The sequence below is a fragment of the Falco biarmicus genome, chromosome 3 (genome assembly GCF_023638135.1).
Source record: "Falco biarmicus isolate bFalBia1 chromosome 3, bFalBia1.pri, whole genome shotgun sequence".
In the NCBI taxonomy this organism is placed as follows: domain Eukaryota; kingdom Metazoa; phylum Chordata; class Aves; order Falconiformes; family Falconidae; genus Falco; species Falco biarmicus.
The window spans coordinates 116,048,539-116,187,525 of NC_079290.1; the positions used below are offsets into that span (position 1 = coordinate 116,048,539).

General features: G+C 46.0%; 5 protein-coding genes and 1 long non-coding RNA gene across 25 annotated transcripts in view; 1 reads left to right on the forward strand and 5 right to left on the reverse strand.

The window, feature by feature from the left end:
- The window catches only part of SRRM1 (serine and arginine repetitive matrix 1), a 20,011-nt gene extending 17,736 nt beyond the window's left edge, over positions 1-2,275 (reverse strand). For all 11 annotated transcript variants that reach the window (XM_056331046.1, XM_056331044.1, XM_056331048.1 and 8 more), the window contains exon 1: positions 2,120-2,275. In XM_056331046.1, coding sequence (XP_056187021.1) covers positions 2,120-2,140 — 21 coding nt within the window. In that variant the 5' untranslated portion in view covers positions 2,141-2,275. The remainder of the gene's footprint in view (positions 1-2,119) is intronic.
- A 3,651-nt stretch (positions 2,276-5,926) lies between these two features.
- On the reverse strand, positions 5,927-20,290 carry NCMAP (non-compact myelin associated protein). Of its 5 annotated transcripts, none has more exons than XM_056333277.1 (5): positions 20,176-20,290; positions 19,476-19,621; positions 7,359-7,453; positions 7,145-7,229; positions 5,927-6,677 (listed from the first exon to the last, which is right to left on the reverse strand). In XM_056333277.1, exons 3-5 carry the CDS (start codon positions 7,441-7,443, stop codon positions 6,536-6,538), a joined length of 312 nt encoding a protein of 103 aa, XP_056189252.1. In that variant the 5' UTR covers positions 7,444-7,453; positions 19,476-19,621; positions 20,176-20,290; the 3' UTR covers positions 5,927-6,535. The 5 variants fall into 5 exon arrangements, with proteins under 5 accessions (XP_056189252.1, XP_056189253.1, XP_056189254.1 ...); XM_056333278.1 differs by lacking the exon at positions 20,176-20,290 and adding an exon at positions 20,068-20,175; XM_056333279.1 differs by lacking the exon at positions 20,176-20,290 and adding an exon at positions 20,079-20,155.
- Positions 20,291-29,506: 9,216 nt separating this feature from the next.
- RCAN3 (RCAN family member 3) lies at positions 29,507-43,497 on the reverse strand. 2 transcript variants are annotated; one of them, XM_056332276.1, is made up of 5 exons: positions 43,324-43,497; positions 37,090-37,332; positions 33,186-33,359; positions 32,464-32,635; positions 29,507-31,665 (listed from the first exon to the last, which is right to left on the reverse strand). In XM_056332276.1, the coding sequence occupies exons 2-5, from the start codon at positions 37,282-37,284 to the stop codon at positions 31,457-31,459; spliced, it is 750 nt and encodes a 249-aa protein (XP_056188251.1). In that variant the 5' UTR covers positions 37,285-37,332; positions 43,324-43,497; the 3' UTR covers positions 29,507-31,456. The 2 variants fall into 2 exon arrangements, with proteins under 2 accessions (XP_056188251.1, XP_056188252.1); XM_056332277.1 differs by having other exon boundaries at positions 37,090-37,363.
- A 2,469-nt stretch (positions 43,498-45,966) lies between these two features.
- Positions 45,967-62,226, reverse strand: NIPAL3 (NIPA like domain containing 3). 4 transcript variants are annotated; one of them, XM_056331801.1, is made up of 13 exons: positions 62,159-62,226; positions 59,902-60,302; positions 58,010-58,078; positions 57,740-57,911; positions 57,566-57,625; positions 56,708-56,853; positions 55,810-55,906; positions 54,352-54,487; positions 53,586-53,674; positions 52,148-52,211; positions 50,993-51,087; positions 50,126-50,321; positions 45,967-47,528 (listed from the first exon to the last, which is right to left on the reverse strand). In XM_056331801.1, exons 2-13 carry the CDS (start codon positions 59,998-60,000, stop codon positions 47,261-47,263), a joined length of 1,491 nt encoding a protein of 496 aa, XP_056187776.1. In that variant the 5' UTR covers positions 60,001-60,302; positions 62,159-62,226; the 3' UTR covers positions 45,967-47,260. The 4 variants fall into 4 exon arrangements, with proteins under 4 accessions (XP_056187776.1, XP_056187777.1, XP_056187775.1 ...); XM_056331802.1 differs by lacking the exon at positions 62,159-62,226 and adding an exon at positions 61,411-61,771 and having other exon boundaries at positions 56,708-56,829; XM_056331800.1 differs by lacking the exon at positions 62,159-62,226 and adding an exon at positions 61,411-61,766.
- On the forward strand, positions 62,002-78,269 carry LOC130146089 (uncharacterized). 2 transcript variants are annotated; one of them, XR_008820760.1, is made up of 5 exons: positions 62,002-62,083; positions 68,482-68,583; positions 69,333-72,415; positions 73,396-73,555; positions 74,993-78,269. It is a non-coding gene; the product is annotated as an uncharacterized LOC130146089 (long non-coding RNA). The 2 variants fall into 2 exon arrangements; XR_008820759.1 differs by lacking the exon at positions 62,002-62,083 and adding an exon at positions 62,086-62,179.
- A 2,805-nt stretch (positions 78,270-81,074) lies between these two features.
- Positions 81,075-110,715, reverse strand: GRHL3 (grainyhead like transcription factor 3). Its single transcript, XM_056333835.1, has 17 exons — positions 110,585-110,715; positions 109,814-109,912; positions 98,968-99,154; positions 98,199-98,260; positions 96,234-96,570; positions 95,857-95,936; positions 93,872-94,025; positions 92,977-93,088; positions 92,153-92,247; positions 90,347-90,505; positions 89,664-89,742; positions 89,137-89,270; positions 88,258-88,292; positions 87,460-87,548; positions 87,230-87,315; positions 86,027-86,091; positions 81,075-81,711 (listed from the first exon to the last, which is right to left on the reverse strand). Exons 2-17 carry the CDS (start codon positions 109,828-109,830, stop codon positions 81,597-81,599), a joined length of 1,806 nt encoding a protein of 601 aa, XP_056189810.1. The 5' UTR covers positions 109,831-109,912; positions 110,585-110,715; the 3' UTR covers positions 81,075-81,596.
- Between the last annotated feature and the right edge of the window lie 28,272 nt (positions 110,716-138,987).

The window sequence follows — 138,987 nt, forward strand, 5'->3', positions numbered from 1 at the left end:
AACAGAAACTATAGGTTAATTCATTTGGAACTGAAAGGCTTGAAAGTCCAGTTCTGGAAAATTTACTTGCACAGAAGTAAACAGAACCACACATGAACAAGAGTATGAGCAGAACTGCATCCAGATACTGATGATTTGTTACCAATTTAAAACAAATCCACAGTTCACACCTGAAGCTTATTAAGGAAACCAACCTCACTGATGGAAAACACAGGAATTTAATATGTGCAATTTCTATGCACAGAATAAAGGGTTGAGTACCAGCAATAACGTAAGCTACTAAGGAACCAAAAGTCAAGAAATAAGAAAAAGCTCCAATTCTCAGGTTAACCTAATTACTTCATTTGATATGAAAGCACCTTGAATTAGCAACGTAACATGCTACGAAGTCATCAGATACTGACAGGAAACAAACTATTTCCGCTATTCTGAAGCACAGGAATCCTAAAGACCAATTGTGGCACAAGCACTTACCAGGATGAAGTCTGTTTAAAACTCCTGATAATATTTGCAGTCTACTGTGTGGCTTACACATTAACAACACACACAGTATTTGTCAGATCACTCAAGAATTTAATGTTCTTTTTCAAAACTCTCTTGTTCACAACCCAGAAGTGAAATGGAAAGGTTAAGTTTTTCTTAGCCTGTTCATACCACATGGCAAACAGCAAAGGTAACCGAAGACCCAGAGCACACTATCACATAAAATTTCAAGGAAGAGACAAAATGGTTTGCACTGGCAACTTTACAGAAGTGTAAAGAACTGGAAGAATTAGTAATAGCAGCTTTCTTGTTAAGGTGAGTGCAAACTACTGCTCTGCTGCACTTCTGTAATTTCCACAAGAACTGTTTTCTCCTGAACCAAGGCTAGAAGGAGATTAGAACACTGTTTACAGCCTCGTTCCAGTGCCATGTTGATTCTGCCTTTCTAAAACAGTCACCTTTCACAGGCCATTTAAAACAAGATTAGATTTCCAATTCAGTGTTTTCAGTCCCAGTAATTCTACTGTCAATTACAACTATTTGATTTGTAAACTTGTCAACAATTGCATTAGACAGAACAAGTGCACCTTTAACTTGTAATTATTTTTCTCAGGCTGGTACGTTAACACAAAATTGAATTGAGAGATTATGTGCCCTCATGTTCTAAAAGCATCCTAGTTGCAGAAATAGAAAATAATATAGCTGAACAAATGAATGACTCCTGAAAAATTAAATTTGTTTTCAAAATTGTCAAGGAATCCCCAAAAAATAAGCTCATCCTAATTAACAGAAAAAAAGGCTGAGAAGAAATATACCCTAGGTAGGTTACTGCTTAATAGTCTGCAGAAAATATAGCACAGCTGTAAGAACAGAAAAGAAAAGCTCAACGATTAAAAGAAATTATCACATACCCACCTAAAAATAAAGCCTAACTTCTTTTTGGTTTGAATACACTTAATAACCTTCGCGTCACACTTTAAAAAATTCTCTCTTTAAAAAAAAGGCAATTTTGTTTATGTGCTTTGAACGCGGCCCCCAAAAGCGCACTCGATGGCAAGGCCGGGTTCGCCTCCCCCCTGCCCCGCGGCCTCTCCCCCAGGGCTCCTCGCACGGCACAGCCCGGGGCCAGGCCGGCCCGACGCGGGGCTCCTCTCTCCCCCCGGCGGGGCCGGAGGCCCGGCCGCCCCGAGGCCCAGCGCAGGACACGTCGGCCCCAGGCCGCGCCGGGCGAGCGCGGCCCTTGGGGGCGGCGGCAGAGCCCCCGTGCTGCGGCCACGCGTGTCCCCGCCGCGCACGGAGCGGCCACCTCCTCCTCCGGGCCCGGGCCCGGGGCGGCGGAGCCCCTCGCAGCCGCTCCCCTCCCACTCCCACAGCGCCCCGGTGCCGCGGCCTCGCGGCTGGGCCCGGCCGCCCCGGCCTGCTTCCCGCCGCCATTTTCTTCGCGGCGGCTCCTCACAGGAGCCTGCGCAGGGCGGGGGCGGGGGGGCACGGCGGCGTTCCTCGGGGGAGCGGCGGCCCCAGCGGCTTCGCCCGCGGCTGCGGGGCCTGCAGCAGCCAGGCTCGGCCCAGTGTCCCCCGCCGGGGGAGCCCCGCCGCCGTTCCCGCCCGCCCGGCCCCCCCTGAGGCCGGCACTTACGCGGAAGAACCCCGCGTCCATCTTGCCTCCTCCGCCTCCTCCTGGTCGCAGCGCGCTGCCGTCCCGGCGTGCACCGCGCGCCCGCAAGCCCCCTCGCACGCTCGCGGCGCTGGGGGAGGAGGGGGCGGGGCCGAGCCCTCCGCGAACGCTCGCCGGCGGCTGCCGATTGGTGGCTGCCGCCGCGGAGGGTCGGTGCGCGCGCGGAAGCTAGCCAATCAGAAAGCGCGGCGTTCCGCTGGGAGGAGGGAGCGGTGGTTAGGCGTCCTTTCCCGGCGCGCGGGTGGGGAGGGGGAATCCTCTTCTCGCGAGATGTTGGCGCGGGGCGGGACGTTCCGGGGCTCGCGGGTCAGGTGGTCTCGCGGCCGCAGCGGGGAACGGCGGTTCGCTGTCTCCCTGAGGCGGCTGCGCGGGCGCGGCGCGTCCTGGCCGGCCGCCCTCCCTGTGGAGCCGTCCCCTCGCCTCAGCTCGGTCCTTCCTCGGCGGAACGGGGGGCCCTGGGCCCGGGCGGCTCCGCGGGAGACATCGGGATCCTTGCAGCGCCGGGGCCTTGGGGGGGTCCCTGCTGTGAGGGGCTGCGGGCCGGCCCAGGCCTCTGCTCTGCGGCCCTGCAGTGCTGCTGGTGCGTGTTCTCCGCCCTGCCCGGTCGGTAAAGGCGGTGGGTTGCGTTTGGGAACCCTGCTGCGACTTGTCGTGAGCGGCCTGGCCCTCCCTGCTACCTCACGGCCTTGTCTTGTGCAGGCAAAACCGTGTGTGGCACATCACTGGTGGAAATGCTGCCACAGCTGCCTGCGGTTCGCACAGATCTATCCAAAGTAACAGCTCTGCGTTTTATCTAAAAGAAATGTGTATGCCCTTTAAAAAGGAAACGCTAGGTTCCTTCAAATAAAGTTAACACAACAGCTGCTTCCTGTGTTCTCAGCAGTCATGTAAGTGTCATGTGAAAGACACGTGGTTTTACAAGTGCCTTTTGGGCAAATAAATTGGTTATGGGACTTAGGGAAAAGACCGAAAACGTTCTTACATTTTATCTGCTTAGACCTCCAATGATGGTACCTCTGTATTGCGCACAGCCGTACCGGGGGTAGCGTTCACTCGCCTACCGAACAGTCCCGGCACCGCGGAGCAGAGGGAAGGAGCTGGGCTGGGGGGCGGGTAGGTGCTGAAATGTAGTAAAGTTGGCTGCTACACTTGGAGTTACTGTATGGTTTCGTCTGTTGAGAAATGGGTTGCGAGCTGTTGGATGGGAGGAGGACGCTAGATGGAGCTACGTGCTCTGCGGAAATACCTGGGTGCCGGACCCAGAGGGGTGACCGCTGCCTTGCAGAAGTTTTGGGGAACAGGACTTACCCCGCAGTGAAAAACAGGAACATTTTACTAGTGTACTAGCATCAGTAAAGTGCCAGCTGTGAGCCTGAAGGATCCAACCTGCTGAAGCTGTTAATTCTAGAAGACTTACAGAAGCAAGAAAATAAATACTAATTCTTGCAAGACCCACTGCAGATGAACTATTGAGTACGCCCTTAGAAAAAAAATCTAGCAATGTTTCTTTATATGACCTGCAGACCGAATGTTTGCATTGTCAGAATACAGACCCACTGGTATTTTGTCAAGAGAGAAACTTGACCAAAGACCAAAGTAAGAAGGTAGAAACGTTGGTTGTATCGCACTGCTGGGCAAAAAGGCGCTCTGAGGCACTGTGCCACCAAGTGTTCAACTTTGTATTAACTCGCAGACAAGTTTGTGTGAATCACAATGAGTTACACTTATGTTGCCTATTCTCTCCAAAGACTTCCACGGTCTAGGATTTCTTTAACAGACCAAATTGCAACATCAGCTCTCAGTTTTGTATTTTTTTTTTAAACCAGCAGGTTTCCCTGACGGCAAGTCTGCACGCAAAGGCAGCTAATGGGGAGCTTTTCCAAAAGATGGGGGGTTGAACAGGGAAGCGGGGTTCCCAGACAGGGCAGGCCGAAGCAGCAGTGAAGCTACTATTACAGGACAAGGGCAGTGTGGGCTTGATCCTGGAAAACTCTTAAATCCACAGCAAATTACACAAGTGTTACAGTGGCAGCGCGGTGGAAATACAGTGATTTTTGTTTCTTAAGAAGGTGATTTTGCGTGGTCAGCATAAGCTCTGGATTTTGCTGACAGGAATCAGAATGGACTGTGGGGGCCTCGCAGGCTGTGCCAATATAAGAAAAAATTTACTGGTAAAACAGCAGGCTTTCAATTTTGCAGATTGAGCAATGCTAGCGTGGTTACAGCAGTAATTTTCCTGCCAGTAACAGTAATTCTAGCAATCTAGAATTGCTTACAGTAGTACTGCTTATTCTGCTTCAGTGAAGCAAAGTGAACTTCATTGTTTTTAAACTCTAAATGGAAAGTAAAATTTGCTAAAAGTAGGTCTGGCTGGTGACGCTAAAAAATAACAGTAAGATGGGGCTTATCTTTTGTAAAGAGCTTGATTTTGATACAGTGGAACATGCCTAGAAAACATCCTTAGCTGTCTGGAGATAGAAACAGGAGGCCAACTCCTTTATGTCTTTAGAAAAAAATTAAATTGTCATCTGCAGTACCTTCTGAATGATTATATCAGTCATTCCTGCCACAAAAAAAGTAAGTTAGAGAACTAGGACAACTAAAATATTTACAACGAGGTTCAGAAACTTCACAAACAGCTGTCTTAATATTTAGTTTGGAATTCAAACTGTGCTCCAGTTTCATACAAAAAAAATTTGCAATGTAATTGAATTTACTTTCTGCACAGTTAGTAAAAATTACCTGGTCAAGAGATGGGTTCATATCTTGGAAAGAAATGTTGTCTACTTACCACCCCAGTCCCTCACTGCGTTACTCTGAGAATGGTCAGCTTTGTTTTGGCCCGGTGTGATTTAAGAAAGTAACAAGTGGTAACGTGGGGCAGAACTGGGAAGAAGTGCAAGTGAACCACTGCAGGACAAAAAGCTTCAAAGCTGGAGGCTCTCTGTGATCAGCTCAGCTAGACAACAGTAACTTCTTTCTCTACAGCTCCCAAAAAGGAGTTAAAATACCCTACTAACAGATGTACTAAGGTCTACAAACAGGCTGGAGCTCTGTAACGGCCACAGTAGCCTAGAGCTAACCACTGGCAGTGTTTCAGTGCAAGATACACACAAGAAAATAAATCCAGGCTGCTACATTACCGCTGTGTTCGCTTCACGCTCTGCCCAGCCATTCAAGTGAGTGGTTCCATAAAATTTAAGATGTGTGTGTCAAAAAGTAGAGCTGTTTCTCAGAGCCTCACGTACTTCTATTTAGGACGAGGTTTAACTCCTCAGCTTCTTCCTAATCCTTCCTATCTGTCCTGTCAGCTGTGTTTCAGGGCTGCTTTGATACCCACGCTTGAGACTATCAGCCACTAAATGTCTGACAATGCCACTGTCTGTTCACACTCAGTGGGTTGTGAATATCTTTGGAAATTTCTTTGTTGCATTACTGTACACCCACAATCATCACATTTGCAAAACAACATCGCTTTCAGTTACTTTCTAGAATAATAATTAAAAAAATGTCTAAAAATAGTTCAAGCCTAGTCTGCATTAGAGAACAAAGCGTTTCAGGGTGTGAGTTGGACATAGTAGCTGTGTAAAGCCCCGCTTGCTTTATACTGCCTTTCCACACTTACTTTTTCAATTAAAGAACTTCTCAGATTTTCTGTAAGACGAAACATTCTAATGCAACTCCAGTAATGAACCTAAAGCAGTTCTTGGCATGAGAGAGAAAAGCCTTAAGACATTGAGTTCATTTGGAAATGGACAGATTACCAAGTTTATAGAAATGTTTTTAAAATACTTGAAAATAAAAAGTAACTTTTTCTCTTTTATCTTAAACCATAGATATGTGGCATTAGAAACATGAAAGATGAGTAAAGATAAATACAATTTTGATACTTCCTGTACTATCCATGTATAAAATAGACCACAAACCTGTTTCACGTAAATCGTAACAAACCCAGGTTCAACCCGAGTTATAGCTCTTGTGTCCAAATTTTTCTTCCAGTTTATCATCAGTCATTGCAGAACACAAAAAACTCAAACTCTCGGAGTAAGTAAAAGCTCCACAGAAGATGAGTGGGCATCTTTCCTTCCAAGGAACGGGCTTGGTTTATTCAGTCTCTCCATACCCTAGAGAGCTCTGTGAGAAGGCTCACTGTGTTTCTGATGAGTTGTGTGCCTTCCCCAGTTGATTTCAGTCATACAAACAGTGTCCAGGCCTTTAATTTTTCCTCCCAAAGAGAGAAAGCAGGATTAATTAGAATCTATAGACAAAATAATAACTCATTGCTATTCCAAATGCAGCCATTGCTTTGCCGAGAAGTCCCAGGTCCAGGTAAGTAAGAATTCCATCTCCCTTCTCTCACAGGGAGGACACTCCCAGTTACCTATTCTGCATGTGGATATCCACAGGTATGAAAGTCACTGTAGGGTGCTGAGCCAGGCTGCTGCTCTTCTGCCCTAAAGCAGGTGGCACTGCTGTTTTGGTGGGTTTGGGTTCCAGCTCCCGCTTCACTCGCATGCGTCTGTAAAGATAAAAATGAAATTGTCACCGGAGCTGGCACATGTTGTGGTCTGTCCCGTGGTATTGGGAAGGTTCCCGTGGAAGCAGGTTACATCAAACAGCTACTTAAAAGCCAGTGCAAGCCAGGATTTCACCCCCAAGATACTAAATGGCAAGTCAGTGCTTCTAGAGCATTAAGTCTAACCCAATGCCCTGAAAAGTGAGAAATCAAGCTCCTGTCCAGCAGCATTGATGCACACAGCAGACCTCTCCTATGCTTCCAGCAAGCACCCTCCATCAAGAACCTTTTTTTGCTTCCTAGCAATCACAGAACACTGATGGTGAGATTCAGACGCTTCAAACACATTACAGTTTAGATTCTCCTGGAAATTTTCAGCAACAAATACTGAAATGGTCTGCTAGATGACAGCACACCAATTTTGGTTCATCTTGTCCTGCCTTAGTGAAGTATAGAACTTGGCCACGTACCTGTTATATGTTTTCAATATGAGCAGAACCACTGTAAAAATAATAATCACTCCTACTACAATGGCAGCAACTATTGCTCCAGAACCTAGCAGGGAAACAGTAATGGAAAAAAAAAAATCTTATTTACAAAGTTATTGTACTGTTTGAAGTTTGCTAAGTACAAGGTCCACTTAAAAAAAAAAAAAAAAAGCCACCACCCCACTAGTTTTCTTACTTTGATAGAGAATTTGTTCTTGAGACTTTGTGGTCACATTTACTGAGAACTGAGTATTATTGATCAGGGGTGCAGCTGTCGTCATCTTGATTCGGCTACAGAAGAAAAAAAAAAAAAAAAAGAAGAATGAGTTCATAAAATATTAGCCAAAATTTGACAGTGATAATAGGCAACTATTTGTTAAAGATTCTTAGCCTACTTTGTGCAGTCTCATGGGACCGGGGTTCTTAATATTTCCTCAGTGGTGAAAATCTGGCCCTGCTGAATTCAATGGAAATTTTGCTACAATAGTCTTGAGCCATTTGCTTTAAACTAATTGCTGCTCAGTATTAATAGGCTAAAAATAAGATATAAACACAATAATGTGTTGTTACCCATATATTATTGCTGTTATACAATTTTGGTAAACATATATTTTAAATGCCTTAGGGTTTTAGATTATCATTTCATACTGAGATTCAGATCACTGAGCAAATAAATGCGAAGAGTTCTGTACCCAGGATACAGTAATACATCTTTAAGGAAGGAAAAAAAAACCTCAGCACAGAAAGGTTTAAAAACTCCTTTATAGAACAGAAGAAAAACCATTTCAGCCCCTAACTTGAAGCTCCAAAAGTTACATGACAAAACAGCAGCTACCCCATGACAGAAAAGGATTGCAGTGTGACTGGGACAGAAAGCTGACGTGAGTTCGGACCAGCACCTCCCTCGTGTCAGTGTCATCTCAGGTCTGTTATGGAAGAGGAGAAGCCTCCAAGTGGACAGCTGAAAATCTGCCTGCTCCTGCATTTTGGTAGGGTAAAACCGGAGCTAGAAAGAGCAGCCTGCATGTTTACTGATTTTATAAGCATTTTCCAAATGGTTTCTAAATGTGCCTAGTAACCTTAGGCATTCAAAGACTCCTTCAGTCTGAGAAGGGTGTGAATACCACTTCAAACAGACCTCGGAAACCATTTCAGCTCCTGGCTTCGGAGAGCTAATACACTCAAACTATCCACTGAAAATTAAATTATTCTTCAACACCTGATACTGAAATTGAGTTTCCCATTTTGGATGCTGCCCAGTACAACCAGGCAGAACTCAGCCTCACTCTGTTACACTCCACTGGGATACCGTGGATCTGTGACATGTTCTTAGTGGCTTTAATTTTACACAGAGCAAGACATACAATAGCCAGAAAATTATTAAGCGGATAGAAATCAGTCGGTAATAAAAAGAACTGGAAATCTGAAAGGCAGCCTCCCTTCCCCCTTATTGAGGCTTTCCTAAAGGTTTCCGCAAAGTAGCATCCGTCACATAAAACACATGTAGTGGCAGGCTGTGGATTTGGGAGGCAAGAAGGACACAGCTCTGATTGCTCTTGACAGGACAGGTGTTGTTTCGGGGTGGGGAGGCCAGGAGCTGAGTCAACACGTGTGTGTGCTTGGGAGGCTCCACTGACAGATATATGAGAGCGCCGTAACCAGCAGGAAGGAACATGGTCAGTATCTGCCTGGGTATGAAGGATCAGAACTGCAAGGTCAATTCATGAAATACTTCGATCCCCTTAGGTTAAAAAGGTTCTGTTTTTTTCTTTTAATTTAAAAAACAAAAATAACTCTGTCTTGAGTCTGTAACTGGGTCATTCTCCTCTGACTGACTGACTCCTTTGTTTAGCCAGGCCAAGTTAATTCAGCAACACGATCATCAACTGTAGTCGTAGATCTTTCCACGCCGAAAGAAATATGTTGTGTTGAGAGTTTGCCCAGCCTTACTGTATAGCACAGCGAAAGGATTTACACACGCCTCGGAAGAACCTGTGAGAGGCACCGAAGCTCAAGTAACGACGCTGTCCCCATCCCTTTCTCCATCCATCCATTTGAAACCTTGTTGATGCAGGTTGTACCACGGACAAGCAGAGACTGCAGAGACTCTCCATCTTGCTGCAGGCTAGGGAAAGCTCAGCAAGTATTTTGACTACGGACATAATTCAGAAAAAGCCACGTCCAACTTTTACCTTGTTGGTCCTTACTAGGAGAGCACAAATTCCAGATTTATAGAACTGTTTTTCTCCTCCTCTGGCTATTAAAATAAAAATCCCAAATAAATAAGTCTCCATATTTTGATATTAAGCCATGCAATGTTCATAATTACTAACTTCCATCTGGTTCAAACCACCTTGGTAATAGTAAGCTATTTGTGCATGAGTCACCTATAACCAAAGAATTTTTATTGTCACTAAACCGCCTGTTTGCGACGATTAATTTCTCCAACAGGGTGTAAAAATCTAAGATGCAATTTGACAAATGCATCAAATTTATATTTTTTTTTCCTGCATTGTACAGCAAGTAAAGAGGTCCAAGGTCTGTGTTTCAGGCCAGGGTGAGAGGTGCCTGTCCTCTGCTTTACCTTACAGCAAGTCCCAGCTCCATTCCTCCCCTATGAATCAGCAGGGTTATGCCTGGCCAAGCCAGTGCTGCAAGACTCAAGGACCCAGCAAAGTCCAGCAAAATCCATGGGAACCTACTGGTTTTGGGGCATTGTGGGCTGGAGCCTCCTCTGCTTATAAAAACATTTGGAAAATCAAGAGTGCTCAATAACAGCTATAGAGCAGAGGAGAAGAAATGGACTTTGATACAGCAATCACAGGACATTCTTTCTTTATGACACATGGCATGCACTTCCCCCTGTGCACACACACCTGCCTGGGGTTTTGAGAGCCACTAATTCACCCGTAGTTCTCGAGACTGGGAGTGGGGACACACACCGCTGCTTATTTTTGCATCCCCATATGACGGAGCTGGAAATGTTTTCATAAAGTTAAGCTTTGGGCACGTTTCCATTTAAAACATCTTTGCAGATAGAGCGTATAGGTTGTTTTGGCAAGTAGTAGCAATGCCCCCCTTTATCCAGCCTGCCTGCCTCCCCCTGCACCGTCCAATTCCGAGCTGAACGGCCATGCTCATTTACAACGAGATGGGGATCACAGCTCGTCTGTCAAGCGGCTCCTGCAGCACCTGGCAATTACAGAAGAGGGGCAATGGGGAACAGAGGGGTTGGTTTGAGTTTTTTTCCAGGAGAGCTGGACTTTGAGAGCCAACTCCCTGCTAGGGAAGGTGGGTGCTGGTTAGGAAGACACACAAGTTCAGTGCTTTGCCACCTAGAAAAAGGTGGTCTTTGCATCAAGCTGTGTTGCAGGCTTTAGACACAAAATCAGGTAGTTTCTCCAGCAGTAATATATACTAGTTTTGACCCAGGAGCTCAATCGGAGGATTAATTCATCCTTTCAACTGCACTGCTGCACAGATAATATTTTTATCTTCTATTGTGGCCAGCCACAGGCTGAAAGGTGATTTTACCCTCTTTACTCATCCAGGTCTATTGAAGAACACTGGGTGCCAGCTCTGCTGCTCCAGGACTTCATTCCCTTCCCAAAAATGTCAACAGAGCTGGGTTTTAAACCACAACACCCACTAAGGGATGGAAGAACAAAACCCAGTACTGGTTTGCTTGATTTCTGGTTTTCTTTCTCAGTATACTGGCTGTGATAGCTGCTAGGAAAAGGAGTATTCTCTAGAATATTTAGAAATAGGCTAGAATTTGGGCTATTCTCTTCCCCCACATCCTGTTGCAGATGTGAATGCGCACTGCCATGTGCGAACCATCTTACATTATCAAAAGGCCACCAAGAGCTGAACTTACATGAACACTACCAGGGTGCTGGAGCTGTGTGAGGAGAAGCAAATTATCAGAGGTATACAGCATTAATTCCAATAAACAAATGCCAGGCTGTCACCGAAGAAGCCAAGAGGCAGCCAGATCCTGTTAAATAAGGCAGGAAGGACTTTATCCCAGAGGAGCAGTAGCTGCCCTGACAGCTGACAATCTCAGATTTGCTCTCCTGCAAGAATTCCACACCACAGACCCATCACCACCCTATCTCCTGCAAAAGAAGAGGCTGAGGACTCAGCTACCATCCACATCCACCCTCCCAGCGCTCCAAAGGAGCTTTGTGCTAAGCCACATCTGTTTGAGGCTCAGCTCAAACCATGTGTGCTCAGCTCAGCTTGCACATCAGCCTAAGCAGCAAACTCACTCCCATCCAAGGGAGAAGTTAATCCTTCTAAGTTACCAGTTTTTCTCCTTTCCTAAAAGCAACTGAGCTCGAGAGCAAGGACCTGGCTTATGAGCAGTCCCCAGAGGAAGCGGATGGGTGTTTTGGTTCTGCTTCTGCCTCCACTCCAGCAGCCTGCCCTTCCCTGTCTTTGCAACAATTTACCTTGTCTAATTGCTTCCAACGCGGAGTGGTTTGAACCTACCTGTTTCATTGTTCCCTGCTGTTTTCCATCAGCAGGGAATCAATTGAGCATTCACAGCACAGCCCAGAAAGGAAACAGGCTTATATTTAAAGAGTTGCAAATTCAGCTTCAGCTCCCTGTAACCTGGCAAACCACTATCTTTGATCCAAACAGCCTCGAGGCAGCGCAGCCACGTGCTCCTGCGCTCACCTTCCAGCTGCATCAGGAGCCACAAGTACTGGGAACATTGCCGAGGGTTTGAGGCAAACTGTATTTTCAGAAAGTAATAAAAACACAGTGTGCTTCAGTGAGACCTGAATGTGCCTGAATTTACCTTGTGAGGCTCTAAAGAGGGAAGAAGGGGGAAAAAAGCAACAAAAAACCCAAGTTCAAACTGGCTAGCGGGAGCTAAGGCATAAACGTGGCCTCAGGCAAACAACCCCGCTCTGTATGGAGCCTGTGTATTCGTACGTGTCCCAATATACATTATACAAGCATTTGCCCCAAGTTCTGGCAAGAGCTCTCCAGGTTGAGCTGTTGTTAAAACACATATTAAAAGCATTTCAATTCCTTGCCAAGACAGAGAAAGTTACACCAGCTGCAGGCAATTCTACTGTGCAGTAGCAGCACCAAAAAAATAACCCACAGTAATTCTGCCTGCATGGCTTATTTCTCAAGAGGGGCAAAAAACCCTCAGCTCACAGAGATGACAAGAACCAAGGAAGTAAAGACAGGTCCCCAGAAAGGAACGCCCTCATTCCGATAGTCATACCTGGAGATACAAACCAGAGAGACTTTGGTGTTGACTTGCCCAGGAGCAATGTCTAAACCAGACAGTGACCTGCAGATTTCCCAGTTATGGTTTATTGCCTTAAAATGCTGGGCCACACACATTTCTCCTCTCCCTCTGTGTGAATGCACTTATTCATGGGAACGACAGTAACTCTACCATGTTCAGCAAAGTGCATTTGCATCATTAAAACACTCCAGATCCTTCAGCGTAGGGCGCTCTATGCAGACAAGCCAGGATATGGAAGCAAAACAAGCCAGAGGTATTTTCCCACCAGTTACACGCCAGGATCTAGGATTAGGGATTAGAAGACTTGCTGAGACCTTGTGAAATACACGTCAGAACCAGGATTTGAACTTAAAATGGAAAAAACCCACCGTGTCACCACCGCACTGTTAAAGTTCCTGCAGCTCAAAGCTTGCACTGCTCAAATGCCTGTTGTTGATTTTTTATTTTTTTAAAACACCCCAACTCCCCTTCTTTCACTGATATCACATATGTCACCTAGAGCTTCCCACTAGCTCTGGCGAGTTGTCTAGGATTTCCCATCGTGGACCCAGGCATGCTCTACTACTTAAGTTTCCAGGCAGACCCACAGAATTCGGGATGCATAAAACCCCCTCCCATCCAGAAACACTAAAAACCCCTGAAATTTTAAACTAATATATAATCCAAAAGAAAATGGTCTGTTTAGTGTGCTGTGCTTACATAGTAAGGCTCATTAAAAGACATTTACAAGAAATCATTTGGTCCAATGGCCACATTTGCAGAGACGGAGTTACTTCATTATTTAGGTCTGAAGTGATTCATTTAAGAGGAAATGGAATAACATTTTAAAACAAAACTGCCATTTACATGCAATGCACAGATGATATATCAGCTATCAAGAGAGAGCTGGGAGTAATTTTGCAGCTTATTCCTGAAAGGAATGCTAGAGGGTTTTGTTTTGTTGGCAGCTTTTTTAAAATTATTATTAGAAGGCTTTTATTCTACATTTTTAATTTATGACTGTACACACACGAGATGCTAAATTAACCAACTACAAGTGATGTAATCAAGAGCTGGCAAATAAGAGGTCATCAGCATCCACCTTATTATAACAGCGAGGGAAAGGTGCAATACACTGCTTGGTCTTTTTTGGGGGAAAGGATTCCTTACTTTCTGATAACACAGAACCATGTCACAAGACTTAAAACAGAACAATGCACAGAGTGAGCAGACCGATTTCCAGGTTCGTGACGTGGTCTCCAAGGCTCACACAGTGTCAAGTGATCTCTCTCGGTTTGCCCCTGCAATCAGAAAAGCCTTTTCTAACACTGCGGCACAACAGACGAGTGATTTGTACCTCCTTCGGGGCCACAGCGACTGCACAGTTCTCTGCACCGTGTCAAGACCATACATCATTTGTTTCCTCAGATGTGCTTTTCCACCAGAAGGCTTCATCCAAGCAGATACTGAGAGTTTTCAATCCCTTGGTATCTGGGAATCCTCCATTTCAGTCATTGCTGCACAGATCCAACAGCTCAGAGTATGGCTGCACATCTGGGATACATCACCTGTGCAGGAAGCCCCACGCTTTCTGGAAGGGATCGGATGCCCTCCTGCATTACATTTTACAGCAGATTGACACAGATGTATCACTGCATCCCAAAAATGCTGCTTATGTGCTAGAGGCGGCTCATTTGCACACCATTCAGCCAGGAAAATCAACACGAGGGACAGCCAATTCATAGTATAGAACAAAGCCCGAGGCTGATTCCCAGCTCATCTGGACTCGACAGGCACTGGAAGCCCCTTCCGTGCACAGAGATATTAGCAGAAACTTATTTCTGAGCTGCAGCTCGCACCAGCACCTGGCAGCATAATTAACCTCTGATTTGGGAATGAAAAACAGAGTCCGGTAGATGACAAGACTCACCACAGCAATGGGTGAAGAAAATCCACCCGCACTCACGCACTTAAAAAGCGGTGACTGTTGCAGCAGGTGCAAAGCATCCCCGGAGCCCAAAGCTCACGTGGGCTCCCCAAAGACACCCCACTCCAGACTCTTTGCTTGCAATAAGGTGTCTCTACCCACTGGAATACTGATTAAGGTCCCACGCACCGTACGTGTTCCTGGGAGCACTCAGGTGGAGGGTGCAGGAGGAAAGGATGTGTAATTAGCAGTTAAATATTACCCAGAAAGAAGAAAAATGCCTCCAGGCACCTGTATGAATTTCAAGGCAGGAATGGCTCATGGGGGATGGTGAATGAGGCTTGAGCTGACAAATTTTAGAAACCATCAACGTGTGCACTCAAATGGAAAGCAAGAAAATTGATCTGAGCCGAACCCTTGATCAGGGCCTGGCAGCAGTGAGTGGCATCGTGTCACGCATCTGTCAAATCACACTACCCAACAATTTGTTTCTGCTGCTCAAAGAAGTCTCAGCAAAGTGTGCATTGGTGGCAAATTCAGTGGATGTGGACCACAAATAAACCATAAAAAAAGCAGTTTGCCATTGAGAATGGTCTGTTTCTGTTCTTACTTCAGAAAGTCGACTCTTGTTTTGTACATGTAATGCTCTAGAGAAGGCCTGTTACTGCAGGACTCATATCAGCTCTTCTGCAGTATCTGTGGAAAACTCCCTACAGCTTTTCAGTTTCCTAGAGAAAAGAGTTTAAAAAAACCACTGCAGATTCAGCAATGTTTTTGCAGAAATTATTATCAGGCTCTGTATCTTGCTGGATCTGCTATTTACTGAAGGGCTGGAGCAGTTCAGGAGATTACACTGTTGTAGAAATCCTCTCTCACCTGGATTTTCCATCAGGGCACCTGCTTTACTCCGGGCACAACCAACAAACACTCCAAAGCAGGAGAGAGGGGATTAGGACTGAAACTCTGAGCATGGGAATTGCAGCGTTATTTGAAGGTCAGAAACAGGCATCTGTCTGGAAGTCCAGTATTAAATGGAAGATCCCACATAGCTCCCAATTAGAAAGGAAGAAAGAAAAAAATCCAAACAAAAACTGAGGGACTGTGGTATGGAAAAGGAATCACAGCACAGAAGAGGTTGGTCTCATTTAGGGCCAAACTTTTCAATAAATGTAACTACAAATGGAGTATGTAACTACAATCGCTTAGAGAATGTCCCACTACTTCCAGGTCAGTCCCCTGATTTCTGGGATCTAACCCAGACTGAATTGGCCTGAATTTGCACTCCTGCTCTGCAGTGCAAGGTGTGCTTTCTGCATGCTCCCTATAGCTCCAGAGCTCCTCCAAAAAGACAAGGCAAACATTGCTCGGGAAAGACGAAGACAAACCGGCAGCAGAAAACAGAGGAGCGTTTCCCTGCTAGTACACAGCTGGATAAACCTACATCTCAGTGTGATCTTGGACCTTTGAAACACACCCACTCCAGCCAGCTGAACTGCTCTGGGGGACAAAACATTTCTCTTTGCTCATCAAAACATGTCAAAAAAAGCAGATACTGCAGCTATGCTGTCCTACAAGCAGAAGCCTCTGCCGAGCCGAGGACACAGTATAGGCATCAGGACCCTTGTCACCACTCATCACGTGTAGCCAGGCTTGGCACTTGTTCACAGCGTGACCAGGCGGAACAGGAACACTCAGGAAGCCCTTACACATCAGCCAGGAACCTGGAGAACCTACAGACAAAGAAGAAATGGCAGGGGAGAGAAGCCAGAGCGGGGCAAAGATGGGCTTGGAAATCCTGGGAACACGCTGAACAGTGTAGCCACTGCCCCTGTGAGCTGGTGCCCGGTGGATGCTGAGCCAGGCAGCGCAGCCAGCACCTACCTTTGGGACAGAAAGACTCTACCACTCTTTTTTACAAGAGACCAGGCAGCAGAGGCTGATTTCAACACACTTTTTAAATCAGGGCAGGGGATGGCGATGTGCTTGTTGCTTGCTGAGTAGGTCGAATCTGACATAGCCTCCTCGCAGTCAGAGATGAGAGCAAGGCAGACAGGCATTTAATCAACACACTGAAATACCTTCCCCTGACAGAGATGTGAAATAAGCCTGGAAAGGCGGCTAGTAGGTAGGAAAGAAGTGCGTTCTCACATTCTCACAGAGTGGTTCAAGAGTTTTCTTCCCAAAAGGGGCTCAGAGCTCAGCATCCCAGCACCAGCCCTGTTTTAAAAAGTGTGTTGAAATCTGTGTGACCCGACAGATGTTACACAGGCCTGTTCTCACAGGCAATTCAGAGAAGAGGAACTCGACTGCCCGTTTTGTGTTACTGGAACAAGACCGATAGAAACCGCAAAAACAATGTCAAAGCATCGTATCCAGCTGGGGAACAGCATGAAATTAATTAAGATCAGTAGCACAGGGCAGATCTGGGCTCCTGCTGTGGCATGCAGATCTAGAATCGGATCCAATTCCAAAGTTTCCCAGAGTTCAGGGAGTTTTTCTATCACATCTGGCAAGTTTGCATCCCTTCCCTGTAAAAGGCTGGCTGAGTTACACGTGTGCAGCAAGCAGCTTTCCGTGGTGGTTCTGACAATGAAGAACAAGAATAAGTTTTTCAGAAGCACCAAAATATATTTGTATAACCATATTGTATACACTCGGGTATCAGGGACCTCTTGTGAAGAGCATAGCCCAAAGAGAAGTGGGGAAACTCAGCAAAAACGTCCTGTGCTTTCACTAGACATATGGGAAACTCGCCTTACAAAACAAAGAACTGCTAAAACACTATCAGTCACTTGTGACAAGAGAAGGAAAAAGGAGTTACCCAGAGCAAATTAAGACTCATAAAGACACTAACAATCAAAAAAAAGGAGACACACAAGCCAAACACACTGAAATCTATAGCCCATTCTCCACCTTCCTTCTCAGCCAAGCCAAACCATGGCTGGAGTCCAGTATAACTTGTGAATGATTTGCCCAAACTAGGACTGGCTTCCCAGACTAGAAAACCACTTCTCCCAGTTCCAACACCATCACATGCCCCCCTGGCCAGTTCCTTCTGTTCTCTGAACCCTTCGTGGCCTGTGGGCAAGTCACTTGCCCAATGGCACGTTGATGCCAGGAACAAATCCAAGGAGGAAAGCAATCCCAGATGTACCTTCAAGCACCCCTTGCTACACCCAGCGGAGCCAGAGAGATGACAACAGCTACTCCTGGATTTACCTTACACCGCAATTCTCACGGGACAGAACAAACACCCACAGCTCACACTGTGACCCACAGCAGGCTGGAATTTCACACTCCAAGCTGCCTCTCATGCTGGAGAACGACCCTTCGCATCTATCAGCGCAAACGGTTGCATGTGAGTCAACACAGCTCCTGTTTGCTGGCAGACGGCTGTTAATTTTTTCTTTTCTAAAGATAAATATATTTGCTAGGTCAAGGGTTTTGAGGCTTCCATTATGGACTGGTAAGTGAATTGGAAACTTTGTCTTCCCAAGCCCACAGCTGAATGGTTAAGTGCTGATGTTACGTGGGATTAATCTAGGTGTGTGTTTGGTCCAGGGGGCTGTCTCCATCCAAATGGATGTGATAAAGGCAGAGCCCCTTTCCTCTGCCCTCTCACCCAGCCTGGCACCTGACGCAACCGCACCATTAACCCTGTAGCTGGGCAGGTGGATCCCTGACTGGTACCCAGCCCTGAGCAGCCAACGGTGAGGAAGCACCATGACTCCAGGGCCCCTGGAATTAGGTTTTAACTTTGTTGCTCCATGGAGGTGGTTGTGAAAACATTAAGCTATGTATGTCAGTGGGAAACTGGATGACTCAGACAACCCAGCAGCTTTTTTTCTTGCTTTCCTCCTCTGTGATCCCCATTCATGCCTCGTATCATCTCTCCCTGCAAGAAGCCTAACGAACACTATAGGTTTCGGCTGCATTTCCCGATTTCTGTGACTCTCAATACAAGCAGCACAGTCAACCTCGCCACATTTTTTTCCACTCCCACACACCCAACAATAGGCCAGGTCAAGGCTCACTCACTGGCCCCAACCAAACCCCCCTTCCCAACGCAGCCACTCTTCAGCAACGCTGATCCCGGCCTGGCACAAGGGCATGAGAATGCAGCATGTGAGATACCACCCTGGGGAGCAGGGGCTGCTTTGGGCAGCTGCCAGCACCCCGCAGCGTGCTCAGCATTGATGGATTCACCCCGTGAGCACACAGGCTGCTGATCTGAGACCGCTGCAGGCACTCGGTGTATCGCTCACTGGCTTCTCCAGCTCCTTTGTGCACTAAATCCTGACTGGCTCACTGTTTATTGCCATAAGTAGGAGAAAGAATTTAGTGTAACTAGTAAAAGTCATGCTTTCAGTAGCAGCAGACAGATAGGGGCAAGGCTGGACAGGAAACCTTCGTGAATTACTGCCAAGAAGGGAGCCAAGTCTACTCCCAATTGTGGATTGAAGTTTTAGGACCGTTGCTCTCCTCTTGCAGCTCAGCATGTGGTACAATATGCTACCCAGCTGCTGGACTGGATCTCCTGCAATTGAAGCTGTTCAACCAGCAGAAAAATGCAAATCTCAATACTATTATAAGAACCTCTGCAAATTTTGTATCCTTCAATTTTTTCTGTATTAAAAAAATAGACAAATCTGTATGCAGTATAGAAGTGCAACTCCTTTCACTCTGCAAACAGCAGGATGAAAGCAGTCGCAAGATTTCTTCAAGTACTGCATATGCAAACTTGTTGAATTGGTGAGGCACATCCCTCTTTTCCAAGAACGCTGTAGACAAGCACGTAGGCAGCGCGGTACTTTACACTCACACCCCATCCTCCACCAGAACAGCTAAAAGCTCTTGGCAAGCCCTTGTCTGAACCTGGCATCCACAGCCCTGGTACCTGTCCGCGCAGCAAGACAATAATTCTCACAGGGCCACGAAGTCCCCGGTGACCGCACCGCCTTTGTCTCCTGGTTTCTAATCACTAAATCAAAACCTCCCACTCCAATGCTCCATCCAGCACAATGTACCACATCAGCGAAATTTGTTTACAGGACACAACGCTTCCTTTAGCAAAGCCTTCCTGGGGGCATTAAGTACATTAATTACCACACAAAACCAGAAATCACAGTTCAAACCTGTCAGCAGCTTCAGCGTGTTCCCAAACAACGAAAGCAGCAGGTTTTGTTCTGTGCTGGAGGCACTCGGAGATCTGGAACGCAATGCTCCCAGCTTTCCAGCTCTTTTCATGTTAAATATTAGTCTGCCAGCCCATTCTAGTACGCTGCCCCGTAGACATAAAAAAAATACAAAAAATTTCAAAAACTGACTAAATAATTTTAAAAATTAATTCTTTTTAAATTAAAAAAAAAAAATTTCAAAAAATCCCCCCCCCAACAAAACCTTATTTATAGTTCTGGGGTGGAGTGAGGACCAGACCCAGCGTATGTGGAGCGATGGGGACGCTGCGGGCCACAGACCGATCGCTTCACAGAGGTGCAAACTTCTCTCTGGGGGGGGCACCAAGTTGCCAGATGGGCTCCAGCCCCCACCCCCTAACGGTTTCCAATTAAATAACTAATCAAGTTTAGCAGAAAACCGTAGGCGAGCACCTGCGCGGCGCTCCCTTCAGGCTGGGGGTTACCGGTGAGGCGCGCAGCGGCGTGTGCCGCGGTGCCTGGAACCCCTCGCACCGAAACGCGGAGTAACCCCGCCGTAACGGCTACTCACAGCCACCTCACCGGCAGCGGAGCCTTCCAGCAGCCAAATACCATTTACACCGAGTGAGGCAAAGCCGGCCGGGCCGCCACCCCCCTGCGCGCCGCCGGAGCTACTCACAGAAGGAGGCGGCAGGGCCAAGGGCGCTCCCGGCGGGCCGGCCTCCCCTCAGAGCCGCGGGCAGCACCGCCCGGCGGGCCGGCCTCCCCTCCCCTCCCCTCCGAGCGGCGGGCAGCACCACCCGGCGGGCCAGCCTCCCCTCCCCTCCGAGCGGCGGGCAGCACCGCCCGGGCCGGGCCGGCCTCCCCTCCCCTCCGAGCGGCGGGCAACACCGCCCGGGCCGGCCCCCCCCCTCAGAGCGAGCGACCGCCCGCCCCAGCCCCGCCACCGCCCGGGGCAGCAGGTGGCACCCGGTGCCGCCCCGCGCCTGGCAGCCCGGCGGGCAGGGGCCGGGCGGCGGCGGGAAGCGGCGCCTCAGCGCGGCGGGGGAGGCGGGAACGGGGCTGCGCGGGCTCCGGGCAATCGAGGGGAGGGGGGACCCGCTCCCCTCAGGGGGTCCCGCCCGCCGCTCTGAGGAGAAGGCCGGGCCGGGCGGCGCTGCCCGCTGCTCTGAGGGGCGGGCCGGCCCGGGCGGAGCGGGGTAGGGGCCCGGCCGGAGCCCTTTGGTTCCGCGGCCGAGCGCGCAGGAGTGCCCGAAGCCCCCCGGGAGCGGCAGCCCCGGCCCCCTGCCCCGCCGGGCCCTGGGACATCGCAGCTGCAAACGGGACTGGCACACTGGTCAGTGGGAATGGCACACTTAAAAACGCGAAAAATCACATTTATAAACGGGAAAATCGCATATAAATGGGAAAAGTCACACTCGGAGGTGGGACTGTCACACAAATGGGAAAAATCACTCATAAGTGGGGAAAATCACACAAATAGGAACATCATACTCATAAGCATGATTTTCCCATTTACGAGTGGGAAACTCGCTCACAAATAGAAAAAAAATCACATTTATAAATGCGAATATCACACTCATAAGTGGGAATGTCACACAAATGGGTATATCACACAAATGGGAATAATCACACACATAAATGGGAAAATCACAGTATCACACCTGAATGGGAGTATCACACTTACAAAAGGGACCTGTACCCTGCCTGGGGCCTGATGCTGCTTCCACTGGAAACTGGGATACCGCGTTCACACACCGGCAGCCCCCAGCCCAGGCTCATTTCATGGTTTACAACCGCTGAGCTGCTGCACAGGAGATGTTTCCCCCCATCCTGCATCTCAACTTCCCCGTGTTCAACCAGAACCAGTGCTGCCATCTCCATTAAGCACCTTTAAACTTATGGATGAAACCTGCCTGTTACAAATTCCTCAACAGGGGCATCGTAACGGTCCATACACATCTGCAGTGGATTTCTTGGGATGACCAGAGTACATCACTCATGGCTACTAAGCTTTCATCGATGACTGATTTCACTACAGTGAAGGTTTGACTGTAAATGCATCTATAAATTATTGCTTTGTGTTGATTTAAACCTGTGAATCCTCTGATCAGACCTTGTTCGAGCTGGCATAGATTGTGCAGTAGGATAATGACTTCTTAACTTCTTTTCAAGACTTTTACAAGTAACAGTTAATCAGCTACCACCGCCGTGTGTAACAAGATGGGTTTATCTGCATGTTTCCCAATGCATTCATCAGAAGGGATTTCTGCTTGCTGCTGGGTTTGTAACATGCTGCTCCAGCACAACTCCTCTGTTCCTGCCTGTTGTGTGGGCAAAAAAGTCCAGGGTGAGGATCCAGGTGGGCATCCTTGATCTGGATTTTTGCTTGAGTTTGAAACCAGTAAAAGACAACCAGTGACACGAGCACAGAGTCCAGATCCTCTCCTATGTTTACAGCTTCTCTTTGGGGACAGCTCTAGGAAAGCTGGGGCTCCTGGCAAGATGAGTTTCAAATGCTTGGTTTGTGGCAGCTGGAGCAAGAGCAGTAAGGATTGCTGCAGGTCCCACACACACCTTCATGCAAGATGCCAGGCAATGACAGCAGGCAGCTTCTCACCAAACCCAGCAGCGAACAGTGCATCACGCCCTTGCAGCCTCCCCCAGCATTTAGCAGCAGCTCTCAGCACCATCCCTCCACATCAGCATCTCCCGCAGCTCCATGGGACTGAGCTTCCTCCAGCTCAGCCCTGAACCTCACCTTTCCCACCCTCCAGTAACCCAGAGGACACCAACTGGTCCCAACGCATGTGTGTCTGCAGCCCCAGAGCCCAAGTATCACAGCCACTGCGGAGCTCCAGCATTCCGAAAGCAAACGAGCTCGTTAATGAATCACGGGTGGACAGAGACAGGGTTTGGGGGAGAGGGAGCACCGCTTGTTATTGCTGGGTCTGCCTGAGGGAAGGATGGAAAGATGTAGAGGGCAAAAGATTTTTGTCTCACACTTGAAATATTTTCCAAGCTGAAGAAGCTACTCCGGACAGAAGCCAGCAAGCAGGTACCTTCCTTGTCCACCTTTAAATTAAGCCTTCAAAAGGAGGACCAGAACTTCCCCACCTCACAGCCTGGGGTTAGATAAGCAAACAGAAGAAAGAAATCAGGAGCTGGCTCCAAAAATGAAGAGCTCATTTAAAAATCACAAGATTTACAGGAAGTATCAATATTCACAGCGGTATTTCTTTCTAGTGTTTAAATCAACAGTTTCTCCTTTGCAGCCATGAAGGAAATTTTAAAAATGACCAAAAAGAAGGTAAGATTCTTAACACAATCATGTTTCTGCAGAAGCTGCTGCTTTAGAGAAAGCACCAACAACCCAGACGCACAAAAGATGGGGACCTCAAGAGACCTCATCCCAGCCTGCACAGGCAGCCTGCACAGAAGTTGGGATTGAAAATTAGGTGCTTCCTTACCTTGCAGCTCTCAGCGTTTTCCTGCAGGAAAAATGCTTCATTCTGAGCCACTCACAAGGCGGTGGTGGTGGAGTGCCCCTGACAGATCCCATGGGAGCAAAGAAGTCACGCCACAGCACTCCAAAGTGACCACGGTTCATACCCAGCTGGAGCCAGGCGGTTCCTCTGGCAGGACCCTTTCTTCCCATCAAGACCCAGTTATAAAAGCATTTCTGGTTTCCTTCACTTATGTACAGCAATTCAGTTATGTAAAGAAGCATGACACCTGATGCTACATCTCACTGCAAACATACAAAATCCCCTGACCTGGCTTGGGCCTGTGCTTTCTGCCCAGACGAGGAGCATTAGTATCTAAATGCAGCACTTGGCATCACTACACACTCTTTTTCAGTACAAAAAGAGACATACTGAAAGCAGAAGCTTCCATTAATTCCACTCAATCCACCATGTATTTTTGCATTTTGTAAAATAACAGATTGAAACTGAAACCACCTTATCCCAGTGATGCTGACAGCCCACCTGATGTAGCTGTGGAGGAGAAATACAAATACTGATCGGGTACACAAGTTTCGCCATGTAAAGCACTTTGGGAGCCACTGATAAAGATGCCATATATAAACTTAAGCTTGCCTTCATAAACCTAAAATTGCCCTGGTGCCAGTCACCTCAGTCCTTGCACCAACGACAAAGCAAGAGCCACACATTCCATTTTATAAGTTGGTGCTCAAGCCCTGAAGATAGTAAAGTCCAAACAAAACAGCACATTGCAGTAAAAAGACACATGTCCTACAGAAACATTTGTGTTTTCCTAACACAGGGCTCATTTCAGTTTGGTGTTCATGATGGACTGGTTTCTACACTGAACCCCAAGCTGAACCCCACAGAACAAAAACACAGAGGCTTTCTCACCAGAGCTTAAGATTTTCAAGATCCAATTATTTAGCAAAATCCTTTTTTTGTATAGCTACAAAGACGCACATTAGTCACTTCCAGCTAAATCCTTCTGCCTCGACCACACTAAGCCCCCATGCCGACACCACAGCTCCTTCAAACCACAGACTGAAATCTCAGTAAGGATTACTCACCATTCATCTTTTCAAGGGAACAAATTTAGTTTGATTGGTTTCTTAACAATTACTGCCTCATCCTGCATAAACAAGAAAGAACATGAGGCTCTCTTCTGGAAACAGGAGCAGTACTCCAGCTGCTTACCTTCCCTTGGTTGTATCCCTCTCGAGAGTAAAGGGGTTTCTTTCAACAGCGTGCACTCGTAAATTGGAAGTGGTACAAATACTTACATGTAAGTTGATAATAACTAGTAATAGTCCTAACTTAATGTAGATAGTACAAGAAAGGAGACACCAGCCACTGTGACTGTCAGGCAGCTCATGTGAAGGAATATGGGAAGAGGAAGAAGTTCTTATTTTCACCAAATCCCTTTCCTGATGTCTTTGTGAATTGTTGTGAAAACCAGAGCAGCGAGGTACATCATCAGCTCCCCTGTTCCTTCCTCCTTCTCCTACATCTGGATCTAGTGTAAGGTACAGCTAGATCCCAAGCAGTCCTAAGCGATGGTGTCTGCGCTGCCTGGCAGATCCCCAGCCTGGCACAGAGCCTACCGGGCAAGATAAGACTCTGCAAACGCTTTCCTGCCTATCTTTGCCATAAACCTTTCAGGGCATTTATGAGCCTATACGAATGCATGCAGCATGGCACACCCTTACAAAGCTGCCAGGCCTTAGAGGCTGGGTTTACCCACAGTTTGGGCTCTTACCTAATCTTGCTCCTCAGGAGCTGTTGGCTGCACTGATAAAGCCGAGATTCAATTCAAGGTGAGTTTTGGAAAGGAGCTGAAATTTTAAAGATACCCACACACACTCTGCCTCCCTTGTCACCATGGTCCACTATTTCCAGGGCAGCCTGCTGGCCATTTCAGCATCCCTTGAAGAGGGCTTTGTGGCCTTTCTTACCACCACCAAGGAAAAAATGAAGCTATCTTCAGCAGCCTGGTGAAATCGTGAACTGGACAATGTTGTGCATGTAGGAATTTCTTCCTAACAAGGTTCCAGAGCCTGGATGTCAACAGCTACTTACTGAAGACCACCTAATGCTGGTATTTAGCACTGCTAGTCTGATCACCGACTCTGGGTCATGGTAGCAGTTTTGGAGGGTTCAGCTGTTTCAAAAGCATTTCTTTCACTGTAATAACACCACATACAATATTTTATATTGGATCAAAGCTCAACACAATAGTAATTGTGGGAGAATTTGGGATTGTTTACCAGCACTGGGCTTCAGGCCTCTAATTTCTCCTTTTCTTTGCTCTGTTGCATCTGTTATTGATACTTCCATAGATGGAAAGAAGGATTCAGAGTTTAGACAGAAAAGGAGAGGGCTCAGAGACCAAGCGTAGCTCAGCTTCCTGGCTTGTAGAACTGGCATACCATACTGCAGCACACAAGCTTCTCAATCTTACTGTTCTGGAGGTCAAAGTAGTTTTTCATGGAAATAAAAACCAGAAAGAGTATTCTGCATAACTTTTGCTCAGCCGAGCTGTCAGAGTCTTCCGACATCAACCATTACGGGAATACTACAACTGCCTTTAGGTGTCATAGGGAGTCACACACAGAATGGATGAAATGAGATAGTGAATGATTCGGAGCACCAGGGAAAACCATAACACATACATGGCTGACACGGTGCTGTGCACAGCAGATACCACAAAGCTCACAGCGACAGCAGAACAAATGCAAATGCATAAGAAGTCACAGCTTTTTCCACCCATGTAGGCTAGAGAAGAATCTCCCTAAAGCAGAAGGAAGCCTGAGAAACTCCAGCTCTGTCCAGTGCCAGTATCCTCACTAATGCAGAGCAGTCTTTCTGGTGAGGACAAAACACAGGAGGCAGTGTGACTCCCTCCCCTCTCATCTCTTCAAATACTGCTGAAAAATAGTACCGAGCCTGCCAGCCATGAGAAGATAATGTTCTTTCCTTGCAGTAATCCAAGGCAGAGTTTGAGGCAGAATTCAAACCTCTGGATTCCCCCTGCTTTGTTCTAAACAAGTACGTTCCCTTTGCAGCAGGTATCTAAGGAAGGACAATTACATCCTCTCCTTTCTAGTAAAACACCCTTGGAGTTTCTGTATGAAGTATCATCTACATCAGAAAATTAAATATAGAGGGTCCTACTGGAATGAAACGGCACATAGCAAAACAAGCTAGAAGTAGCCCAGTATAATTGTTTCCAGGCATCACAATGTGCCAAGTACCCTTTCAACTACAAAAAAAAACCCACCTCAATTTATTAAGTGCCATCTCTGCTCCAATGCTGGAGAAAGGGTGTGAACATCTACAACGAAGCCAAATAAAAGCAAATGTATTTTCTAAAAGCCTATGTGGCAAAAGAAAGGGAGGGTATGTCTTTCCCCAAGTGCTTGCTTGGGAAGAAGTCCCTCACCAGGTCCTAAATTTATAGCCATTATAGCCATTATACTATTGGCTATAGTCATATACTAGGTGTATACATTATTATGCATAAAGGTCTGCTTTCAACATCGGTTATTCAGCTCACAGTTTATCAGCCACCAATCCTGACCTTACTACGTTGGCAGCGTTAGTGGAGGACCAAAGGAGATACTGCGATGCTCTAGAACAATCTGAATGAAGTCAATGAATGCTGGAGGACATACGTAACTCTCAACTACAAGCTACAGGCCCACTTTGCAGCCTTGCAAAAAAACATAAGGAAGTGACATAACCTAATAATGTGTTAAGTCTCACTGAATTTATACATCCAGCTTACGCTTCAAATTAGGTTTTGTACTCCTCCCGGATCACAAGGTCAGTTCACAGCACCACTGATTAAATTTGCGGTTTGCCTGCAATTAGAAGGGTAGAGAGGGGAGTGAATATACTGCAGCTGTCTTAGTAAGAAAAAAGAAGAGAGGACAGACATATTACAACAGATACCATGACCACTTAGAAATTCATTATTATTGAGTCTAGAATTGAATTATGAAATCAGGACCTCAGTGCTGTACATGTATCCACAGTCTCAAAACACCCTTACAACCCGTACCTGCAGGGGATGGAACTGAACTGCAGAGACGAAGCGACCTGCCCCAGCAGAAGAGAACATCCAAGCCTAGCTGCCCTCCCTAATCCCTGCTTGCAATGCCATGTTATTCAAACAGGAACACGGTCGCTGGCTATAGAGTCAGAAAGGATAGAGAATTTGTTATTTATATTTTGTGTAACACAGCAAAACAACAGGTTGCTGTAAGTAGCTTTCTCTCTGCCTCACCCTAGTACTGCTGACATCTGGGTTTCCGCTGATACTATAGTTGGAATACGCTTGCTTCACCAAGCAAATCAAACATTCCTTTCTGCAAGCCTTAACCTGTCAACATGTTAAAACGCAAGAGACCTTGTTCAGAAGAGGACTGTAAGACATTACTTAACATTTAAAATATGGCATGTTTTCTAGTGTGACTTAGCACAAATAGAGCTTCAAGATAAAACGTGTAAATAATCCAAGCACAAGATACCACCTATCGTTCCGTTAAGGTGGGTACAGTGATACCAACACATCTCTAGCCCCCGTCTGTAGGTGAAGGGTACAGAGACACTCAGGCACTGCACAAGCCTTCCTCAAGCTATGCAGCTGATGTTGGGAGACAACCCTGTAGTCTCACCCAGATTTCAGCTTGGTCAATAGCTACGGAGAAAAAGTTATTTTATCTTGCTCAGAACAAAGGTAAACAGCTGCTTAAGTACACGTTCCTCCAAGGTGTCCAGGATCACAATTCCCTCTCACCGACTTCAGCCTCACCATCCAGCTCCGCCGGTGGCTCTCAGCACGTCGGGCTGACCTTAGTGCATGCAGAACGGAGAATTCCCAGAGGAACATCCTGCAGGTGCCACGTAAGCTCACACGGGAACAAAGACTCCCAGATCCAGCCAGGTGTGCACCTCCTGCTCAGTTTGGTAAAGGAAATACTTCTGCATTTTTCTCCAAGGGAATGAGGCCTGGCTGCGGTCTCTTTCCACATTAAGTGCACACTGGACCATGAACCCCTCCTTGCAAGTTTTACACATTCAGTGGAGCAAGTAAACAAAACCTGGTAAGCCTAAGATTCATAAGATGATCTTCTGTTCTGGGCTAAAAAACATCAGTAATCCAAAGCCAGACAAAAATGGAAATATAACCTTTCAGGGAATAAATTAAGCAAGAGCCATTTTATGCATGAGGTCTTTCTGGGGGGAAGCAGCTCAGCAACAAGGTAGAGAGAGAATGAGCAGCAGTGATCACAGGATTGCAAAAACAGGCCCCATTCTTAGCTATTACAAAATAAAACCAAAGTAAAGTACCCCAGCACCTTTTTCTCCAGAATACACAGGCAGACTGCCCAAAACCCATACAATTTTTCAGCTGCTTCTCTAGAAGAATGCTTTAAAGGCATCTGGGATGTTTATTTATACAAAGTGCAAGCACAGAAAGGGCTAAGCTGGTGTCTCTGTGCAAGCCTACTTCTAAAAATAGCACTCCAGTTAACAGCAGGTCAGTGATTAACAGAAACCGGTTCTGACGGTCATTACTGAATGATCATGTGGAATAAATCAAGTAAAATGAATGAAATTCAAGTTTGCATGGGCAAGGAAGGCTCTGTCACCCCGGAGGTTATGGACTGAGTGAAAGTGGAGTAGAATCACTTCAGATATTGACCGATGGCCGAATTAAAGTTTCCTTTCTGTAAAGCCTCTGCTTCACCTCCTCCTTGCCCACCCACGTCACCCACCTGCGAGGAGCCAGGCACAGCCTCCCGCAGCAGCTGCACAACAGGGCCCCTAGGCACTGTCACAGAAACAAGGCACGGCTTCACACGCAGTCAAGGAATGTGATTTTGTAGCATTTTTAAATATCATTCAATTATATTGTGCCAATGTGCATTGGGAGAAGGGCAGACAGCTTCCCTCTACTGGCTAACAAAAAAACCCGTGGAAATTTGCCTTATCTGCGAAAGGGAAGTGTACCGGGTGGCACAGGCACATACAGTGCAACAAGCTGATGTTTTACAATTGTGTTGATCAATGCATGTGCATTTAATATAAAGTCTGACCGTTTCCTTTCCTGTGCAAATAGGTCTTCAGAGATTTTTTTGAAAATGTTATTTATTACAACAAAAACTTTACAGAGCTCAGTACTGCAACCCAAATGAGACATTCTCCCCCACAACAGCCTAAGCAGGTGTCAAACCCCCATGCAAAATTCCTGTGAGGTGAAAATCCAAGCAGAACCCTGCTGCAACAGGCACCCAAACCCACCATGAAAACCCTCTCAGCCCCTCCTTCAGCCCAGCCAAGATTTTTCTATTGAAATCCCCAAGATCTTCAGCATTACTTTTCCAATAATTTGCTTGTGGAAAACCATAAGCTACCTCAATTCACTCAATTGTTCACTCAATTGCACAAGCACACAACACCATTAGAAATCTTATATATTAAACTTGGGCCACTACAGAATACAGTTTAAAAAGCACGTGAATGGCACTGCATTGTTTTTATTTTAAGTGTCTTTACACAATGAAAGATGTTGGAATGCAAGTTGTTATACATTTTACACAAGATACATTGACAACATTGCTTGCTTGATTTGCCCTATAAAACTGTTTCTGAAGGTTTTCCACTTATTCCTACTTACAGCAACTTCTACAGTGGGGTAGAAATTAAACAATTAACAAAATATAAACACCACAGAAAATCCAAAATGGACTTCTGGAATTTTAAAAATACACAAGCCTGATGGACAACACAAGGGTTTTGTTTCTTCTTTTTTTCAGTAACATAGAACAGCGAGACAGAAGTCGGACTTTGAGTGATTTGAATACCTGAAGAGATACATAAATATCACACCTGTGGAGGAACGATGAACAAACCCCATTTTCCTACCTTTTCAATATATACTATTCCTGCCTCTGGAACAAGGACCTGCCTGCAGGATCCCATTTTGCATCTTGAAGCTGGTGGCAGGAAAGGATCACGAGCTGGCACAATATGAAGTTGAAAACTACCATGTCCATGCAAATTCATGACCATCGCTTTTTCTCTCTGCTGTCAATCAAGTGAAAACACTTTTGAAAATTCAATAAGCACATCATGTAGAACTGAAACACATTAAAATGAATTTGAAAAAGGCCAATTTCTGAATGATTTATATATATGAACATCAGCAGCCTGGTGCATTCACAAATAATTTTATTCTTTTAAATAGAAAAAAGAAGAATCTGTCTAGACTAAAAAAGATTGGTTATAAAATATCATAAAAGCATAGGAGCACGTGGCATACAGAGGCATATTTTCCTCCTACTAAAAACTCTTAACACAAGATCACAAAATTAAAGATCTATATTTTAAAAGATGCATCCTGGTCTCAAAAGTAGCAGATGCTCTATTAGACAGACAGGAGGCCACACAGAAAAAGTCTTCATGAGAAAGAGCAAACAAGGGCTGAAACTGCATAAAAACTGGCTAAGCCAGGCAACTGATTGCCTTAAAAAAAACCAGGAAACAGACTGGAGAAGTTTAGGAGCACAAGTTAAAAATTAACCCTATATGTTTTATCTCCTAACATAACTTAGTCATAACATAACAGTCACTGAATTTATTTATAAATGTAGGCCATCTCTGGGATTGTAGAGGAACAAACTTTACCATATTTTCAGAGAGGATCACAAACAACACATTCAATAGCTGAATCCATATTTCACTCTACATATTGTAATTCACTCCTGATTAGGTGTCAGTGCAAATGGTTGTACCTACCAGTGTATCACCACAGACAGCAGCAGTAATGCTGGCGACAGACTCTGAGTCTCTCTTCTTAGCGGTCTGTGGTTCTTCCTCCTGTATTCCTCTCTGTGTAGTTAGCAAAGCTACCTGAATTTAGCTCCATACGTGCATTTGTGCCTCATGTCAAATTAAAAACACATCCTTGGCATTTCTGAGGAAAGCAAAGATTAACCTTCACCTCCGAAGATTACTAGCTGGGAAGGAATCTTAGCATAAAAGATCACATTTCACTTGCATTTAACACTATGTTAACTGGAAGCTGTCGTACCAGTACAGGTCAGCTTTTAATTGCTATACAATGAACCTTCTTGAATCCAATCGTGACAGTAAGACATTAATTCAGCACTTGGTACATCACACTACACAATATAAAGAAAAGAGCAACATGTTAACAAGAAATTAACACACAACCAGACTTCCTATTTTTCACTATTTCAAGTCAGGTGGATTTGCTACACTCGGGGGACTAGTCCCTAAAATTAAAGTGCTTTCCAGAGCATTGGCATCCAAACTCTTGAACATGAGAGACAACTACAAGTAAAACCTGTTGTCGCTATACATAACATATAGCAGCAGTACAGACATCAACACATGTACCCATTAAGTATCTGCTTTTTGATACTATCTTGAGCGTCACACAATTTAACAGTGCATAGTACTCCCTACCTCCAGTGTACAATCAAATGCTTTAGATTCAATCAGTATTGTTGCAGGTGGTTCTGGACGCCTTGTCTGCATGATCTTCTGTTTGGGATTTTTTATTTCATCTTCCTCTTCTGTCTCACTTTCACAGACATGGACTACTACGCTAGGAGTCGATTCTGTTCCTGCATGAAGCTCGTACTTTTCCCCTGAAGAGCAGCAAACAAAAATTATGCCAAGTATATCCCCAAGGAAAAGCATTAAGCCACTTTATCTCAAAAACTCCTTAACACCTGCAGTAACACAACCAAATATTCATTTATTCTCATCTCATCTTTAATTTGCTCATCCCCCACACTTTACCAGAACTGTTAAATGCTTTAAAATAGCCCCTGTATCTGTTACACTGTACTGTGACTACAATCAATCTTTTAACTGGTATTTAAAGGAAGGGAAGGAGGGATATAAAGAACTATCATGAAACACTGAAGACATCAGGAAACAAGCAGCATAAAAATTTTTAAGTGATGTCCTTTGTGCTGTACATTTATATGACATTTGTAAATTAAAAGCTACAAAAGCATTTGAAAAGATTAAGCCTCCAGGTTCCCTGCTTTTCACAGAAAGCAAACAGCACGTTTCCTAGGAAGGCTCATAAAGAAGTCTGATGATTAAATGCAAAAAGTACATATTAGCATCCTTAATAACTGCAGCTGTCCATCTGCAAGAGACTGAACTTGTCATTCCTCTTCCGGTTTGTTAATTAATACCGAGACTATGACAAAATTTGATAAATGGATGTGATAAGAGCTACTACCACAAAATCCAGTTCTGTGCTATACTTTCAGTCAATTAACAAGTTAAGTAAAAAAAAAGTGATGGATCATTTTATTCAAGTAAGAAACATCACGTAAGAGAGACACATCTTCTCACAGAAAGAAAGTAGATAACTTCAAAAATAGCTATCATGGGTAAGTTATGCAACAAAAGCAGGTAAATATTCCTACCTGGTCCCAACTTGGAGACAGCACAAAGCAAGTCATAGTTTATCAGGGGAGTTGCATCTTCACTCTGTTTCCATCCAACCGGGGGAGATGCCGGTGGTGATATCAGGAACTGTTTAACAGGTTGTGGAGGAAGGAGGTAGGACTTGTCACCTATTTCACTGGATACCTGTACCTGACGACAAAAGCCAAGAGATACAGTATAAGATGACAAATATGCTCTTTTTATTTAGTCTGCTTCCCCAATAATGTACGCCCATTCTCTGTATTAGCAATGCTTAATTCCACCTAGCTTTAAAAATAATAGTACAGCTTTTGCCAGTTCTCTTGGTATGACACCGCAGAGAGATCCTGCAGTGAAGAAACTGGCCTATGCAAGTATTGACAACATAGTTGTATACGACATGTGCAAGCTGCTAATCCAACAAGAATATGCCTGTAAAGCACCTACTGTAATGAGATCTTTTGACCCACTTTCTTTCAGCACATTTGGTTTGTGTCACTACACAGTGACTGTTCCACAGCAATTACAACTTGGTAAGCTCATGCTGAAAAGCAAAACTCTTCCCTAAAAAATGAAGTTGTCAATGACTGACAGTAATACATCTCAGTGTAGAAGAATGAGTTGAAGGTAACTTCAAATATTTATCACAAATGAAACTCATGGGCAAACATAGAATAAAGAAACAGGGACACATGTAGGGCATCTTACTGTTCCATAATACCTGTGCAAAGTACAGCTTCAGCTTTTTTCCATTGAAGTCCGTTTCATGCAGTTCTATCCGTGCTCTCGCTGCTGCCTCTGGGTTGCTGAAGTTTATCCTTACTCTTCTAAAGCTTTTAAACAACTGGAATGTAACTCGATTGTCGTAGACAGTGAAAAGTGCTTCAAATCTTTCCTAGAGAGGAAACACAAAGATTCTCCAACCACAAAACGAACATTTTCACTTAATGAAAACACATTTTCCTTTCACCTTCCTCTCCCAAATCCCATTAATATCCTTAACGCCTAAGCCTGCACATTCCATCCTTCCCTCAGTTACCCCGACTTACAAACCCGCATTCAGTGTAGCACTGCTTTGTCTCACTATTTAAATCTGAATTCAAAGAGCGCACTAACATGAACAAACCTATAAAACTCTTAATACGCAAACTGCCACCTAGTGACACCTACTCCTAAGTGCAGATGTCAAGAAAACGTACTTACAACCTGACTTTCACCAAGGATCTCCAAAAATACTATGCAAATCAGTTTAGTTTATCTAATCTAAAATTTAAGAGATCTAATTTGCAGGTATTCCTTTTTTACCTAGCATGAATACACTAGGAAATCTCCTAGTATAAATTTTCATTCACTGTAAAAAGTCAGATTAAAAGCAACAGATAAAAAGTATGCAAGCAACCCCTTTTCAATTTTATTTACCATGTTCTGATAATACTCAGTTATTCTAAGAAGTCTACATATGAAAATAAGCAGAAAATGAATACTTTTGCATTAAGAGCGCTTCCCAATGACAACAGTTAATTTGCTTGATTCCAATAGACACTGATCTCTCTACAAAAATCCTGGTGATGCCTTCTTCCCTGTAAAAATAATACAGGATGAGGGGCTGTCATTTTAAATAGCGCTGAAAAAGTTTTCTGGATGATGCCCATGTTAGTCTTCACTAAGATATTATTTTTCTTGTGCAATTCTCTCCAATCTGTACAACATTCAAGTTCTTTATTAAATCAGAAAACCTGTTCCTTCTGCACACTGGCCAAATTTTGCACTTGACAAATTGTACAAAACTGCAATCTAGTGGATCAACACTGCAATTGAAAATTATGAAGACAGTGTTCCAATCATAACATTACCCTCAAAAAGGTATCTAAGCAAGAAATAATATGTACTTTATCTGAATTTATCTATTTTGCAGATTGAAGTGAACTTGAAAAAAAAACACTTTTAGATGCCATGTAAAAGAATTACTGAGAGATGTATGCTGAGTTAGACATCTTAACAGTTTTTCTTGTAAACGTGCCGTGTATTTAACCTACAACACTTAAACGAAAGTGGAAACTGAATTGGATTCAACAACTTGACAGTCAATCAAACATGAACTGTTAAAGCAACGCTTTAACAAATCAGCAGTAAACCCAGAAATATAGCTAGAGAATGTAAAAAAATAGATCAAAGGATGAAGGCAGAAATAGAACGTGAGCAAAATGCTTCCTAAGAATTAAATATATAGATTTCAAATCAATAGTGTCTTTTTTGCCTTTTCTCCTCACCAGAATATTAATCATCACTCATTCATGTGAAGTCTCACAAATGGAAAAGCAAAGCATAGAATATTTGTGCCTACATACAGAACTAGGCAATTATTTTTTACAGTTGTGACTACTACAAAATCAGCGAAGAGGAAGGTAGAAGCAGACTATCAAAACCTAAGTGCTGCTAGCTTTGCTAGCATTACCAAATGAACTAAATGAACGTTGGGTAGCAAAACCATTATGTGCGACCGAAAAAAATTCCAGAACCAAACACTGACACCCCCCCCCCAAAAAAAAACCAAAACCCCAAAACCACCAGAAGTTTTCAAATCACTTTCTGTTTGTGCACAGGCAGCACAATTTCCATTCGTTTCATGAACTGTTTGCTGTGCATTCAGCCTTTAAAAGAAGATGTAGCCAGAAGTACATCAAGCCACTAAAATGTGTGTCCAGGGGCTGACTTAAGCTGCATTTCATAAAACAGGTAAAAATGGAATATATCAAAGCACCTCTATTCTTCTAAGCGATAGGAAGAAGCCTGAATAGTAAGCATGCAATTTGCAGATACAACGTATAATTCTGACTTATTCTAAACTAATGTCTTGGCTGTAACAATCAGCTTAGGTGAGCTTACTGACAGTACAATCAGTACGCTTTACGAACTGTATTTGAAATGAAATATTTTACATTTGTAGTTACATTTACAAGTGGTTTAACATGGCAATTGATGGTATCCCAGTATCATTAAAGAAAAAGCTAGCACATCTCACTTGATATACCTCATAGGCATGAGCATACTGTAGGAATACTTTCATGTAAAAAAGCAAAAGTGCATTAAAATGACAAAAATCACAGGTAGATAATGTGCAAACCAGTTTAGCAAGGCAACATTTCAAATGCAGACTTTCTATACCAGGCACACAGTGAACGACAGGGCACTGCTGTTTCTGTAGCATAAGTCCAGTGTATTATTTAATGCTCCATTGATTGACTGATGCTTTACTACCTTCTTCCAAGGGCTGTAACCACCGAAACAAATGGAGTGCTGTCCACTTTTGAAGTTTTTTGAACTAGAAACTGATCTTGTACAAATAGTAACAATTTAGATTAGTCATCAGCGAGTTAAAAATTTATACAGAAAGCAAGATGTCATCTTGCATTTTTTAAAATTAGATGACAAATGATTTACATACTCTTACCCACTCCCTGTTCTGTTTTTTTCCAGTAAAAACAGCGTTATTATACAAGGCTAGAAATTAACTCTTTACTGATGTACACAGGCTAGCAACAACTCATGCTCTTTGAAGGGAAGAATTTAACACAGGCATATAAGTAATGGCTAGTGAACTGTATTTCATCCTCTCTATACAAAACAGGAAAGAAAAAATAAAGCATTGCACCTGAAAATAAGCCACTAAAGACTCAATAGCCTTTTCTGACATCTGTCTTTCATACTGACAGGAATACAATTATAACAAACTGTAAGAACAACAGCTCTCACTATGTAATATCCTCCTCCTCCTCCTGCAAAAGATGTGTAAGCTGCTTTACGAACTGTTTACGTGACACCATGTGCACGTTCTCAAGCAACGACTGTTCCTTTTATTTTGAATATACAATATCAATTTGTCAGGGGCACTGGCTTAGGAATTCAGCTCACAGTAAATATTTGCAATATTGACCTATATTTCAGTACACAATTTAGCAACTCTGAGGCACAGAGCAGCATTTCCTACCTGACACCACACCTATCCCTCTGATGTTTAAACACTTTTCAACAAAAACATAGGCTTCGTAAACTGAAACTGAAAAAGCTGCAGACCAAAGCTTTCATCTCAGCCCCTCCTATTTTCCCTAACTCATGTAGTGTACATAATTATTCATGCTGCTCTTGGAAGCAAAGAAGTACAGATTTGACTGAATACCGATGTTAGCAAGCCAGAGAAGATTCATTTTATTATAAGGTCTTTACAAGCCACTTTCAAAGTGTTCCAGTGAGAACACACATCCTGCAAATTTGTAAGGCTCTTTTAAAAGAATCCTTGCCTTGAAATAAGATCTGAAGGCAAATCTACATGTTTATTTAAATCTGCCCTTAGATAAAGAGGAAAAAAAATAAAATCAGGGGAGTGTTTAATGGGAGAAGCACTGTGTGTCTATTAACAATTTCAAATGCCAGAAAAGTGTAGTATTATCTGTCCTTTGGTAACTGTACACATTCTGATCCGAGCTTACCAGGTAAATAGGCTGGGTTGGTTTTTCCCCCCTCCCAATTATAATATGCAGTAATATACTGAAAATCTAGATTAAATAAGTTCAATAACGATCTATACTTACAATACTATACTCCAAATATGCCTCTCTCTACCTTACCTTTTCTTCCTGTACCTCAAACACAGCTTCATGAACACTGCAAGCAAAGAGTGAGGTAGGCAAGTCACTTAAATCCATCATCTCTTCCAAATCATCTTCATTTTCTCCAAAAATCATCTGTTCTTCCTCTTCTTGATCGCTGCTGTAGAGGTCCGACTGGCTGTCGCTCCAGGACTTCATAGTATCTCTGAGCATCGTTCACCCAAAGGAACTCTTCGTTACGTTCCAGCTTCTAACAGGGGTCTGCCATCCCAGAAAACAAAACCAGAACAGACTGTGAAGACAACACGTGTTCTTGCTTTAACTGTTCTTTAAGGCAAATATTCTTTTTACATAAAGGAACAGAAATCAACATGAAACTTGTTCTCTCATCCACAAAACAGAGCGCTGTAACCTATTTCTGCAAGTGGGATACAGAGCCTGCTGTTCAAACTAGAAAAAGGAAGATAAAGTCACTCAGTCAAGTAAATAGCATTTCTCCTCCCTCTACTCTGACATAAGAACTACAGCATTGTTCTAGAAGCTTTTCTCCATGACATACTTTTCAGCTAATAGCAGCCTCTTATTTAATAACTTAAAAGCACTTCCCAAGTAATCAGAGCAGTCTTCTGATATTTGAAAAAGTATCTTTATTTCATCAATGAGAATACATGTATACAGCAAGCTGAAATCATCTGTCCAGAGCCTCTCCAAGCCAGTGGCAGATAAAGGAACAAGATCCCCTAATGTAAGGAGATTCTCTTCTCCTAAGCACTGGAGAATGCCTTCCCCATAGGTAGGAGAGTATCTATAGCCTTGAGTAAACATATCAAGGAAGAAAAAAAGAAATGCAAACAATCAAGAGACTAAATAAAATACTTTAGGCAATCTAGTTTTTACACAATAAAAAAAGATTATAATGGAGTGTACCTTTTGCCACCAGTCACTGCAGAAGTCACAAAAAGGTTAACACAGTACTGTATATTCTAATGTAAATGACTGAAAACATGTTAACTACTATACCTAGATTTGGAAAAGGTGTTAATTTGTGACTTAACACTAAAAAAAAAAAAAAGGTAAGTAAAGATATTGTTTCATTGGCAATGATCTCATTTGAATATTTGCTTAACTAGCTGATTCTTTTGAAGCAGTCACTGAGAAATCCCAATAACTGAAACTAATATAAATTTTAAAATGCATTAAAAAATGCATAATAAGTCCACGCTCACTCATGGGAAAAGGTTTAAGACAAGTTTTCTAATTAACAGCAGTCAAACACTCTCAACACTTTGTACTTAAGGAGAAATAGCCTGTGAAAATGAGAAAAAAAGCTCTAGTTCCTATTTTGAGTATTTACAAACTGCTTAGAGACACACGCAAGATGTGATGCTAAATTAAATGATTTAAATCGATGTCACCTCAGTGTGGACACATAAAAGCTGTCTGAGGCAATGTGCGCACACACACACATAACTGCACCAGCTCACTGCCATAACTCTAGTCAAACCATCACAAAGTTAAGCATAAACCTGGCTAAATTCTCCCAGTACACCAAGTTTCAAAATTTTCACAGGAAATGTTCCTCAGCAATCACAGAAAGAGGGATGTAAATGCAAAAAAAAAAATTATATAGCTAGTAGAAACTTAATTTTTTGTGCTTGCTAATTCATGCAAAAAGGAAAGAGAAAAGGAAACAAAAACACGCCAACACAGTAAAAACAAAAGCCACCATCTGGCTTGGCAGCACAGACTCCAAGAGAGTTCTGGGGTAACCAATCCAACATGCAACAAGACACAGACGCCTCCGATCAAGCCAAGAGAACTGAGAGCAACACACTAGCCTTATCGTGGGTTTGGTCCTACCCCCCCAAGCATCCCCATCAGAGAGTAGTATGGGTCACAGTAAGAAACACCTAACCCACATGACCACTCCAAACCCCTGGTTTTCCAACAAATCAAAGAATGAGGAGACTGGCAAACAAGGCAAACAAAACTAGCACAGAAAAAGGAGTTTGGAAATGCTGGCATGTAAATTCAAATACTTAAATTAATGGTGGGTAAGACTTAACAGTAAGATGGGAAGTAAGGTAACATCCAGATTGACAGAAAATTTGGTCAAATTGGCCACACTATGCAGAGCCTTAAAAAGTTCAGACTGTTTGAACCTCATACATGACAAAATGAAGTCAAAGCAGCAGACGGGAGGGAGACAAAAGCATCAAGAAGAAAGGAAAAGCATCAAAAACAGTGCACTGTTACTGTGACTTACATTGTGCCTGCGGTAGTACTCCTCTCTTAATTCTGTTAGTACTGGGGAATCAGACATCACAATTAAAATGAGAGAGAATATAATCCACAGAATATCAACCGAATCTACTCACCTCTGAAGTTGTTATCATCTGTTATGTCATTTAAAGAACTGCAATCTGCAGATTACCAACACCAAACACTGCAGTGACCACAGAGATGTTCCTCCGTTTGGTATGTTAGCACAGAGGAACAGGACTTCGGGAAAAAATGAGCAAAAAACTCGACAAAAAGAAGGCAGATCTGGGGTTTTACAAAAATAAGATGCCTGGACACTATTCCTGGGTAATATTCTGTACAATGTGACTTTGTATGGGCTCCTTGAATAGAAACTATCTTTTACACACCAATAAGATAGGCATGCAAATATCTGCTTAAAAATATAATAAAGCTGATACTGTTAAAAAGAGCAATCCAACTACTTTCCAGAACACCAACTTAAAAGATATCAAGAATGCATGGGGGGGGATAAAAAAAAAAAATCCTAGTTTTTCCTTCTTTTGCCAAATTTGCTTAAAGTAATTCCAAGAATTAAAATTAAATTCCAAGTTCCAGCTTGAGAAGGTTCTAAATCTGTTATTTTGTATTTTGGAAAAAAAAAAAAAAAAGAAGAAAAAAAAAAAAAGACATCCATGTTATTTCCATGCCTGTTTAGTTTAACAGAACAGGGCAATTTTGTAAATTAAAAGGTGATAACATACAAAAGCAGTAAAAGGGAAGAACGATAGCTAGGTCAACAATACTATTAAGAAAAGGTTCTTCTCAAATCAACTTAGGAATTGGAAAGGAAACAATAACAAGCAACTGAAGTGTGTTCAAATGCCAGAGCTCAGATTATCACAGAATTTCACACACACTGTACAAGAGGATGGGAAGAAAAAAGAAAGGAAAAAGCCAACCAAAAAGCTCCAAGATGTAGCTTCTTTCACAATTTAATTTATAGAACATTAAACAATTCAAGTAACCTATGAATTAGACGGAGATAAAGCAATGGCTGCAAGGTCACTATGATTTTCACCATGCACGAACTGGTCAGACATAACTGAAATTTTCTAGTTAGCATCTTAACATTACAGAAATTAAAACTTGCAGCCCCTGTATCTTTAGTCTTCTGTGTCAAATTAATTTCATCCAGTCCATGTGAAACAGGTGGTCAAGAACTATCATTGTCTAACTGTGTATTCCCACCTTCAAAATACACACAGATTTTAAAAAAACTACCAAGGCACAACTGCTCAGAAACAGAGCTGACAGCTCTGGTGATCCTGCACTGTAGGTCTGTTTTCTGTTGACCACAAAAGATCTTCCCTGTGGATCTTTTAGTGTGTAAATATCCTCGATATGAAGAAAATAGAGCTTTTTGCTTAACCGCAATTTGTGGTATTATGAAACATTACTGAATTCTGCATAGGCATGCATTGCTGCACAGAAGGGATGCTCTTCATGTTTGTAAAGAAGTTTAAGGATCCCAATGGAAAAACCACACAAACCTGTCTAGGCACACTGTATACTAGCTCAGCACACAGCAAACAGCCTCACTGGCTTCAAGTTTGGTTATATATGAATTCATCATTTTGTAACATTTAAATTCATCAAAAAAACATTTTACTGGAAGATATTTTCTGCTCTGTAAAAAGGCAGTGGGTCTCAAATGATGCGTGTAAATGATCCTGGAGAGCTGGGCAGTTTAAACCTCCCCATTACCATGAAGGAGATAATGTTCTTTTCTCAACTAATAACAAAAATTGAATTACCAGAAATCGTGTTGCTTTAGAGAGCGAGAGTAGGAACTTGTATGCTATTAAGCTGCAGAAGACAATGCAGTTACTCCCTTGAATTCCTGCAAACAGTCTGCAGGGAAAGCAATTTAATAGAAACAATCTTAGTCAAAGTTAAGGAAACATTTCAGCAACAAGATCATCAGTTCTGTGTAATTTATAGTCTGGTATTTATTGCTAGTATAAAAACAAAACCTGAAAAGCTTCTGTGGAGAGCACTGAACTATAGAAGCTACTTCAATTATGTTTGGGGTTTAAAAAATTTAAAAAATTTGAACTGTGATGCATTCTTAATCATAAACCTACATGGGTAATTCTATTTTTTTTAACAGATTACTTGTTTTTTCCTCCCACTTCACCCAAATCAGTATCAAAACACCAGGTTACTGAGCGATGCAAAAATATCCAATGGGTCCCCTGAAATAAGGGTGAGACAGGTAAGACTGATGTATGAACGTTAATTAAGAGGTACTGTTAGAAACAGTACTGTGAGAAGTGATATTTTAACAGATTATGTTGAACTATTTTATTGGGGGGGGGGTATTATTATTTATTAGAAAGCATCAAGCACTCCGAGCTTGACAGGTACACCGTTGCAATTATCAGTGCCACGGCCAAATGGTTCTGCCTTAGTCTCCCTTATGCAAAAAGGGAACTACTTCACTTGCCTCTTCCAAAAGGTGAGAAGTACCTGTTTATAAGATAGTCTGGTATGAATGGAAATACACAAATGTTAGCCGCTTATTACAACCAGCTAATTCTTACAGCAGTATTAACAGCAATAAACAATTCAAAATTCATCATGTAGACAACTGACAATACTTCTTAGCAAACTATTTGATCACTCACTCCTTCTTAGATTTTAGATTAAATGGCCTAATGCAGTAGGACTAAAAGGATCTCAAGAACTAAAGCCTCTTGGATAAGACCTTTTACTAACTCCTTTGTTCTCCTAAGAATTAATACCTCCTTGTCATTTGAATGCCAGCTGACAGGTACCTCCGAAACACTTAAAAGCAAACACTCAAAAGCAAACTCTTCAGCTGTGTATAAAGCTTAAGACCTTCAGAAATTTAGGAAAGCTGTGGGAACACAGTTTCTGCCACTGAGGGCACCTGACTTTGGCCACCCAGCTTCTGCCACCAAGGGCGCACGGCTTTGGCCACCCAGCTTCTGCTACTGAGGGCACCTGCCATAGGCCACCCAGCTTCTGGCACCCAGCTTTGGCCACCCGGCTTCTGCCACCGAGGGTGCCTGGCTTCTGCCACCGAGGGCACACGGCCTTGGCCACCCGGCTTCGGCCACTAAGGTCACCCAGCTTCGGCCACCCGGCTTCTGGCACTGTGGGCATCCGGCTTCTGGCACCCGGTTTTGGCCACTGAGGGCACCCAGCTTTGGCCGCCCGGCTTCGGCCACTGAGGGCACCCAGCTTTGGCCGCCCGGCTTCGGCCACTGAGGGCACCCAGCTTTGGCCGCCCGGCTTCGGCCACTGAGGGCACCCAGCTTTGGCCGCCCGGCTTCGGCCACTGAGGGCACCCAGCTTCAACCACCTAGCTTCTGCCACCGAGGGCACCCGGCTCCGGTCACCCAAGGCTTCAGCCGTGCACCAGACCACGGGTACCCACCGCACCGGGGGGGTCCGACCCCCACACGGCCCGGAGCCGCTCAGGCACTGCTGCCACACCAGCAGCTCCTCGCCCCGCCGCATCCCACCGCTCCGGAGCGCTTCCCGGGCACACACGGGCTGCAAACGGCAGGGCAATTTCCACAGAAAGTCAAATCCGCTCGGTGGAGTTTAGAAACTCAGGCTCAACGCTGCAAACCCGCAGAGGACTGGTCTACCCAAGGCAAGTTAACGGGCTGGGGTTAACACCCAAGTTCAGGGTTAATACCCCGCGTGATAAACACGAGGGTGGAGGTGGGGACCAACAACCCCAAACCTATATCCGCCCTCAGGAGCAACTGGTAAAGGAGAAAACTTCGCGGCCGCTCGGGCGGGACGGGCGGGCTCGGCCAGGCCTCACCGCCCCTCAGCCACCCGCCCGGCAGGCGGCGGGCGCTGCTCGACAGTGAGGGGCCGCGCCGCCTCACCTCAGGGACGGCTGAGGGGACGGGGAGCAACAGCTGGCTGGCGGCGGGGAGGGGGAGGGAGGGGAACGGGGGCGCTCACCGTCTTCCTCGGCGGGGATCCCCGCGGCAGCGAAGGGGAGCCGCGCCAGGGGCGGCAGCGGGAGCGCGCACTCCCCGCCGGGTCACCGTGCGGAGCGAGCGGCTGCGGGAAGGAATCGGCGAGGACGCGCCTGCGTGCGCGCCCCCTCGGCTCCGCATCGCCTCAGGGAGCCGCGGGGGGGGGGCGGGGGGCGGTGACCCGGATGGAGGGGGCGGGGCTCTGCGCATGCGCCAGCGCCGCGAGGCAGGCGGCCATCTCCTCACCGCCAGCGCCTCGGCTGAGGGGATGCGGGCCCGGCCCGGCCCCGCCGCCCGCCTCTTTCGGGGGCTTTCTGGGCCCATTCCGCCGCCCAGTAGCGTCCGGGGGTCTGCACAGCAAAGGGCACGGAGCTTAGGTGAGACAAAGGGTGTTTTACACGGCTAGATCCTTGGTGAGGTGACAGGCTCCCACTGTCTGAGGTGAGAGGCATCCACTGTCCGCCAGGCCTGGAGGAGAGGCTTCCAGTGGGAGCGGCAAAACTCGGGGAAATGTTATTCTAAAGCTACACATTACTCTAGGAACCACATCTGGAGAAACGGTTGGCTGCTGAGTTCCCGGCCAAGTATGACGGATGGACACCTCTTCCACAGTTTTAATTAACAGACTTGAAACACTGTTGGGAGACCCACCAGAGGAGCACCTCAGGGTGGCCCAGCAGGATGCTTGGGTGACGCTGAAGGTTAAAGTTCAAGGAAGACGTTCAAGGAGGACGCGGGACTGGCTCTGGGATGTGCTGCGATGCTCCGAGCCAGGCAGGTTTCTGCTGCCAAGGGCCCACGTATGCTCCTAGATAATGGCCAAAGTTAATCAGTTGTGCTTTGCAGTTGACCGTGGCCGGCAGACACGCTCAGGCAGTTGCCAGATGGGAACAGTGACAGTTTTCCTCATATTCTCTCAGAGTAAATCATGGCTTAATCCAGCAATGAAGTGATCTGAGACAGTGGTCATCTCAACTGTGTAGTAAATGAATGCTTGTATGCGTTTACATCTGAAGAAACCACAAACCAACATGCTTTTTTGGGTTGTATTCAGTTTTCTGCAAAAAGCACACAAAACTGCTCTGAATTTCAATGGCACAAATAACTTTGTTCAACAGTTTTGTCCTCACTTGAAAAACCAGAAGACAGGATTTCTGATGAAAATAATGACATTTCTGTGGTTGAAATGCTTTCTTCTAAAGTTCAGATACAGAAAAAAAAAGCAGCAAGTAATGCTAAGCTGGTCATCTTTACCAGGCTTGTAATTTGGTCCACAATGCAGACCTTTCCCTCCTAAAAGAACAGGGCATAGCAGGATTCACTTTTAGAAAGGTAAGATCAGTCTTACCTGTCCAGATAAGAGATTCTGCAATTTAGATGTAGTGCAAATTTAGGCTGTAATTGGTTAGTCTCAATTACCTTAGCCTTTTCTTGCTGCAATCACATGCTTTATTAATTCATGTTCTTCCTCCCTGGCCAGCAATATATTCTGCTTTAATACCATGAACTCCCAACATTTGTGTCCATTTCAGGGGCATTTTAAATACTCTTGTCTTTCATAATGACACCTCTTTGTAGCATGCATTCTTGTAGTTCTGACATCTGGCTTGATTGCCACCTCTTCGTATTAGCACTTAACACAGTTGTCTCTGAGGTAACACACTAAACCTTAAATGATGTATGTTAACAAAGTATTATCAATTTATCAGAAGCTCTGGACTTAGGTATGCTGCTTCCGGAAGAATTCAAGAAAGTGCTAGACGGTGTTTTAATACTCATGTCCAGGGACTTCCATGAAGTGCAGCTCTAACACCAAAGCAGATAAGGCTGTTTTTGTTTTGTTTTCCATTTGTGGTTTGGGACCCCAAGAGATACATATAATTAAGAGTATCCTGAGGGTTATCTTCTGCTTATCCCCCTGGACTAAAACCCATATGGTGAGCATTAATTAGGTTGGCAAGTATTCGATTAAGCTATGTTGCCAGTATTCTAAATTTATGACCGTCTGTATCTCTTAGTGGCATTGTTAGGAAATGCCCTTAAGCTGTCTACTCCTGCAATCAAAGACACGATATCCTGTATCTGAAGGATGACATCTCCTACAGCGTAGTGTTCCCAACTACTATTAGAGGTCTTCACTGTCTCAGAGAAGCACACTGTTGTCTCAATTTCAGTATGGAGTTGGCAGGCATGCAAAAATCATGAGTCAGACCACCAACAATATAATGTTTTTGTGATTTGTCTCATCATGCGTGTGCCCATCGTCGTCCGTCTGTCCCCCCACTCCTTTAGGCTATACTTAGATCACATTTACAAGCTCTTCTCTGAAATAGCAAATGCTAAGAATTTTTGGTTTTTGAAAGCCCTGTAAAACTAAGATTTTAAAGTAAATTGCATGACTCCTAAAGCTGACACCAAATACTTGGAGACTCATGTAAAAGTGCGAGCATTAGTAATGCTGCAGCCCCATGTAGCAATCTGCATTTCATTTACAAGTATCCTGTTAAGAAAAGACAGTTCTTTGAACTCACGTTGTACTTATGGTTGGAAACTAATTCTGCCTTAACTTCTCTCAAAACATTTATGGCTGATTAAAGCTATACCAAGAGTATGGAGCAGGCCAGAATTCTGTACGTTTTACCAAAATCTTTTATTAGGTTTCATTTCCAAAGGTCTCACCTAAAAGACAAATAGAATTAAATAGACATGCAACAGTGCTTATGAAAAATTGAGCCGTTATTCTTATAATCCAATACTGTAAAGCCTGATTTATTTACACATTTTAGGGTGAACAAGAGAACATTGTAGGCAAATCATTTTGTACATTCAACCAACACAGGAGCTGTATTCCACAGCATTAAATTACATGTAAGATACACACTGAGAATATATTAAGTGCTCTGGTGCATTGAAAAGCCACACAGCGTGGAGGCAATAGATGTCAGTTCACATTTGATAAAGCAGCTGGGAGATAAGAGAGTTGAGGAGCTATTCCACCAGCTTAGTAAAGGAGACAGCAGTCACTTTATTTTTGTGCATACTTTTTCAGCTCTTGATGCTGAAAAATGCTGCACATTTGGAAATCTAAGCATACTCTGCTCTTCACAGCACCCTGCCTCTCTCAGGATCAGCCCTAGATAAACTGGAATTTTGACACATACATGTTAAAGTGTGCTGTACACCAACAGATTATTTTTCACGCTGCAAGGACTAGAATGCGGCACAGGGCTCCTCTCCTTTACATCTTCATGTGCTGTTTAGCTGTAAATGTTTGCTGCAATCCTGGGCATGGCCATTGTCACCTCAGACTAACAAATATTCTGTAAAAAGGATAGACTTGAGGGTACAAATAGCTTCCTGTTTTCAGCTTGTAAACTCTGAACTAGAAGGGAGGTATGGAGTTTATTTCAATCCTGAGCTATACCCTCCCCCTGTTAGAAGACCACAGAAGTCCTACAATCATATTTAAACAGATGTTTAGCTTCTAGGGGCCCTGTTCATGCCTTCTCAGCAACAGAGGCAGCGGCTGCAAGACTGTGATGAAGAGCAGAAAATACAATCTTTTGGAAGCTAGGGAGAAAAAGCAGGAAAGGGGGAAGTGCCTAAAATACAAACACCCCCTGCATTTTAAAATTCAAGTATTGAACACAGGCAGCAAGCAGGAGCAAGGTGCAGTCTGGCAGTCCTTCTACTGTGCTTACAGTGCCTAACACAGGGGGAAAATGTGACCCTTACAACATCAGTGCATTGAGTTGAGACCTACAGCCCAAGGAGCACCTCAGGCTCTACCGATGTGGCACCACAGCATAATCAAAAATAGTGATTTATGTGCTGTAGAAACAGACATCACCTCCCTTGGAGTCCTTTGTCAGGAAGTTTCCACAAGCAACTCTCGCTGCAGGTAAAGGGAGCTGTCATCATTAAGTAGAACTATTTAAACACACAGACTGTAAATAAAACATGGTTATATAAAACTTTGGAGCAAGACTCTTGCCTTTAGAGTCTTTGAAAGAAAAGGGCCAAAACAGCATAATAATACATAAGCTCAGGTTATGGCTGGAGGAAATTTCACTCAGAGCAGAACACAGCCATGTGCTGACAACTGAGGGCTCTCTGACAAACAGAAAGGTCAGGCCAGAAGTCAGTCCGTGCTCAGGCTGCAAGGCTGTGGAGAATCTGGGCAGTTTACTGCAAAAAAAAATAAAAATCACTGAATCAGGCCAGAGAGCAGCCCCCAAAAGAGAAGTGCAAGCAAGGGCTCCACATCAGAGTAGCTCTCTACCCCCGGCAAAGCACTCTGTGCCTGTCTCTCATGATGTCAGGTCCTGCAATTAGCAGAAAAACCAGCTGTTTACTGGCTCCAAGTTTGTACACCAGTCAGCAGCAGCTTTTAAATACCTCCAAGAAACTAAGAACTGGGAAAACTGCATTCTGTTACACACAGGACCAACAAGTCAATAGTAAAACATTTAGGCCCTTCTGAATAATTATTTTATACCACAGCAACTTCTGTAATAATTAAACACAGAGAATATTGCCATGTAAAATGTATGCATGGTTTAGCACGGCTTGTTTTAAAACATTATGTTTCTGTGGTTTCAGAACTAATAGGTCAAACTATTGCCTCATTGATTAAAAGGAAAGAGATAAGAAAAGCCAGCATTCTTGTACCCTTCCCATTCAGCCTCCCCTGTAGTACTTTGTTTTGTATTGTTAATGAACAAAAGCTGCACATAAATTCACAAACAATCGATTACCGGGGATACAAAGCCAAAGGTAGTAAATCAGTGTCACTGCAACTGCAACAAGATTAATGTTCTGGCAGTATTAGCCCATTAACATTGTTATCTTACTTAAACACAAAAAGTACTGAGGGTAAAAGAAAAGCTGTTATTTCTTGAGGTTTCATAAGCTGGAGCATACAGGATGCCATTGATAAGATCTGGATTGTCAGACATGCCAAGTTGGTGAAGAAACTTCACATATAGGTACACGTGCAGGCACTAGGCATCTACTCTTTGCAGGGGCAGGGTGGGAGGTTATAATTTTTCTAAGCTGCAAAGCAATCTCAAGTATTTCCAAACTGAATTAGTTTTCATAGCTGGCAAGGCAAACATGCAGAAGAACAGATCTGTTGTCATATACAATAACAAGAATCTGGAATAACTATACATGATTCAGTGGAGTTCTTGAGAATTTTTGGTAGTGGAAACAGAAACTGGCCATGAGTCAATTAAACAAAAACCAAAAAACAAAACAACCCCCCAAAAAAACCAGAAAGCCATTGTTTCAAGTCCAAGATCCTCCCAAAATCCTCGGTATCAGAGTAACCACTTAAAAATGCACAGAACACAAGTACTATTCATTTCAAGTACAGTCCTCTAAGGTCCTGGAGACACTCCACTACCCATACACTCCAAGACAAACCAAGCAGAATTAAAATTCTGTTTCCCAGCAAAACAACAGCTTTTAGAGAAGATGTTGATATCAAAGTGCCAGTACAACTTGCGTATGCCAGTAAACTTCGTACTTTGTCCTTTCCACTTGACAAGTTCCCCCTGCCCCGCCTTGTCTCTATTCTCCCTTCGTATCAGCTTCTAGCCATCTCTTGGAAGCTGGAAGGATAAATATCACGAGTACACAGTGCTCCATTATTCTTACAGTCCGCACTGAGTGCTGGACTTTGCACACTTCTTTTTAGTTCTTAGGTCATTCACAGTATTAGACTAGTATCTTTTTTTTTGCGTTTTTTAAAAGAAAAAAAAAAAAAAAAGAGGCAGGGGAGCATGGGACTACACGGGATACCCAGCCTACAACAGCTAGACTGAGCTTTTCAACTAAGGAATGTCAACACCTTTAAGCATTTAAGACCACTAAACGAAGTTGGAAATCCTGCCTCAACCAGGAAGAAAACTGATATAGAATTAGGACCTCATCAAGAACTACAAAAAATTCCCACCAGATACCAGTCATGTTACTATTCTCATTTCTCCTTGTTCTTGTACTATACAGTGTTCCCTCTGCATCATTTAATCCAGCCTGAAGCTCCTGCTATGTAACCAGAAAACAGACAAATAATCCTTGTTCTAAGCTGCCATATAATCCAGTGGTGCTATAATAACAATTCACATACTCAGTGCATATGTTCAACACCTGCCAAAGAATTTTGTACAGGAAGTGTTCCAAGATTCATGTTTTGAAGGAATAAAGTAGCTTGCTTACTCTAACCAGTTCTGCTGCTCTAAAGACACTCGGTATTCATGCTTGAAACAATTACATTTTATTGCAATGTTAAGGTAGTTTGGTGGTCACGCTAGAGACGTGAGGATTTACAACTTTTTTGGAAATCTGTCACAGTCTCTATATATGAAAGATTAAATCCTGCCTTCCTCCCTCTGTGAGCAACTCCTGAAAACTTCTATTTGGAGATAAACCCACTCCCAGCAGGACTAAAAATTGCACAGTCACGTCTCTTCCCACGGCTCTGTGTTTTCACAGCATCCGCTATCTCATCAGTTTCATACTGCCGTGATGCTGCACTCACCATTTCATGCTTCCAGATGGCAGCCTTCAATGGAGAACTGTGATTTACTTCTCACTAAGATGAATGCTTTCAAGTTCACAGCTAGAGAGTTGTTTATTTTAATAATCAGCCCTGAAAGTTAAGCTCGAGATGAGCTTTAAACTATATCAAGGTTGGTTTTACACTTGCTTATATTTTAATGGGTAAATAAATAAAGGTCATACTTCTGACGATTCAAATCAGTTCTTTAAAGGTCACTCACTCCTTTTTGCTGTGCTCCAGCACCCTGTAGGGTGGAGCAGAAACTCCTTTGGAACCATGCTGCTCCTGCACAATCGGCAGTGTAGCTGGAGTATAGATTTCCGGCATGTTGTCATTGTTCTCTAGGGCACCGTAGGAAAAAGAAGCTTTGAGGTCAGGCTGAACTGCAATCCCTTTATCGTGCATGTTCTGCATGCCTGAAAAGAGCAAAGACAGAGATTAAATGCTTCAGAACAAAAGTACATTCTTCCTGCACTCTTAAATCAGAAAATTATAAAGACTTAGTGTTCATGATATGTGGCTCATCAGTTCCTGGAGCATTAAATGAAAGACATAATGTTTTTCTGCTTGGCACTAAAGCAACTGATGGAGAAATAAGCTTCAAGTGAATGAGAGATGGCAGTCAGTTATTTATCAAGTGCTGCATATCTTTTATGCGGCTCACCAGAGAGTTTAGCTGTACTTTCCAAAAGAAATTTCTGCTCCCTCTGGCAACATATCTCAGCCTTTCCCAACAATCAATTCTTCCCGCTAGATGAAGACCAAGCCCAGTCCCAAGTGTACGCTCAAAGCTAGTTTGTCTTCCCAGATAGCAGCCAACTGGACAAGGCTGTTCTGATAAAATATGGCATTAGGTGTCAGAGGACCCAGCACAAGTGGCATCTAAGTGGCACATCACTTCTCTGCTCTACGCAAAACATGCACATACCCCTCACATGGCACAAACAAACAAGAGAAGAAAAAACCAGAAAACAAGACAGCCACCTGATATATCCAGACACTTGCAGAACCTAAAGCTTGAGATTTCGTTGTGAAGCCTAACATTTAAGAGAGAAAGAGTGATAAACCACTGTATTTTTACCGTTACCTGGCATAGCATCCATTGATATGTACGGTTCAAATGGGATAGACTTCTTCCTATTTCTTGTGATCAGGAAGACACCTAGAAATGCTATGAGGCATCTGAGAGAGAAAAGAAGATCTACTGAGATAACTGTGAAAAGGGAAAAGAAAAAGAGAGCAATATTGCATGCTGCTTCTTCCAAGTGCCTGTCTTGTAGCACCACAAAGAATTACTCAGAACTGAAAGTGAAAGAACTGTGAAGTCAGAATTACAGGGAACTGTCCCAACTGAATAACCCTCTTCAACAGTATTGAAATCCACCTAGCAATCAGAACAATTTCACCTTTTCTGTATCAAAATGCAGGCAACGGTCTTCACATTAATTAATTACCTTTGACTAACTAAAGGGGAAAGGAAACATATCAAAATTTGGTTTTCTTTGATGAAACTCCAGGATTTAGCAGCCTGACCTTTGAAAGGTTTCCCATAGGTAAACAAACTAACAACTGTTAATCTTGATCTTTACAGTACATTGACAGAGAAAGGGGCAGTTCATAACATTAATCTCCCAATTGTTGTTTTTCTTCTGTACTAATCTGAAAGGCATTTCAGAATGTCCCAATTATGGAGAGCTAATCACATCAAGACACTGTACTAAGAGTAAATACTGAGTTACACAGCAAATGTTTTACTGATCATATCTTCACTGTGAGAGTGCCCATGCCCTCAGAAATAGGACTCCAGAAGTCCAGTCACAGTTCAGTGAAGCTCAGTGCAAAACCTGAAATAAGATTCCCTAGAGGCAGCTTCTTTTAGTTATTGTGCAATTCTTCTAGATTCATGAGCAGGTAGCTTGAAAAACAGCCTATATGCTTCAACAGCCAAGCTGATCTCCAGTGGGGTCAGTAAAGGATTTAGTGTTTAATGTTGTACAATTATGCATAACCTAGTGTTACACGGTTCCTCTAGAGCATCCATCATCATTCTGACAAGATCCTGAGAGCTATGGGCCATTGTCTGCTCTAACAAAGAAGGTGCTTTCAATTTGTCCTCCTCTCCAAGACAGTATGTACCTCCAAAACATACGTGGATAGATACATACATACTTTTTTTTTAAATTATTTTAGTCATATGAAGAAATACTTTCCAGTTTTCTATCAAGGAAATTTAAACACTTACCCAAGCGCAAACATACATATATGCAGAACATCCTCACCGGTGAAATCCAAGTAAAAAGTTGCTCCTTTAAAAGAAAATAATTCATTACATCTTCCTTCCCAGCTTACTTGAGCAATTAGTGCTACATCTCCAGCACTAGTCACTCCAGAAACCAAATCATGTAAGATTTCTATTTTTATAGTCAGCACCTTTGGGTTTTTTTATGATCTTAAAATAGGAAAAGGTGGCCTGATTTCTACTTTAACACAATTTATTGACAAATCTTTTAGAATTTCACTACCAAAATAGCGATACCAGTGTAACTAATACAGATGCAAGCAGCACAGCAATTAGCACAAATCTTTCCATACTGGGATAGGGGATTGCGAAGGAAATATTGCTGGACTGTATTTCTGAAGTCTCATGACAAACCAAATCAAATCTCTCTAACCTCAACAGGATACAAACTCTTGGCCCCAAACAAGCATATACAGCTCAAACCTGTACGATCCCAAGTGTCCTTGGTGCCCTGGATGTCAAAAGGACACACATTCTGGCTTCTACTCTTTACATTTCTAATTGAAGTAAAGTAAATAAACTGATAAATCTGAGAGCAGCGTACGGTTTGGAATGCAACTGAAAATAAACATTCACCAAAGAGTAGGCCATTCTCTCTCATGACACTGACGAAGAGCATTAAAAGGCTATGTGTAATTTACGGGGGAAGCTATTGCCCTTATATATCTAAAAAAGCATTACTGTTTACACAGACAGTGCATTGGCTTGACAGTGATGGGTACTTTCTCGAATGTTGGGGTTTTGGTTGGTTTGTTTGTTTTCCTCAGTTTTGCTCATATGTCTAAGTGGGGAGAAGAAAACCTTAAGAAGGCTGCTTGGCAGGGTTGAAGCCTCAGGCGTTTAAAATGCTCATCTTTGTTCATGCAGACAAAGCTTTTCCTATGTGGGCAAGGGCTGAAAGTGGAGTAAACTGTTCAGAAAGAAAAAAGTGCCTATAAAAAGGCTGTGAGCAGCTGCATTCTAGATACAATGCAAACACTACTATCAGGCAGAAAATTGTAACAACTTTGTACAGAGGAAGCAAATACATTTCTACACTGTATCACATGCGTTTTAACAAAAGCTGCGTATTCAAGTTGCACCTCTAAGATCATACATCACCCTCTTTACAGGCTAGCATGGTATGAGTAATACAGTCTCAAACGTAAGTACCCATGTGCTTTAAACAAAATGACAGAACTTAACAGAACATTTTAACGCAGTCTAATGGGATGATTCACATTTTCGGGAGGAAAAAATGTAACAAAGCCAGCTGCAGAAGACAGATGACAAGAAAATACAAGTCATCATCTTCCTGAGTATTCACCTCCCTCATCCATAAGCAAGGATCATTTTCCAAAATCTTTCGCCCTTCTTTTAGAAAGGACCAACACACTGTTACCTGCTGTGATTGCTACTGTTGTGGACAGGATATAGCCGATGCTGGCAATCTGAGATGAGTCATACAGCTGTGATGCTTGAGCTAAAAACCTGCAATACAATGACAGACAACAGGGGTTGATTTGGGAAGGATACTCAAACTGTACAGCACTTACCAGGGACTATTACAGGTCTCCTTTTTGGAAACACCTTTCAAAAGCAATGCATACATTTTAGAAATTTATTCTCTTTCTCACTAAACCTGCAGCATCCCTTGGAATTCATATAAATGATAGAAGAGTAAGCCTTATGGCTGTACTGACTAAAAGCAATGGAATTACTGCCATGACCTTAGGGCCAGAATGTCACTCATGTTTTGAATAGCTTTTCATCCCTGCCGCTACCAGCTTTTTATGTTACGGCAAGTACAGATATAAAAAACCAAAGACACATCGTCAACAACACTGATTCTGCACTTTGGTTTTACCCAGTGCACAGATACTGTATTTGATTTGCTGCTATTTCATTCCTAACATTGTTTTGCAAATACTTGAATGATGTACAAATCTGGGATTAAAACTACTGGCAGTGTCACTACATGGAAAAGCAAAGACCACCACTATCCCAGGCTCCTGTGACATGGATTTGAGGACAGGTCACTGAAGGAAATGGATAATTCTTCTCCTAAAATTTAATCAGCATTCTTGGAACGGATAACAAAGTGTCTATTATTTACTGACCCACTAAAACCAGCGCAATTATAGACAAAAAGAGAGTGAATATCTTACGTTGCTTGAAAGATCGCTGTCGCAATCATGCACACCAACATGATATAAAATATGGGGTAGTCGAGTTGTAAGTTTCCTTGTATCGAGACAACAATCATGCCTGCCACAGCCTTCACAGTCACAACAGTCATGGAACCTGTAAATGTTTACCAGGATTCAGCTGAAGCACTGATACATGCTCAGAGGGACAGGAACACTGCATGTTCGCTCTATATGTGACAGGTAACTGCAAACAAAACCAAGATCTACAAGAACTTGAACTCTTTTTGCCAGCCAGGCCAAACAAGGGATGCAAACTACCTATTTTATCACTGACTCCACCAGTTTTATTCCCGATGACTTCACAGCAACCTTCAATAAATCACCTAACCTTTCTGTCTCACTGTTCCCTTGTCTACAGGACTAAGAGCATTTACTGTTTTTTTTGTTTGGCTGGTTGTTGGTTTTTTTAAAGTGTTTAAACAGCGTTGCACAATCACATGATGGAAGGATACAAATTTTAATTTCTGATGCCATATTGGCCTGGTTAATAAAGCTAAGCTTTCAAAACAAGAATCAGAAAGAGCCTATTTCCTTTCCATTTCTTGAAAGCACAAGTCAGGACCATTCAGAATTAGGACAGCTGCTTTGCCTGCAATTCGTGCAGCCTCTGAGGCATCAGTTACTGACACCCAGCCCCAAACAGTTAAAAGAAAAAAAGAAGAGAAAGAAAAAAGAAAAAAAGAAAAAAAAGAGACTGCACTAACTGAAGCTGCATAAATAGCAAAAATAGAGGACTGCAACATAGATTCAACAGCACGTCAGACTGCATCACTGCCTTGCTATTATTTACTCTTTCTAAAGATTAAACTGATCACAGTTTATTAAAAAAACCAGACTTATATGGGAAAAGGTACAAGAGAAATCCTGGCTTTTCCAAAGTCACTATAAGATCCCACTGTAGGCTATGAGGCTATCAAAAGCATCACGTGACCCCAAGGCCAGAAGTTCTCCCAATTTAAGTAGGGACAGACTGGCATGGCAGGGTAGTGATCATTTCTTTAGCCACACAGCAAATATTCCCAGAGACAGTAAGATTCTTGTAGATCAAGTCTTCTCTTTCATCCACTGCATCAGCCTTCCTTAGCCATGGAATAGATAAGATAGCATACCACGCTTTGCATGCACAGATTAAAATTAAGAACACTAATAAATAACTTGCACTTTCTGTATGTGGCAGATTATTCATCCTTATGGGAAATAAGTCTTAATTGTTCAACAGTCACTTGCAAAGATCCTAAACTTCACTGCAAGATATTAGCTTCATCTAATGTGTAGTAGTTTTCTGGAGCAGACTAGTGCATTTTATGATTTTAATTAGATGAATATAATTCCCTATATGCCATAGATGCTGTGGTTTACTGTAGTTTACTGTTATAAGCCAGAGTTAGAAGATCTTACAAGTTTATATCAACTTACCTAGCAAAGCTACCAGCAGGAGAATAACTACAATGTAGTTTGCATTTTTCTCCTTGTAAAAATATAGTAGCAGGCAGAATACGATGATCTCCACAAGCTAAGAAAGACAGAAAAGAGAATATAAAAAAATGCAGGCTATATGGGGTTTGCAGTAAACAGAAACATTGAGCCAGTCAAACATTAGAATTACATAAAAGGGCAAATCAAACGACACGAGGATCCCACACAATTATAGATGAAATTTAACATGATCCTAAATTCTAATTAGATGAGATATTCAATAGCTTCTTGCAGAACAGGAAACATGGGACACTATAAAACATGGGACATTATATTCATGGTGAAGCAGATCATCAAATAATCCTGACTGAATATTCACATCAGAGGTCTCAGCCTTCTTTCTGTAATGAGGTTCTGTAAGTGATCCCTGGAGCACACATCTTATTTAATGTCCCAACTTATCTCCATTAAAAAATGAGAGATTTCATTAGATTTTTCAATGATTGATTGATGGCTCCAGAGAAAGTCAGTCAAGAAAAAGCCCAGATGCAAGCACAGTATTCAGACACCTCCGGAGCAGTTGCTCTCAGCTGCCATCAGTACTACTGCTACAGGCTGAAGCTGACAGGTCAGGAGAGAACAAGCTGCTCTAAAACTTTTCAGTTAAAACATATTGAAGTCCTAACAGAATCAATCAGAGACAGAATGGGAGAGTTCCAAATTGTGCATGCATGTGTCTATGTGCAATGTGGAACTGACACCAGGAAAAGATGGCATAGGTTCATTAGCAAGTCCAAGGAATATTTGGTAGTAACCATAAGGAAAAATAATGCTTGAAATTAAACTCTCAGTCAGGCATATAGCAGAAAACAGTCCCATATTTTATGGGCCATCTTACCATGTACAACAGAAATGGCCAGCTCACTAAATGCCTAGTGATATTTTCTCCTGTCATCTTCTCATGACTATTAGGTCCAAATGTTATCAGCAGGTAAGTTCCAACAATTGCCAAACCACAGCCTACAAAGGACAAAACATAGCGCCCTTCGGCAACCAAAGGACAAACAAGAAAAAAAAAAAAAAAAAAAGAGAGGACAAAGTTAGTGGGTTAGTGTGGATGCATGGAATTAACATTGCACATGCACAATGATCATTAATGACATCATGCATATTCCTCTGGATGACTCATTCCTCTGCCCTTCATGCCCCACTTTCAAAATATTATAACCAAAAAAAACCTAGGCAATGCGCATGCTGGGAGGTGAGGAAAAAAAAGCTCATACCAGGTAGTATCTGCTAAACAAACAGGAACTACAAGACCTGTAATCTGGGGCTTATCCTGCCTGGCAATGCCCACAGCCCGTTTTCTAAGAAATACAAGAATTCATGCCTCAGTTCCACAAACACTTGCGCATGTATGAAATCCAGCTGACTCAGTTGTGCCTACACTACTGCAGAGTCAAGGCCCTACGCTGCAGCTTCAGCCTAGAGAACCATAATTCGCAAATCCTGCAAACAAACACCATTCCCATGTATTTCTAAAATCTGTGAGATTTAGGTGATTTGGCACAAGTCAGAAAAAAACAAAGCAATCCTTTTTTAACAAACAGTGGATAAGATGACGCATTTCTGCAAAGAGGTACTATAGTTAATGGAGATCTTGTCATCCCTCTAATTATGATTCTTGAGGGGCTGTGCTGCGTGTTGAATGGCTTGTAAACAAAGAGGATAAATGAAAAGGAACTGTGGAACTTACTCAAAAAATCCTTGGGCTTCCATTTTTCTTTAATAAATATAATTCCTATGATTGCACTGGCTATAAAAAAAAAAAAGGAGAGAGAAACAGTGAGTTATGCATCAGGCTAATGATCAGCAATCTCACACAGGAACGCACGCAGGCTTGTACAGCTGTTGTCTCTCTCCCCCTTACCTATAACAGACACTGCACTGAGTGGCACAATCAGTGAAAGAGGAGCAAAGGCGTAGGAGGAAAACACTCCCAGTTCTCCCAGCACCAGCAGAAACAGTCCACACCACCACGTCTTGGTTTTGAAGTAGGCTCGGGGGTCTTTGGAACCTGCCAGCCGGATGTGGCTGTATTTCTAGAAAAGAAAATAAAGGCAGCGCAGCTTTGGCATGCTCAACGCTTTTTAATGCAGGATGCCTAAGGCAGGGTGAATATTTGCTTCATGATACTCACCTGGAGGTTGAGTGCAATACTGATAACAAGATGCCCAAAAATAGCTAGTAATGCACCAATCAAGTTCTCCTGTAAAAACAAAAGTCAACACACCAGTATTAAATTTAGCCACCAGACCCTGAAGGAAGCTGGAGCTTTTTGCACAGTCTGGATGAGGGCAAATGGTTCCAAGGTCACCCGTCAGTAAAATCTCTGTTTATCTTCCTCCCTTTCTACCTGATCTAGGGCAATTCAGGTAAGTTCCCTGTGGCTATGTTCCAAATCTGTGAAACTCAGGTGAAAGACAACCTTTCCTTAACAGATACTTTCTACAAGAGACTTAAATGAGTGTGCATATATATGCATTCTTTGCAGTTTCTCAGAGGGGAAGAAGATAAAGCAAAACACAACAACCCATTCACTCATTTCTCCCTTTGAAAAACTCTTTGTGAGGATGTTTGTTGCCCTGAAATTCAGCAGAGTATGGATCAGGGACCTCTGCATTCTGCAGCTCACATCTTAAGAGATATTCTGCTCTTCTCCACTTATATCATCTGCTGGTTCAGTAGGTAGTTTAGGCCATTTAATGAGGCAACCCAATTATCACAGATTTTATGCTGCTTTCTGTATGAACCAGTTATTCCAAAATAATGGGCAACTGGTAGCAGCTCCTAGCAAGCTCTCAACCCCTTCTACATTAGCATGCCCAGCAACGTGATAATTCTCACGGTCTAAAGACAGAATTTGAAATAAAAAAGAATGTAAAGCAGTCTGAGTCACAAAGGAAAAGTACATTAGGAGTAAACAGAAGAGCCTAAGGCTAAGCGAGGCCATTTATTGTTTGTGTTCTTCGAACAACTGTGTAAATCTCATTAGATGTCATTAGCACTTTTCATTTTGGTGCTGGCCTCCAAGTCTAGTACTTACTTTGATTGATTTGGGATAACTGAGCTCACATTCGTATTCCTCCCTTAACAGTAAATATACTATTTATGATTTTCTTATACACAGTAAGGCAGGAACTTTAAGATTTCAAGTTCTTATCAGTGGAGCAAAAATCTCTTTTATTGGGATGTATGAAAATAAGATTCACTCAAATGGCTTCTTTCAAAAGCACCTGAGAGATCTTCCTACAAGTAAAGTTGGCAGAAAAACATCACTGGGTGATTACAGATGTTGGCAGAGAAGCTCAGGCACAGTTTACTGGTTCAGCAACTGGACGTCAGTTTAGAGGACATGGAGCAGATGGTGCCACAGCTGAAAAGCCCCCAAATGCAGCGCAGGTTTGGGATCAGCTTCTGGACTCTGAAAGCCTGCAAGCCAACATCAGTCAGGTCAACTTTTACAGTGCACCTATAAAAGGACTGCAGCCTCAGCAAAGTACTTTTTCCAGTGAAAAAAAAAGCCCTTCTTGCTGTGAATTTCTGAGCACTTTCAGAATCAGGGATTCAGAAGAAATTGATTTGGGAGCAGATCTGTTCCCAGCTGGAGAATAAGGAAGGACTACAGCAGCACATCCCATCTCAACTGCAGGCTCGGCATTGGCTATGGGTTGACCCACGTGAAATTCAAGCACTTGAATCTACAGCAGACCAGAACATCTGATCACCATTACTAATGTATGGGTTAGTCTGAAAAGGCACCTAGCAGAATTTATTGCACCTAACCACCCTCAGACATCCACAGCTTTTAACTGCCAGCCCTTTCTTCACTTTTTCTAGCTCTTCAAGACACAGAATTTCTCTCATTGCTTATCTACACAGCATATAATATACTGGGGCCTCCGGGCATGGCTGAATACAAAGGCAGTACACTTTCTAAAAAAAAAAAAAAAATAAACACAATACAGTTGCATTATTGGTTTACTTGGATAGTTAGGACCCCCAGAGATAAGACCAGGGTAGAAATCTGACCTTGTAAGAAAAGGAGTCAGTGTGTGGCTGCACTGAAACTGCTGCTGTGGCCAATGGGAGCTGCTGAAGTTGCAGATTTGGACTGTTGCCTCCTTCCATTTTGGTTGATTGGAATGTTTACTTTTCAGCTGTTTTGATACTGTAACTTCTCTTTACAGAAGAGACTTGGACCCTGCTGGAACCGCCTTGTCTGTAACTTGGTACCACTTCTTCCCAGCCATCCTGTTTTCTTGGACAAGCCACAATTAGTTCAGTAAAGCACAAAAAAATTTCTTTGTGGCCCGTCTGCTGCTTTTCTTCCCCCACCAAGCTACACTGAAATAGGGTAGGGAGAGGTGTAGAGGAGCCAATACTTCCAGCCAGTCAGTGGGGCAGCAAGGTTATATTTCTCCAAAGTGGCACTAAGAAAAACAAGCAAACAAAAAAAATAGAGAATAAGTCAAATGAACTTGATGGTCCAAAACCTGTAATGAAATCCTGCTGAAGGATAGGCCACAGAAAATTCCCTGGGATTAAATTAACAACTGCACATATCAGCAGGGAAAGCAGATTTTAAATGCCTTCTGACAAAGTCTCTAGTACAGAAACACGCACAGACCTTGCTTTAAAAGAACTTGCAAACTGGCTTGGTCCCAAGGGTGACATATGCAGCTGGCATTTAACATCAGGCCTTGCCATTTGGAAAGCTCTTATCAAAAAGTCTCTGGAGCCCTCCAAGCCCTGCTTTTCATTTCTCTACTGCCTGTGTTACCTCTGTTGTTTGTTCAGGACGCAGCATTACATTAGTCACACCATCCCCATGTGCTGGGGACGAGACAGTGCAGCTCTTCATGCTAACAGAGGTCATTTCAGTGTAACTTCGTGAGCAAAGCGTGGAGGCTAAACTCATTATAGGTGTCTGGGAAGCACCGCACGCAGCAAGCCCATCTGTAGTCCCTGCACACCATGATGGCTCCTTACACCAAAGGCTTAAAGAGCATCAGCATCACCTTGTGATGTGAAGGCCCTTTCTAAACAGGGGGATGCTGGTGTATAGCCATTGTAGGGGCCTGATCCTCACAAGCAGCCCATCCTTCTCAGTCCACTCAAGGGCTACCTGAACTGGCTGAGCATCCCCTAGACCCCGGACAAGTGGCCTGTGGTCACATTCTGAGGTAGCAAGGCCCACCCCGTGCCCAGGCCGCGAACTGATGGCTCTCTCGGCCAACACGGGCCTGCAAGGGGGGATCGCTGTAACTCAGGGGGTGTCCCACGGCGTGCTGGGGAGCGCGGGGGGGACAGGGGCAGCACAACCGAGCTACGAAAGGGCAAAACCACCCCGCTGTGAGGAGAGCTGGGGGCAAAGGCCTCTCCCGCCGTGAGGGCAGCCCACTCGAGCAGAGCAGCCCCCCGACGCCCCTCCGGGTCACGCCGCCCTCCCCAGCCGAGACCCACAGCGGAGCCCGGGTTCCCCACCAAGACCCACCGAAAACCCGCAGCGCCTGGGGGGCGGCGGCCCCGCGCACTCACCTGCTCCCTCAGGGCCGCCGCCCTGCCCCCATGGCCAGGCCCTCCGACCCCAACTTCGGTCCCCGGCCCAGATGCCGTCGGTCCCTGCCCGGCCCCTCCCATTCGCTGCCAGCCCTGTCAGTCCGGGGCCGGGCCCCAGCAAACAGCGGCGATTGGCTGTCGGGCGGCTATCGGGCCTGGCCCAGCCTATGGGATGAACCCTAGCGCGGCGCCGGGCTCCGAGGGGGCGGGCTAGGGAAGGAGCCGGGTTCCGCCGCTCGCCCGGGCCGTGGCAGCGCCTTGCCGTCGGCCAGGCCCCTCCCGGGCCTGAGGGGAGGAGGAAGGACTCCCCGGCTCAGGGCTCTCAGGACAACCGTGGCACCACACCTCCACCCGGCACAGCCTCCCCTGCTGCCCGCCTTGGGGGCGGTGGTGGCATCGCCTAGCTGCCAGGGCCTACTTAAGGCGCATGCGCATCCGCGCTCCCTCGAGCCACCTTAACTAGCCGCGCATGTCCAACAGCGCGCACAACGGCTCTGAGAGCTCGCCTGTGATTGGGCATCTGCCGGACCACCCGAAGTAACAGGCGCTGTGATTGGAGGAGAGCTAGGCCCGCCATTGTCTTGGCAACCAGGTGTACGCGTTCCCTCAGCCGCCGGTACCGGTGAAGGCCGGAGAGCCCCGAGACGCACCGGTACCGGCATGCACCGTGCCACCTCACCGGGGAAGGGAGGGGCGGGGCGGGGGGGGGTGTACGCCGTGCGCTCACCGCACCGCCTCCCGCTGTCAGGTACCCATCATTCCCAGCCTGCACCGCGCTACCTCCCGGGAAGGGCTGACGCCGTTCCCGGCATGCACCGCGCCACTTCACCTGGGCGGGGTGGGGCTGTGGCGTTGTTTGCTTGTAGCGCTATGGCAGGACCTCCCTCAGGCGCCTCCCGCCGACCTCCTCGGTCCCCTGAGGCAACACCCGCCTCCCGCCGCCCCCTGAAGCCTCCTCGGCCCCCTGAGGCAACACCCGCCTCCCGCCGCCCCCTGAGGTCTCGGCCCCCTGAGGCAGCCCCCGCCGCCCCCTGAGGCCGCGCCCTGTGGGCGGGCAGCACCCCTGCAGTGAGCAGGGCCGCGGCAGCTCACAGAAGGGAAAGCAACAACGGTTATGGCTGTTTCGCTGCCTTCCTGTAAGCAAACCAACCCAGTCCTTCAGCCTCTGCCTTGCCGCCGCACATTAACAGTTCTGCGTGGTTGGTTTTAGAAACGTTTACAAAATAGTGCCACCCAAGGTTGTTACGTTGGGTGCGCAGTGGTGCTGTGAGGTGGCTAGCTGCCTTGCCGCGGGTGCTCACGGGTGTTCTGGAGCATGATGCATCCAGCAGAAGATCATCACTTGGTGCCACGTAGTGAATGGGAACAGGACTTGCAACAGTCATTTCACAGCTGAAGAAGGAAAACCCCAACCATACAAAGGTTTCCCTTTCAGAGCATGGCAAGGATTCATTAATAAGTGATGAGGAAGTGGCCAGTGAAACTTTATACCCACAGCCAGTTAGAGGTGTTGCAGGTCCAGAATTTATGTCCTTGGGGACAAACCAGCACAAGGGAATAAGGAACGCTATCAAACCATATCCCTGTTGCTGTGCAAGACAGTGGAAAGTTTGCTGTTGGCTCCCTTGTGGCACTAACCAACTCCTTGGCCTGGACACCACCCCTGTAAGAGGCCTGTCACTAGCAATTACTTCAGACCTCTTCCCTGCACTAACCTTCCCCCTAATTGCAGAGCTCAGCTTAAGACCTGTACTTGGTAAGAAGCACGCTTAAATTTTCATGGAGCTAACATTTAAACTTTCCAAATGTAGCACTATTGCCGGTGCAGCCCTGTGACCGGTAGTAATAACACCAGAGCTTAATTAGATGAAATATCCGTGGTTTTATTGTGTCTGTGAGAGATTATGCAATTTGAAAACTTATAGTAGCTTCCACCTCACTGTCTCTTGGCAATCAAGGATGCTGCCGAGACAAGGCCTTTGATTCCAGGCCTGCAAAGCGCAGCACTTCTTGGGTGACACCAGGCAGCATAGTGTCTGAGTTCTGCAGGAGCTGGGGTGCTCAGCATCTTTCCTCAGATTTTCAGTTTAGAGATAGTCAGCCCCTCTCTGTGAGTTGCCAGTTGTGAAGCGAGTGGTTAAGATGCCTGACTTAGTAAATGAGGGCAATCTGCAAAATGATTTAACAGCACTGAGTCACCCTTAAAGCCCATTCATCAAACACAGTGCTTCGAAGGGCTTTTTTTCCCCCTTTGCTTCTTAAATAAAAAAGGGAAATTAAATGCAGAAATAACTGCTGATTTCTTGACTTGAATACTGCATTAATGTTAGTTTTGCCTTTAACTTACACGACCTATTTAAAATGAAAACTGGCATTGTAGTTACATGTTTTCTGTATCTCCATATTCAGAATTTTATTATCATTGGCTGTTCCTTTTTGGTTTCAAGATTTCCTCCAGTCCTTACAAACACCATAGGAAAGTAACGACAAACTCAGGAAAAAAGGGATTTAATTCTTAGTCAAAGAGATTTCAGTGTAACCGAGTGACAAAAATGTTTGACGTTTATGTCTTTGTTCTGAATTTTTTGTAACTCTTAATGATCCAGTTTTGTAACAAGGATAGCAACTAAGTTGAGATCAAGGTTGTTAAATTCACTTTGTAATCACAACCGATAACAGGATGAGGAAAACGGTAAATGCAATATTATTGCTTTAAACCTTGAAATTACTCCACGTAACAGCACCCTCATCTGGACCATCTGCCCATCTCTCACCCACCTGGCTTCAGCCCTGCTCCCATTTCCAACCTTGAGCTCTCCAGGACACACAGATGTGTGTTGCAATTCCGCTGAAATTCAGGACCAAATACAAAGAAATCAGTGGAGTTAACGCTTGTGTAGTGACAGCACAGGATAACCCCTCCTATCTTTTGCTGTTCTTCACCCTGATCCTTCCCTGGTCTGTGGGAATTACATCGGTACATCTGTTATCTGGCCAGCAGAGGGGAGCAGAAAGATATTTTAAAACCATACTGTTTTCCCAGCCTGCACTCTGCCGGGTTTCTTTTCAAGTGCAGCCAATGCTCACAGCTGCCAAGGGCCTCCTGGGCTTTCTGGATCCAGCTTTCAAGCTGCTTCCTCTGCTGGTGGAGCGAGGGTGCCCATGGCCCCTGCTGACAGGCTCCTACTGTCTGGTGACTACGTGGTAACCCCAGAACTCTGAAAATTAAGTATATTAAGAATTTCTGAAACTTTGTGTACCGGGTATGTAAAGTAGGGAAATCAGGAAGTATTTGGCATCTTCTTTCTTGTTCTGCCTTTGGCATCTTCTCTTTCTTCTCCTTCCTTTGATCTCTTCCTCCTTGCTTGTCTCTCCCATCTCGGTGATATCAGGAGTGCATTATCTCAGGACTGAATAACAGCAATCAAGGACGTAAAGGACAAAAGATGAGGGAAAATGATCAAGGTAGAGACGTTGCTTAAATACCTTCTGTAGGCGCCATCAGTCTGCCTGGTCAGCTTCCAGGAGTTCCAGATGACCTGATGCTAAGTTCTGACTAAAAGAGAAGAGGCAGAGTCTTAAGGTAGCTTCACAAAGCAGTCCCTTCCCTTTGAGAATTTCCTGCTTGAAGGGCAGAGTGGGCAGAAAGCCAAACCACAAGCTACACAAGGGCTTGGCTGATTCTTTCTTAAGATTTATCCCTAGAGAAAAGTTACTGTACTGGGGAGGGGAGGGGAAGCATTAGGTCCATTAACACGAGGCTGTTTGGGGGCTGCTGACTTAGTTTCCTCCCCAAAAGCACTTGACTCTGTCCTCTTCAGCACAAGCCATTTTGAAGCACATTCCTTTAGCCGGGTAGTCAGGGATAAATGCCAGTACATGAAGTTTATCCACTTGTAATTTAGGCAACGTAAAGAGCTTATTTGCTTCTTACTACCTGACCTAGAATACCTAACAGGTGAGCTGACCCACTTTCGTAGCTCTTCTCCTGTCTTCACAGATCCCTCTGGGTACCAGAACACTGGCGTTCACGGGGTGTTGCCGATGGACTTTCCTTGCAGCACCATGCCCCCTTCTACTACCAGAATACAACTCAAAGCACTCAGAGGGCACAGAGGTGTGCAGTCACTTTAGCAGGTGAACTTCCAAGGGCGTGTAGATGTCTAATCTCCAATTACTTTCAACAACACTGAAGTGATGACGGGCATGCCAAACCCTGAGCTGGATGCGCTGGACGGGAGAAGGGCTCTGTAGATGTTTCCCTGACACGTGCTATCCTGGAAGGCACTAATCAAGAATGTGCTGCCAGAGTAGTAACTCCCCTTTATGGGGCAGGGCTGAGCACGGGATTCCATCCAAGCCTCAGCAGGCTGGTCAGCAAGAGAAGCCAAGCCTGGGCAACACCAGGGAATGGAGCTTGCAGATGCAGTTTTTTATCAGCTGCTTTGGAAACCTGCTGCAATTTTAATAGCCAGTTCTAGCAAATGGGACCGATCTTGCTTTCCTCAGCACAACCCTCTGGTTCATGCAGCCCAGGGTGGAGAGCCTCAAGCATGTGGCAGGGCTTCCACATGGCAGGGCCACGTGGAGGTGCAAGCTGAAGACTAGGGCAGCACAGTGTCTGTTCTAGTTCTGGGAGTTGATAAAAAATAGCTGCGCCATGTGGACAAGCCCTCAAACCACATCTTCAGAAATGTTCTGTACGTTTGGCATCCTAGGAGTATCACACACAGGGGCTAAACTGAAACGCAGCGTAAGTCAGAGCAGCCCTGCTGAAATTCCCAGAGTTGCATCACACACCTCAAATTTTGTTTTGTCCCAAAGCATTTTCCTACAAAGAAAAATATGTGGAAAAGATTATTTGTGACCATCTGCTTTATAACTCAGGTGGCATTTTTATTAGGCAAGCCAATTTTGCAAGGATTATGTGTACAAATAGTGAGAACTGGAGACCTGGGATCTGATTCCTTGCAGTGCTCTTCCAGTTTATTAAATGGAAGCGGCACATATTTGGGTTTTATTATTTTTAGCACTGTAGTAGCACTATTACACTTGTCCATACATGTAGCAAGAAACAGCTCAGCTGTGGTAGAAAAACAGACGGGTGAAGTGATTCGCCCATGATCTCACTATAAATCAACAGCATCTTTTCCAGTAGACAACACTGCCTGCCCACTCCCAGCTATTCTTCCCTTCAGTCTACTCTTTTGCAAGACCAAGCAGAGCAAGAGCCTCCATTCTTCCCCCTGCTGTTTCTGGTGGTTTCTTAAGGAGGAGCGAGTCATTCCAGGGTTGCCGCGGCTGTGTGGGCATCAGCACAGGTCCTGTCTGGGTGGTGGTTTTTAACCAACCCTGTACTTGTCCTATGCAGGCTTCCACTACTCCACTTTTAACCTTCCATCTTTCCTGCTCCTTTCTGATCCTGCAAAAGCTTCTACACAGTCAAATCCCTTCATTCAGTCCTATGCCTTTGCATGAGTGGAATAATACCCCAAAGTATTTTCTTTTGTCCTCTTGACTGCACATTGCCTTGCTCTTCAACCCCATGCACCTCTATTCTCTTTCCCTCACTGTTATGCACGTCCTATTCTTTTGGGGGTGTCTGATCACTGTCAGTATCCAACTCTGAAGTCATCAGAACAGGAACTAAGTTGATTCCAGGCGCTTCCAGAATATTTTCCATTTGTAACTGGCAGACAAGACAATTAATGAAGTTCACATCGTGGTAGAATGCTCTTAAAGATCAGGAACTTCAGCTCTTTCCATCCTACATGCTGAAATAATTTCACATTTATGTTAGTACAAAGCTATTTCTTTCATCTTTGTATGGTCCCAGACCATGCACGTCCTGCTTTTTTTTCCCTGGGATTGGCAGAGGTAGGGCATGTGACCAACGGCATTCAGGACTTCATGGGACCACATCTGAAAAGCTGAAGGATCGTGTATGACACAGGCAGGTTTTGATTTGGCTCTATAAATAGAATCCTGCCCAGTCCTCTTTTTGAAAAGCCCAGAAAGAGAACAGAGTCAGGGAAGGTGTGGTGACTGCAAATAATGCATTCTGCCCACACGCTGAATTAATTAGGTCCAACTCAGATCTTACAGGTGAGATTTCAGATTTGCTGTGGCTCCCAGTCTATACAAATTGCCATGCAGACAGTAGAGAAATTTGATCTTCCTCATACTTAGAAATACTCAGTTTTCCATGCAACAGGAGACTTGCATTAAAAGATTATAATTTTGAAACAATGAAGATACCTACCTCAATGCACAATTGCAATTAAAGCATAAAATTCGGAGGTGCAAGTGATGACTTGGAGAATGATACAGGAAGTACAATAACACCATCATCTCGGCTGCTGGTACACCTTCAGCTGGAATGTTATGTTTAGTTCTGGCCACCTTAACTCTAAAAAAAGGCTACAGCATAAACAGACTCAGTTTAGAAATAGGAGATATCATCATTAGAGTGCCATTAAAGACTGAAAACACTGAAGATGTTGAATTCAGAGAGAAGGCAGATAAGATGGCTTGAAATGTATGTGAGATAATTAAGAAAAATGAAATAGTGAGCTTCTCCCAATAATCCCCAAAACCCAATAAATCTAAACTTGAAAGAAGGAAGTAAATGTACAATGTTAATTCTCCATTTGTTTAACGGGGATGGCAATTTGCCATGAAAGCTGTTTGCAGCAACAGATATACAAATAAAACAAAACCCATTAACAGTAGTTCATTTGTGGAACTGGCAGCCCTAAGGGCCAGTAAGACCAATTGTAAGCAAGGTTTAAAAGTTGTTTAGCCACCTATGGACACATTTGGCCTGTTTGGACAATTGCTCTGTTGCAGCATCACTGTTTTCAGAGTTATTCCTAAAAGAACTGGTATGTTTTGGTCTGTGCTCAGAAAGATGAAGAGCAGGGATGTACTGGGGAAAGGAGCTGCCCCGTTAGCGTCAGTGTAAGCCTCTGCCTGTGTCTCATTGCCTTTGCCCTGGGAGAGAGGTAACTGATGCAGCTTGGTCAACACGTGTAATATTTCTCTTGCTAGAATGAAAACCGAGGTCCAGGATTCTGTAGTGTCACCCATCAGTCCCCAGAGATCAACAGCACCTCATTGTCAAAGAAAGGAACTGAATACTTCCCTTCGTGGGTAAGAGGAAGCATTTTATTTCAGACTGATTTCCAAAGCTGCTAAAGTCACCTAGTGCTTTTGTGTTGGCTTCAGTGGACTACGCGTCTGGTCTTTAACTGGCTCTGTTGACTATGTCTGCAATACCTATTTAGTATTGTATTGGGGATGTTTCTAAAATCCAGCCAAGAATGAAAATGATTTTCATTGTCAGACAGTTATCATTAAGGTGGAAGTCCAACAGCTATTCTAAGCTGCTTTTTCATGTGCTCTTATCTTTTACATTTCTTCTGGGGCTGAAATTTCCTTTGCTCAGTCTCCCCCAGAGGTGGTCCTTTTTAAATTTGCATGAGCCTTTTCAAGCAAAATTGGTAGAGCTGTTGTTGCCTTACCAAAGATCCATACACACACACACTTTTAATTTAGAATATTGTACTAAAGTATCTGAAATTCGTAGCTAAAGTGAATAATTTCAGGGTCTGTTCTCTCTAACAAAAGTTGTAAAGGTTGTCCTTAAGGTTTCTTTTGGAAGCTGATGAGCATCTCCCCAAAAAAAGAAGAAAACAATGAAACATAGTACCTGTAAAAGTCACCCTTGCCCCTATTTCATCTCATAGAACATCAGTTCTGTCCAGCAGTTTCAGATGATTTTAAAATGCAAAAGGTGATCTGTCCTTAAAAATTACATTTGGTAAATTCCAGGCCTCGGTTACTTCCCAGTTTCTTCCCAGCTCAGGTACTGACAGTTTCCTTACTTCCTCTGTTTCCAGGTTCCATGCACTGCATGCAAGAAAATCTCCAACTATCCAGCTGCAAACGCCTACAAGATCTTGCCACATTTTCAGCCCAATCAACTTTAGCAAGGGAAACCGTGGCACGTTTCAACAACCCATTGCTAGGATGATTAAGAAAATCCTTGCTCCAGCACCCAATCCATAACTTATAAGTAGATTTGTAAAGAGAGGACAAGGTCAGAGGGGTCACAGCTAGTGTATAACACTTGTGATATTTGATGTTCCAGAAAACGCTAGAACTAGGTGTCACCTACCTACTTTGGGTGCAGCTTCAGGGCACCTGCAACAGCCCAGACCTTTGCACCAGGTCCTTGCCCTGTGCCTTACCGGTTTGGAGTCTGTGCCACTGTGGGCAGTTTGGCACCAGTGCCTAACGGAGCAAGCATGAAGCTGGCTCAGGTATTTCTGCACGATCTGCTGTGGTGCAGCTGTCCCCCAAGCTGCCATGAACTTGGAGTGCACACCAGGCAGTTACTTTTCAGTGCCATGGGAGGACGAACACAGCCCTTACCCTGGGAGAGCAGCAACCCCTGTCCTTGCCGTGTCACAGGCTGTGATACTGAAAGACCCCACAGCATCCCATGAGTTTTCATCCCAGAAATCTGACCCGTGTTGGTTGGTTAGAGGGAACTTCTGCCAAGAGGCTCAAGGTAGGCGGATGTTACCTCTTTAACAGGTACTGGGTTTCGAGGTTCAGCCTCAGCACTGGGAATCCGGTCTTCCCGTGCACAACTGTACCTGGTTGTGCCCTTGCCCTCGCTGTGGAGCTGTGCCAGGCTGTATCAGCCAAGGACCCAGCCTGCAGGTTCAGTTCCTGAACCTCCTGCTGATTCACCCTTGGGTAAGGCACTTAACTGTTCTGTGCCAGCTGCTCCCCACCCATGCCACTGTGACCAGGCCTCGCTGGGGTGTTGTAAGCGTTAGTCCACAGGAATTCAGAATGCTTTGAGATGTGAAAGGTGTTAAGAAAATATGGAGTGTTATTAACAATTATCAGATCACTTATAATAATATACGCACTGCTAATGGCTCTTTTCTGTCCCTTCAATGGTGCCTTGCTATACTCAATTACTTTTGGATTGTTTTGTTACTCTTCAGAGAGAGTTTTTCTCTTTTTCTGCACAGCGTGTCTGCATTGCAGCCATTTCCTAGTGAGCTGTCCCCTTTTAAACCACGCTTTAAAGCCAGCTACAACCACTGCTTGGTGAGGCACAGCACATCGACTCTTTATAATATTTGATGACTTTGCGTAGCAGTTGAAGACAGAATGAAGATGACACAATTTAATAAGTTTAATAAACTGCCACTCATCAGCTGAGACAACTGGCTGCATGCATGTTCTTGAAGCAATTCATGCTTTTTTAGTAATTTGATACAGTTTAAACATTAGCAAAGGTGTTTTAAACAAACATATCTTACCTCACAATTTGGGTGTGCAAAGAGCACACATACAGAGTTACCGAGACTCAGCTGACATGGGGTAATCGTGTTCGCTCACACAACCTGTACGCTACGACTGTGAACTTTCTTATAATGACTCACTCCAACTGAGTATCTGCCCCAGCATGTTCCAAGTTGATTAAACTAGTTTGCAGGCCATAATTATTTTCTATATCATACTATAATGGATTCACATCATATTAATTTTAACATTGTAAGAATTTGCTTCTGGGAACGGCCTTCTTGAATTAATCACTGACTCATGATTTACTGTAGGAGATAATATCTAACCTACAAGAAGCAGAACAGGAAACTATCTATTTAAAAGATGGCAATGTCTGATAATTTATGGCTATAGACAAAGAGACATCTGAGAAGAAAAAGGTGGACAGATCCTGCAGTCTTTACGTGGGCAAAGTGTTCTCGCTCAAGCAAAAAGTTACTAGAGACTTTTGTCTAGTAACTGGAGGATTTGCTTTTGAAGCACTGACAGCAGAAAACTGATGAATACTGGAGAAAAAAAATTGAGCAAGAAACAAGAAAACAGGGTCCCAAGCTGTCCTTAAAGCCATCTTCAGCTCTGGGACCAAACCCTACGTTAAAATAAAGCCAGCTAAACCTTGTGACTGTTGTAGGCATTTTACCAGCTTACTATAGGAAACATAACAAAAAGCAAGGGAAAAAGCATCAGTCTTTTTGTGCTTAAATCTTTAGTGCAAGTGTCTTCCTGCTACCTCCCCCCACTCTTGTGCTTGCACTGGCCTCTTCCACTTAGATCACTGAATTAGCCTCGACCATTAGATGTTTTCTCTAGCTACAGCCCAATTAGAAAAAGTCAATTTCAGCAGACAATAATAAAAAGCCTTAAATCCCAGAGCATGTTCCAGGGGGTAAATCTTCATCCTGGAAAGCTGAAGAACCTTTCCCTTTGTCCCATTTCACTGTGATCTATTCTGTGACTTTGGGTAACTCGTATAACCTTTGGCACCATAGTTTTTTTGACTCTGCAAGGACAGCAGTTCTCACTTTGAGCGTGAGACTCCTTAGGAGCAGCAGATGAAATGTGTTTCTATGTATATTTTTAAAAGAGCTGTAGTGTGCACCAGGGCAGTGGCTGCAGCAGGTATCCGAGTGCTCCATAAGAGCAGCGTGACTTGCTCCCCCAGGGATTTTTGGCACCTCTGTCCAAGTTAATTATCTCGGGGACCGCTAGCAGCACACCGAGCTTGCTGCAAGCTGCAGGAGGGCACAAACACTCCAGCTGTTATCTGCAGGCTTGAACGAACTGAAACACAGATTCTTTGAGTCATCCTTAGCTCAGAGCCATCAGCCCACCCCGCAGTCCCAGTGGCGACAGCCACAACCACATGTCCTTTTCTCTGTAGCACTTTCCAGGCTCTGCCATGCAGATGCCCCTTTGGCATCCTGGCAGCGCCGCCTCAAATTCTGTGCTCAGCTGGTGACTTGAACAAACCAGACACTTAGAGCTGACGTTGGAGGAGTCTGGAGACAGCAACTAAATACACAAAGCCACATTTTCTGCAAGAGTTTCAAGTCCTCGGCGTCTGTGTAAATGCAACCTTTGCATGCTGGGCCACAAAGGGACCTGCCTACAATTGGTAAGCACTCCCAGATTTTGGCCCTAATACTGCCTACAGCTGTATCATTAGAATCACTCACAACGGAGACAACTGAATTTTACATGTGGGTTTTCCTTTGTTGGTAATTACCCACAGGTAAAGTCAATTCAAAGGCATCCACAAGCCCTTTTTGTGAAACAGACCTCTATGGATTTCTGCAAGCAAAGCAAACACTGTCTGGCCAGAAATGTTGTCGTGTCCAAAACCACAAGAGGATTAAATGTGGAGAAATTTGCAAAATGGCCTTCTCCATGTACATGAACCTTGAGCTGGGAGGAAAGATGGTGGTGGTGATTTTGATTCTGATCCTCCAGGGTGCAGAGCACCATTGCACATAAATTCAGCCACTCAGAGCTTCTTAAGGCATGTTTGATTTAAGCAGGTGTCAGGACACTAGCGGGGCTCCCTTCCAAGAGCTCTGGGTAGGTCCTTTTGAACCTCTGCTAAGACAACCGTCTGGAAACCATCCTGACAGTTTTGAGTAGCTGTAAGGAATCACTAGAACACCCCGCAACTCAGTGTAGATGCCAGAGGCTTCAGGAGAAGCCACATTAGTGCATAATGTACCAAGCTCCACAGTACTGTAGCTGCAGAAGTCTACTCCTGGCCCATTGCCTGGTGAGGTTTGAGACCTGGAGTGTGAGGGCACGTAGCTTTGTAGCTTATCTTACAAGTTATACCACACACAAGTTCTTCTCCTGTTTGCTTGATTCTTTAAAATTGCTAATATCTCTGTGCCTGTGCTCAGGACAAAGTTTAGTGTTGCCTTATCAGTGTCCCTCGAAATAAGCTCTGCCCAGGACAGCACTTTTTAAATCCAGAAGCGATTTCCTCACACAGTCCTGTTATACCGGTTCTTTTTCCTTCTGTTACATTCACTGAGTGATGCACTCTCCTTCCTCAGTGCCACCGTTGCTGCCTTGTTTGGTATTTACATCCCTTTCCTGTTTGTCTTGTAGGTCACTACAGCATCAACCATACCCTCGTCAAGGTGTCTCCCACGGGATCTCGCTTCACATCAAAGACCGCCCACCTGACAGGGAGGCACAGATTTACCCCAGAGCCTGCAACCTGTCAGCTACATAAACCTACTGAGGAAGCAAAGAAAACTCCTTTCAGGTAAGTCCAGCCTGGAAGTCGTGCCATTTTCCTGGGATATATGAAAATACATCAGACAGCAGAGCGATCCCGGTGTCCCACTGTATCGCCTGCTCCAGTGGGGCCAGTTACTGCCACAGGTTTACAGGAACTGGCCCCGAGGTGGAAGTGTTACAGTGCACTGCCTCGGAGGGGAGTGTGGGTTGATAACACCCTGGAGCAGTGTATCAGAGGTACCTTTATCAGATGATCTCGCAGACATTTACAAACAGTAATTAAATACTGCACCACCCTGATGATGTAGGGGTAATTTCTTATCCCCACTGTACAGAGCAAGAAGCCAGAGCACGCATGACCTGGAAAAAGATCCTTCACATCCCGGGCTGTAAGCATTAGGCTGCGTTTCTTTTGTGTTGCCCGGGCCTAAACTCACTCCCAGGGGAACACACTGGGCACAGGGAGTCAGATGAGGGAATCACTGGGCAGGAATGGCGAGGGATGCTCGTGGCTGCCCAGCATCTCAAGGAACCTGATGGATGAAACATGGGCATTTCCCGAGCCCCTGCTAAGGCTGGGAATTAGAGCTGGGAAGAGGCTTGTAAAAGCCTCAAGGACTTCCTTCGGGCCAGAACTGCCATTCCCGTGTATTCCATCCTACTGCTTGTTTCAAAGAGATTAAAAGGCATGAAAGGAAACTCCCTCCTCCTCCCCCTTGGTGTCCTTATGAGAAGACAAATAAATCTGCCCATCAGCAAATTGTTCAAGTAAATTTATTGTCACCGTGCAGTGATGTTGCCTGGCCTAAGATTAAGATCAACAATAAATTCCTGACCAAGGAGAAGAATGAGAACATGAGAAAGCCCACGGCTCTCCTTACCCAACAGGTGTATCTTTACTACATCTCTCAGCAGCTGGATCTTGTAACAGGGGTTTTGTAAAAAGAGTGGGAAGCTGTAGGCTGGGAGGGAAGCAACACCAAGTGGCATTTGATAAGGACAGAGGGCTAGAGGAAAGGGCAAATTAAACACGAGAAGAGAAGATCGCCAGCCTGTGTTATCAGAAAACACAAAACCACCCCACGCCCAGCTGCTGGGGTTAGAGCCTGCTCCCTCTCCTGTTTCAGTCACTGAGAGAGACTGGGAGGATCTCCCAGCTGGAGTCATTTGGCATTGCTGTCTTGGGGTCAGCGCTATCTGGCTCTGGAGTAGTTCAGCAGCCAGCTCTCTACAGAGGCTGGACAACTGGCAAGTCTTTCTATTTTACAATAAACAAAGTGGGCTGTCTACAGCATTGCAATTGGATCCTTTTTTCCCCCAGATCATTTCCGAAAGATTTTGGTTTAGGAGGATTAGGCACCCACCTCCCCAGGGTGTTTAACAGAAACCACGGCTTTTATTTCCAGACATAAAATCCCATCAGTGTGGGACAAGTTTCTCAAATCTCTTTTTCTCCTGACAGGCAGAAATTCTGCTTGACTTTCTTGGCTCCGGCCATCCCACCTTGTAAAGATCCTCCTTCACCCGGGCAGTACAACCTTGTGGATTACAAAGGCTCCCCAAAGCCCGACTGCTCAAGTGCTGTGTTCACCTCAAACACAGGGCGATGGACGGAGCGCCCGTCACGGGCAGGGTTCCCTGGGCCAGGTAGAAGTAAGAATTGTTCTGAAGTATTTCTTACTACTCGAGGTAGCAAAACACAAATGCGACAAAACAGCGCTATTGCCCACACGGCAGAAAAAAAATGAAGCACAGAAATTAGCGGAGCTCACATGCAAAGGCGAATGGGCACCTAAAGACACACACCATTTCTGAAAGGCGCTTAATTCCATAGCACATGGCACGTAGGGCCTTTTGTGAGCAGGGGACAGTAGGTTTATGATGAGCAAGTGTCTAAATCCTTCCAAGATGAGAGCACAGTGTCTCCTGACACCTTTAGATGGTCTCATATCATCCACAGGGCCACACAGCAGCAGCGTGGCAGAAGCAGCACTGGAGTCCTGACCACCAGCTCTTTGTCCAGCTTGCTGGTCCATATTTTACAATATTATTTTTAAAGGCAAGATTGAAAAAACAACATGTTTGCCATGGAAAGGCCATTAAAGCATCACTGACTGTCAGCACATTTGACAAACAGGTTCTGTGAGTTCTGGTGCGTGTGTAAAACTATCACATTATTCTGAGCAGACATTTCACCTGCAATATTCCTCTGTTTGATTGGGAGAGAGGAGCACTTGCAGGGACGGGGGGGCAAGGCGTGCCTTGTGACAGTAGAGAGCCTCCGCACCCCAGCTGGAGAGCGGCGTTGGAGCACCTCAGCATGATCTCATGGCTTTTGTGCCCCTCCGACTGCCCTGTCCTCCACGGGCTTCACCAGTGCTTTCCTGACGTAAAGCTGAATAAAATGGGGGGAGAAACACATCCTTCAGCTTGTAATCAGGAAATGCCTGGGGAAGCAGGAGGAGGGACCTACGAGGAATGGGTTAAACACACCATCCTGACTTACAGCCACCCCACCAGTCCCTCCAGCTCCTGCAGGCAGGGGTCACAGTCGTTCCTCAGCACCAAAGGGACAGCTCACGCATGGAACAGCACCGAATTGTGACCCTGGCGTTAGCGTGGGTAAGGGGGAGGCAGATGCAGGGACAAATCCTGCTGCAGCCTCCTTGCGCTGAGCAGACCGTTCCTGCGTGGCTGCAGAGCTGCCATGGGGTGGAGGTGGAGCTCGGCTCAGCCTGGGCGGATCGTGTCCCTCAGTGCCCGTTGGCTAATTGTTGCCAGGTGCAAGTAACATGATTTTTTCAGTTAGTCAGACTCATATTTCTTGCCCTGTTTATTTCTTCTAAGATTCTGAAGTCCTTCTGGGAGGTCACTGAAAGGCTGGAAAGGCAGGCAATAGCAACGCTGCTGTTCTAGTGTTTGAACTTACCCAGCTGCAGGTTTTGTACCAGCCACAGCAGCGAGAGAACATGCTAGTGCCATTAGTCTCTCCAGAGCCCTCGCGGCAGCACAGACGGGGTAATGGGCTTTTCTGGAGCCGTGTCCAGATCATATCCCAGACTTGCACCGCGCCGCGTCGACACGCCAGCTCCCTGAGCGCTGCTCTGCTGACTAAGCCAGGCTGGGATCCCCAGCCAACGCAAATCGGGCTGTTTCAGCTAAAGGAGCAGAGCCAGGCCAGTTGGTTCATGCTGAAGGCCTGACCCACAGCTGTAAGGACGTTACCACATCGTTTGAGAGGAAGGGAACGAGTGAGAAACACCTTCTGCAGAGGGGAGAGAAACGCCCCCCTCCATTCTCATCAGTCTGTCGTGCCAGTTTGATTAGAAGCCCATGCAATACCCTGTCAGCGTGCGAGGACAAAGGGACACCAGCACCACAGACGCAGCCATCCACGCAGTCTGCACACTGTTGCTATAACCCCTGCATCTCCTTTCCGCTCTAGCCTGAAAAGAGGGGAAGAGAATTCCACCGGATCAGAACTCCCAGCCGTGAGATTAGAGGCGACTCGAGCCCTTGGCCCACCAGAGCGCACAATGCGTACAGAACTATTCCGTACCATACCACAGAGGAGAACTGCAGTGAGACAAAATACTTCCCAATTAAATCAGTTGGTGGCTGATACAAAGCAGCAGCTTTATTAAAAGCTGATTATTCAGCAGCTGTTGATGCGTGGGCTGCTTCGGAGCTGCGCTCTCTGTGTTTCCAGCAGCTCTGGGTGATCCCTTGCACAGGGGTCACAGTCAAAGGCACCATCAAGACAACCCTCAACACACCAAAGTGAAACTGAAGGCTGTGCACACCAGGCGTTAGCGCTCCACTCCGGTTCTATGGCCAAAGACAATTTCCAGCCGAGGACACCAGGACGTTCACACAGGCTGAGGGTTTTAGTACCCATCTCACCGACCAGAAATGTAGTTACACAAATCCAAGGAACTACCCAAGGAAACGGGAGAGCAGGCAGAGCCCGGGGACCCTCACCGACTTCATTAAAGCTTTCCACACTGCGGAACAGATGCCGACAGTTTCATGCTCCTCTGCCTTTGATCCTTTCTGATGCTCTGGTGCTGTGTTGGGTATCTCCAAACACAACGCGTGGGTGTCCTAACAAAACACAGGATGCTGTTTTTCCCTTTATAGTGATGGAGAACCACACCACACACCAAGAGCCTCAGCTGCTTGGCTGATGATGCAAGGAATGAATAAGCATGAATAAAGACATAGAAACTGGGTGGTGGTTGTAGAAGTGAGGAGCACAGCCCCCACCCAGCACTGGGGATACCAGAGCTCTTGCACAACCCAGCTCACGAGCTGCTGTGTTTCTGTTTCTTTTTTATGCACCTCTGTCACTGCAGGCACTTACTCGCCCAGCGCACTCCGGAGGTATTCCCTCATCTACAGCGATGGTAGGAATGGCTCCCGGCGCTGTGAGCAGCGGAACGCGGGTGCCAGAGCAGGGTTCCTCGCACGGGACTTCCATCATGCTCTGCAAAGCACGCGCTAACAATAAGAGCCTTGTCCTCAGCACGCTCCCTGAGAGCTCAGCAGCTAATTAGCGCTACTTGGTACTGTATTTTGGAAGACGATCATCAGCTAAAGTTGATTTGTAAACTTCCAGTTTTGTAGATGTTGAATAATTAATACAATTAACAGGCACTGCAAAAAAAACCCCCAAACTCCTCTTGGTGTTTCCATCTGAGACACCAAAGAGAAAACCGGTGCTGGGGGTTGACCGTGCCCACAGGAGGGGTTACACTGGCAGGGAGCCCCTTTTATCAGGGCAGAAGCGTGGGAGAAGAGAGCAGAAGCGTGGGAGAAGGAGGGCAGAAGCGTGGGAGAAGGAGGGCAGAAGCGTGGGCACATCCCGCACCCCCGCCGCTTGCTCCCTTGGCGGCTGGACGCTGGGGCTTGCCCGGGCCGTCGGGCCGCGGAAGGACGGCGCCTGTGCAAGCACGTGTCGAACCTCGGCGGTGCGTGTGTGCCCGGCCACCCTGCGTCGTGCGCCCGCCGGGCACGTTTTACAAGCCAGATGATTTGAGCGTTTCTGACCAGAGTCAGCACAAAGCAGCTGCCGGGTGTCCGGAGCAGGCGCCGCTCCGAGGAAGCTGCTCTCATTCGTTAGCGTGAGCCTTTTGCAAAACACAAGCGGGTTCATACTTTCACACGACCTTTGTTCGCTCCGAGGTGAATCGCCTTCATCACTCGTATCTTAATCTTCAAAAGGAGCTGGGGGGCTCCAGGCAAAGAGTCAAGAATGCTTTCACATATTTGGGAGCTCCGCTTTACGCAACCGCTCCAGCAACTCACCTTTGCTGGGAGGGATGAACGATACTGAGCCAGTCAGCAAAACACCCACCCTGGGCAGGGGCGGTGGGGGGCGGCGGGGGGGCGGCGACTGTGCCTGCTCTTACTCTGGCGTGAATCAACCGGCGTTTCCCTGCACACACCGGAGTAGCCACGATTTACAACCCCACCGAGTGCAGGTTACCCAGAAAAGCACAGAAAAGCACCTGGTTCTCTGCCTCCGCCCCACGAGCAGGAGGTGGGAGGAAGGAGTCTGTGCTGGGTGGACATGCAAAGCTCCAGCCAGGGCAGCTCTCACCCAGCAGAACTTAGGACAGGCTCGTAGCCAGTGTGAAACGACCACCATAAAATCCAGCAAAATCCATCGCTCTGCTGCTGGGAGCCTAAAGTTACAACGCGAGCTGATTTTTGCTGGTGTAGATTTGGAGTAAGGCTACTAGAGTCAATGGCGTTAGGCTGGCGTAACTGAGAAGCAGACGGCTCGCGCTGTGTTTACACTGGTATGAAGTTACCCCCAAGATCAGACTTTTAGAACAACTCACTGAGGGACAAGAGGCCACCAAAAGCCCATAAAATCACACACACAAAACACCCCCCAGCTGCCTGCAGCCCCCCGAGACCAGCACAGCATCCCGCCTCCGCCACCAGGGGCTTTCCCCGGTGCCCCAGCCTCCGCCAGGGCACGGCAGCTCCTTGAGGAGAGCACCAGCACCCTGCAGAAACCTTGAGCGAGCCACCACGGTGCTGCCAGCACTGCCCGTCTGCTCTTTGTACCGATCCCTGGCGTTCAGGCCTCTCCAATGGCGCGGAGGACGCGGTGCTTGCCCTGAGCCACCTGCCCCCTCGCCTCGAAGGGGCTGGGCGCTCCCTCTGCCACAGGCAGTGGGAAGTGTCTGCTTTCACCTGAGCAGCGAGTGCTCTTCACCCTCCGCAGGATGAGCCCTGTGCGCAGAGTCCTGCTGCTGCACGGAGCCCCTGCGCCCACCTGATGCATCAGGGAGATGAGGGGATTCCCGGGTGTCACAGCCATCGATGCTCAGCAGCGGGAGCTCCTGGTGTGCCCACGTTTAACTGGGACTGAAATCCTGCTGTAGCAAAGCTGCAGGTGCAGCCTCACAGCGTGAACGCTGCAGCGGAGAAATCCTGCTGAAAGAGTTTGTGATACGAAGACGAAGGAGCACAGAGTGCCGAGAGATCATCAGAGGTTGATAAGCCTTCAGACTTATCTGAGAGGCCTTCCTCATCGTGATAACGACACTGAAGTGATCCAAAATTCACCAGCCTGATGTGTTTCCACATTGTGAAAACCCCTTCCCAGTGGGAGCGGTGCTGCTCCTTCCCAGTCACGGGACTCAGGTGCAGCTCTGACATGGGCAGAAAAAGCAGAGGATGAAGAGGAAGGAGGAGGAAAGGCCCCGCTTCTCACTGGTCAGAGGGTTAATTAGAAAATCAGTGCTCCCCTTGGTGTTTTTTTAACCTAAATGGGAAGCAGCTGCAAAGCTTTTAGCACAGGGTGAGGGACTGGTGTGAGAGCGAGCCGGTGTGAGGAGGAGCAGCACGTGGAGGGCAGCACGGCTGAGCTGCGCCTCCTGCCAGCAGCAGCAAACCAGGGCATTTTTGACTCACTGAAAATTTCACCAAATCTGTGTAATCCCTCCACCAAAGGGATGTGCCTAGAACCGCTCAGGAACCTCCAGCCACCCACAGCACCGTGCCGGCACGTCTGTGGCGGAATGGGGAGAGCCCTGGCTGGGCTGCGTGCGCTGGTGGAAGCAGAGGCGCAGAGGCGAGCAGGTCGGCAGCACTTGCCGTCTCTCAGCCCTTCACAGCTCAGAGGGACAAACCCCTCGTGCTTGGGCAGCATGCGGTGCTCCACCAGCCTCGAGTCCTTTCTGTGCCTCTGAGGTCACCTCCCTGCCTGGCTCCTGCCCGGCCCTTCCCGACTCCGGCCTCCGGAGCTGGGGGAAAACAGGTCACTTTCCGTCTTTGAACCTTTATTACTACGGAATATCCAAAACAACAAAACCAACAACACAGTTACAAAAGGAGTTCACAGAGAAATGTGAAGCAGCCTGTGTTTGAAATGCTGTGTCACCATACTGAGTCAAATATAAAACGATGCATATTTATCCGTATATAAAATATAAAAGGAACAATACATCAGAAATGTATAAACAAGGGCTATGGAGGCCTTTGTGGTATTTACAACCAGAAATACGGCGGGGGGGGGGGGCGGGGGGGCGGGGGAGCAGGCAGTGTCCGTTTAACAGGGAGTTTTAAAAGCATCTGTGAAAGTCTCTGTGGACAGAGAGAAGCTCAGTGCCGGGCTCAGCCCAGCTGGAAATGGTTTGAAGGTTCTGCGTGACTGGTGGGGTGGGAGAAAGCCAAAGCCCGGGGTGGCAGCAGCCCCGGGCCAAGGCAGACAGCACGCAGCGGCCGTCCCTGCCTCTGCCCAGCTCTGCCAGCCGTGTTAGTGTAGCTTCGCGTTCCCAGCTGTGAAACAGGAGGTCAGGCCCATCGCCAGAAGGGAATAAAATAAAATAAAATAAAAAATAATAATAATAATAAACTCAACAGAGAGAAGTTCCACGTTCACATCGATAACAGATCTTCCAAGCAGTCTCCGGCCTGGCCCGAGGCGGGGCCCTCCCCAGAGGCCGGGGATTCAAGTAAAAGCAACCAGTTGAGGCACGAGGCTGAGTTCTGTTGGGTCAAACTTGCCGGCTTTGAGAGAAGTCCCAGTAAGTGCTGCCTGCGGCTCTTTATAGCTCCTTGAGGATGATCTGGAACTTGTTCTCTGCTTCCACCATGTCCAGGAGAAAGGCCATGTGGTTGCTGTAGTGCTGGATGATGTTGTTGTCCATGTTCACCAGGATCCTACGGGAGAGGGAGGACGGCTGGGTCAGACAAGGCATGTGGAAAGGTTTGCGGAGTGGCTTGCTCGGGAGGGCTGGGTGTCACCGCACACCCGGGATCCCCTGTCACGAGTGGGAAATCACATCACCGGCAAAGCCTCATGGCATGGGGGTGGCCCTCTTTGAAATGCCTCCGCACAAAATTCCCATTAAAACCCGCCGTTAGCACCCTGCTATCGATCAGCGTGGCGTTACCGCAGCCGCGCTCCCTGCTGCCTGCCCACCGGGCAGGTTGGCCGCTGCCAGGCTGCTCCGGGAGTCATGGCCCCGGGGAGGAAGAAGAAAGCCCTGCAGCATCCACCCTCCCCAATTTGAGGGGCTCAGCCACGATTAATTAATTAAAGCCACAATACAACACAAAAGGAACATCCTGCAGAGCTTTTCGCAATTCTACCCTCGACATGCCTAGGCCCAGCGTTTGCTCCACAGGCAAATTAGTCTGGATTATGGCAGGGTGTGAATTTAGAGCAGAATTGCTCACTCCTCGCTTCTTGCCTGGATGCTTGTAGGGCTGCGTTATTCGGAACAAGCTGAGACTGCTTTGGGAATGGCTGGAAGTGGTTTGGAATGGAATATCCAGAACAACCTCCCATGCAGACGTGCCCTGAGCCTTGCCTGGGAGCCCTTTCCGCGAGGAACACACGCAGGCAGGCTGAACTCCTGAATTCCCAAGGGCACACCTCCAGCCCTGCTGCGGATCACACCGCTTCTGGAACCAACTACACGGGAGATGCGGGGAGAAGGAAACATTTCAACAGCTGATTTCAACCTGAGGCTGCAGTTCTGTGCCAGGCAAGAGCCCCTCATCACTGTGATGGGAGTAACGGGGCAGCTTTGCGTCGCCCCACTGTGTTCCCATAAATCAGACGTGAAATTTGTAACTGTTTGGAGGAAACAAAGAGAACAAATTATCTTTCTTTGCAGAAAGCACATCCCCTCCAGGTTCCTGCTGGGGTCATTAATGGGGCAATAGCATTAATTGTGCAATGCTCCACAAGCCAAGATTAAAAACAGAAAAAGAAAAGGCTGAGCATCTAACAAACCTAACGGCTTAACAAGCACAAACACGGGGCCCCCGCTGTCCCCCCGAGCAACGCCTCGGAGGTCAGCGCAGCCACACCGGGCTCAGCGACCGGCACCTGCCCGTGTGATCCCAGCGTGCGCGGGCAGGCGCAGGGCAGCCCTGCCCCAGCGTGCCCAACTTCAGGGGGGAAGGTGGGAGCTGTGTCCTCGTGTCCAGCCTGTTCTGGTGTGAGCCACGTCCCAGGGCTTGACGCTGAGACACAAACCCCTTCACCAACAGGCTAGCAGTTCTGTCACGGCGCGGCTGGGGAAGGGCATCGCACCCAGCGCAGGGGGAGGCTGGCACAGGTGCTGACACCAGCCACGGAGCTCCCTGGTGAATCATCTCACCCCCGGCACCGGCCAGCAGCGGTGCTGGGGCTGCTGCGGGGCGAGGGGCCCAGGTCCCCGAGCCGGGGATCCCAGGGATGCCAGCCTCTGACAGTGCGGATTCCCAAGGGTGGGCTGTCACAAAAAGCCTTGCAACAGAGCGGCTCCAGTCATCGCTGGCTAGCTTAGAGCAGGAAGCCGGAGAAGTCACCTGTACCTCCTGCCACCGCACTTCCATCTGATTTCTCAACCACAAAAGATTCAAGGGAGCGTTGATGAGGAATCCGAGCCCTGTATTGTTTTTCTAGACCAAACCTCACCAAGATACGAAATTACTTATTATTGCTCTTGAGTCACCCTGAGACTAAGTTCATCTGAATGAGCTCATCACACGAAGGAGGCCCATGGCTGACAGCAGGTCCTCACCTCTGAAATCCAGGTAGCACCGGTGAGCTTCACTAGCTTACACCAGATGAAGATCTGACCCTCAAGCTGTAATTACCAAGAGAGGATTGTTTAGGGTGGAGCAAGAGGATAAGATATTCAAAGGAAAATGAAATCTGGGGGAGCAGGAAACAGCATCTGACCCCACCATCTAGCAGACTAGAGAAAATCTTGTATGACTCCCACCTTCAGCCATAAGCTGTGGCATCAGTCACGTCCAGCTTTCATTAAACTAGGTGTCAAATTTATTCTTTTTTTTCATCTTCATTTCCAGGTGTTGCCTTTTCTTTGCATTAGACACCTCTCTGCTCCTCCGTTTTGGGAAAGAGATGGAAAGGACATCTGTTTGTTTTCCTTCCCGATCGTTATTAAATAACATTCACTACTTATCAGATCGAGTAATGAACCAAACCAAAGCAAAACAAAGTAGAGGTGGCCTCTCCCCTGAAGCGCTGCCATTTCCTGGTCCACCTGCAAACTCATCCCTGCTTGGATCTCTTGCCATGCAGATGCTCACAATCAGCTGGCTCAGAAAACTGCAGCCCAGCTGGAGTTACGCGAGGAGTTGCCCGCTGACAGCCTGATGACCTGTGATGGTCACATCACACGCCACGCCACAGCTGACACACCGGAGTTTTGGCTCAATCCTGAACCTGTGATAATAAACCATCCACCACCCCCGTCCTCTGCAGTTGTGCTCCGCCACCAGCTGCCCGAGGTGCTCCGCAGCTGGAGGTCTGGGGGCAACCCCTCTCCTCAGGCTGCCAGTGTTGCTTTTTTTCTTTGGGGAGAAAATTTCCATTTCTGGGGCTAGTGGATGAGCAGCATCTGACAACGCTGAGCAGTTCAGGAGCAGGTGGATGAGCCTCCTGACAAAGTTGGGTACCTCCCTATAGCTCATCCATCATCTTAAAATTAGGACCATATCTAGAACCCCTCCTAAATGGGGGAAGGTTGCTCAGTTGTGGATTTAGAGGCGGGGGGGGGGGGGGGTGTTACAGCTTCCCAGTTCAGTGGCACCACATCAAGGCGTGGAGGAGAAGCCACGGCCTCGTCTGCTCCCACCCGGCAGCTGCCCCCAGCCTCACTTTAGCTCCGCTCCACTCCAGGCACACAGGCTGAGTCCCGTGGGGACCGAGTTATGGTGGCACCAAATGAGCTGGAAGATGCCACCCAAGGAGCTTTAGGACCTTCTCACTGCACTGTCACCAGAAAGCAGAGGCAGAAGCAGAACTTTGGACTAACCCTCGGCTCCCAGGGGCTCTGTTCCCTCGTCCCGTTACGCAGGGGACCCCTCGGGGCCGGGGGGCCCAGCTAGTGAGAACAGCAGGGCTGCCCAACGCGGGACGGCACCAGCCCTGCTCTTCTTCTGTCTCAGACTCAAACCCTGGACCGGGGCCAGCAACAACAATGAGTTCATCTCCCAGGCAGTCACCGCTGCTGGCAGAGCCCGATCACATCGCGCTCGCTCTGCAAGAAAGGCTCCAGGTTCAGCTTTATGAAAATAAGCTTGAGAGTTGATGAGTCGTTCGTTCCCTTTCTGTCAGCTGAAGGGAGAACTCGCTGCCAGAGATGGGGAGAACCAGAGGGAGTTCTTACTCCAGAAAACGTTTCTGAAAGTAGCACTTGGCCCCACATCTGGACTACTGCCCTCCGCGGAAGACCAGCAGCTGGTTCTCAGCTCACGCAGACCCGCACCATTCCCTGTCAGCCACGGGGGAGATGCACGTGGATCCTTCGCTGATCAACACCACGAGGAAGCTGAGAAGCCATTTCACATTTGCTGCAGACCTCAGTCACCCCCCAGAGCTGTGCTGGTCTCAGCAGCGCCTGGCAGGCGCCTCAAGCAGGACCTGCATTTCTGTACTGGGGCCGCGCGGGAGCCACCAGTGCCCAGAAGGGTCTGATCCAGCACCTCCCAAAGGGAGTGTGAGGTTTCCTATTGACCTCCCTGGGCTGGGGCTGGGATGGCAAAGCTGGGGACAGACGCCCCCCTTTCAGCAATCCCCTCTCCTCCACCAAGGCCACCCATGCTGCTGTTTAGCTGGTACAGTCTGTTTCTGAGCCAGGGACATTTAGGCACTCGATTTGGAGAAGCAAACATTTATACCTCTCTGATGGCAGTAAGATAAGTTCTCCATAACCTCAGGCTTTTAGACTGAGGCACAAAAGATCACCCATTAAACTACCCAAACAATTCCTCCTTCATCCAACTTCCTTTCCTTGGGAGACTTTACACTCCAAACATATAATACAAACAAGCATTATCCCAAATCTTTAAAGCCCAGAAAGATCTGAGTTTTATATGCTCCAAATAGCACAGAGTCACATGGCTTCACTTTTTATTATCTTGTTAAAAGTCTATTTCAGCCTATGGCAGGGTACCAAAGAGAATGGGGGTTTAGAGGCACAGCATTAAAGCAGATGAGAGATTAGCTTACCCTCTTTTGCATTTTTTGTAGACTTTGTAAATGCTTTCTGCAGGAAGCCCATATTTTTCTGAAATCTGTAAGAGAAAACATGGCAATTCTTTGTACTTGTAACATGAAATTCCTATGATAAAAATCAAAGATAACACCAAGCCAGGGGTATTTGGCAGCAAAGGATTCCCCGTCCCTTTTATTTGAGAAAACCGGGCCGAAGCAATGGCCTGAACGGGCCGATTTGAACATGGCTGTGGCTGGCAGTGGGCGGACAGACGGACGGGCTGCGGCTTGGCCTCAGTTCTCTTTCTGATGGCTACTGCCAGGCCAGGAACCCTGGGAACAATCCTCATTTTCTTCCTCTCATTCCCTGGCCTGTTTGGGCCTTGATGCTTCGCCCTGCTGGGCAAAGAGCCTGCTGAGCTCCTCCTCTGCTGATGCATCCAAAGGTGAGAGAAACTGCAGGAGGTGTTTGGCCGTGGCTGCTGTGGCTGCTCTGACGGCAGCTTTTGCTTTGGCTGATGGCAAAGCTTTCCAGAACTCTCTCAGGCAAGCACAGCTACGGCCTTAGGGTGACAGGAGTTCTGAAGCTTTTTCACACGCATTTTCTGTAGAGGTTTTTTGATTCTTTGTGGTGAGGGATGGGGGAGGGAGAAGATGGCAAAGAATCCTCCGTGCTGACATTTTTCAAACTCTCTATTTTTAAAAGTTTGTAAAACAACAGAGCTTAAAGTGCAGCCATAAAGCCACCCCAAATCTGGGAGGTTTATTGTTTGTTTCCTTCCCAGCAATCTCCAAAGACAGGGGGGTTATCAGAGATGCTGCTGATAATCATCACAGAAATATGTCAGTGTGCTCCTCAAACACAGCACAGGGAATTCCAGCATGAGGCCAGAATCGGCTTCAGATTGCACATCTACAGCCTTGAGAATGGAAAGGATGTTTTACAATGGAAAACATGAATGTGTTTTCACAAGAGGAGACTTACAGTGTGATCTGAACAAAACATCTTGCCATGAGGTGTGTTCTTCTAGCAACACACAGCCTGTGCCAGGAGCTGTGGGCAGAATTCACCTGCTGCTCACAATTTCCATTTCCATTCTCAAGAGAAAGCAGACACGAGATATAAGCAGACTTATGTCCAGCTTCCTATATACCACGTGGCATTGCCCTTTTATCTGCCATTTGTTCATGTGCCACGAGTGTTTTGATAACACTTACAGCTGTTCTGAGGCCCTGGAGATCTGGTGTCTTCAACATGAGAGCATCAAACACTTCCTCTGACTCCCTCCGCACGTACAACAGGACTGCAAGAGACAAAGCACAGCACTGAACCAGGGCTCCTCACAGCGTGCGCTCAGAGCCACGTGGCCTCACGTCATTCCAGATCCAAGGTTACTTGAATCAAATGGGCCACCGCATTCAAGAAGAGCTCCCATCCCAAGGGCTACCTCTCTGAGGATCTTCTTCCTTGGTCTGTTTTGGAGGTATCGGGTCAAACTCGTCCGTGAATGAGGCCCCACTCCGTTTTAAGGGCAGCCTACGCAAAAGGAATACAGTGCTCTCAAGAAGACTGAACAATAGTAACAAACAAAACAATTCCAGCAATTGAACTTTTGATTGAACAACCAATTACTCCAACAAACATTCAGCAATTAAATATCGGGTTTGTAATTACAGCAACTCTACCAGAGTTGCAACTTCCTGCCTAACACATACAGGGACGTCAGTGCGCACAGGCAGTGGTTTTGGGATCACATCATAATCAAAAGCCTTTTGCACCTTCATGTCATTGTTTCTGTGTTGATATCACCGGACAGCGGATCAAGCCCAGGGCAACTACTGGTTCTCCCCACTCCAGACACATTACAAGTGTGATTTCTGCTTCATTCCAGTTTATTTTACAGCAGTATCTGTCTCTGGTTACTCAAATCCTTCAGTGATCTTCCTCCCCTGCCCTTTCCAACATTGTCTCAATAAGAACAGCGGGACGGTCATGGCCACACTCATGCTGGAGTGGCTCACCGATAGGGAAAGGAATGTATCCGTGTTTCTGCATCCCTTGAGTCCATTCTAGGCCAAAGTTTAACACATATTTTGACACTCAGGGGCATCAGGGAGACACCATGCTATGTTACTTTACACCTGTAGATATATACTGCCCGTGGATGTATATATCCCACATATATCCCATACCCAAAGAACCAAAGCAGCTGGTGGATGGGCAATACAACCTGCTGCATCCTTACCTGTTTGCAGAGTTGGGAACAGCAGGAGGGAGAACCTTGAAATGGAAAGGAAACATCAATCTTTCAGTTTGCACAGTATCATTGTGTGCCAGTGAAGCTGGGGAAGGCAACACGGGCACATTTTAAACATGATTTCCCACCTCCCAGTCCATCAGTTTTCCTATGCAATTAAACCCAAACATCCCTATGTGTTTCTTAGATTAAATTAAACCTGATATAAAGAACCTCCACTGCCTGGAAGAGGCCTAACACATCTAGCTAGACCCAAAAGCAGGTCAAATCTCACAACCTGCTTGGGATCTGGGACCAAGTTCTTTGGTTGTAAACCAGAATTCTTCTAGTCCCTGGTTTTGATGCCGATACCTCAGTACAGCGGCCACTACAACAGGATGCTACAGTGTTGTCAGAGGTGGCTTTTCCCCCCTTTTTGATAAACTGAGACAGTTGTTGCTTGCAGGAATACTGCTGAGCTCTGAAGGACGCTGGGTCTGGGTTTCCTTAGGCTCAAGGGGACAGACTGGGGCAGAGGACAAGTGAGAGATGTCCCACACATGCAGGGACTGAAACAGTCACATTTTTCTATAGTTTACTTTCTGCTACCACTCCAGTCCTCTGGAAGCTGCAGGTGATTCCTGTAAACCACAGGAATATCGGGCTGGAAGGAACCTGGAAGGGTTATCTTGCCCATCACTGTTGCATGACTATCTAGGCCACTCCTGACAGCTACATCTTCAAGTTCACCACATTTCCACAGAAGAATTGTGGTTTGGTTTGGTTTTTTTACATAACACAAGTCATGTCTGGGGGACCGATCAGTTTGAAAATGACAGGGGTGACAGATGAGGGCAAGAGGTTGGTTGTTTTTTTGAAGGGACTTACCGTGCCACACCTCTGCAGGTTTGAAAAATGGACGTTGGGGATAAACAGGACTGGCTGGGTTTCGAGGTCAGTCTCTGGCCTCAGGAACGTGATTTCATTCCCTCTGAAGCCAGAGAGCAAACAGCCTTTCAGACCTACAGATGGAAAGTCCAGTTCATCTCAGTTCAGATGGCATGTTAAGAGGCAACTACATGCAGAGAGGGGAAAGCACCTGCCCAAGGCCGCCCAACAGAAGTATTAAAAAAAAGATGGGACCCTGCAGAACCAGGTCTCAAGGGCTCGCCCAGTGCCATCTCCCCTCGGGAAGGCTCCCTGCCAAGACCCCGGGACAATTCGGCAAGGTTGATTAGTGTTAATGAAGGGCTTTGGTAGGAGCCCAGGCACAGACCTGACTGACAAGCTATTTCTGAATGGTGCTGATTTCATCAGGCTTGGAAATACCCAGGGCCAGATCTTGTGGAAGTTAACGGACAAGCCTACATGGATTTCAACACCCTTCTGATCAGGTAACAAACACTAGCACTGACCATTGTTATTGGAGTCCAGGCATTTTCCTTTCCTTCTGAACTGTTTCCTTTCGTCATCCCGCATTTTCCTCTCTGCTCCCTGCGGGGAAGATAAGGCAAAAATCAGGACGTTGTTCTGACATTGTCAAGAAAAAATCAGTTCTGACATTGGCAAGAGAGGGTGTACTGACCATCTCTGGGAGGTAAGCACGCTAAGGTAAAGGCAGCCTTTATTCAAAACTGCTCATCTCAGAAACCTACAGGCCACCCAGAACTTTCTGATACTTAGAAATGAAAAAAAAACCAACCCAACAACAAAAATGAAACTTGCTTTTAAAAATGAAAGGTGCAGACAAAAATAGCTGAGAGAAATTTTTCTGTGGGAACATATCTGAGGGGAAGAAGCTCTAATGAGATTCTCATCTCTTCTGCTGCTTAAAGACTTGTCAAAAATAGAGTTTATTATGAAGCACAATCCCATGTAGGTCTGATGTGGGGAAAACTTTCTAATGAGACTGTTCTACAAAGCCTCAGCAGTGCAGACACATCCTTGCTGTGCTTACTCAGCCGAGGTGGCTAACCACCTCTGTTCCTCAGCCCTGACTGTTCCAGACTCTCACAACCTTTCTTTTTTTTCTCCTGGAGTCACCACACAGCAGTTTAAAATTCCTCTTGGACAACCTGGTGGAAAAGCGGCGTTCTACCTTATCACAGAATATCTTGATCTGGCAGACGGCGCGGTGCACCAGCTGGCTGGTCCCATTGCCGTAGTCGTAAGTGTCTATCTGGAGGTTGAGCGGGACGCCCTTCACCCCCTTCTGAGAGGAGAAGTCAGTGCTCAAGCAATTCACCCCAATAAATACCTGCAAGTAGGAACAGATTGATACAGCTTGTTGGGGCTGCAAATATTCCTGTCCAACAGCGATGACAGCAGCGGGTAGGGGCAAAAGCAGCTACTGAAACGTCCTCCCAACCCTCACAGCGTCAGCCAAGCGTATGAGCTGTGGGTTTCCCACCCGAGCGCAGCCACCAGCCCTTCCCAGCCACAGGCTCCCCCCACACCGGTTGCAGCTCTCCATCTCTTTATTTTAGGCTATCCACCCCCATCTGCCTGGGGATGTTCTTGCTGATATTTCTGATCTTTCATTTGAACAAGGGACCCTCAGACAGCAACACCCTGGAGGAAGGGAGGAGGGCTAGACTACAGCTTCAGGAATTACAAATCATTGCTGCTGGTGAAATAAATATTCATCACGCACCGGTCTCCTTTATGATTAGGATGGAGTTACCTCCAGTGGAAACTTCTGAAAAAATGCTGAGCACAGATATAATCCCACATTGTATCTCCAAATTATAAATTCATTTGTGTGACCTTGAAATTTCCCCTGGACTCTGGGGACAGATTTGCAGCTGGAGAAGCTCCCACAGCTCCCTCAGCAGGGCTCTGGCTGAGGATTTCAGCCCTGAAACCTAATGTCAGATCTAGTCAGTACCTATATTTAGAAAAGAAAACCACTTCACTGTGGTGTGAAATTTAATTGGAAGAAGAGAAGTAACAGGTGCTACAGACGACCCAAATACCTGACCCCTCCTGTCGCAGCTCCCAGCCCTCACAGCTCTCTGAAGTCTCACCTTTACCTGCCCCAGGCCAGTGCATGCACAGAGTTTCTGCTAAGAGTTAAACCCAGTTTTGCTGAGGTGCCCCCGAGGGCTTGCCACATACCTGACATATTTCCATTTCTGACAACTTTGCCTTGAAGACATTTGTTAACCTCTTGGGTTGTAAAAGACCAAGGTCGCCTTTGGGCTAAAAGAAGGGCTTATTGAGATCCCAAAGCAAACCAGAGTTTTCCCAAGCTACCAGCTTCAGAGAGATGGGGTATCTATGCTTTTCTTTTTTTTCTTCATGACTTCATCTTGTTTTTATATGCTTCTTTCAGTCCACACTAGATACAAAGTGTTAAGGAGAGACTCTGAAGGGATGCAGAAGAGACAGCAGAGCAGGAAAGACGTGGATATAAGCTTTATAGATTTTAAGGTCAAAAGGGATCTTGTGACCTGCCTGGCTCCCTTCCACATCACACAAGCCACAGAAGGGTGTCAGTCATTCCTGCCTCAAAATGCTGCCTTGAAAGAAGGGTCTTTGTTTCCTAAGCTGTGGTTTATTTAAATAGGCTTCACCTACATGTGAGCAGAGCCCTGATCTAGGCTGCCTGCTGCAAAAGGCTTTCTTCAGAGTTATCCATCAGCACTAAAAAAACATCTCTGAGCCAGTCTCAGGTATACCCAGAGTGTTTATTAGCTAATGGCAATGCTTAAACACACAGAGAAGCATGGTGTCCTTCCCGGCTGTCCTGGCAGACAAACACTACCTGGGGCCACTGGAACGGCATTGTTTGGATTTGAAACTCTCTCTGTCTTTCAGCTGAGGCATGGGGGGAGCGCGCCTGGGCCGTCAGAAAGGAGGCTGCAGGTTTGCTTCCCAGATCCCTTCCACAAGCAGTTTGTACCTTTGCTTCTTCGTGGATGTTCCACACGAAGGACAGCGCGTTGTAGGCTAACTCCTCGATGTTCTGCACCGTGTTGAAGTTTTCTTTACAGTCAGCTGAAATGCAATGGAGAAGCAGTTTGCATTCTGGCTGCAAAACTAGTTGCACCCCCTAGGCTTTCCGCGCCCCCAGAACCTGCCTCTCACAAGGAGCCTTGTAATGTAACAGAGGCCGCCCGTGATACCGCTGGATAAGCCTAAGTGCACATATGTAAGGGATAGGCCAGAAATGAGTCACACGTATTGGCTGGTGACTGCTGTGTGAGTAGTGATGTTATGCAAAATCAATGCAGATTACTTCCAAATTCAAACAACCGTGTGTGTCTCGCTGGGAGCCACAAGCTACTCAGCAGGGTGCTCTGCTGGACAGACAAAACCTTCGTCTGGCCAAGCACAACACGCTGTAAAGCCTGTGTGGTGGCAGTGGAGAAGGACAGGCAGTACCAAAGCCTGTTCTAGCTCAGATTCCTAGATTCCAAGAAGCCATAGCTCACACCTGTAAGAGCCAAAATTGTGTCGCAGTTTCTATCTCTCTGACTGAGGCTCTTCTTGACGTCCCTTGGGCTCCTAGTGCGTGTCCCTACACTTGGCAAACAGCCTTAAACCCGCAAGGGCTCCTCAGCCAGAAAGGCTCTGAAGCCAGCAGACCAGCCTGCTCCTCCCCGCTTTCCCCCAGGCCAGATGCTGGAGCTTCAGCTGCGTTACCGTGTATCGGAAACGCAGTAAAATGGTGCTAGAAGTTATTGACCCCACCCAGCCATCGCGATCAAACAGCCCCGCTCATACCGACATCAATGACTCTCTGCTTGGCTGTGGGCTGGCGGGAATGCCAGTGTTTCCAGAACTTGAGCTGCTCCGTTGGGATCTTTTCATTGTCAAAAACAATCATCACAACGCTCTGTAACACAGCGAGGATATCCCGTATCAGGATACACAGCAGCCTAACGCTTGGTGCCCTCACTGCCCTTTCCATCCAGGGCCAGCTTGGCGTCACTGTTAAAGTTTTATAGCTGGGGAAACTGAGGCAGGTGAGGGAAGGGACTTGAACACGGTCCTGAACACAGCCAGGAGCAAAACTGAGATGCCCTGTATGCCCTCTAACTGCGCTGCCCTTGAGTTTCCGCTGACTCCAAGGCATACAAGGATCCTGCACTGGAGGAATGTTTGCAGTGCTCCAGCAGGTATTAGGCTGGGACAGCCAAAATGGTCTTTTTCTAGACTTTCTCAGTTTCAGGAATCCTTTAGGTCTTGAGATGTCCAAAGTCGAGCCCCTAAATACCCCTCAGGATTGGAGGAGCAGGTTTCTTTGTGGGGAACTCAAGCTCAGCTTAGTCTCAGGGATGGCTCTGGGGCTTGTCCACACATCCCAGGAGCAAGATGGGGAACCTCTCTCCAGCTCAGAAGTCTTCCCACCAGGGCCCCCAGCCAGCCATCGGCTAGGGAGGCCTTTTGTACATCCCTGACCATACCGTGAAAGGTTTCAACTGCCAGGTAACATGAAGGCTGCTGCTCTGCATCAGAGGATTAACTTGCTATAAGTGAATCCATCCCATTCATCGCTTTAAGCCAACATGAGCCACAAAGCCATTACTCTTCACGCTCAGCTCTGTTCCCAGGCCAGTACAATTGCTGGATGTCTGATTACAGCGTGTGTCAGCAAAATTGTCAGTTTGTCTCTTACCTTCACTTTATTTGAGGACAAGTGTAAACATTTGCTGTCTCCAGCTGTCCGCAGCGTGATGGGGTAGAACTGTCCTTTGTTGAGGTAGGCCATGGGAGAGTCCCCAGATTTGATGTGAATGGCTTTGGGTGACCCCAGAGTGTATTCAAAGTCACTTGTATGGAACAAAGAGAGAATGATGAATAAGCACACGCTGCTGTTTCACTCCAAAAGCAAAAGAAGAGACATGCAAGTCTCCACCACTACAGGTTACAGACACTGTACACACAGGAGTCTCTGCCCTATTCCCCATCTCACATGCCCCTACACCATCAAGCACCTCCCAGCACAGCACGTACTGATCCTCCCCAACACCCTGTTCTCAGATATCCTCATTTTACCCTTTAGTTTTGGCTTGAAAAACCCAGCCCTGTAGATTATTGTAACCCCTATTTTTCTGTGGATGGCTACAGAACCATTGCATAATCAAAAGCCTCAACAAACCAAACAAAAATAGGGACCTGTGATGAGATTTTTACAACAGCCTCAACTCAGATTCCTGTCTCTAAATTCACACCCATAAATAGCTGGCCCGGGAAGACTGTGTCCTAATGGGTCCTGTAGGAACAGAACGACCTGCGGGACACTGACATCCACTTGTTTATCCAGGTCCTTAAAAATGGACTTGGAAGCCCGCTTGTTGAACTCACGGTCTGGTGGGCAGCAACTTCAGACTTTACAGAAAAGATTTGTAGTGTTGCACAGAGGAAGGTGTCACTGTTGACAAGCACATTTAAAAAAGGAGCCTGACTTTCAAGAAGCCTTGCTCTTGGGCATTCACCAACACCCATGAGGATTCAAACCATGAGGCTACAGCTCAAGCTATTTTCTTCTGTGAGGAATCCGTGCAAGCCACCAGCTGTACACAAGCCTTCACACAGACCCTTCAAGCGCCCTGGAGCTGAGGATCATCGTATTCCTGTTTAGTCACCAACCCATCTCTTTTTCCTGCTCCACCTCCCCTGCGATGCCATCTCTGAAGATAGGCTTGGCAACTCCTCTTATCTAGAGCCAGGAGTGCCAGAGAATGTTAGTGCACAAATAAACAGCAAACAGCAAAGCCTCTCGCTCACAAACGCGAGCTGCTGTCTGTGTGAAAATCCCCACGTCTGACAGCTGAGTCACAGAGTCAGGTGACTCAGGAGGCAAATAAAAAGTGGGAGGTGGAATAATGTTACCTGCTGGGAGGTTTGATGCGGTATCTAGAGCAGGAAAGCTCTGCCTGAGAGAGGGGTGGAGAGGAGGAAGAAATCTCTCGCGCGTTTTAGGAATGACAGGCAGTGGCACCTTCTGAAATCAAGGGTCACTTACAGTGCTAAACCCAAAGCGAGAGCCTAAACCTTAGATTAGGAGGAGGCTGCTTATCGCCCTTATCAACTGTCATCCTCATCTTCTCTGTCATTTACCCCATTCCAAGTAGCTTGTGGAAAAATGGTGCAGGAAGCAAGCAGGGCTCCCTGGGAAGGGGGCTGTAATGCACAGCAAACCCTCTCGTGGAAAACTTGGGTGCAGGTCAAGGTGCTGATGAGACGTGACCACAGCAGTGGGAGCAGTTGGTGCTGGAGGTGCTCTGCTGGTCAAAGTGGTATAAAGCCTGAACCCCACACCTCTCCAGCTAAAAACATGAACTGGCACAACTGCATCTGCTTAACTTGAATGGAAGATTTGGTTTGACTCCTTCTCAGCAAAACATTTCAAACCCTAAGCCCCGCTTCATACTACAAACACTAAAATTCATCGCTGTTTTGTGTCTAAAAAGTCACGGAATGGCAACTTGCTCCTAAGGCACCAGGAGACAACTTGTCTCTGCAAAAGCATGAGATCTGTAGGTTTGCAGTGGTCATCGTCAGGACTGGAGTGGGGCGAGGAAAGGGACGCGGTCTTTCCCGAGGAAAGGGACACAGCCAAGTGCACTGGAAACCCAGAGGCTGTGGATCGGTAGTTACCTCTTAACACCGTCTGCAGCGTAAGTCTCAGGGCAAGGTGGCTCTGGCTGGGGTTTGAGGATATCACTGAAGAGCAGCGACTGTAGACAAGTGGAAACAAAACAGTCAGAAGTGGAATCTTTCACCGCTTTGTCCATCCACCTTCTCCCAGACCTTACAACAGAGGCCACAGATAAAACATGAACCCTCGTTTCAAAACCTTATCCTACTTCCAAAATCAATGTAACCCCCCAACAATTCCATGGGAATGGCATCAAGCTTCTAATGCAAAAGCAAAGCTCCCAGTGACTCCAGCACGAGCAAACCCCACACTAGACAGCCTTGTGCAGCACCCCCTGGGCAGCACTGCCAGCACGCAACCCACTAACGGCTCTGACCTCCTGGGGATCCTCTTTGAAAGTGCTGTCTGGCTGCCACCTCTGCTGTGGTGGGGCTACAGGGATGGTCTCGAAGAGGGAGTTCAATGAGCTGTTGTCGTATACATCCCCTGGAGGGACCATGTAGTTGTCTGGGGTGACATCCAGCTTGCTAGTGCCTGGTGGAAGCATGACTGGCTTGTGAGGAGTAGGAATGCCTTCAAGACTTAAGCCGTTCTTCTTCTGTGGCTCACAATATTCTTGGGTCATGGAAACATTTTCAGACAAGAGCTTCATGAGATGGGCTGAGCCATCAAAGGATGCGATGTCTGGGTCGTACTCCATTCCGTGGCAGTGCCTAGTGGAGAGAGGGTCCTGTCTCAAACCAGGGCAGAGCGTGGGCAACCCCAGCAAGCTGTCACAGCAAGAAGCAAGTGCCTTGATGTGCTGCTGGGAAGCAAACTGCACAGTCTAGCTACCAGGTGACCTTGAGTCAGCTGTGTACATCTGCTGCTTGATACGGGAGATCTGACAGGCCCATGGGTGATCTCCACCCACCCACACACCTCTCAGTGCAATCAGCAAGAGTCAGAGGTGTTCAGCAGATAAGGGATGATCACATGGAACCAGAGAATATGGTTTAGATGTGGTTTGGGGCTGCACATCCAGGGCCTACATCCATTATTTCTTTATTTAGGCTATTAAACACGCAGAGCAGCAGGGACAATAAGAAGGATAACTGCTATGTGGTCTTTCCATCTTAGTCTTTTTAGGGCTCATTGACACTGAAAGCTGATTTTTTTAAACTTTTTTCTTTTCCTTTTCCTTTTTTTTTTTTAAGGAAACCTGATTCTTGTGCAAGTTCACAAACTCCAGGAGCTTAGTAAGCAAAACTCCCAGAGAACATGAGATCAGTGAAAAATTGACAGGGCTGCAGTATTGGAAGTGAGGTGTATGGTCCAGACTTCAGAGCAGAAAAGACTAAGTACAGGAGCTATGAGGCGATAAAAACACGTACAAAACCGCACTCCTCTTGCACACAGAAACCATCCCTTTGTGCAGCACCTCAAGAACTGGTCCCTTCTGCAGCAGTGACTTTGTGACCCTGCTGACTCTGCGTCCCTAGCTGAGCTGGGAAGAGATGGCTTATTGCCCCTGTTACCATGCTCAGAAAACAAACCAACCCCCACATTAGCAACCCGCACACCTCTTGGCAGCGCAAGCTACCCCCAAGGGAAGTAAAGCTGAATGAGTAGCTCCCACCCACTCTGCTTCCAGAGCTTCACCTTCAGCTATATGGTGAAATTTCCATAGTTAATAAAAAAACATGCCACTGTCAAGAATGCAGTGGCCTTTCAGAGAGGAGAAAACAGCTTAACTCAGCTTACTTATGAAGAAGGAATGAAGTATCGTTCAGGAGGCTTATTCTGTCAAGTAGTTAAAAACAGACAACCAGAAAGGGTTGCCAAAGTACACAGCATCCAGGAAGGGGAACTGAACTCATAGTGGCAAATGAGCCATTAATTTAATAGTTAATTATCCAAAAACCTCAAAGGACAAATGGGAGTCACTGGAAGAGAATCCTGGGAGACTGGAAGCAAGTGAAACAGAAACCCTTATCAGCTAAGGGAATGGAAGAGGACTTGGTCATTCCCTTCTTGCTGCCAATGCTTAATCCCTTTCCCCCTTCCAGTTGTCACAAAGTAGGAAATAAAGACAAATTCTTCAGCTGCTGCAAATCAGTGCAACTCCCCTGAACACAGCTAGACAGATCCTCAGTTGTGTAAATGGGTGTAGCTCAATTTATACCTGCTTGGGATCTGGCCTAAAGAATTTTAATATATGTCTCAGGGTTAATAACCTCCACTGTTGTTGGTAATAACACTGTGCTTTGATGTCTATTTTATGCAAGCTAAGAGACCCATCATCCATGCAAGCAGCTGCAGGAGAATTAGACAGCTATAGAGAGCAAAAAATGAAGCTAACCTCTTTCCTAGTTCATTGCGTCCCATCATTCCAGATGGAAGAATCCTCTTCTCCTTTGGGACCTAGAACAAGGCAGAACAAAGAGTTTGTTTATTGTTATATTTTATTAATGGAAAAGAGAGGAGAAATTAGCCTTGTCTGTGTGGCAAGTGAAGTCTCATAGATAAAACACTGGGTGAATAACAAACACCGGGTGAGGACACAGGAGACCAGGGCGCTCTTGCTGGGCTGCTGCCATGGATTCCCAAGGTAACCTTAGGCAAGCCACATCGTCTTGTTCTGGGGAGGATTTTCAAAAGCACCCAAGTGAATAGGAACATCAGAGCTATCGGCTTCAGTTAGGGCTAAATCATATCCACATTTTTTGAAGCTCCACCCTACAGCAGCACTAGAAAAATAAAGATGCTAGGGGCTGCAAAGCACTTTGCTATCGCAGCTCCATGTCTCTCAAAGCATTGCCGTTTCTTACCTGAAAGCTGTCAGGGGAAAAACCCATCAGCCTGAGACTCAAGACACCCAGGTTCAGTTTTCCACCCTGTTCTGGGTCCCCTCTACGGTATAATGGTGGTTTGTGCCTCAGTTTACCACCTGCGCTACACAGATAATAGTGGCACGCTATACCTGTGGGTGTTATGAGGATCACTGCGTAAAAAACACAGACAGCTCAGCAGATGGGTACCCTCCTAAGGTGGCTGAGCGTGTATTTTACCTTCACGCTTCTCCCCTGGTACAAACTCTCCCAAGACACCCAGCCCCAGTGGGCACATACCATGTAGTAGTCATAGAGGAGGCTCAGGGCAGCCACACTGTCGTCATCTCCATTCACCCTCATCATAGCTTTGGTGGCTGCGGTCAGCGGGTTCTCTAGGTAGGTTTTCCAGGCTTCGTCTTCATTGGTGTAGGGGAATTTCTGGAAGTTCATGGTGTCATTCTTCATCAGACGCACAGATCTAAAACTGAGCCAGACAGAGGAAACGGGCAGTGAAGGATACTGATCTTCCACAGCTATTTCCATGCCACCCAGCTGAACACACGAAGGGCTTCCCAAAGGCACTGCTGGAATGGAGAAGGGATGCTCTGCTGGCTCTTAACTCCCACAGTCGTTGGGATTACCAATTCTTCTGCCTGTAGCTATGTACAAGATTAGGCCTGAGCCTCTCTGGTGGGGCCACGCAGAGAGGCAGACGTACCTCTGCTTCCCTCCTCCTGCCCCAGGGATGCAAAACACCACATCGTCGGCAACTGCTCCTTCATCAGCAAGCGCACACTACCAGGCAGCCAGGTCACCGACCGTCAAGGCGGGATGTTGGTCAGTAAATTGAATGCAATGTGACCAGGCAACTTGGCAAAACTTTTTCCTTGAATTTGGAGCTAAAGGCCAGCTCAGCCCACAAATACAAACAATCGCTCAGTGTTCAGAGAACTTGACCTACCCAGATAAAACCAAACCCCGTCATATTTCTTTGCTGTAGTTCATGGTTTTTTGATTTAGTTCCAGACTAACTTGTTTTTTTTTCAAGCATTTGTATATGATTTTACTTAGAGGGAAGTAGACAGGCAGATCACCACGCACTCCCTTCCACTATAAAATTCCTGACAAAGGTGAGGCTCATGGGACTACGTGAGCTGAGAAGCGACATACCAAAATAATGCCCTGCCTGTCCTCTCTTCTGGCACTTTCTCCAGGTCTCTCCCATCTTATGTTAATAAACTGTCAGACACTTAATTACCCAAACATTGGTCATCTTTCCTTTTTCTCCAGCAAATCCTACTAGCAGCCAGCACAGAAGTGCCTCCGCACAGTCTCTGGGTGCTCTGTGCTGCTGGTTCCCCCCTGCTCCGAGAAGAGGATGAATCGGTGGCCACGCTCCTGTCACATCCTTCAGCCACGTGTATATGGTATCACCCCAACAGCTCATACTATTCATCATAAGCAACAAGTTTGTGGACAAAAATTACTATTTCATCAAAATGGAAATATGCAGGAAGGGCAGACTGTTTTTTTACTAGCAGAGGTTTAAAAAAATTGTAAGAAGATTTCTTTAAATATTCAAAGCTGCCAAGCGCAGACTTTTTTTAATTGCTGATTTTTTTTATGGAAAGGCAAAGAAAATCTACAGGAGTTTATGAATGAATGCTGCACTTTAATGGCCTTTCTATAAGGAATATGTTGTTTCCACTAAGCTACTCTCCATGTGTTTATAACAAGTCTTGGGCTAGACTTTTAAGTGAATCATTTGCAGAACAATAATTCCTCTCGAAAGGAATCTGGCATCTCTGAAACTCCCAGTTATTGCTAACCACGACAGATACTGCCAGCCCATTTGGTGCGAGCTGCCCACGCTGACAGGGTGAAAAGCCAGGAGCTCAGCAGATGCTCCTGGGCTGGAAACTAGACGGGCGCAGAGGTGGACCTTGGATGGAGTGAAGGATGCTGGTCCATCCTCCCTGAGAGCCCAGCTAAGATGGCTTCACTCCTGGCCATGCACCGATCTCTCACACTGCCACATCTCCAGCAGGGAATACACATATAAACCGTGCATGGATAGTTTTGGTGACGCTCCTGGATCAGACTCGAGAGCTCTCCTTGGCTGAGCAGAGTAGCAACTCTGTGCTGGTCCACAGTCCCTCCCAGAGCAGCCAGGATGAAGCCATCAAGGGCTGCCTCTGCTGTTCTTGTTGACTTTTTATTAAAGAATATGTTGCTTCCACGCAGAGTCCCTCCCCATCTGAGCTGCACAGGAGAGCAGCTGGTAACAGCTTTGCTAACGGCCTCAGGCATCCAATTCCCACTGGTTTCTGTGCTCACGTGGCAGCGGGCTCTGAGCTCAGGTTGGTACAGACACCAGCTGCTTCCACCTTACGGTTCTGGCCACCGCCAGCTTCCATCACGCACTGGTATAACGGAGACGCTGAGTCTGGATTGCACATCGGGATGATCCACTAACACCGGTTTCACCCCGCGCATGAAACTTCACCAGGTGTTTTGCGAGTTTCGTTGTCTTTAGTGTTTCTCACGCAGCCCTCCCGCCCCTTCAGTGCCGCTGCTGTCTCCAAGGGAAGCAATCGGCATGACTCAGATTTCACTGCTGTCGACTTGGCGATGGGCTGTTCAGTCCTGTCTGGACAGGAATCCTCACCCGTTCTCAATCCGATCTTCTCAAGGAAGACTAGGCAGCAACAGAGCTTGCTCTCAGGGTGAGACTCAGCTCCTATCACTCGTAATCAACATAGATAAACACACCACGGTAAGATGTAGCAATAAAGCATTCAGGAGCTGAAAAAAAAAGGGATATTACAAGGAAAAATGCTTCGGAGCTTTATTCTCCCCCAACTGAAGCACTCCTTGTTGTATGACCCCATTCTGCCTCCCTGCCTTGTTGCTTTGGCGTGACACAACCGCTGCATGCACGAGAGGCTGATGTTTTACTGTTTTATCACCTGGCCTGCACTCTGGAGGCAGAGTGAAGCTGGAGAGGAGGCCTGAGAGCTCAGCCACTTGTAGCTGTGTCCAGTTTATGGAGAATACAAGTTTGACAAGTGCCCTATGAGCCTGCATCTCATTTTCACATGTGGCTCCTGGCTTTGCTGGGTAGTTCTGGCTGTGCTGCTTGCAGACATCACCACCTCATCACTGCCTGCCCCAGGCCTCTGCTAGGAGAAACTGTCCCTGTAGCAGAGATGGCACAATGGAAAATCTGTCCTACCCTCAGCCTGGCACTTACCTAAAGTCATACGCCATGCCCTGAACTTGAGAGCGCAAAAACGTGGGCATACGCTGCCTGATGGCACTTCTGTTACAAAGCCACAAACACCAGCAGAGAGGAGGGACCGGAAGATTAGGATAGCAACATTTTAGGCTACTCCAGCAAGATTCACTGGAAGCTTCTGTCAGGACCCCGTAGTGCTTAGAAACAGCAAAGTCTTTGAAAGTCAACGAGCCAATGGCAGAGCAACGCAGCAGCTCCTCCCATGCACTGAGAACTGCTTTGGTCCAGGGGAGCCTGCACTGATTCCGTCAGCTGAGGACTTGTACAAAGGTGACATGAAGGGGATTGCACATTTATTCCATCTTGTTTATTCTCCAGAGTTCGTATGATCCCTAGCCATCACTGAAATATATTTGAGTGCAGCCACGTTAATTGCCTCAGATAAAACTCTGCAGCTGGGACAGCTCTGCAGATACGACGTAATGCCACTCCATCCCACCTTACTTTTCCAGAGAGGTCACCTCTACTCTGACCCTATTCCAGAAGGTCAACAGGGCTAACCAATATCTGAAGAAAGAAGGTGATCTGAGAAGATAAGCAGATATGATGACATATTTAGAGGCACCTTTTTGACATCTGATGCATTTCAGTTCATGCAGATACAGGATGATCGTGTCAGTTTGCTTCTACAGCCTGCTTCCGACTCAGCATTAGCAATCTCTGGGAAGCAGAGATGCAGGAAAGAGGTATCTAAATCCAGATCCAAATACACGTGAACTTTACTTTCATCACTCCTTGCGACGCCCCTTCCATGTGACTATGGCATATTTGTCCACTGCAAACTGTCTGCTCTCTGGCAAAACAATCTTCCCTTCTGCAGGTAGTTGCCTTGATGCAGCGGCTCACACAAAGCGAGGATCAGTGAGTGAAACACAAACACGTGGGACCAGCGGCCTCCCTTCTTGTGTGCACAGACTCACCCGGCTGGGGCCTCGGGGTCAGGTGCAAAGCAGCGCACGATTTCGGGAAGGGAGCAGTCTATTTGTTTCCAAACTGTTTAGAATTTGACACAAGGTGATACCAGCCCCCTTTCCCTGCTCCATCCCACCCAATCTCTGTTTCCCCTATTTATCTGCCAAGTCTACCATAACAGTGGCCTCCTGATTATGAATAAACACTCAGGGCTACACTGAAACAGGAGAATATGCCCAGTGGGTCTAGGTGAGGAGATCAGCCAAGCAGGAAAGAAAACGCTTGTATTCCTTTTGCCTTTTGTTGGGTTTCAGTGGGTGGTTTTGCTGGCCTTTAAGCTTTGTGTTACTTGTCTTTGTTCTCCCCCCTATAACCGATTAAGCTTCCAACCTAAATATTAGCCATGCCAGATGCTGATGGCTACAGAGAAACATCACATTGTCAAAGGAGCAGAGAATCCATGGCAACCAGCAGCAGGAATTCAAAGCCACAGAATAGAGCCCCCAGCCTGCAGGACTTCAGAGATACCCCAGGCAGTTCACGTGGGGACCGTCATTAGCTCTGGCTTTGTGCGTGGCACTCACCTCCTGTTGAAATAACCCTGATGTTCCCCAAGAGCCCCGTATCAGTAATACGGGGAAGGATCAACCCTGCACTCAATGAAAAGCGGCACTTACCATGAGCGCTTTCTGGGGTAGAGATTGTAGCCTGTAAACCAGGCCCCTCGGCCAAGGAAGAACAGCATCCCACAAAGCAGCCTCATTACTAAATCCAAACTTCTCAGCTGAATTCTGATTTTATCCTATCTTGGCAAGTTTAATAAATAAGCACATCTGAAGACAATGTGACAATACAGCCACCAGTAAGCATACTGTCACAGGCCCATTCACAGAACCAGGAAAAAAAAAACCCCAAAAACCACAGAAAGAAACATAACACACAGACTAACGATGGGAAACCTTGCCTAGATGCCAAGTACAATACAGTGTCGATCCATAGGCAAAGGCATAGGAGACCACTAATCTCACGGACCCTGACCTGCGCTACCTACAAGACCAAAATATTTTCTCTGGCAGCTGGATAACAATGTGGCCTCTGTCACTGGATTTCTTTAGGGACGTTTCAGCATCACAATCAGCCCCAGGGTAGTGCAGCGTTAGCTCAGCACAACGGCTGGATGTTTCCCAGCCATCCTTCGGCTCTGTTTCACCCACAAAGACAGCACAAGAGCCTCTCTTTTCCTGGGAGTGCTCAGCCTGCGTGGCACATGCATGAGACAGGCTAACCCCACCACAGATGCACACAACAGGTCATCTACTTGCATTTAGTAAGTGCAGAGCAGTAATGTGTGGTGGCTGGGAAGGAAAGAAGAGGCCATCATCAGCATCTGTGAGAAATGGCTCCTGTTTCCCAAAAGGGTGCTGAGAGTCCTCACTGTCGATACAAGCCAGTGGTGCTCAGCACCACCCAGAAGGATGGGTTAGCCGTGGAGCTGGCTCTGGCCATGCAGCGGGGAAGGTGTGGTGCGTCCCTGCGGGTGGGATGGAGGAGGGTGGGGACCGGGGCGATGTGTGTTGTGCTGACACTTGGGGAGATAGAGCCCTGCCAAGCTCTTTGACAGAATCCCCCACCCCATCCCTCCTGCAGAGCTGAAACCAGTTGGAACGGTTTGCAGGCTGAATCCAAAGCGTCCTGGAGCCAGACAAACCTCCCAGGGGCAGGCCCTACCTGGGCGATATAAAGGGAACTCACCCATCTTGGGTTCCTTACAGCTCTTTAGGACACATCAACCCAAGATCTGAGCTCATTATTCTTCAGTTTTACACCAGCCTAACTCCCTGCTTTTGATGCTATTTATTATCACAGGAGGAGAAACTGAGGCATGGGGATTGACATTAAGATAACTTATCCAGAGAACAGAACCAGACCTGAACCTCTGCTATAAATCTCACAGCACTGGACTGTTCCTGCCTTTCTAGCCTGCAGGGTTCCATGAGACATCCAGTGTTGAGTGATGTTTGGGGGACACCAGCTGGCATTGTGTTTCACCTGATAACATCATCCTTGAGGTATCCACCCACACAATCACATTTCACAAAAGATTCGAGCTTTAGTGCCTTCCCTGCCTAACAAAACAAATTACAGCACAGAATTACTTTGCAGTTCAGGAATTATAGCTGACTTTTTCCAGAAGCAGTTTATGACGTTGGACGCTTTAGTTTTGAGTTGCCTTGAGTTTCAGGGTGATCAGCCTCCAAAGGGAAGACACAAAAACCAGTCCCTGAACAGTTCTACCACCTGGTACTTCTAAAATACTGGTCTAAACTTTACTCTCTTTCCTATTTTCATTGTAAGCAGATAAGGACACCTTATGTACACATGTATTCATGAACACAAACCTTCATCTCCACCAACACATAACACACACACACGCACACTGCATTGAAGCTCCCAGTCCTTCAAACACTGTAAGAAAAACTACACATGATGAGAAGCGCTTCATAACTCCAAGAGTTTAGGTGCTTTCAGTTATCCTTTTTTGTTTTCAGTGCTTATGGATTCCACCCCCAGTTTCCACATCTCAAAACCTAACTACTTGTTATTTTATTTTTTAATTCTCGTATATTCACCGACTCCAAGAACTGTGGCTTTTAAATGAAAGAAGTAAAAAAAAATCGAAGTTTTACAAGACTTGGATTAAAAAAAGAACAATGGTAGCAACAAAGAAGTATGCAATCTTTTGTGACAAAGTTTGTTACTTTTCTACTGCTCTTCAGGTAATCTCATTTAAATCTAGTAATCAATTACTGTGGGTTATTTGTACTGTAGCAGGGCACAGAGGCCCTGACTAAGAACAGAGCCCAGTTTTACTCAAGGTTCTATACTTATCACATCCTATCAGAGGATCCTGCAGTAACACACTAAATGATGGTAGTTATTTCCTCAGCGCTCATTGAAGAGAGCAGTAAGAGCAGAGATTAATATTAAACCTCACGAGAGGTTTGCCACTTCAGAGTTACGTGCTGAGTCTCAGGCTTCCTATGTGCTCTGGGAGCCAAGGGGACAATTTGGTCCTCCCATTTGAGACTGGGATGTGCCGATCTCTTCCTACCGCCTGCAAACTCAGCCAGCTAACAAGCTTGGCACCTGGGTTTAAGCTGGCTGAAGGTGGGTGAGGGGAATCCTCCAGCGAGTTGCTCAAGAGGGCACAGGAAGCATGTGTCAGGGCAGGACACTCGACACAAGCTCAGGCGACGCAGCCTGCTCCCCTGCACTACCAGGCTATCCTTGCGCCACATCTGGCAGCAGCTGTACCTTCTTCAGCTGCGCTGTGGACTATGTGCAGACCTGGCAAGACACAGCCTGGGTTGGCTCTCTCCTTCTGTTTTCCTCTTTCTTCCCATCCATGAGGGCCAGATCTCAGCTGCCCAGATCTCCTATAATGTGCTTGGCTGATGTACACTCATGTATTCTGATTCATAGCATCCTCTGAACTCATGTTCCCCAAGGTCAGGCAAGCCTTTTGCTTTACTGTTTAATAATAAAAAAAAAATAATAGCATAATGTGCTTCAAACAATGTTTTTGCTGAACAAATACGATTCATCCCATTCTACCTAAACCCCTATTAAACAATGCATTTCTGGAGAGCAAGTGTCACAGCTCAGGCAGCAAAGACAGAATGATGAAAAGAAACAAAACCATGGCACAGCAGGTGGCTGGCACCCAGGAGCCAAGTGCTTTGGTAAATGACGTCTGGGCTTTTCCTCTGAACACCTGTGGCTATGAACACTCTAGGGACAAGGACTGTTTCTGAATCAGAGCTACCCTCACCCATACCATAATCACAGCTATCAGCCAGAACAACGTAAAACAAAGAAATAACAAAAAACAAGCCACTACATTTTCTTAACTTCCGAGCCTTTGAAACTTGGGTATTAGCAATGGAGTCCCAGCCAGAATATAATTGTATGCTATATAACCATTTCCACTGATTAATGTATTTTTCAGCTGTTGCCTTTATCATCCTCGAGCACATGCGATTCGAGAAGCCGAGGCACTGATCAGGAGCAGTCTCCCTGCCAATCAGCTGAACTGAAGTGCTTGCAGGTGCAATGTAAGCGCAAGTGCATTTTCAGATGAATACTTTACAATTATCAACAATTTAAACACCAGACTGAACAGAGAAGGAGTAGATCCTCATCAGTGTAGCTGTCTTTATTTTACAGATTTCTCTGGAATTATACGGATGTACCAATCAGTTGAAAATGTGACCCAAAGCATCAAAGCAGAGATACTATGTAAATGTTGATTTATCTCTGCTTTGAGTCTAGAGTTTATTCAGAGGGCTTTTACTCCTTTGTTGTGAATTGCATAGCAGTTATTTGATTGTTGTTTCTTTTAATTTACAAATCTCTAGTTCTCTTTACATAACTTAAAATAAAACCCACCTCTCCCTTGAAAGCGTACCTTGCTTCAGCATGGTTATCCCTTGTGTGCTTTACTGCCAGGATTTTATAAAAAGGGCTTTAACTTTTCATTCACCAGGAGCATAACTCAAGTTTTAATAACACACCTTATGCATGACAAAAATTTGCTTCTGGCGATCATGGTTTCGACCACAAAACCACAACTGGGAGTAACTCCTGGTTAACTCTTTCAAGCCCACACATTACAGAGTTAGGCATAAGTTCAATTTAGAAGACTATGGAAATTATCAGTTAGAATATTTTATAATAGGCAAAACATCTCATTCTCTCATGCCACACTAGTCTCTTCCCAGTCGTTCCGTAAAATTAAAGTGGCAAAGGAAGAGATGAGATTATTCTCCCTGTCATTTTGGGTGACAGCACCAGTGCCTGGGGATTTCACAGCTCCCTCAAAATCAGCTACATCTGGGCACAGGCTCACAGCTCAGATCCATCCTCCCAGTGCTCAGCTTGTTGTGGGGGTTGTGTAAAGAACAATGGCTGTGCGAGACACAGACACACACTGCTGCCCTTATCAGATCCTCTAAGCACTGCTCGCGAGAGAGCCAGCCTTTTCCTTCCACTGATGTCTACAAAGCTACACCCGGTATGACTTTGGCCTGCGTGATTAACCAGAGGTTAACAGCTACTACAACAGCCCCACTGCTCAGGGTTGGGCTGTAGCAGCCTCTTCACATGGTTCCTCCTCCTCAGTGACACCTTTTCCCCCTCACAGTAAGCCCAAAAGCCATCTGAAGGTTTCAGCCTTTGGTACCACGGAGTTCCCAGCTCCCTTACCTCCTATCACTGCTCTCCGTCAGCCCCTGGGGAGCTTTTGGGTGAGGCACTCCAGGCCCACTGTGCTCCCTAAGGCTTTCCGCAGGAGAGCTGGCACTGCCTGCCCCTGCCCCTCGACCAGGCACCAACAAGCTGCTGGTGTTACACCCACCTGCCTGCACTCCCCAAAGAATTCCCCCCCCCCCCCCCCCCCCAGCTGTGGGCTAGCGAACTAAAAATGAAATTTTCACAGAGACTGGCAAATGTTTCCTCAAGTTCAATCTATAGGAAAATGTTGTACTGAGCCTTTTACCTCCGGGGGTTACCACACAGAGCCCCACGCTGAGATCTGTCCTCAGGAGCAGATGGCAACCTCTGCACTTTTATCTGTCTTTGGAGCTGAGATCTGAATCACAAAAGGGATGCTGCTCCCATCAATTCCCCCTTTCTCATGTGAAAGGCACAGGGGTTAACAGTCCGTTAGCAAGAGAAGAGTCAAGCAACCATGTAATTCATCAGGTAACTTAATGCCCCAGACCATAATTAGTAATACATCAATCTAATCCTGCAACGCACCCGTGTACACACACACACTCTGTAGCATTTTGAGAGTAAACCACATGGCCTGACTCTTAAGTTCAAAAAGCATCAACTATAAATTACCCAAAGAGTTGAGAAAGTGAAAATTTGAGTCACTGATTCTTAATCCATCCAAGCAGATTGATCCCCATATTTACATAAAACAATAATTAGTGCTGCACCTTTCAGGGTTAATAGTTAAAGAGATTAGCTGTCACAACACCTCTGTCAGGCTTGTAAACACATACAGGTATGTGTTTTTCTTTCAAAATATATGGAAGCACTGTATCTGTACACAGATGTATAAATACTGACATATATTTCTTTGTAAATTTTATTATATACAAGTACTTCATGCAGGGTTAAATACCTTGAAAACTTTTTAAGACTGGATTGACAGCAGCATTCAATATTCAACCATTGTTCAATATTCTTCCAGCCTTTACTACATCGTGTCATACTAATATGACATTACTGTGATATTATTCCAGAGGTATGAGGCATGGTATGCTGTGCAAATGCATACCATCAGCAAGTGTTAAATGCTTTTTCTTGTTAAAAAAAATAAAATCTGTTATAATTACTCGATAGGATCATAAAGTGGATTCATTTACTTTAAAAGAGAAAAAAAAAAACCTGGAAGAAAAAAGAAAAAAAAAAAAAAGACCACCACACAACTCCTGCCCCCAAAAAACCTAGAAACTGGTAAATACTTTGGAAGGTGTTTTCTAAGAAAAACACACACCAGAATTACTGTAACTTATGTTGGATTTTGTTGGACAGAGGCAGAACAGGCTTGCCTCTAGAACAGAAAGCCCAGGTGTCAACTTCTAGTCTGGGGGAAAAAAATAAATCATCAGGATCATGATTTTAAACAACTCTTAAATAACAACGCTAACAAGTGATTCCTCCAAAGAGCAGCAACACGTTAGTAAAGAACAGGGAGTCTGAAAAACGCTCCCATCCTGTTCTTTCACTTCCACTTGCAAACAGCTGGACAGGCAGATTAACCCAAGGAGCCCAGCTCATTCAGACCCAAAGCACTTCACAAGCCTCAGAAGAAACACTCAGCAGAGAGGAGTGGGTAAACAGAACAAAACCTCTACTTACTCAAGTTCATTAGACATATTTCCCCACGTTTCCAAATCCTTGCCGCCCGTAAATTCTGATGACTTCTCTCTCCTAGTCGCTGCTCCAGACAGACATTGCCTGCGAAGTGTTTGATTTATGGTGAGGTTTTACGTACAGGTATGCTGCTGACAGGCCGCCAGGGCCGGGGATTGGCTGCCGGCACAGGTGCCCTGGGACAGGTACACCCAGACAGGTGCAGCCCGTAACCCTCCGCCTGCCGGCCCCAGAGGATGGAGGAGAGGGAGGTGGGTGGGGAAGGAGGGAAAAGCCCTCCGGGGAAAAAAGATAGGATAAAGGAGTGGAATCAGTTATTCATCTCTGCGATAATTAGTTTCAGTTTGGTGGACATGTTCCATATACTGCGATGCCAAATAGCTGTCATTTTTATGAATCTGGGGGTTGATTTGTCCTTTGCTGTTTCTTTATATATAAATATTACAGACAAAAATACATACATATATATATAAAGGAATAAATTAGGGAAGAAGAAAAGCCTCTTAGTTTCCTCTCATTCCTAAATGGTGATTGTACTGACAGGCTAACCCTTTCTTTCCTTTTCTCACCTGTTCTTAGCTGCTTGCTCCATAAAGTCTCCCTAAGTGGTTTTGGGTTTCTTTTCCCTTAAAAAAGTAACCTTAAACCCCCTGACTTTAGGTGCCAAGAACATGCAGCAACATACTGGCTCAGGGAATCTTTGCATTACACTGGATAAGTAAGGAAACAGGTCTGTGGGATAACCTTTTTCCTTACCGTTCACACACGCTGCCCTGCCTGCTGTAGCACAGACAAGAGCCTTATTCCAGCACACGCAGGATGGCAGCGGGAAACTCAGACACACGCCGTTTGGGAACAGCTGCAGGAATACCACCCAGGCAATAGCTCTGTAGCAACTCACCTGTAAACGGGGAAAAGATTTATGCAATAGAACAAAACTCATCATGGATTCAAGCACTCTTGTTGGATGGTTTCTGTCATCCGTGTTGCAATGAGGAGGCAAAGGATGGGCTCAGCGGGTGACTCATGTTGGCTGGATTTGGAAGGCAGGAGAGGATTTTAGAAGACATGTTGGTACAAGCCTTAAAACAAAGGGAAAAAGAAAGGCTTCCACCACTCGTTCCCACCCCCCATCACTGCCTCGCTCACTGAATCTGTCCCACTCAGTGCCCTGCGCCAGCAGGTGAATACCAGAAAGCACGAAAGTCTTCCTTCACCTAACAGTTAAGTTCAGCTCTCCCAGCTCGGTGACAAGTGGCCTTAGCAGCCCACTCAGGCAGGCATAAGGCATGTCTACACAGGCACGTGTGAAGACAGAGCGTATTAATTTGGGTACAACACCCTCCAAATACATCTCCATGGCTTGTGACTCAGCGCACGGCCAGCTCGGCGCGCAGGATGGAGGGTGACTGCGGTGTATCTGCACTGGCTGATAAGGACGTGCTGGGCTGAGCTTCGCCTGACCAGCCAGCAACTATCGCCCTCCAGTTCGCTGTGCAAACTCCTGCCTGCCAGGGATCTGGGGACTGGACAAAGTCTGTTTTCTGGGAATGAAAAACAAAGGTCTGGAGTAATACAGACTCCACTGGGGATCACTGGAGAGCGCCAGCTGCCAAGACCTTGTACAGCAGAGGACAGCAGTACACAAAAGTCAGCTGAATGAGAGCTGAAGATCAGAATCCATGCCATAGCAGAGACCATGCAGCGGTGAGAACACAAAAAAAGGAAAGGAAAGAACACCTATGTCCTATCCAGCCAGGGAAAGCACAAATCTTAGGTGATGGTGGCATTAGTTGATCAATATTCTGATTATATCTCTAAATTAAGGAAACCTCGCCCAGTTCACGATGACCAGAGTTGTAGTGCTGGGTGCTCGTCCTTTACCCAGACCCAGGCAGAGAGTATTTCACTGACACTGGGTAGTGCAAGGAGCAGCAACATCCCCTCAGGGGATTTCCAAGTTTCTTTTAACCTTTCAGTGAGACTTACCAGATTCCAGCAACAAAAGTGAAGGAGGAGAAAACACTAGCTGAGCCAGACCATGCAGGGGAACGGCAGGGCACCGGATTCTGACCTCTGAGGGGAAAAACCTGTGTCAAAGAAGAGAGAGGGAGAAATGTGTCCAGCAAAACTGAGCAGTGACAGGCTTGCCTTAGCAAAAGGTGCCCTGCGGGCCTCAGCACCACCATGGCCAGGCCAAATCCACCTCTGGATGGAAACGTTCAGGTTTTCAAACTTGGCCTTTTGCAAAACAGCAGGGATGATGCTGTCTGCTACTCTATGATAGCAGACAGGAGACAAAGCCACCAGACCCTTCTGCCTGCCTGGAGCTAGGCTCTGCAACCAGCACGCTGCTGACAGAGCCTTGTTTCTACCTTTGGGGGTTTAAACCCACCACTGCCGCACTCCCACTTCATGCACCTCGGCTCCAGTGGAAGTGGGGACAGCCAGGGATGATCTGGGCTTACCAGGCTCTTGGTGCTGCCTGCCAGTCACCGGTGAGGCTGCATGCCCTGCCCTGCGTCAGTGTGTCTGGAGCCTGCCTGAGGAGCCACAAGGTCCCTTGGGAAGCTGGGAAGGGCTGGCAGAAAGGACAGAAACACAGATTCTCCTTTGAACAAACCCACTGGGACTCCAAAAGGACAGTGGTGACTGTCTCCCTGATTTTCACTAATTCTCTCTCTCTCTCTGTTTTTAAGCATGAAGTTTCTTCTTAGCTTTGCTGCCACTGATCCAGGACCTCGTCTTTTTCCTGCGAGGATCTTGCTGCAATGGCAGAATGAGAGACTTTGCCAGGTAGGCTCACATACAGTCTTATTTCTTATGCAATCAGCTACGCGCCTACCCACAGCACTGAGGCACTCTCCCAGCCTCCAGGAATTATGGCGCTTCTGTAAAATGGTTCACAGCAGAAACCAGCTCCTTTGCGTCAGTAAAGTGGGGCCCGTGTACATGTCTCTCTTCTTTACGGTAACACCAGCTGGAGTTTGCTCTCTCAGACACCTTTCCAAGGCCAGGTGAAAATGCTACCAACTCCCTACCGCCAATCGTTCCACAGACAGGACCCTCACAGCCTCCCTCGAGTTAACTTTACTCTATTACCAGTGAAAGAGGATCAGGACCACCCCAGCAAGCACGCGTCAGTCTAGGTGTGATGTGTCCTGGTGGGAAGCAGGGACAGCCAGCGCTGCCTGGGCACCACGCTGCCTCCAGCACCCACCAGCTCCTGCCAGACAGGACCACCCTTGCCCTGCCTCTTCCATTCTCTTGGGCACCTTGTCTTTTTTGTGATAATATATGTTTTATGGCGCCTGGGAGGCCTCCAGGCCTGGACGCCTAGACAATCCCTTTGACTATGATTTCAGTATTTTTAATTATTATTTTCTCTCTTTTTTTTTTTCATTTATACTCCACCCTCCAAGAGTATCTGGTGAGGGGGTGGGTTAGAAAAAAAGAGACCAAGAGATACATTCTCTATGCACAAAACCCTCCCACTTCCCTTCCACTCCCCTGTTAAATATACCTTGGAACAAAAGCCCTTTATGATGCTCTAAAAATAAAGCATGCAGCAGTCAAGACAAACTGCAAAGTTTAAAAGAGAGGGCCAAATTTTGCTCACAGCTACACCCTCTCTAAGGCAACAGGGTTGCACTTGTGTTTGGATTGTTAAACCCTCTTTAAACATCCAGGGGCTGACGGTGATTAGCTGCATTCCGTCAGCAAGAGATCAGCAGCTGCATGATTGACGACAAAATCATTCATTGGGTCTCCAGCCCTCAGATGCCACTGCCCTGTCAGGAGCTGGCTGGGTCTGCATCTGGAGGAGCTGCCCAAGGTGCGGCATGGCCTGTGACCATGCCACCCTGATCCTCTTTCTCCCTCCGCCACTGATTGTGGTGTGACCTCGGATAAGTCATTTCACGCTCACTGTTCCCAGTCTGGCTTCTTTTCTGTATAACTTGTAAGAAACTTCAAAGCAAGGGCTTTAATCCCTTTAGGATACACGGCTTTTCCCACTGACAGCTGTCAAACATCCTTTCCAGTTGTCCTCTGATGTGCCAGGAATTTCAGCTGGTTTTGACCAAAGGTTATTAAAACACTTCAACAATTAATACGCAGTAAGAGGAAGCAGCCTGAAGCAGGTTAAAGTGAGCTGTTCTCCAAAGGGAGATGTGGCTGCTTCAGCTGCTTTTCCAGCAAAAAATATAGCGTGTGCCATGTAAACCTGTAGGAACCTTTGATATCCAGACCAGACACTCTTTCCCAGTGAGACTCCCTCTGCCTCCCAGAGCCTTTTCCTTGGGAAGGCAGAACAAAAAGCTGAACTGGAACTTCCTTGGACTGCAAGTCTTAGTCTGGCAGGACTGCTCTTTTCGCTCTGTTTGTACAACACATAGCACAACAGAGGCTGCAGAAGTCACTCTATAGCGCTATTGTCATAGCAATAATGAGGAAAAGGAAAAAAAGACTTTGTCCTTCTGAAGCGAGAGACAGACAACCCCCTCGCTGACCCTTTCTCAAGCAGTTGTTTTCCAGTTAGGTGAATACCCCTATCTGCAGGGTATCTGGGAAGCCGGTTGGCTCTTCTGTATCCCAGTACCACTAAACAACATGACCTGATGCTTAAATGTCTTTTTAATAGAGTCAGGCCACTTTGTTATTATCTGTTGTAGCCCACGGGGCTACAGGAAAATTCCTGTTGTCTTTATCTAGTTCTACCAGTTTTTACACAGTAACAAGTTTGGGTTGCAAACAACTGACCCAACTAACAGTCTTCAGGGCAGCCACCTTCAGTTTAAATAAACAAACATGACCTACCGTCTCAGCCAGCTCCTCTGTGTGGAAGAAGCTTCATTTTTTCTCCGCGTGCTCTGACCTGAGCTTGTCCCATGCTCTCACTCTGGAGCTTTCAGTACATACATTTAGCTGACACCTGTCAATCCAAACCCAGCTAGAAGAAACCCACAGCAGGGAATGGACATACCAGTTTAGTCTACAGAGGGAGCTGATTGCAGATGTCACAAGGATGTTTTCCATTTCAGCTAAATTTGCTGGCCAGGCTTCTTGTGATATTCAGCTACAAGTATCTACAGGGGAGGAGTTGGGGAAGGTTTCACAGAAGAAAACTGGGTCTTCCTTGAAAGGGGTTTCAGACTGGCCTCAAATAAACTTTGTCTTCTAACCCCAGCGCCCAGCAGTGTGAGCACATGCTGCAGCTTTTCAGCCATAGCTAATTCACAGGACTTCCCTCCTATCAACTGCATCACACATGCAACTCGAAACACATTTCCTCTTGCAAAAAAATACAAGGAGCTGAATCCCCCCAGCAAATACCATATCAGGAGCAGAAGGTGCTGACAATGACGCCACCAGTGCAGGGAAGGGCTTAGGGCTGGGCCTACAGTTACCACAGTGCTCTGACTCCTCACTGAGAGAAACTTATTTTTAAACATGAAAACAGTTTTTTAAAATGGACCAGATGCAAAACATCAGGCATTGCTCCTAACCATTTCCCCCACTGCTGCAGCTTGATCAAAGCTGCCTCCCTTCAGGAAGTTATCTGATGTCAGCCAGTGACACTATAGCAGAGATGAGCTTGGTCTCGGATACCTCAGTTGACTCCATTCATGATTAATCAGCCCTTTATGAGCAGAGATATGGAAATGTCACTGGCAGAGGTGTCCCAGGCTGCTCAGAATAAATTACCCTTATCAGCCAGCGGGCTAGATCCCGGCAGCAGAGACTAGGCTCAGATTCAGACTCCAGCTGAAGCACAAAGTGTGTTTGGATCCCGGCGTCTGCTTGGTTCACGCAGTTGCAGAAATGCCAGTTCCAACTCGAATCTAAGTACGGCACAGCAATGGGATTTCATTCATAAATACCTAAGTCACAAATTAAAAAAAAAAAAGAAATATTATGAATTAATATCAGTCTGTCCCGGCGGACTGTAATGAATCCACTCGTTCACAGAGCCTTGAAAGACACCTTGACGTGACAACTTAGTTTCTGTAGCTAATTAGAAAAGCTCAGGCCAAAGATACTTATCTGTGTGCAACATCTGGAACTCACAAGGTCTCAGGTTTGCCAGCTTTCATGGTCTCATTACAAATCTGCTGATACTTGCTGTTATTAGCTTATTTAGTTGCCATTTTAAAGCCTGACTTCCTGTAATCACATCGTCATGTGAAAGTTTTCTCTACATAAAAACTCTGTCCTTCATGATTGTTGCAGAATGCCTCAAAACACAATCCCTATAGGCTCAGGAATGAAGAGACAGAAATGAAAACAACTCCTTCACACCCCACACAAAGTTAAGCAATTTTAAAGCCAATCTTACATCCACCGGGGACCTGGCTTGTGGTTTCTAAGCCAGCCCTGTGTTTGGCAGGACCATGGCTCACGCCGTATTATTGCTAAGGCTGGTCAGTATTGGAATCATCAAAGCACTCTGCAAATTTTAATTATTTCTCACTTCTGTTCTACACCTGTCATTACTCATCTGAATAAGTCATGGGATACTGGTACAGGGGATGTTTTGGGATGGCTAGAATTGGCACACAGCAGCAGTCGTCCTGCCTTTCTCTGTCAGCACTTTGGCAAGAGCTGATTTTCCCACAATAGCTTGAGAAGACAGCTGTTGGACCTGATTATTTATAGAGAAGCGGAAGAAGAAATTGGCTCTGCAATCTTGATTTGACTCTAAAATTGTCCCTAGAGTTGGGATTTCATGCTTAGATCCTGGGCCTGGTTTGGAGACACCTTCTGCTCCCGAAGCATTCAAATGAAAAGGCAAAACGCAGAGGGAGGGGAGAAGAAGCAAGGCTGGGCAGGGGCTTGGTACATCAACTGTGGGAACTGAATCTCATTTCCACTGAGAAAACTGGAAACCCCTGCCAAAGGCCCTGCATGAGTCACCAAGCTATCGCCTCGCTGGCTGATACCGCGCAGGTCACACAGCACAGACTTCTCAGCAACCTCATGTGGGAGAAGCAGCCGGCACTTGGAGCTCTAGTTCTCAGCTCTTCACCGGCAGGGAGGGATTTCCCTTTGAAAATCTTCTGCAAACAGGCCCAGCGCTGGCCCTGCTCACTCCCCCAGAGCTCCAGCTTTGTCATGCTAACACGCAGCCATCAAAGGAAAAAGGAGAGCCCTCTTCAGGAGCCTACCCTGTGTGGGATGCTGCAGCAAACCCCAAGCAAAGCTGACAGTGCTGAAGCCTCTTGTAAAAATTACAGTTCTGGGCTGGAGAAAGGGGAAACTTGAATTTTTGGACTTTATCTTCTTTTGCAAGCAGAGCTCGAGGGAGTTGCTGCAGTATGCCATCTTCATCTGACAGCACAAGGGAGTCAGTGGCTCTCTGGCTTCCCGTTGGTGCTGCACACCACTGCTGTGACCAGCACTCTGCCAGCACAGCTAACAGCAGGCAAAGCTTTATCAGGGGGTCATGGGACCTTCCAAGTCTCTCTGGCAGCCCCTCAGCTGCATAGTCCTCCTCCATCCACACTGCAGCTGCACCCACTCTGGATGAAGCTCTGATCTGGTGAGGATACAGATAATCACAGCCGTGTACCAGGTCTTCACCTGCCGGAGCCCCCACAACACAGCCCAGCTCCTGCTGACACCTCTGTCAAAGAGACCAAAAGCTGCAAGGAACCGGGGCTTTGCTCTTATGCCTCCCTGTCAGGGCTACAGTACATGAGCAGGCACATGGCAGCTCGGAGGAGCCCTGAAACTCCACTGGCATCGTCTCTCCAAACATCCTCCCCAAGACTGAAGTCTAGGAGAGAAAGGAAAACCGATACCCACCTACTCCACCCTCTGGCAGTGGCCAAGCTCTCTTTGCTCCCTAGCTGGCACTTGTCTATCATATTTGATACCATACAAAGGCCCACTTAATTCTGACTTACTCTACCTGCTCATATTGCTCACTTTTCCTGGCCAGGCCATAACCCAACACCTAGGGTGAAAAATCTTGCCATCCTAATTGAAGCCTAAATTCAAATCCTATCAGTGCATCGCCTTCTCAGATAACAAATCTAACCAAACCTCGTAAGAGCTTATTAGATTGTTTGTAGATTGCCCAGCATCTAGGTCAAATGTATAAATCCACGAGTCTTCCTGCACAGCAAATCCAGATTACTTTTCATCAGGCTCTGTAGGGCTGGAACTCCCTTCTCAGGGCAGGTTGTTGGTGGGGGATTAAGAGAAAGTTCACTGCAGGGTACCAGTTATCCCATGGAGTGGAAAATATCAGGTAGTTTTGCAACATTTAAAGAGATGCACCAAGAACATCTTGGGTGGCAGTTAGCACATAAGGGCTGCTGGCCCTTAGGGGCTTGGAGATTTTCCTTCCTCACAGAAAATGCCTCCTGCAAGAAGCGCATACCTCTTACAAAACAAACTGTTGCTTTGTCTTTGCTAAATAAATCAATCAATCTTCTTTTACTTCAAGTTCTGAGAATCAGCCTCCCTTCTATGCTGATACTTCCATACCTTCCCCACAAATACTACACGGCACCCAAACACCAGGCACAGGTGGCTAGGTCAGCCTTCTGAGAATGGCAAACCCCATCTACCTGCAAAGCTCTGATGCTGGCTCTGAGCAGCAACAGCACTCAGCATTGATATTCAGGGAAGATCTGTTGCCATCACTTGTCTCTAAGGCACTGACATGGAAAGCAGGAGACCAAAGGGCTGCTCGCTGCACGTCACTGTGCCTGAGCTTTGCCTCTCACAACCTTTGTGCCTGTTCCAGTTGGAGACCTGTTTGGGCAGTCCCTGCACTAAGCACTTGGAGAGATGCCGCCCCTGGGGCTCTCATGGGATTTGCAGCCATGACCGTACTGCAAGTAATTTTATGCGAGTCTTAGAAAAATTTGCCTACCTTGAGTGTCTAGTCACCCACGCAAACCACTAGTGGAGATGTGACTTATAGCAATGCATTTTTACCCCAGTTTGAAACAAGATCAAACAAATTATACTGCACCAGCATAAACCGTGTCTCTACTGGAGCCGGAACTGGTACTTGTGGCCAAACCCCAAGTACAGATGAGTTCTAAAAAGGTGCAAAAAGGAAGCTACAATTTTACCTGAACCTGAAGGATTTATAACCTTAACAATGAGACCTTTTCCTGTGTGTTCCTACAGTAGCTTTAGGATTAATCGCTGCCAGTGAAATCAGTGCCTGCTGCTCTGATTTTCAGCACAGATTGAAATCATTTTAGGGTAAACTAGAAATCTAAGTCAGACCCAGGAAGAGCCAGATTCACAGCTCAGTGGAGAGACAAAGCTGAAGACCAGGTTCAGGTGAAGGATGCCAGAAGGTCCAAGAAAGCCTTGTTACAAGAATTTAGATGTATTTTAGCCATTCTTGAATAAAAGGTCAGATAAACGAAACGTGAGGCTCCCACCTGGCCTACTTGCCTCTCCATTTAGGTTCCTGCATTTGGAGGTGCTCAGCAGGAAGGCAGGGATAGGTTTACTCCTTGTCTTAAGTCTGCACTGCCTTTGCATTCCAGCTGATGGGATTAATTGCATTAGGCTACTTTACCTCAACCACAATTTGGAAGGAGCAGGAGGACCATACATGGGGAAGACAACACAACCTAAGGAGGCCTCCTTGCACCCAGCTAATTAGTCCCACTATATGAGATGACATTTGGGGAGCCCAGCCAGCTGTCTGGAGCCAGCATTGAATCTTGAGCATAGACAAGTACCAAACAGGGCCGTGCAGGGCCATTGCGAGCCTTCCCAGGGGACATTTTGGATTGTTCTTTTCTTCCACACAAGAAAAACTGCTCTTTGCAGAGCCTTGTGGTGCAAGTTGGCATTATGTGGCAGCAGGCAGGCAAGGGTATTTGGAGACTTTCCCCCTTGACCTGAGCATGACATTTGGCTGACATTACTACAGAGCCCATCCCTGCAGTATCAGATCCTTTCTCCCTGTGATCTCCAGTGTCCTAAAGACCCCAGGCAGCTCCCCTGGCTAACAGGAACCCAGATCGAATTCTGGCCATTCACTGCCTGAGGTCAAGCTGTAAACTGAACAATCCAAAATTGCCCCGAAAGGCAGATGTACTAATTAGAGAAACCTTGGGTGGCAGTTCTGAGTATGATGCTTTTAATAACTGCAGGGATGTTGAGAAGCAAATAAATTATATGATGAAAGTCTACCAGGCTGCAGAACCCAGATATGTAATAAGCAAGACTGGCACCAAGACTGAAATTTTGCCCCCTGGGCTTGGCATTTTGTCTGATTGCCTTTCCAGATGGGAAGGTATCTGGAGCTTCCGGTCCTGCCGACTGCTTGGCAGAAAGGTATTTCTCAACAACCACCTGGGGAATCATCTGGGAAGGCTGGAATTAGAGAGCCAGCCCTCACTGGCACCCAGGGAAGTATGGCCAGGTTTTCACCAGGAATGAGCGACCAAGGTTTCTCTCCTGACTTCTGGACTTAAAAGTGGACAGAAATCATATGGAAACTTTAAACGTGCTTAATATTGTAAAAAGCTACCTGGTTAAGGCTTGGAGTTCCTCTCTTTGCCAGTGCACAGATAAAGAGGCTCTGGCAGCTCTAGGGGTCTGGCCTGTTCCCTGTCTGCCTGTGGCCTCTGATCCCATCAAGTGCCCCACTCTCTAATTTCTTTATCTTCCCAGCACTCTTGTGACACCGGGAAAACCTCTTCTCTCTTTACAGAGGTCCCCATGAAAAGAGACACAAATTGTTCATGTCTGCACAGGACAGCCTACACAACTGGGCTTGCCAGCCTAAAGCCACACGCAGTGAGTTACATGCACGAGGCTCTCCTGTTTCCAGCCTAAGCCCATTCTCCCAGCCTCAGTGGCCTCTGCAGGGCCCGTACACCCAAAATGCCCAGCACAGGCTCATACAAGGGATCCCTGCAGAGCCAGGGCCCTGCACACTCAGTTACGTGGCAGTAGGGACAGGAGGGACACCCACCTTCCTGGTTTTGCCCATCCATGGTGTGCAGCAAGGCTCCTTGAGTCACTTCCCTCCCTCCAGCTCAGGATGTTACACCCTCCCGTGCTTCCTTCCATCACTCTGTGACCTCTCTGTACTACATTTGGGCCATCTGTGCCCACCTTCCTGCTGAGCCCTGCCACAACAGCCTGGCCCACACTCCTCCCTTGGCTGGGATCTGCATGCACCCATTGCCTCACCCAGCACACACTAGGAGCACCCATTGGCCTCCACTGACACTGGGCTCTTTTCCCATAACCCCACCTTTGTGTCTTGACCAACAGCTCTAATAAATCTTGCAGATGCGGGTCCACAGTTACAAGAGGTTTATGGCTCCCTGACAGTCTGCTTAGTCCCACAGGTCATCAGAGCTTTCCCCCAGGGTGGACCTTGCTTGCAAGCAAACTCCCCCACATACACAGACCCACTTCAGATGTTTTGACCAGCAGAGCCTATTGCTCTCGCTGACCAGGAGCATCCCCAGCCCATAACTGCCCAAGAAAGGAGGACACCAGTGTCTGTATCACGCCTGTAAAAGCTCCCATTCACTCACAGGCTGCTACATGTCCCAGACAAGCCACACACAGTTATTTTCAATGGCAATTAAAGACTAGCTCTTGTTTCAAGGGCTGGACAATGAAATTGCAGAAAGAGCTGCCCTGACCCAGCAACCATTAAGTCAATGAATACGCTGGACTGGGAGATGCTGACGCTCATCTCAGCTCCAATCCACTTTTAATTCTCCTGGCCTGAAACCCTGCAGGAATAATATGGGGAGCTTGTAGCCATTGCATGGGGATTTAGGACCAGCACCTGTTTTAGGAATAATCAGCCCAGCAGGAGGAAAGTTTCTCTCTGCCAGTCTCAGAGTATTTACGTTTTTGACCCCTGTCTCGGCATGATAATAGTGCACTTTGTCAATCTTGCACAAAACCTGGCAGGGCTCTGTGACTGGTTTGTCCTGACTCCTGCATGGCTCTATTATGATTTTTCAAAAGACCTCCCATAAGGGTTAAATGACCTCACATTAGTGCTAATTTGGGGCTAACTTTCCTATTCAGCACATAACAAAGAAATTGGTGTTTACCCAAGTCCCATAAAGTGACAGGGACCACACACAACCTAACTGCACTCAGCCTGGACACAGACAAAACTCCACCCCAGCCCTTTCATAACCATTGCCATTTTGAAAGGGGCGGGGGGTGGGGGGTGGGGGGGGAGAGAGGGAGTAAAAAATAAAAGAGGCTGACTGAAAATCTTTACCAAGCCCGTGCCCAAAGCACAACAGGCTGAATTAAGCACCCAACAAGTCAACCTGAAGCAGCTCCACTGCTGTCCCCCACAAGACTGCAATGGGAAGCGACAGTGGCCATCCCTTCCATTCCCCTATGTGGCCTAATTGCAACCTGCTGAGTCACAGACCCACAAAACACTTGGCTGCCTCATTCCTTAGCTGCTTTTCTTCTCCACAGGCTCCTTGTGAATTTAGCTCGTATTAATTTGAAGCCAGTAAATCACCCTGAACAGCTAATAAATTAAATGTCTCATTGACCCTGCTTCTGGGAAAGGAAAGGTTCGATGGAAAGAAAGTGGCGCACAGGCTGACTGCAAACCGAGGGCTGTGTGACTGTCACCACAAAAGGAATTGCCAGTCTGGTCCCCATCCCATCTACCTCTCCATGATTAATGACAGTGCAAAGTAGGGCAGGCTGAAAATAACAACAAACCATGACTGATGTTCCCAAGCACAGAGCTACACACAGATCTTCAGCTACAGTGAACTGGTGTCACAAATGGAGCTGAACAGCACATTTTACACTAGCTCAGCTTGCGCTGCTGTGATGCAACAAGACCCAGCAACGCCAGCCAAGGATTTATTCCGTACATCATTTCAGTTAATCAGAGACCATATATTTGCCCCCTTCCCATTGCAATTAAATAAGGTCAAAAAAAAAAAAAAAAAAAAAGGAGGGAACACAAACATGTTATTGGCCGAGTGAGTAAACATTTCAGGCTCTTTTGCAATCATTAATGATAGTACAAGGCGTGTGTGAACTTCCTGCACACTGCACTGCAGTTCATTCTGAATTCACCAATGCAATTAGGGTGTCTTTTATGCAAGAGCTGAAATTCGTCTAGATTGATTTAACGAGTATAATTTCCTCTTTGGAACTGCTGGAAATTAATCATCACTTCTCCAAGCTTCATCTGGAATTCACTCCGTCAGCACAACACACAGCTATAATGGTGGCACCTAAAGAGAACTGCATGCTGACTACACTGTTGTTGACTTTGTTCAAGTATTTCCTATACTTAGAATGGGAAATATCTCAAATATGCAGCAAAGTCAACTATCCCAGTGCAAACTGATTTTTTTCTCTAGTGACAACCATCACACTGACAACAAACCCAATTCTCTTCTTGCTCTTACTAGTTTTCATTGAAGCAACTGCACCAATTTAATTGGATTGACCCTAACTTGCAGCAAGTGAAAGCGGCAGAAGAAACTGATGGACTGTTTTAAAGAGAAGCGAAATAAATACACCTAACCAGTTACCATCTCTAAGAAGCTGCACTCACACATAAAAATGTCAATTTGTGCATGCAAGTCAGGTAACTAGCCGCCTAATTCTCTATTTTCATGGCTACCTGCCCGATTTGGGTGTACAACTGTAGAATTTGAGAACCAAGAGCAGTGACACCTCTGAGAATGCGCCAGTGACAGAATTATCTGGGCTGCAAGAAATCTATTCTTTCTTGCCCATATCAAACTCAATAAAAACCTATAAATGGAATCAGACAAAGAAAAACCAAGGACAACTTCACAGCGTACGGCGACACTGCTTAAGTGACTAGCAGCTAAACGAATAGAATGCTCTAGAAAGAAAATTGTTTTGTTTATTAAAACAATTAATACAGCTTAAAAGGAAGAGCACTGAAGTAGGTGTGAATGAACTGCCCTTCTCAAAACTGAGGTGTGGCTGCTCCAGAGGTTTTCCCAGCATTTTGGTGTCTTTTGATGTAAACCACAGAAACTAAACTACATGAATTAAAATCAGAGCTCCTTAAAATTCACTAGTTCCAGGATTACTCTTGGGAGCTGACCCATCCCTAGAATACCCCACAGGTGTACAGTCACAAAGGAACTCACATGAAAGTTCAAGCAAGTCTTTGTCGACTTCTTCCACCCCGGTGGTGACCCATTTCTAGCCATCAGTAGTTTTCAGCATTTTTTGGATGGGAATCTCTATAATTTTTCCATTCTTCTGTATATAAGCCATTTAAATCAACTGACAATAAGCTTCCTTTTCTCACTTACCATCTGCAGACCCACTAGAGGTCATGCAAATCCCTTAGGAGTCTGTGGTTAAAAGGAATTGATCCCCATCCCTTTATTGCTTCTCCAGCTCATCTCATACCCTTTATTCAGCCTCTCGGGAAGAGCCAGAATTTACTCCAGCATATTTTTTTTTCCTCTGGACAATAACAGTTAGCTCTGCCACAGAAAGCTTTGTATTGGAAGTACTCTACAAGGACCATCTAATTAAAGATTACAGCATCCCTGGGAGATATACCAACCCATTTGATTTTGTCTATTGATAACTGGGGAAAACAGACTTAAAGCTGAAGTGCCTTGCCCAAGAACACAGCACAAGAGTGCAGCAGACCTAAGATAACAACAGGCACTACTGATTCCTGCCACAGTGTTTTCAGATTTTAGTCGGGACTAAGAAAAAAAACCTCAAACAGCTCCTAAAGTCTTCCTTTGCTAAATTTCTGCCTCTCTGGAGCAAGGACAGCTGGAAAAGAAATTAAAATATCTTGTCTTAGAAGACCTCTATCCAGTTTTGCAAATAAACAGATAAGCAGCCACCCAGTGGGGGAAAAAGATAATAACTAGCTGGGCTCCGGGATGCAGAAAGGAGTGTAAAAATAGAAAAAAGTTTCAAGGATGGTAAGATGGATGTGTAGGAGATGGAATTACAGACAATCCTAATAAGGGAAAGCAGAGTTTGAACTTCCTGTGAAAAAGAAAAACCACAAACAAACCTGGGAGATTCTCAGAGCCATGGAGAAAGGAGTAGGGAGAGGAGAGGCAGGGTAAAACTACACGAAGTAGGAAACTGCCACAGAAGACTTTGAGCTTTAAAAGTCTTCCCTTTTATCTAGAGAGCTTTGGGGTAAGAATGGAGCAAGAGGGAGTAATAAGCATAGGTGCTAATTGCATGGAGCATCTCCATGGAGCTTTAGATTAAAGACTCCAGCACCTCGGGGGGTAAAGGAATCTGTTGATCTTGGAGACAGTATATGGGGCAGGCAGCTGCACCCTTTGTTACTAACCTGCCTCCCTTCCCCATCTGATCATGTAAATGAAAGCTACAAATGCTGGAGTTTACAGCATGCAACATCTGAGTTGGGATCTCTGGAGAGACAGGGATGGATTTATTTACATGCTCTGAGTTATCTGCAAATGATCTAACAGGGGCCCCTTCACATCTGTAGAGCCCTGATGAAAGTAAAAACATTGTACCCAGGTATTTGTGTTTGTGCTTGTGGCACTGGAGACAAAAGGGCCAGATTCTCTGCCTGTTCTACACCCTTTAGCACTAACATTCATTATAGTCTGCTCCTGCAAAAGCATGGCATGTCCTTGACATTGAATGTGTTTCCAGGGGAAGAACCAGGGCCAGATTCAGTCTGATTTGCCAGCTCTGCTTCAGATCTCCCCCAGGTGCCAGCCCAGCACAGCTGATGATCCCCGCTTCCCTAGAGAAGCCGCATGGCAGCAGTAACTTCTTAGAGGGACCTCCCTGCCACAGCAAAAGGCTGGGAGGGTGGCAGAGTGGAGGACAGGCCAGATTAGCCATAATCCAAGTTATGGTGAAGCTCTCCCCATATCCCTACCACCAGGGCCTCAGGGAAAATGACTTCTCCACCTGCAATCCAAGTGTGGGTGAACCTGGTGCTTGGCAGCAAAGATCAGCCTAGGTAACTGTAATCCTATTTGGAGCCAAGAGGAAGGCAGGAGGGAGAACAGCAATCCCTCTGCTCTCCTTTGCCAACAGCAAACAGCAAAACAATAAGAAGCAAAGCCTCAGGTGTTGGAGGAGCAGAAATAATTTTTTTGCATAGACACTGGGCCTACTTGGCATAACACCCCCCATGCTGTGCCTGCACTGTCGTTCCCAGGAAGATCCAAGCAGAGGAAAAGCAGCCGCAGCCCTCAAATGCGGTACCCATTGTATTCTGTGAGTTGCCTGCCTGCCCTGCAATGTTTAAATACCTTCTCTTGCTGCAGGATGATGGTAGCCCAGGACTGCTGAATTCACCATTTTTCACATGCTTCCATGCCTTCTATGTGGCTGACATCACATCCACTTTACTGGCAGATTTTGGTTTTGAAGAGTAGATGCTCATATATTAACCAAGCAGTCCTTCCTGTCAGCAAAGCAAGCCAGAAGGGCAGCAGGGGAAGGGGGGAAGCATCAAATAAACCAGGGGTCCTCAAACTTTTTAAACGGGGGTCTGGCGCATGGATTAAGTGGCAGGAAGTCATCTGCAGCTGCTTGGTTTCGCCCCCCCCGGAGGGGGGGGGGGAAGCAGCACGGGGTTCTATAAATACCAGGCACTGAATTGAGGACCTGGGGGGGGGGGGGGGGCGGGGGGAGCAGGGAGCGCAGCGCAGCGCAGCGCAGCGCAGCGCAGCGCGCTGGCTGGCTGGCTGGCTGGCCGGCCGGCCAGCCAGCCCACAGGCTGTAGTTTGAGGACCCCTGAAATAAACCAACCCATGAATCAGCCTCTGGAGCTATTTGTAACAGATGCACTGGCAGGTGTGTAATTGCCTTCCTACCGTTATCAGCTGGAGCTCATGCAGGCCCCGCAATCACCTGTAGCTCTGCAGCAGGGATCCCCTGGGAGCTAGCTTTTGCCTCCACCCAAGTGCACCAATCACCTTCCTTTAAGTGTTGAGCCTCTTCCCAATCTGGTGCTACCCTGCAGACTCAGCGTTCTGTGTGAGAATGAAAGCGATTATTGCTGAGGACCATGGCTTTGTCTTGGACCCACTATGAGAGCTGTGCAGCAGTTATTAAATCTAGAAGCTCAGGAGATAGATGAGAAACAAGCCTCTGGATTCCTAGATCTCTGGATCTCTTCCTTTTTTATATAGCATCCCCTTGCCTTCCCTTTCATGTAGATTACTGCAGAAAAGTATCTGCTATAGAGTAGTTTGCACCCTTCCCTACCACATTCACTACAAAGAGTATCAATGCTGCCTTAGAGGTCATACCACATTGTGAGAAAGCAACTTGTGCTTTGCATTTTACCAGAGTAGCCACTCTTGGACATCTTTGTAGATGATCTTGCTTTCAACAGTATTCATTCTTTGAAATAAAAAGATTTCATATGCTTTCATACAGCCCCAAAGCCTGCAAACCTCTTGGTTTGGGAGAATCTGCGTCATTTGAAAAGGAGAGGGAAGTTCTCATCCTTGCTTATTGGAAAAAAATATAAAACCTAGAACCAAAGAACAAATAAAACTAATTGAGCCCCACAGTTTCTACAGTGCAATTCCTGATTTTTGAATGCTCATTTAAAGAGCAACAAAGATGGGTGGGGATACCATCAAATTTCCTTGGCCTGTGCTATGGAAAGATGATTCAGAGAGCTCTCAACAGGGCTGCCCTGCTTGTGGAGGGCATTGCAAAAACTGCACCCTTTGCTAACAGAACCGCAGTGATGAGCAAAGCAAACAGCTCCTCCAGCCTGGCCTTGCTAAGGGGGGGCTATTTGCTCCACAGCTGTGACTCCCTTTCATACCTGTGCGTCTCTTCTTGAAGTCTTGCTAACTCTAAGGAGAGCACTGAGCAGCAAGCTCCATCCTGTGAGGTGCTGAGCACTCTCAGCCAGACCCTGTGGGAAAAAGCGGGCTCTGAGTGAAATTAAAGGGCAGCATATGGCGGGCTCCTAAAAGGAAATAGCTATGTCCAGTGCATAGCACAGCAGAGGAATTTGCAGCCGCAGGAAGGCAACTGAGACAAACAATGTTGACTGGGTTTCAAACTTGAGTTGGAAAATTTTATGACTGTAAATAACACTGGCAGTCATATAACCCAAGGGAAAAAAATAAGGGTAATGAAACCTCCTGCTTCAGGGCATGAGCTGGTGGCCTTTAGGGACAACAGAAGAATTTTTTCTCCCATTCACAGCATTGCTCAAGTAGCTGGGTGCATTCTGTAGGTGTTTCACCATCCATAGAAAAACCAGGCATCAAGTGCTGATGGTAAAAAATAAAAAAGATACTGCACCGGACAAGCCGCTGGCTTGATTTGGTAAGGACATCTAACAAATAAGTCAGGCAGCAATATTGCCATGAAATAAAAGGGGCACTGGATCAGAGTCCAGCCCTGGGGTCCTAAGGAATCAAAAGGGATGCTCCTCAAGGACCAGAAATGAATACAGCAGACACAAAGAAAAAGAAAAATGCAGGCCAAACCACTGTGTTTTGACTCTAAGCTGGAGCAGACTACCCAATACTGTTATGTTGGCCAGCCAAATAATCTGTCTGTGGAACTGATTTTAAATTCCCATCTCTGGTGGCTAAAGAATGGGCAGCTGGATCCGTTGTTCGGTCTGGACTCCTGTTCCTCCTCAACACTGCCAATCTACTGACACAGGGAGCGGAGGATGTTTGCTGGATGCCTCCAAAATGTGTTATCTTTAGAGTCTACTCATTGTTAGTCTAAAACAACCCAGGGGCACTTTAGATTTACTAATTATTATGTCAGTATTGTCCTTCCTCTGAAATAGTTCTAATTTTCCCAGTGTTCACTCTTGATACGTTTACGGTGAGTGACCATATTCCCACTCAGCGGGGTCTTTGCTGGGTCCAGAGCCAGCCCTTGCAGGCTGGTTGTTCTGGGACCCCCACTGTGAACCTCTCACTGTCAACCCACCTACCACTGACCGCTGATAACTGCACTTATAGACATTGTTTCTGGTGAAGTTTTCCCTGGCTTTGTGCAAGGGCACTGGGACTTCTCTAGCTCCCCTGCTAATACTCTCTTCCCCCATGCATCCTCATATCACATTTAGCTTTCTTTTACTTCTGCTTCTCTCCCCACAGCTCACAGATCTGCTGCGATCAGTTAGCATAGCCAGGTCCTTCTCTTCTTTATTTCCACATGAAACACTCACTATTTATAGCTGATTAGTTAATATTCCCTGAATGCACTAATTTGCATTTTGTACTTTGAATGTCATCTTTTTTTTACTGCTCAGGTCCCAAAGGTCACACTGCTCTTTTTGCAGAATGCCCTGACCCTCCCTTGCTTTCGATGATAAAGATGAGAGTGATCAGTTTCTATCAGTACACACTTATCTGTTTCTTCTGAAAAAAATGGGTGAGATTGAGCCCAAAATTGATTCTGGAAGAACTCCTCTAGTAACCTCCTTCCTGCCTAGTACTTCAGCTTTCAACATTTACCCATGGGGTAAGTCCTGCCTCAGTTTTCTTGTCTGCTTCAAGTGAATTATCATGTCCAGATAGAATCTCATTTTTACAATGTCTCAGACATTGCTACACACACAGGCACATGTGCGTGCGCATGCACGTGTGCTCACTAAGGAACCTGCAAGGAAGACTTTTCTCAGGGGAAAAATGACGGTCTGTGCAGTCCTGAAGTGGTACAAACCTGAGCTTCCAGGAAATCTTATTCTCAGATCTAAGCAGGCTCAGAGCCACTTCGTAATATCACTCCCAGCACCCCCATCATAAGTAGCTTAAAATCCCAGACATCAGGACTCGTGAGTCTAGCAAACGGGCACAACAGCATCTTCTCCCCCATAACACTTTCAGCAGCTCCGAAGGTGCTCGGATACGAAGGGATTAGGTGGTTTATAGGACCAAAGCTTGGCAGATTTCCCTCCAGGGCCCCCAGCCATTTGCTCTGTTGGTCACCATTCCTGTCAGGCTAGTTCAGAGTGTCTCTGCCTTTACTCTTAGTGGATTAAGGGGTGGTTGAGCAGTTATTTTCACCTGCTTTGTTGCTTGGAGATGGGGCTGCAGAGGGGAATGAATTACATCAGATAAATACATCGAACTGTCACTCTGAGAATTAACTGGAAACCCTAGTCCCTCCAGGAAAACAGTAGAAATGGCAAGAAAAGAAAGTGCCGCAGAAGGCATCTCTACTGTCATTCACATGGATGGATCAACATAGACATAATTTTTCTTCCCAGTAATTAATTTCAGTGTATTATTAATTGTAATAACCATCAATTTCTAATGAATACACCAGGCCTCACCAAAATCCTGGCACTAGTTGCCACAATTAAAGTAACTGTAGTATGCCCTGATCAGCGGGCTCAGTCCTTCCATCTACTCCCGCTCAGATCAGAGTCCAAAGCAGCCAGGCGATTGCAGCATTATCCCAGAACTCAGGGTCTCTGCTGCAGATTTTCTATAGGACTTTGAGGAAAACTCTCTTCACCTCCCTCTCATCCAGTCATTAACATCAGTCCTCTACTGCACTCGTTTATTGGGAGGTAAGCTTGTTAAAAATGCAGGGATGATTTTCAGATATTTAGATAAGAGGATCCACAACAAACTGTCTGCTGAGAAAAAAAACATCCTAGGAAATCCTGCTAAAAATGCCTCCAAAACCAGACCCAAGTCAGGTGCTGAAGTAGTTTAAGTCAGTATAAATTCCATGTCATATCAGGAGACAATTACACTAGTTGAAAGCTTAATCCAGACTCACAGAGCGACAGCAACATGAGTGTTTGTCATTTCCTCTGCACAACTTCACCAATTAGAAACAAAACAATGGATTGCTACACATGCCATTAAGCTTATACTTCTTACATCAGAAGCACACTATAATCAAATATAAAGAGACAAGTATTAATTACAGCATGAATATCTTAGTCACTATCCTGATCAAAACAAAATCTAAGAATTTTATCATTAACCATTCTTTCAAATGAGAAGCAAGAAAACTACATGAACGTATTGATGACACACCCCATGGTAGCTGTAGTCCCTTTAGGACAGGGACTGCCTTCTGTTCTGAGTTGGTCCAGCACTTAGCACAGGGGTCCTGGGATTGCAGACACTACTACAACAGCAATTAGATTTCCCATTAAGACGCGTGTAGCTCATTATCAACAGGTAGTAGTTACCATTACTATAGCAAAATACTCAAAGGCAAGTTAGTGAATGTATCAGTTAATTGTTTTCTTCCATTTCACCATATTCCTTAAAAGAACATATTCTGAGAATGGCATAAAGGCTGTAAGAAACATAACAGTTTAAAAGTTCAGTAATTTTCAGGTTAGAGTTAAGGACGTGATGTGACATTAAAGTACGCTTCTCTATATAGCGGAAACCCTGACTTTGTGAAGCTGCATGGGGAACTCCTACAATACCAAGATTTCCCCGTGTCAGGGTAAGATTTGCGGCAAGGGACATTATCCTTTACCACTCCTGCTGATGGCAGTGTAATCAGGATTTCACAGTGTGTTTAAGCAAGGCAAAGACTTGTAGTGAGAGGCATTATCTTTTACAAACCAGCTGCTATAGCTGAAAAAAACAGAGGTGCTTTTCAGCACTCAAAAACGCATATAGGTCTGATTCAAGAGCAACAAATTTCAAGCTACATTCAGGCCAAGAAAACGGTCTTTGAGTTTAACAAAATTATGCTGTTCAATTAGACAAACAGAGAAAAAGTGGTGAATGTTTGTGACAACTTTTTGCTCATTAGCACAAGTTCATGTGATGTTAATAAGGCTAATGGACTTCCAGGCTGAAACAACTTCATATTTCGTTGGCTCAGGGCATGGACAGATGAGATTCATGATTACTTGGCCTGTCCATGTAAATATGGCCTGAGATGTGGGAAGTTATTTACTTAGTCACTTCCGTGCTCTGACACGATCACGATTTACAAATCCTGTAAGTACGTATAATGTTATCACCTAGCAATGTTTTTTTAATGAAAATTTTTGATTCTGGACTATGACCCAGCTAAATGGTTTAGAACAACAGGTGAATCTCTGGATCTCTCACTGTTGTAACCTTCATCCTCCCCTACGAGTCTCCTCCCCTTTGTTTACTGCAGTTCTTCCCTTGCACTTAGATTGTGAGATCCTGCGAGCAGGGCCCTATCCAGCCTTTGTTCAGACTGTGATATATAAACAGCTATTTGCATTTAATGGGAGACTTACCTGACCCAGGACTCACTCAGAGTGGTGGGATCAAGATTAAATACATTTACATACATGTAAATTTTTGCCATTTGCTGTGCAAAAATATCCTGTCTCTGAGATACAGGAAAATATGGTTCTGACTCAGAATTGATGCTATCTTTCCAGTCAAGATTGGAGTCTAAATTGTGCAATCCAGCTTAACTCACAGTATCAGTTGCTATGCAAAAGACAGTGTTTCATACAGAGGTGTGGTCTTTCCAATGATTGCAACAAATACAGACCACAGCTGGCTTGTCATTTAGATCAAATACAATTGGAAAGCACAGCCAATTTTTCAGGTTTGATCCTAAAAGAAACTGATTATTACTCATAAGTTGAAGACTGGCCCTAAATCATGATGAAACTAGTGGGATCAAGAGCTTTTGAATGCCTGTGAAGAAACTGTCCCTAAAGACAAAAACCAGAAAAGGTGAAAGCACTTTAAAAAAAAAAAAGAAGAAAAAAAAATCTTTTTTTCCCACAGGAAACTTCCATCACTATTGTATCTTCCCTAAGGACATTTCTGTATCTGTCACTAAAAATTACTGCTGTCAGCGGTAATGCACCAGCACAAATCAGAGGGCTGGGCTTTGGTGGTCTGAAAAGGGATGTAAACCACAGTTGTTTTTAACCACCAACTCACCTTAGCTATAGCAAACATATTTATTATTCAATAAATCCAATTTTGTCTGGAAGAAAAATGATGTTGCAAAGAAAAATCGTGTGTTGTTTTCACAAGTGCATTCCCGGTGCCTAATCAAGGCTGAGAGACATTTCACTCACAGAAGGCTGAGCAACTGCCAAAACACAGGTAGGAGAAAGGTACGTGATAGGGAAACAACTGCAGATGAATGCCAAAGCCCTTCAAACCCCTGAAACAGCAAAACTGCCTTCCATCAAAGCCCCTAAACAAATGCCTTACAATTTCAGTGGCAAAAGAAACAAGCCTAAAACAGATTTTCCCCATAATGTGAAATAACACCCTTGAAAATTGCACTACCAATAAAAAGCTAATGAAAAGGTCTACCGGGAACAGTTTTGCCCTACAGATAACTTGTCCCTCCTGATCTTAATGAATTCACTTGCAATTTTGACATGCTTTTATTACAGTGGCACTCAACGCCCTAGAAATCTCAGTGCTAGGTGCTGTTCAAAGAGATGGTCTTTGTCCCAAGGAACATGACGTAACTCTTAAAAAGGCAATGATAGAGGCTGCTAATTATTCATTGTTTGCACAGGGAATAAAAAAGGTTTATATGGAACTAACGTATGGGTAAGTGTAAGTATCATTAGTAGTAATTATAGTAACTGCCTCTATGATCCTCCTCTGTTATATTTGAGGCAGACTTCATTTCATAACTACGGGGTTGTCTGCTAAAAATCCTCTTTCACAACAGACAGCTCATTGCAAGCTGATGGCTGCTTTCATGGCTCCTGTCACTCTGGTCGAGCTGTCTTCCAGCACAGAGCGGTCTCCTTTGGGCTCAGGCTAGAGGAAAGCTGCAGCAGATCGGTGCTACATTTCTCTTCTCAAAGGTGTTTACCAAGGGCTTTGCATGGAGAAATTTAATGCCAGAAATGTGTGGGTTGTCGTATCAACCAAGGCAAGGGACAGTGGAAGGCCATGACCCTCTACTTTTTATGCAGGTAAAATACCATCTTACTTCAGACTAGCATTCAATAGGGAAGCAGAAGTGCGAGGAAGGGTGTCTTCTGTCTAAATGGTTGTTGCTGGGTAAAGGCAGAATTAAATAGGATGAAGAGGGTGTGGACTGAAGATAGGGAATAGGATCTCTCGTGATGCAAGAAGCATCTTTGTGTAATGGCACAGTCCAAACTGGAGCTCACAGGCTGCGGCAAGTGTCCACCCAGGCAGAGGTTCAACACCATCCTCCTGCCCCAGAGGGAGAGAGGTTTCCTCACCGTGCCTAAAGAAAGCCAGAAGAACCATGGGTGAAATGGACTTTAATGCCTGTTGAGAAAATGCAATGGTAAAAGTACTCTGCTCAGCACGCGCTCGCTGCCGAACCCACGCAGGCGCTCAGGGCGGGTCTGTTTGTCTCTTCAGGGCCACAGAAACCAACAAACAGCAGCGGGGAGAGGAGTTACCACTGCCGCATCCTCATCACACCCACGCGCCCATGAGTGGCCTTCTTTCTGCCTAATGAAGTGAGGATTAATTAGAGGAGGTAATGGGCTTCTTACGGATGGCATTGTCAAGCACTGCTTATTGCTGTTTGTTGATTCAGCTAGGCATTTTGTAATCGTTCACGTTGTTTTGCAGTGACTACGGGAAACAGGTAAAAAAGACACATTTCCAGGTTCAAGGCACCTCTGCAGACCCTAGAGGTTATGGCTGCTGCTGGATAGTACGGTGCAACAGCACACATATATCAGTACTCAAATAGCCCCATTCATACCCAGAAGATAGTTAACCTATAACACATTAGATGGGAAAAAACAAAAAGATATTTTTTTTCTATTTTTGTTCAAAAAGAGGGGGGAAATTTAAAGGGAAATTGTCTTTGGCACTTACTTCTTTTATATAAAAAATGATTTTACCTTAAAATTTTCTTACTGACACACTTTATTTAATGGTGGAACTACTGCTCAGAGTGTGGTGACTTGCCCAAAAACAGAGTGCAGAGGAAAACCCAATGGTTCTTGCTTTTCTCCTTGAATACAGTACACCCCAGAGCCTGACTTTTCTTTGCCTTTTGCCATGTCCAGGCTTTTGTACCCATAAAAATACAGTGTGCAATGGCACTAGCCCTTAAGTAATGCTGCCTGGCAGTGACAGTTCCTCAACATGTAAGGCATCAGCAAGCCAGCCCTTGCCCTTCCCATGCTTTCCATACAATTCTGCTTTCAGCTGGGCCATAAGCTAATACAGAAAAAGGCCTTCCAAAGTTTTCCCTGTAGAACCACCTGGGGTTGAAATAACTCTTATCTCCCTGGCCAACCCACCTGGATGTTAGCAGTCACTCTCCTGTCATGTAACTCAGTCTGGAGAGTATGAACAAACATTAGCAGGTTTAAACTGCCACATTTCTGTATTTGGGCTAAGCAGAGCTCAGGGCAGAGATCCAATGTTGTCTTTGTGTGTACAAACCCACCTCAAAAAACAATTAAAGCACTGAGTCCTCATTTTTCCCCCTTAGTTCCTTTCAAGAAAGGTTAGAACTTCACCTGTGCACTGAAAATTTGAGGCCTCTTTAAAAACTCCCCCTGGATTATATTTGCCTGCCCAGCAGGATAGATGACACATTAGATTTCATTTCATTTTCTCAAGACGTGACATTTTTGTTGGCTCATGTAAGGGGAAGGTATCTCATGCCTTTCTGAAGATCTTCACATGCATGAGTACACCACAGAGCAGACAAAGCCTTTGCCCTTCCCAAGAGAGATATTTTGAAGAGGGACGTGCTATGACGGGGAGACAAGGCTTCCCTAAGCAGTGCCCATAATGAAGAGAAAGCAATCATGGTGGGCAGAGGTTTTGGCCCATTTGCTACATAGATCCCATGGGATCTATGTTGACAACAAGAGCAGAGTGTGAGTAGCTGTGTCCTGTCCTGCAGGAACAGCCGCTGCAGGCTGAGGTGCCAGCAGCTCAGCATTTCAGGTGGGAATGTCCAGGAGAAGACTGGTTAGCAAGTTAGGCTCCTTTCCTTTTCCTCATTTTCCATATCTTCACCCCACAGCCAGATGGTGCCAGGGAAAACATGCAGCTTGATGCAAGCTGTTATGGTTTGAGGTCCAGGCCGTGTGAGGCACAGGCACGTTTGGTAGCAGCACTACCAGCATGCTGATTTGCCACTTCAGACAGTGCCTGAGTCAGCTGAGGCTGTTCCTAAAGGACAGGTCCAGGAAATCCCTGCCTGCCCTAAGGAACCAGGAAGAATGACCTCCATTCGTGAAGGATGCAACAACTCCTGCATGCCTTCAAACAGGCTGAGCAAGACCCCTGCTCAACTATCGCTCCACTCATCTTTGGCCACAGAGGCCAGAGGAACTGTCCCTTTACTTTCATGGAGAAGGAAGGAAGATTCACTGTGTTGAAGTATTTCCTAACGGTCATGCCAACAGCCTCCTCCACTCATTGCTTCCTCACTCCTCTCCAAAGTAGCTGAAGGCTATAAAAAATGCTGGGGGTCTGGTGAAGTCATTTCAGATTGATGCTGAAACTTCCAGATCCTGTCTATGTGGTGGAAATTCAGGGTAATCAATTTGAGTTCATGAATGGTAATAACTTAAAATAGGTCAGTAAAATGGCAATGAACTCCCATGCACATGCCCTGGTTCAGAATCAGATAGCCTTAATTTAGTTATTTGATCAGCAATCACTTTCAATTAAATTACAGTAAATCCAAAGAAGGCCCCTTTAATTCTAATTCAGTCTGTATGGACCACTCTAATTCTAATTGAATCTAAAGGTGTTTAAGTAGCTCACCAGAAATTCACACTTCTAAGACACTGTCAAAAGCAAGCTTGAAAACACAATAGCAGTATAATACAAAATGTTCTCAAACATGGCAACATGGAGGAGTAGTGCAAAGTATATATATTTAAAAGCTTGTGATTTTTCTGACTTAGCAATTAAACTACAGAGATGTCATCGGACAATGTCTTGTGCTCTGCAGATGACGTCGCTGCCTAGTGCGTAACACACACATCACGGGCCAGGGTATCAGGGGAAATTCCAGCTCCATGTCCTACTCTGAGCCCTCTGGCTGACTCACTGGGCCACCACAGGGGCCTTGTCACTGAGCCATGGTCCCTCCTGTGACCTGGCCATGCAGCAGTGCCTACAGCGCAGATCAAAGCCGGAGCAGAGCTGGGCAAATGGGATGAGAGATAAGAGAAGCCACAAACGGAGCTACACACTTACTAACAAAAGCAAAGGGCTTCCAGACATCAGAGCAAAATGACTGCATTAGACCTACTAATGGGTGTTTCTTCCAGATTTAAAGAACTTGCTACGGAGGAGGTGTGCTGGGAAGGAGGGTCTCTAGTTAGGGTGAGGCGGATCCATGATGGACCAGTGGCAGCCATGAAAGAGAACAGGAGTTTGGACCTTCACAAGGAGGTAGGTGAGGAGCGGTTTGAGCTCTCAGAGCTTCTGTGCTATGCCACGTTCTGGTTGCCACCATCGCTTTTGCTCATTCATTTATTGGCAATGCCAGCAAACGTGAGAGCTCCACTGCACTGCCTGTGGTACACATCCCACCCAAGCCAGTTTTAACCTTAAGAAACAAGAGGCAAGAGGGAGAAAGGGCATACCTCTTGCTCAAAGTCACACAAGAGATCCATGAGCAGAACTCAGCTCAAAACCGAGACTGATGCCCTTTCTTCTATACCAGACCGCCTCTTCCTTGGATACATGGAATAAACAGCCTCATTTCTTCGCTTCCAGTGCACTTTCTCTGCTCTGTCATAACCACACTAGGACTTCAGTGGACCGAAGTTAATGCCTATATTGATTTTCCTCAAGGCTGGTTATAAAGATTATGTGTTACCACACCTGCCTCACCTGGCAGTTAAACACTACACACAGCCTGCACCATCCTGGACAGAAAAATCTGTATAAGAAACATGTATTTTTAATGCAAACACATTCCTAGGAGCACAAAGGCACCTGGTGAAGACATTTCCTCATTGCTGAGTGCATGTGCCCAACTGCCATTAGCACTAAAGAGAAATAACAAGAGCCTGGGAAGACCCATCTTCTTGGGTGGAGGCTTATCATGGTACCAGGTCATCAGAGGGGATTTTAGGGTGATTCTCGGGGATTAAGACCTCCCATTTCAAATCACTGACAATTGACATTTCCAGTTCAACTGCAAACTTGTAAAATCACTGAAGAAAGTGAAGCCAGGACATATTAGTACTGAAAGAACCAGAAATACGGGCAAGTCCCCTGTCAGCCTCAGCAATGCCCATGCTCTCAGTTAACTGAACTCCTGAGCAATTTTTTGACTCTGAGTCTCTGACCATTCCCAAATTGGTTTCTTACACCATCAAAACTGACTACTTGCTTTCTTTCAACTTATCTGATAGAGTTAAAAGAAAACACCCTGGCAATGCCACTGCATCACAAGAGAGGCTTTGATCAGCTGGAACTGCCAACGAACCTTGAAGCGTGTTAAACATATATGACTTGGCTGATTGCATCTGCCCGTTTCCATTAAGTGTACCTGTGAGGGAGCCACCCGCTGAGAAGGGGCAGTATGAGGGAGAAATGACCTGGGGTTTGGGTTACTGGATACTCCTTGAGGTTTTGCACAGGAGGAACTTTCAGCACTTTGTGTTTAACGTGTCACCCAGCTCAGTAAGCAAAGGCCAGGTGAAAGTGCATTTCTGAATAAGCTTTCGGCAAGAACTGACCTTTCCACTGTTATTATGAATGGAGAAACCTTTCAGCCGAAAAAAAACCTCAACAGCTCTCACGGGCTTTGGGTGCTCATGTAAACTCAAGGGATGAGGTTCAATTCCTTGGATAGCAGGTGCTACCAGTCCATGCTGGTGATCCAGAATGCCATGCTGGACACTGCTGTGTTGGGAATTCATCCCTCCCACTCCCTGCAGAAGTCTCCCTGTGTACAATGGCCCTCCCAGTTGAAAACAGCTCTAACACTGCTGGGCTCAAGAACCAGAGTGCAGATTTTAGTCTCAGCTTTTAAAGACACAGATTAGGGCAGCAGACAGAGACAAATGATGGAGTAGCAGACACACTGCTAATTAAATGATGTGCCACTTTGATACAAGCTCTGTCGAGACCTCAGAAACCTCTTTTTTTTGTAAAAAAAAATGTAATCCATTTCCACCAGCCTTTTATTTCCTTCTAATTTGTTCAGGATTCTTCCCAGTTATCCTCCACAGCACGAAACAAGGCCACCTCATCCCCTGCCCTCTGGGAACGTGACTCTGG

Coding starts and splice junctions, on each gene's coding strand:
- NCMAP (XM_056333276.1), bottom strand. CDS start 20,111: ATGGTATTTGGCTGCTGGAAGGCTCCGCTGCCGGTGAGGTGGCT. Junction 7,454..20,067: donor CCGCTGCCGGTGAGGTGGCT/GTGAGTAGCCGT, acceptor TTTCTTCTGTAG/CCGAATCAAGATGACGACAG. Junction 6,678..7,144: donor ATATTGAAAACATATAACAG/GTACGTGGCCAA, acceptor TTATCTTTACAG/ACGCATGCGAGTGAAGCGGG.
- RCAN3 (XM_056332276.1), bottom strand. CDS start 37,284: ATGCTCAGAGATACTATGAAGTCCTGGAGCGACAGCCAGTCGGACCTC. Junction 33,360..37,089: donor TTGAGGTACAGGAAGAAAAG/GTAAGGTAGAGA, acceptor TTTCCTCTCTAG/GAAAGATTTGAAGCACTTTT. Junction 31,666..32,463: donor TGTCTCCAAGTTGGGACCAG/GTAGGAATATTT, acceptor GCTGCTCTTCAG/GGGAAAAGTACGAGCTTCAT.
- NIPAL3 (XM_056331801.1), bottom strand. CDS start 60,000: ATGGAAGGAGGCAACAGTCCAAATCTGCAACTTCAGCAGCTCCCATTG. Junction 54,488..55,809: donor CCTGCTGGTAGCTTTGCTAG/GTAAGTTGATAT, acceptor AAACATTTACAG/GTTCCATGACTGTTGTGACT. Junction 51,088..52,147: donor ATATGTATGTTTGCGCTTGG/GTAAGTGTTTAA, acceptor TTTCTCTCTCAG/ATGCCTCATAGCATTTCTAG.
- GRHL3 (XM_056333835.1), bottom strand. Junction 88,293..89,136: donor ACCTGCAGAGGTGTGGCACG/GTAAGTCCCTTC, acceptor TTCCATTTCAAG/GTTCTCCCTCCTGCTGTTCC. Junction 81,712..86,026: donor TACAAAAAATGCAAAAGAGG/GTAAGCTAATCT, acceptor CCTCTCCCGTAG/GATCCTGGTGAACATGGACA.